Source organism: Danio rerio, chromosome 16, assembly GCF_049306965.1.
Source record: "Danio rerio strain Tuebingen ecotype United States chromosome 16, GRCz12tu, whole genome shotgun sequence".
Classification (NCBI taxonomy): domain Eukaryota; kingdom Metazoa; phylum Chordata; class Actinopteri; order Cypriniformes; family Danionidae; genus Danio; species Danio rerio.
In genome coordinates this window covers 21,481,548-21,625,726 of record NC_133191.1, presented here as the reverse complement: position 1 = coordinate 21,625,726, position 144,179 = coordinate 21,481,548, and the positions used below count along the sequence as shown (strand labels likewise).

The 144,179-nt window shown below is 36.0% G+C and overlaps 5 protein-coding genes across 8 annotated transcripts in view; 1 reads left to right on the top strand and 4 right to left on the bottom strand.

Annotated features, from left to right (window-relative positions):
- plekha8 (pleckstrin homology domain containing, family A (phosphoinositide binding specific) member 8) overlaps positions 1 to 9,404 on the top strand; it is a 26,475-nt gene extending 17,071 nt beyond the window's left edge. The window contains 5 exon segments of the mRNA NM_001007374.1: positions 955 to 1,040; positions 4,177 to 4,235; positions 5,426 to 5,627; positions 6,037 to 6,098; positions 8,671 to 9,404. Of these exon segments, the coding sequence (NP_001007375.1) occupies positions 955 to 1,040; positions 4,177 to 4,235; positions 5,426 to 5,627; positions 6,037 to 6,098; positions 8,671 to 8,868 (607 nt within the window). The 3' untranslated portion in view covers positions 8,869 to 9,404.
- Positions 9,405 to 40,438: 31,034 nt separating this feature from the next.
- colq (collagen-like tail subunit (single strand of homotrimer) of asymmetric acetylcholinesterase) lies at positions 40,439 to 78,321 on the bottom strand. 2 transcript variants are annotated; one of them, XM_009292268.5, is made up of 18 exons: positions 78,186 to 78,321; positions 72,564 to 72,673; positions 68,612 to 68,647; positions 68,415 to 68,540; positions 63,816 to 63,860; positions 61,411 to 61,437; positions 56,922 to 56,993; positions 54,301 to 54,363; positions 54,183 to 54,209; positions 54,019 to 54,063; positions 53,900 to 53,935; positions 51,208 to 51,288; positions 51,022 to 51,118; positions 47,906 to 48,033; positions 47,476 to 47,595; positions 45,444 to 45,570; positions 43,492 to 43,594; positions 40,478 to 42,733 (listed from the first exon to the last, which is right to left on the bottom strand). In XM_009292268.5, the coding sequence occupies exons 1-18, from the start codon at positions 78,274 to 78,276 to the stop codon at positions 42,664 to 42,666; spliced, it is 1,404 nt and encodes a 467-aa protein (XP_009290543.1). In that variant the 5' UTR covers positions 78,277 to 78,321; the 3' UTR covers positions 40,478 to 42,663. The 2 variants fall into 2 exon arrangements, with proteins under 2 accessions (XP_005158029.1, XP_009290543.1); XM_005157972.6 differs by lacking the exon at positions 68,612 to 68,647 and having other exon boundaries at positions 40,439 to 42,733.
- Positions 78,322 to 81,631: 3,310 nt separating this feature from the next.
- hacl1 (2-hydroxyacyl-CoA lyase 1) lies at positions 81,632 to 109,584 on the bottom strand. Of its 2 annotated transcripts, NM_213085.1 has the most exon segments (17): positions 82,938 to 83,671; positions 89,083 to 89,269; positions 89,766 to 89,873; positions 89,980 to 90,138; positions 93,648 to 93,802; positions 93,902 to 94,003; positions 98,638 to 98,721; positions 98,821 to 98,926; positions 99,004 to 99,139; positions 103,867 to 103,979; positions 104,107 to 104,201; positions 106,562 to 106,639; positions 106,873 to 106,945; positions 107,087 to 107,167; positions 107,251 to 107,291; positions 107,435 to 107,539; positions 109,488 to 109,584. In NM_213085.1, coding segments are annotated over 17 exon segments (1,707 nt in total). In that variant the 5' UTR covers positions 109,539 to 109,584; the 3' UTR covers positions 82,938 to 83,638.
- Positions 109,585 to 112,974: 3,390 nt separating this feature from the next.
- Positions 112,975 to 115,624, bottom strand: c16h2orf66 (chromosome 16 C2orf66 homolog). Its single transcript, NM_001326479.1, has 3 exons — positions 115,572 to 115,624; positions 115,392 to 115,494; positions 112,975 to 113,261 (listed from the first exon to the last, which is right to left on the bottom strand). Coding segments are annotated over exons 1-3 (264 nt in total). The 5' UTR covers positions 115,574 to 115,624; the 3' UTR covers positions 112,975 to 113,102.
- Positions 115,625 to 124,693: 9,069 nt separating this feature from the next.
- Positions 124,694 to 144,179, bottom strand: part of ankrd28b (ankyrin repeat domain 28b) — a 97,045-nt gene continuing 77,559 nt past the window's right edge. Inside the window, exons 12-29 of one of the 2 annotated variants that reach the window (XM_009292265.4) lie at positions 144,177 to 144,179; positions 143,353 to 143,421; positions 143,120 to 143,260; positions 142,387 to 142,498; positions 142,269 to 142,295; positions 140,350 to 140,424; positions 140,040 to 140,241; positions 138,895 to 138,982; positions 138,700 to 138,817; positions 136,487 to 136,706; positions 131,375 to 131,462; positions 131,200 to 131,283; positions 128,927 to 129,072; positions 128,753 to 128,835; positions 127,980 to 128,062; positions 127,804 to 127,895; positions 125,975 to 126,259; positions 124,694 to 125,801 (exon numbers count right to left, since the gene is read on the bottom strand). The exon at positions 144,177 to 144,179 is cut by the window's right edge and continues 61 nt beyond it. In XM_009292265.4, the coding sequence (XP_009290540.1) occupies positions 125,976 to 126,259; positions 127,804 to 127,895; positions 127,980 to 128,062; positions 128,753 to 128,835; positions 128,927 to 129,072; positions 131,200 to 131,283; positions 131,375 to 131,462; positions 136,487 to 136,706; positions 138,700 to 138,817; positions 138,895 to 138,982; positions 140,040 to 140,241; positions 140,350 to 140,424; positions 142,269 to 142,295; positions 142,387 to 142,498; positions 143,120 to 143,260; positions 143,353 to 143,421; positions 144,177 to 144,179 (1,915 nt within the window). In that variant the 3' untranslated portion in view covers positions 124,694 to 125,801; position 125,975. Of the gene's footprint in view, positions 127,216 to 127,321; positions 127,896 to 127,979; positions 128,063 to 128,752; positions 128,836 to 128,926; positions 129,073 to 131,199; positions 131,284 to 131,374; positions 131,463 to 136,486; positions 136,707 to 138,699; positions 138,818 to 138,894; positions 138,983 to 140,039; positions 140,242 to 140,349; positions 140,425 to 142,268; positions 142,296 to 142,386; positions 142,499 to 143,119; positions 143,261 to 143,352; positions 143,422 to 144,176 lie in introns of both variants that reach the window. The other variant, XR_012391712.1, reaches the window with a different exon arrangement.

The window sequence follows — 144,179 nt, the reverse complement described above, 5'->3', positions numbered from 1 at the left end:
TTTTAATAGTATATTGATTGTAGCAAAATATTTACCTTTAAATAAGGGTTTTATTATTTCCACAATACAGGTTGTGTGGTCAAAATTGAATTTGATCGATTATATCAGAATTTCGATTAATAAATTAAAAGTTAATGCAAAATTCACAAAAATACTATTTACTATGTTCACATAAGCTAGTCCTTAATTTGTTTTCCACCCTATTGAAATCCCTTTCATTAAATTTAGATTTAGATTTACAACATTTGGTGACATAGTTTGCATAAATCTAAAATAATGTAACAAAAATAAAATCTAAATTAAAATGCTATTTAAAAAAGCTAATTTTACATGCATTGTGTACAATATGTATAATACTTTGATAGACTTTCTGAAGGTAACCATGTTTGTGGAAAGTTCCAATACAATTAACTAAATGTCTCACAAAGTCGATGTAAAAGCATGTAAAGCTTTGAAAGGCAAATAGTTCATGGTTAAACATTTATTATGGTATGTTTTCTTTTAATCGCTCGAAATGAAGCCTGGCCTGTGATGATGGTTTGTAGATGTTTCTATTTTCTTTTTGCTTTTTAATTCTTTCATCTTTTTTGTGCAACGATGAGGTCATCAGATAACAACTGCACTACTCTGTTCCTTCATTTGGCTTAATTGAATTGAACCAGTAATGTGATCAAAATATGATCAAATCAGTGTGTCAGTGTTCAAATATTAAAACCTTTTTCAGTATTATTATATCATTGTGAAGGTGTTAAAAATGTCTCATTTACAAAACCTGTAATTAATTTGAATGTGTGCTGTTAATTAAGGACTGCATGCTCTGTTTGTTTTTCTTCTGCTTTGGCTATGTTTGCTTTTGTATTCAGTGTTTTATTTCCTCAAATAAATGTGTGCTTTGTTGGCGTGTGCACTAACGTATTGTCCTTGTCTGAATGTCTGTGGTTTGTTTTCTTGTAGATTTAGTGATATAATACTGGAGGAGGACAGTGGTATTCCCACACAGGCCTTTTTGGATTCTTGCTATGCTATAGTACCAGTTTTAGGTAGGACACTCTCTATCGGTCTCTCTTTTTCTCTATTTTCTGCCCATTTTGTTCCTTTATCTGTTTCTTCCCTCAAACCCAGCACACTCATTATCTGCTCTCATTGGTGTCATGCTTATTAAAGGTGTATTAATGCTACGGGGAACACTTATTTCTGTCATTCTGTGCATGTGCTGGCTCACCACGTGCCCTTAATTTAATTTTTTTTTTGTTTTTTTTGCATTGTGCCTATTATTAGTCACATTAGCACCTAATTTTACAACAGGCATGGTCATGCATGATCTGCTATATGATTGTACTGGGAAAGTTTGGTGAGTATGTGGCCAAGAACGAAAAAAGTCAAATCAGCAATCACAAAGGATATATGCTTTTAATTTCAACTTCAGTTTAGTTTATTTCTAAAGCACATTTAAAAACAACACAAGCTGGCCATAGTAGTTCACAATTAGATACTGTGACGTGCTGCACGATTAAAACAAATATAATGCAAAACACAGATGAACATACTACACCATAGGTGTCAAACTCAATTCCTGGAGCACTGCAGCTATACCCAGTTTTGCTCCAATCCTAATCAAACACAGCTGATCCAACTAATCAAGGTTTCAAGACTACTAGATGCTCGCAGTTTTGAACACCTTGATTAGTTGGATCAGCTGTGTTTGATTAGGGTTGGAGCAAAACTGTGCAGAGCTGCAGCCTTCCAGATATTGAGTTTGACACCTATGTACCATAATGGCCACTAAGTGTAGATATGTGTAATGATTTATTTATATGAGCATTGATTTAAAACAGTCAAAGAGTCACAGAATCTGATGTTAAGAGGAAGTCCAAGAAGGCACGATAACAGTCACCTCTTTTTGCAACAAAGAGGGTCAAAGTCTGGGAAGATCTTAGTGGTTTGAACAAACTGTGTCTTTGTAGTGGTTTGGAGATATATTCTGGTCCCAGACCATGAAGTCCTTTAAAAACCATTAGCAGTACCTTATATTAGGGATGCTCCGATCAGGATTTTTGCACTGATACCGAGAACCAATTTCTTGTCATGGTGATCGGCCTAAGTACCTATTCTGATGCTTTAAGCTTTATAATGCATAAACCACATTTTCCCTTTAAGTATGATAATTAAGTGGAAATCTATCTTTACCTTTGAGAATAAATTAAAGATGTTGCATAGAATTCCTTAAACATGTCTTTTGTAACCATTTAGTGTGGACATACAGTTAAAATACAGAAGTATTTTAAAAGAAAATAATGGATACAACAAAAAAATTAAGAAAAATCTTTAACAAAGCAATTTGCAAACATTGCAAATGATGAAAGAAAAATTCAACATGTCTCAATGAAGTTCAGAGTGCATATTTGATGCATAAGAAGTTAAAATGCACACCTATAAATCCCATTACTTTTTTACAAAAAGGACATGGGTCCATAAACTACAGTTTATAGCAATAAGTATATTATGATAGTTTTATTAAATATTAAAATATTAAATATTAAAAATTACTAGTTTTTTTACCCTAATATATCCTGCCAGGTTTTAATGAACGTTCAATATTGTTGAAAACATAGAACTTTCAGTTCTGATATGATTAAAGGTTTCAGTTTTTATATGTCCTCTGCTTGCAAACGCATAAACAAACAATTGGGATTGGTTCATGAGATTGGCCAGATTAGCGAGTACCGATCGAGTCATGAAATGTGATTATCGGCCGATACCGATCTCTGGCCGATCGATTGAAGCATTTCTACCTTTTATTGCACTCTATACTCAATAGGCAACCAGTGTAGAGAAACCAGGGCAGTGTGATATACTAGTGCACTTCCTTGTTGCATCATGTACAGTGAGCTTTTTCGCCAAACCTAGGTACACAGAGTTACAATAGTCAAGTCTGGAAGAACCAAACACATGAAGTTTCCAAATCGTTGAAGCTTAAAAAGTTCTTCATCTAAGCAATGCCAATCAGATGAAATTGCGTATTCATATTGGTTGCAAGGGGCTTGAGCGAATGGCCAGTTTCTCCACTACTTTAGATGCATTAAAAATCCTTACATCTGATTTTGAGGCATTTAACTGCAAAAGAACTAGATGTCATCCAGACCTTTATCTCATCCAGTCACTCCATCAGGGACCAAAAATGGCCTAATCATTACAACTTAAAGGAAGATACAAATAGATGTCATCAGTGTAACAATTATTCTCCTAAAGAGGCTATGTGCAGAGTTTCAAAAAAGTGACACTGGTTGCCATTAAAGAGTTAGTACACACATAAAATGAAAACTGTGTTATTAATTACTCAGCTTAAAAACTCATGTCATTCTAATTCTTGGAGACATTTCTTCATCTTCAGGACCCAAATTAAGATATTTTAGATAAAACCCCAGAGCTCACTCATTCCCTCATTGGTTAATGTATTGATGTAGTTTTTGCAGATGTCTACATTTAAATGGGAATTTTGCTTTATTGCTGTTTTTTTATGGGTGGTGGTTGATCATCGGGAAGAAAGCAGTGTGTAGGTAATGTAGATCATTTGACAGCACGTAAACTCGATAGTAATTTTACACAAACTTTTTTTTGTTTTTTTTCTCATTTACGTAGTTTCAGACATTTTGCTATTGCTATGTTTAGGTTTTTTTAGTACCATTTTATTCTTTTTCCACTCATCAACTGGCTGTCACTTACGAGGAAAATGTCATTCCAAACTTAACAGGAAAATATAAATTTCCAGAGCTTCGGCTACAAAATGTCCTTTTCAAAGACTGGGTTATTCTTGTTTTTCTTAGTTTAAATTTAAAATCTGAGCTAAAATATTTATGTGTACATGACTGCTATTAAATTAATAAAAAATATATTCAAGATTAAACTATTTTAATATTATGCAAAGCACAACAGTGTCATGTAAATTCAGCTTTTTAGTCTGTGAAAGTCAGTATCAAAGTCAGGGAATTTAATATATGGCTTGGAGTGGAAACAATTTGTTTGAGTTAAATGTAATGTAATGTCTTTTACTGTCACTTTGAATCACTGAGGCCATTACTGTATTAACTTCTTGTCAGGGAAAAGTATTCTACTGACCCCAAGCCTGTTTAGTCAGAAATAACCATCAAGGTACTTACAAATGCTTTCTCCCCTCAGACAAGCTTGGACCAACTGTCTTTGCTCCAGTTAAAATAGATTTTGTTGGAAACATTAAGGTAAGTGTCATACATACTTCATTGGTTTAAAATTTTTAATTACATGAACAGTGAATTCAAACTGGGTTATTGTGTATGCCATTAACATTAGAGGTGAAAATGCAATGATACATTAGATCTGATGATTTATTTCAGTGCGTCCTGTACATTCATAATGGCACGTAATGATTTTTTTAAAGTCTAATAATTTCCTCCTTTTGTAATAAAAATTCTACATTTTGCAAACAGATGTGCAAAAGTCTTTGACCACCATTAGATTTGTGGTTTCAGCTGTGGTTTATGACCATTTGTAATCTCTCTGTCTCTACATGAACAGTAAAATCAGATGAAAATATTATAGAGATGTCTAATATTATATAATAAACGATTAAATGACTTGGTAAAGTACTGACCCAAGCCTAAAATACATAAAAAGCACAGTATAAGCGTATTATTTGTGCCAATGAGATTCACACTACATACTGACTTTAACAGAAGAATCAATTTTGTCCAGATTTTATTTTTGAGTATATTTCCTTTCAGTCTGCGTCTTAATAAAGATACCAAAACAAATCTTAAACCTTTACTTACCGTACTATGCAATGTAACCAAATCAGTCTAAATCAGAATAATTTTGGCAAGAGCAAATTTTTAGTATGTGTGTTAGAGCAGCATTAGTGAAGCACTTTTATTTATATTTTTTTACTTGGTGACCCTTTAAACTAATGGTCCATTAGTTAATGCTTTTACTAACAAGAACAAGCTATTAGTTATACATTTATAATGGTATTTATTAATCTTTTTTATCATTAGGTAATGTTATTTAAATTAAAGATATTTAATTAAAGATATTTAATGTGCTTATATTAACTCTCAGTGCATTAACTAATGTTAACAAGCACAACTTGGTATTTTAATAATGTGTTAATGTTGAACAAAAGATTAATAAATCAATTAATGTTGAACAATGATTAATAAATTCTTTACAAGACTATTGATAGTTAGGTAATGTTAGAAAATACATTAACTAATGGACTATTAATTTTAAGTGTTACCTTTTTAGTTTTATTTTATTATTAATTTTTTGTATTTTTTACAAACAGGTTAAAATGCTAGAACACTTTACCAATAGACTGTACTTGTTTTTCGGAACCACAAGAGGGCATAATTACCTGACCTGAGAGATAATCTTTTTTGATTTGCTCCATCAGAAAATTCAGCAGAAGGTGGTGTCAGATCCGGAGAGTTTTCCCACCTTACAGAGCATTGTGCTGCATGAGGTGAAAACGGAAGTGGCGCAGGTGCGAAACTCGGCCACAGAGGCGCTCCTGTGGCTCAAACGTGGACTCAAGTTTCTCAAAGAATTCCTCTATGAAATCAACACAGGGGTCAAGGACGTCCAAGGAGCTCTTTGTAAGTCACATGATCAAATGTAAAAATGATTTGTGATGTGAAAAGAATGTGTTTCAGAATTCACAAGCCACTTCATTCACCTACAGGAGCTTACTTTTATAAGCCTTAAAGTGGTTGATGTGGGAAATTTATAAATGATTTGATGCAAGTAAAAAATATATATAAGATGAAAAATTTTAAGTTTAGTCTATCTTTACAGTTATACTAAACATTTATGTTAATTCAATGAAGAGACCACATTTGGTCAAGTCAATTAATCGAGTTGTTGATTTTCCACTACTCACTGATGGAACTAAGGGAATCACTTTCCTCAAATCATTTGAGTAGTCTCAACTTATCAGGGTGTACAGTGTATGCTGTAATCAGTGATTGTTGATTTCTCCTTTTGATTATTATTTTTTTCTTTCAGATAATGCATATGGAAAAACACTACGGCAGTATCATGGATGGGTTGTTCGAGGTGTTTTTGCAGTAAGAATTGCTCTTTCAATTTCAAAGTAAATGTTTTGTCTGAAAACAGACCTAACCTTTTTTTTCTGTGATGCTGTTTTTTTATTTATTTTATTTAAATTTTTCCATATACAACAATGGGCTGTTAATATTTAAAATGACAATATAGAATAAATCTCCAAGAAAATAATGTCTTCTTTAGTGAATCCATATTTTTTATAGGAAAAATTATCTTTAAAACTAAACATCTGGTTAGCATTGTCCATCATCAATATTTTTATTTGAGGTGCATTATGTAGTGCATTAGGGCCAACAGCTGAATCAGGCTACAGTACGTTTTGTCTGTCTCTCTAATGCACCTATTGGTGCTAATGCACCAAAAAAGCATTATAAAAGAAAGAGAAAATAATGATGGAGTGCAATCAGCAGAATGGTTTATAAAGGTTTAAAAAAAATGTGGTGACCATTTAAGGAATCGCTCGAATCCTTTGGTATTGCACCAACTGCAGCAGTTCTGGGATGATATCTACAAGGTCTCAGAGATATATTTTTTGTTGATGTTCCCTTTGATCCAACTGTGGCAGTCCTAGGTATGGTGCCTGAGAGCAGGGGGCATTATTTCAAACATTGCTTTCTGCAGCATTAAAATGGATTATTTCTAACTGGCTCAGATCAGACCCACCTAAGTATGAGCTATAGATAAAAAATAAATACAAATTAGAGAAATTTACTAAATTTAAAGAATAACCTATTGCCTTAGCCTCCAGATAAATATATTTAAATCAAGATGAAACCCAATTCTAAGAATTATACTTTTAAACATACAACGTAGATTTAGTAAACAGCTACATTATGTACATGACAGTCATCTCCGACACCCCCACAATCACGTTTTATCTTTTAACTTCAATACAATATATATATATATATATATATATATATATATATATATATATATATATATATATATATATATATATATATATATATATATGTTTTAAAATAACACTGTGCAAATGTCTTTCTGTTCTTTTTTTCTCTCTTTTTTTTTCTTTCCCCACTTTCTACTTGCTACTTTGTAATAAAATATTTTTTAAAGAGTTACACACACACACACACACACACACACACACACACACACACACACACACACACACACACACACACACACACAGATTCATCAAAGAATACATTTATTCACTTACCATAGCTATGTGAGACACTTTTCATTATGGATTGAAATAAAAATCTGCCAACCGTTGCTAGTGCTAGAAAAGCTCAAGATCATTTAAAAATAAATAACTAGTTTAGGTAAAGTAACTTTTTACATATCCGCACAATTGTGATAAATGTGATACAGATTTTTACAGACTTTATATCAAATAAGAAGGTAACATTGAGTAATTGCATATAAAAAATCCTACCTTTTTTTTTTTTTTTTGGCACAGAAAATAGTTTTAAATAAAGCAGCGTCAGAGTAACACTGCAGTGTTTTGCTCCCTAATTAAAGGCATATTTCACCCAAATATTAAATCTCTGAAGAGAGTCATCAAGAATGCTGGATAATGGGACCCACTGACATCCATGGTAACTTGTTTCCCTACTATCAAAGTCGATGGGTACCATCAACCAGCATTTTTCATGATATCTGCTTTTGTGTTCAACAGAATAAAGAAAGTCATAAAGGTTTAAAACCACATGAGATGGAGTAAATGATTGGGTCATTTCAGTGAACTGTCCCTTTTGTCTGTTTTTGAAAAAAAATATGTTTAGTGAGCCAGTGATTCAGTGATGCATTCATAAAGATGCTTTGTTTCTAAATAAGTCAACCATTTTAAATGAACAATTCAGTGACTTGCTCAATAAGACTGGTACTTGTTGTCACCTTCTGACAATTGTAGTGCCATATTTTATTTATTCATCATAGTTGTAAAACAGCCAGGGTATTAACACAAAAGTTGCTATTATATGGTATGGTTTATCTTAGCTTGATTCAGTTTTCATTTCCCCCTCAAGTTAGTATAGCTTAAAGTGGGTGGGGTTATTGCTATGGTAGCTCTGCCTCCACTGCTGTGAAATCATTTTGCTGAATCTGCTCCTTGGCTACCAATGAAAAGATGGTCAGGACCTCTTCTACTGACCACAATGCTTTCATTTCAAATGTCTTTTGCTAGTGGTGGATAAAAATAATTTAATCATGCGGACCAACAAATCTGATTATTTAAATAGAGCAGATTTAGCGTATCGTAGATAAAATCTAATAGTGCCAGTAGTGATGATCCTCTCAAACTAATCAGTGATCAGCAGTGTTTATACATCATGTTTTGGTCTCTGTATGGTCACTTAGAACCTCTAAAAATACTAGCTAGAAGAACACAGTGGAAAAGCTCCAAAAAGTGAGGCGTACAAACTGAACTTCACCATACCTTGCCGTAGAAAAGAAACTAGTATTATTTTACACTCGGTAAAATAATATTTAATTATCGTTATCTAAACAAAACTATCAGGGTGTTATAATTATTATTATTTTCAAATTGTGCACCTCTTGACAGCATCGTGACTCAGTTTGTGTGTTTGTTTTGGTGTATGTTAGTTGGCTCTAAGAGCTGCGCCTTCCTACGAGGGCTTCATGGCCGCCCTGGTTTCTTATGAAGGCGATGAGCTGAAGGAGGGCTTTAGGACCGGCATGCATCGAGACCTGGACATCTACCTGCCAGCTATGGAGAACCAGCTCTCCATCCTGGACACTCTCTATGAAGAATACGGCTTGGAATCAGATGAGATTGTGTGACCAATACCAAACCCACAGTGGTAAAAATCCTGCTTCTGATGGAGCTCAGCGGTTTCAGGAGTTTAATCTCTCTGGTGTAACCGAAAAAATGAAGTTAGTGTTAAAGGCCATGAGGTTTCTGTAAGGGATGTCCAGTTGGATTGTGTCCGAAAACATGGCATCAGTAACAGTCATTCCTGCAGAATTTGAGTAGCCACATCAAACAAATAATAATAGATGGAGCGCTTTGATTCCAAGTGTTTTCAGGGAGCAGCAGTTTTTTTTTTCTTCTTTTCTAGAAACCTTCAAATGTTTTGTTGACACTGGTTGTAGGTCTTTTCTTAAGCGTGTATGCGTCAGAAGTCCAAATGGCAGATATGGTAAAGATTTTGTTTAGCTGGCAGTGAAGGTGTTAGTCGCAGTTTCTTTATTCACAGTAAAAGTGCAAGAGTGCTTCATATTACGTTTCTTTAGATGTTCACGTTTCATTCATTTTAGGCCAGCACAAAATGGAGGCATGCAGAGGCTTTTGGGAATCACAAAACAAGTGATTCATAAAAAAAAAAAACAAGTGCTAATGTTACAGGAACACTCTGCTTTTATTTGGAAATAGGCTTGTTTTACAACTCCCTACAATTTAAAAGTTAAGTTTTAGCATTTTTGAAGCCATTCAGCTTAATTCTGGGTCTAGATGAAGCACTTTTAGTACTCTTAGTTTACTGTAAATGGTTAGAAGAACATTAGCATCTCATTTATTTAAAAAAAGATTTGATATTTTTGTATTTAAAACTTGACAGTTTTGTACTTGCAATTTGTACTAAGATTCATGGAAAAATCAAAGTTGCTGCCATGTTCTAGAGCAGTGTTTCCCAACCACATTCACGAAGGACCACCAACACTTCATGTCTCCTTTTTCTGTCACACCCATTACAGGTCATTCAGTCTTTGCTAATGAGCCGTTGATCTGAGTCAGGTGTGTTTGGTTAAGGAGACATGAAAATGTGCTGGTGGTCCTCCAGGAACATGGTTGAGAAACACTGCTCTAGACCTATATGGCTAGCAACCATACCCTCATTCCGGTGTAATGATCAAGGTCGTACAATAGCTGAAACAAGCGCAATTAATTTATTGATATTATTATTAATTATATAATTCCCCCATCTGCAGCCATGGTAAAGCAGCAAAGTTCCTTGGTTCCTTATGCCAGAATAAGAGCATCATTTCTAGCCATAGTGACAAAATTAATGCAAAATTAAAAGTTGCTATTTTCTTAGTCTTAGTATCTGATATATTTACTGGAGATTCAAGCATTCATTGTTAGAAGATTTATGCGCAAATTATCAAAACTCTATCTGGATTTATTTTTATATTTTGGGCATATGCTAATGGTCTAATCCAATTCAATTGCTTATGCTTAGCTAAGAAAAAAAAATCTCTCACCAGACCTTGAGATTGACTGAATTGATTAAAAAAATGGTAAAACCCAATAATTTACCTCTAGGTGGGTTGTAAAATGAGCTTTTTCCTAAAATAAAAAGTATAGTGGAAATAGTATGGGCTATTTTTTGCTGTGATTTAAGCTTTCAATGTTCACAATCCAGGATTCATAGCATGATCAGTTTGGTTGGAGGGACCAAAGAGTTTCTGATTTCCTGAAGAAAAAAACATGTAAAAATGTTTCCCCGGCGACTTTATTTATTGACTTATTTATATGAATATCAAACTCTTGGTTTTTCAATAAGAATCACACTGTGCTCATTATTCGATCATATGATTGATGCCAATTTGTGAATGTTGCTTTGCATGGTTTTTGTTTTAATATTTCTTAAGTAATTCAGATTTAGAAGATGACGACTGTTCACATTTGAATCTAATTGCATTCCATAAGTTTTTAACTAAATTCCAACTAGCAGTTTTATATTTATAGGTTCTTATAACCTTGGCACATTTCTGTTTAATTAAAATTTGGACTTACCTTTTACTTTTTAATTCAATGTGTCCTTTGAAATGGACAGTTGACCTACAATAATTATAATATTGTAATTAGTTAAAGCCCTGATATGCCAGAAAAAAACTGGCATAATGCAGTTTTGAATGAAAACTAAATTTGTTTCAGGTGTTTGAAAAAGCTTTCCAAAAAGACTGTCCAGAAAAGCAGTATGTTCATAATCAGAATGAGACAATTTTCAAACATCTTTTAAGGTAGTGAGTAACTCACTCTTGTTTATTTGTTAACTGAGGAATATTAAGATTTCATTTAAAAAACAGACATGGCAGAAGAAGGAGTTTTACTTCCTTTAGGAATAGCACACACAAGATCCATGTTGCCATTCACAAGTATTAAAATGTCTATATGCTATGCAGTTTTATATGTATTTACTAATTGTAATTTTAAAGTTGTATGTCATTTATAACAAACTGCCTGCAGTGTCTTATTAATCTGTTTTTATTCTTTGCATATGCAGCTGGTGAATGATCTGTTTTCAAAGTCATGAAGAGCAAGAGGCATTATCCATTCTTGTGGCAGTATTAGACTCAAGTAATGTAACATGGTCTGTATGACACTCAATCCTTCAATATCAGGATGTGGTTGCTGGGAGACTCACCATAACAAGGATGATCACTAGACTCCATAATAAGGGCCTAGAATAGAAGGATTGTTTTTTTTCGTGTACTTGTGTATGTGTGACAAATGGAGAAAGGTTTCTGTTACTCAGAATAATTGTAAGCAGAGGCTTTCTTTGAGAATGTATTCCACAAAACATATGTGTAGATACCAAACATGTTTCTGTAACTAAAAAAAGCATTTATTAAATGGGCATCGTAACAGTTTTTAAATAAACTGGGTTCCATACACAGTGGAAAAAACTTTACCTATGCAGCGCTGCTCCATCATTTCCAGGGGCTGATGGGAAAGCATTCAGGAGGGTGGACTGCAGAGGGGAATTGGCACTTGGATACCAAATTAACCTCTCGCAACACCCAAAGCAATCTATCAACATCAACTTGGCCCATGAACAGAGTTTTCCAGTGACCTGAATTCAAGCTTCTTGGAAGGAGAGGTTTAAAGTTAATTGGATAGCAGCCATTCAAACAGAACATAAAATGTTCTTGATTAAGCAATATCACACATGCTTTTATAAAGCACTTCAATAAACGAGAAGTTAATGGAGTAGCTTACGTAATCAAATAGAACACATGCTGCTTTTCCATGTAAAAATAAATATTAATTTGCACAACACAAGTCAAAACTTCACTTTATAGAAATGTACAATATTGTGTACATATATAATATATTGTGTAGCATGTATGATGTTAAAAGCAACAGTCCAAGTACTGAGTCCTGCAGTACACTACTGAACTTGATTGATATCATATCTCCTCATTTACTGCAGGGCTGTCAAACTCAGTTCCTGGAGGGCTGTAGCTCTGTTTAGTTCCAACCCTGCTTCTACACATTTGAAGCCATGGTCACACTGGACTTCTCTCCCCATAGAAATCCATGAATACGCAGACCAGAAATGCAAGCTCGTGCAACAAGTTTCACAGTTTGCTGTTTTGGAAAGTTCAAGCTTGGTGAACTCTGATTTGCGACATGGCATCAAATGACTGCATGAGACCAATTGAAGTTTAAAACATGACCTCTCTGTACAGAAATATAAAATATGGACCAATCACTCGCTCGCTAATCATCTTGTTCAATCCCACTCCTTTTTACAGCACTGTACAACAGAATTTCACAAGCATAAACTCTAGTGTTACCATGGCATTACCTGCGTGTTTTAAAGGCTGCATTTACACTGCATGATTCAAGTGACTCTGTTCCGATAAAAAATAAATTAATTAAATAAATTCTTCCATGTGGCAAAGAGCGAATAAGTGTACCTCTGTAAACTGTGCCCATGATAAGTGCCTTGATAAGTGTGCCCATGTATGTGTAAGCAGGAAAAAATCACATGGATTCCGATTTACTCAAATCATATTCAGGCCTTGTTCATATGTGGAAATTTATGTGATATGAATCAGATCTGTGCACCCGTGTCTGCAGTGTAAGCAGGTACAGAGCATGCGGAAAGTATTCATAGAGCTTCACTTTTTTCCACTTTTTTTATGTTACAGCCCTATTCCAAAATAGATTTAATTAATTTATTTTCTCAAAATTCTACACACAATACCCCATAATAACAGCCATTTTCAGATCTCTCAAGAGATGTTTAATAGGATTTAGGCCTGGGCTCTGGCTTGGCCACTCAAGGACATTCACCGAGTTGTTGTGAAGCCACTCCATTGATATTTTGGTGGTGTGCTTTGGGTCATTGTCCTGCTGGAAGATGAACCGTTGCTTCAGTCTAAGGCCAAGAGCTCTCTGAAGCAGGTTTTCATGCAGGATGTCTCTGTACATTGCTGCATTCATCTTTCCCTCTATCCTGACTAGTCTTCTAATTCTTTCTGCTAAAAAACATCCCCACATCATGATGCTGCCACCACCCTGCTTCACTGTAGGGATGGCATTAGCCTGGTGATGAGTGGTGCCTGGTTTTCTCCAAACGTAACATCTGGCCAGTGGTGTATAGTAACTAATTACAAATCCTCAAGTTACTGTAATTGAGTAGTTTTTCTCAGAAATTGTAATTTACTAAGTAGTTTTAAAAATGTGTACTTTTACTTTTCCTTGAGTACATTTTTAGTGCAGTATCTGTACTTTTACTCTCACTACTTTCCTTCAATTTGCCGTTACTATTTTTTCTTGTGTATGGGAATTAGAAAAATCAGTCTTGTCCAATCAAATCACACATAGAAGGTAAATTGCATCATAATAAACTACTTCAAGACATGTGCACTTTACATTGCAGCAAACTGTTTGGAAGCATTTAGTATCCAAGAAGATGTTCAAAATCTTTACACGCATTGACCCAGAGACTGTTTAGATCAGGGATGCACAAGGCGGTTTCTCAATTCCAAGAACGCAGAGAACGGACTTGCGTTCTTGTGTAGAACGGTCTTGCCAGGTGTCCTCGGAAGAACAAACTCAGGAGACCACGAGGACAGAGAACGCATCCTTTGAGAAATGAGATGCTGCGTTCCTCCTGATGGTCACATGACCTTCATGGGTTTTAAATGGTAAATCATTTAAACATTACAGCTTTCATACAACGATTCATTGTTTTTCCCCCATTTCAAAATACATACTTTGCATAAAAATATTATCAATATACTCTGCACAATATAAATAAAACTGATTTTAATACGAATTTCAGCAAACAAACACCCTTGTTGTGTTTATTCCTTTATTAAGATGTCCATGGTATTGTTTACTTTCACTCTTTCATTTAGGGAAACTCCTGAGGTAAATAAGTTAAATCTCTAAACTTTAATAATAAATCTAGATAAAATGCTGCACTTCCGTCCTCACGCATCCTATGTTCTTGCTAACTTGAGTATTGGAACTGATGCTGCCGATGACGTTACACTAGGATGCAAGACCGCTGAAGAATGCATATTGAGAAACAGCCACATTAGCTAGGCCAGGTGCTTCTAATTGGGATTGACACTAAACTTTGCAGGACACCGGCCCTCCAGGACCGAGTATGGGCACCCCTGGTTTAGATGCATGTCGTGATGAGAAGATGATGGAAATTTACTGTATGTAAACCGAAATGGCCTTAAACACCCAGCAGGCACAAGACATCAACATGCCGTCAGATTGAAATTGTACCCTAACGTCGTGGAGATGCTGCATTTTGTTTGGAAATGAAAATTGTGTTTACATCAGAACTCAACGTCAGCCCTATGTCAATGTCCAACGTTCAACCTAAAACCACCCAAATATCAATGTCTAATGATGTTACAGCTTGATGTTGTTTCGACGTCACCAACATAATATCTATCAGATGTTGAATTTTGGTTGCCATAACTGATGGATAAAGGATGTTGATTTAAGATGTTGGCTCGACATTGGATTTTGGTCAATTTCTAACAACCTAAAAATCAACCAAATATCAATGTCATTTAATGTCATTATAGGACATTAACATAATGTTGTCCTTAGACGCTGCCAAGACATTAAATTTTGGTCACCTGACATCACAACCTAAATCTAACCTAACATTAACATCTTATGACATTGTGTGCCTGCTGGGCAATCACTAAATGCACTACAAAATGTTACGCTTACACACATCCACAAATTACATGTAAATACATCAACTTTTAACGGCATAATACTCACTTCTCCCTACTCATGAGAACTTTTAAAAAGGCTACTTTTTACTCCTACTTTGATTATTTTTTTACAACAGGTACTTTTACTTTACTCACACTACATTTTTAGGTAAGTAATGATATGTATGCTTTTTCAATACTCTTTCCACCACTGCATCTGGCATTCACTCCAAAAAGTTCAATTTTAGTCTCATCAGATCAGAGAATTTTGAGAGTCCTTCAGATGACTTTTGGCAAATTCCAGGCAGGTAGTGGCTTCCGTCTGGCTACTCAGGCCATATTGGTGGATTGCTGCATAGATCGTTGTCCTTCTGTAAGGTTCTCCTCTCTCCACAGAAGAAGCTGGAGCTCAGACAGAGTGACTATCGGGTTGATCACCTCCCTGGCTAAGGCCTTTCCCCCCCAATCACACAACTTAGATGGCCGGCCAGCTCTAGGAAGAGTACTGGTGGTTCCAAACATTTTATACTTACGGATGATGGAGGCCACTAAGCTTATTGGAACTTTTAAGAGCCTTCTGCCTCGCAACAGTCCTGTCTCAGAGATCTACACGGAATTATTTTGCCTTCATGCTTGGTTTGTGCTTTGACACTCACTGTCAACCCTGAAATCTTATATAGGCAGGTGTATGCCTTTCCAAATCATGTCCAATCAACCAAATTTACCACAGGTGAACTCCAATTAAGCTGCTTAAACATCTCAAGAATGATCAGTGGAAACAGAATGTACCTGAGCTCAATTTAGAGATTTTTCAGGCTTTTTATTTTTAATAAACTTGCAACAATTTCAAAAAATCAATTAGTCATTTTGGGGTATTGTGTGTAGAATTTTGAGGAAATAAAGGAATTTTATCCACTTTAGAATAAGGCTGTAACATTTTCAAAATGCGGAAAAAATGAAGCGGTATGAATATGAATATGAATATGAAAAACCATAGCAAATAACATCAAGACTTTTTCATTTCGGAACATACTTTATCAGTCTCAAGCCCTAAATCTCATACACGAGGACTAAAGAAGCTTATATACTGTCATATAGCACAAGTATTTAAGCATGCTAACGATTATTGGTTTAAAAAGGCCTAGATTAAAAAAGATGGGCAAATGATAACTTTTCTGTCATATATAGTTAAACAACTTGTCTAAAATAATAATAATATTAAACCCTGTGAACAGATTAAATACAGGAATGAAGAAAGTGCTCTTTTAGTATCAGCTGTCAGTCAACGCATGCTCATTTTATTTTTATCCTGGTCATTGCGCATTTGCCTTGTGTAAATACAGACAATCGGATATGATTCACTTTTAAAGGATGATGTAAGCAGGTCAGCAAAAAAATTGAATAGTCAAAATATCAAAATTGACCATCAAGATCTGCAGTGTAAATGCAGCTAAAGAAGCCTGAAAGACTCATTTAGTTTGATGAGGTGTGTTTAATTAGAAATAAGACTAAACCTGCGGTCACACTAGAGTTTAAGGTTGCAAAATTCGGTCATACAGCGCTGTGAAAAGGGGCGGGATTAACCAAGATGATTATACACAAAAAAAAAAAAAAAACGAGAGATTGCACCATATTTTTTCAATTTTTGTACAGAGGAGTCATGCTTTGATCCCCAATTAGTCTCACATAGTCAATCGATGTGATTTCACTAAGCTTGAACTTTGCATCGCAGCGACCACGAAACTTGACGTATGACCTTGTGTTTCCAGTCTGACGCATTCGTGTGCATATGAATGGAAATCTATGGGAAGAAAAGTCCAGTGTGACCACAGCTTTAACTGTGCAGAGCTGCAGCTCTAAGTTTTACACCTGTTAGACCACAAATTGGTAACAGTAATATGGGTATGATATGAACCATGCTAATGCCAAAAAAGATTTTCAAAATGCCATGATCCATTGTATTAGTTAAATATCCCCTATAACTTCCCCTCATGTCACAACCCTGCATCTTGAATTTTTCACTTTTAATGAGCCCTATAACATTTTGGTCATAAATCATGAGTGAGTGTTGTTCCATTAAATGTAATAAGGAAACTAATTCAAACCAAATGCCCTTTCTTTACCTTTTTTTTTTAAAGATTTTGCACATACACACAACTTGTTGTCTACTATTGGTGAAATAAAACAAGTGTTGAAGGCGAGTTAAGTATTAAAAATGGCAGAGACAGACGACTGTTCTGTTGTCACTTCATTTTACCTGAGAATTGCAATATGCTAATATTTTCAACAACAATTTTCTCCTAGGGCCTGTTTAAGAGAAAAGGTCAAGTAAAACTCTTTTTTTTTACAATTAGAGTTTACCCTGCAATGAGAAGAACGTTCGAGGTTACTAAAGTAACCCTTCGTTCCCCGAGGAGGGGAACGGAAGCACTATAAGTGGATTTGATTTGTAAAATCCACGCATTGGGAGGATTCGGATCAGAAGCCGCTTGTCTGGAGAGTATTGAACGGGCCAATGAATGAAATTAATTGGCAGCGTAAGCCTGCGCAGGTGTGCGACATCTGCAATTATCTCAGCATATAAGCACACCTGAAGCCAGCAGACGCCATCCTTTTAAGCTGAAGAGACTTTCAAACAGCTAAGGGACAGTCATTATGGCGACGGAGTATAGTGCTTCCGTTCCCCTCCTCGGGGAACGAAGGGTTACTTTAGTAACCTCGAACGTTCCCCTTCGGGGGGAACTTCAGCACTATAAGTGGATTTGATTTGTAAAATCCACGCATTGGGAGCCCATTGAAAGCGCCATAATGACTGCACCTTACCAACACCCCCGATGAGGAGATAGTCAAGCAAGCGTGACGCACCCACATCATGGGGGGCGCGGTCCTCCAACGTGTCCCTGGCCCTAATTTATCCTACTTCAACAGAAGTTTTACGGATTTAGATATATTTTTTGGGAAGTCGTGAGCATCTAGATAATTCTAGGAAATACGACAGTACGTTGGGAAGCGTGCAATCCCGATAGGGAGGACGCTGCGGAGGCCATCCGTTACCCAAGGGGGGGATAGATGGCAGAATTTACATATGGACTAGCCCTAAAAAGGGGGAGTACGCATAGCAAAAGAGTGGTTAGCGGAGAGGGAAGACACGGGTCCGCCCAGGGGGGGGACTTAACCGTGGCAGAATAAGCATATGGGATCGCCTAGTGGGGTCACGCATAGCAGGCACCTATACCCAAAACGCGGGCTGACCAGCGGGCAGACCTACAACGTAGTGGGCCAGCAAGTGACTCCTCCGCTGAGTCAGTGCTGGGGGCCACGGAGGAATCTGCAGGGCTCACCTGACGGGGAACTTTACTGACAGATAAAAAAGGCGCACGTACCTCCGTGTTAGGGAGAATGGCGCAGCAAGCGTGTTTCAACACCCTACCGAGTTGTCTCCTCAATCACCAAAGGGTTACCTAATACCCTTGAGGAAACCGGCTCCACTCGCAGATTGTAAAACCTTGCAAATGTGTTGGGTGTCGCCCAGCCCGCAGCTCTACAGATGTCTGTTAGAGAGGCGCCGCGTGCACGCGCCCAAGAGGATGCAACGCTCCGAGTGGAGTGTGCACGAACTCCCGGGGGACACGGCTGACCTCGACTCGAATAAGCGAGTGAAATGGCATCCACAATCCAGTGGGATAATCTTTGTTTCGATACGGCACTTCCCTGCTGCCGACCGCCATAACAGACAAAGAGCTGCTCAGATGATCTAAAATTCTGAGTACAGTCCACATAAATGCGCAGAGCGCGAACTGGACAAAGTAAAGAAAGGGCTGGGTCTGCCTCCTCCGGGGGCAGCGCTTGCAGGTTCACTACCTGATCTCTAAAGGGGGTGGTAGGAACCTTGGGCACATAACCGGGGCGGGGTCTCAGGATGACGTGAGAGTAATCCGGCCCGAATTCCAGGCACGAGTCACTGACCGAAAATGCCTCCAGGTCCCCGACCCTCTTGATTGAGGCCAACGCAACCAGCAGAGCTGTCTTCAGGGACAGAAATCTTAGAGATACTGATTCGAGTGGCTCAAAGGGATCGGATCGCAGACTCGTGAGAACGAGGGCGAGATCCCAAGAGGGCATGAGAGGGGGGCGAGATGGATTAATTCGCCTAGCACCCCTAAGGAACTGGATGACCAGGTTATGCTTTCCCACGGTGCCGCCAGCTACCGCGCTATGATAAGCGGAGATGGCGGCCACGTAAACCTTGAGAGTGGAGGGCGACAGCCTGCTGTCCAACTTCTCTTGAAGGAAAGAGAGCACAACACTAATCTGGCAATTTCGGGGGTCTTCTCTGCGAGAGACGCACCATTCAGTGAATAGACTCCACTTCAGGGCGTAGGCGCGCCTCGTGGAGGGGGCTCTAGCCTGAGTGATGGTATTAACCACCGCAGTCGGTAGGTTACCTAAGTCTTCCTCGCGTCTAGGGACCACACGTGGAGGTTCCAAAGATCGGGGCGAGGGTGCCAGATGGTGCCCTGTCCCTGAGAGAGTAGGTCCTCCCTCAAAGGGATCCGCCAGGGGAGGGCCGTCGCGAGGAGTGAGAGCTCTGATATCCAGGTCCGGTTGGGCCAAAGGGGCGCAACTAGCAGAACCTGTTCCTCGTCCTCCCTGACCTTGCACAGAAACTGCGCGAGCAGGCTCACTGGGGGAAACGCATACTTGCGCATGCCCCGAGGCCAGCTGTGGGCCAGTGCATCCGTGCCGAGAGAGCCCTCGGTCAGGGAAAAAAACAACTGGCAGTGAGCGTTCTCGGGGGAAGCAAACAGATCGATCTGGGCCTCCCCGAATCGCGCCCATATCAGCTGAACAGACTCGGGGTGGAGTCTCCATTCTCCAGGGCGTAACAGCTGTCGTGAGAGCGCATCGGCTGCACAATTGAGCGTGCCTGGGACGTGAATGGCGCGCAGCGATTTCAGCCGCGGGTGACTCCAGAGGAGCAGACGGCGGGCGAGCTGAGACATGCGGCGAGAGCGCATACCCCCCATGCGGTTGATATACGCCGCCGCCGCCGTACTGTCCGTCCTGACCAGCACGTGTTGCCGCTCCAGCACCGGTAAAAAGCGGTGGAGAGCGAGGAACACTGCCAACAGCTCTAGGCGATTGATATGCCAATGCAGCTGGGCACCCTTCCAGAGGCTCGCAGCCGCATGCCCGCGACACACGGCCCCCCAACCCGTGTTGGAAGCATCTGTTGAAACAACAACATGGCTGGACGCCTGTCCTAGAGGCACACCGGCCTGTAGGAACGAGGGGTCGTTCCAAGGGCTGAGGGCGCGGCGACACAGCGCAGTAACCGAGACCCGGTGTGTGCCCGCGTGCCATGCGCGTCTGGGGACCCGATCGTGAAGCCAGTGCTGAAGTGGTCTCATATGGAGCAACCCGAGCGGCGTGACGGCGGCTGCGGATGCCATATGCCCCAGGAGCCTCTGAAAGAACTTCAGTGGGACCACTAGTTTGCTGTCGAGCTCCCTCAGACAGTTCAGCAACAGGCGAGCGCGTTCCTCGGAGAGGTGCGCTACCATGGTGATCGAGTCCAGCTCCATCCCGAGAAAAGAAATCCTCTGCACGGGGGCGAGTTTGCTCTTTTCTCGGTTGACCTGAAGCCCCAGTAGGCGGAGATGCCGAAGCACCTTGTCCCTGTGCATAATCAATTGCTCCCGCGAGTGGGCTAAAATCAGCCAATCGTCGAGATAATTGAGTATGCGTATGCCCGCGAGCCGAAGGGGCGCTAGGGCACCCTCCGCGAGTTTGGTGAAGACCCGCGGAGACAGAGAGAGCCCGAAGGGGAGGACCTTGTACTGCCACGCTCGACCCTCGAACGCAAACCGCAGAAATTGGCGGTGGCGTGGAAGAATGGAGACATGGAAATACGCGTCCTTCAGGTCTATGGCTGCAAACCAATCCCGAGGACGAACGCATTGGAGAATGCGCCTCTGCGTGAGCATTCTGAACGGCAGCCTGTGCAGACAGCGGTTCAAAACGCGCAGATCTAGGATTGGCCGTGACCCACGGCTCTTTTTGGGTACGATGAAGTATGGGCTGTAAAACCCACTCTCCATCTCGGCTGGAGGAACCGGCTCGATTGCACCCTTCGCCAGGAGGGCAGCAATCTCCTCTCGCAAGACAGGGGCGGACAGGGGGCTGACCCTGGAGAAATACACGCCCGTAAACTTGGGGGGCCGTTTCGCGAACTGAATCGCGTAACCGAGTCTGATTGTGCGTATGAGCCACCGCGAGGGGCTGGCCCGCGCTAACCAGGCAGGCAGAGCCCTCGCTAATGGAGTCATCGCTACAATCGCTGACGTACCAGCGGTGGGGCAGCGCGGAGTGGGTGTGCTGATCCGGGAAGCACGAGGAAGAGCTGGAGGAGAGCGATTCGCTCTGGCTCCGCACCCTGACTCCGGAGAGGGGGCTGGAGGGCTGAGGGAAGGGAGACCGTCCCCCCAGCGCTCGTGAGCCACTGGCGAAGCACGTAGAGTCTGCGAGCCGGAAGGCAGCGCGTCCCGGACTGGCAGAACTCGTGCAGTCACATCCGGGGAAGGGAAAAAGTGCTCTTTTACTGATGTTTTGGTGGCACTGAAAAGTACCGTTGTTATCGGGGCCCCGCCCTCCAGCGGGGAAAGAGCAAGTTTCCTCTTCTCCGGATGGCCTGTCTCAGGGACGCTTCGCGGTCCGTTTACCGGACTTAACGGCGCCCTGGGCAGGAGGGGCTGCCTGCTTTCGAGGTGAACGCCGCGCCCGCTTGGCCGGAGGCGCAGGCGGGGGCGGGGCAGCACTCGTTGGCGGGCGCCCTCGGCGAGGAACAGCGGAGGTGGATGGCTCGGCGGGCGGAGCGGGCTTACGGCCACGCCGATAGATGACATTGCCCATCGCATCCGACTGCTCTTTCACCGCCTTGAATTCCTGGGTGAATTCACCGACGGTGTCGCCGAACAGGCCAGCCTGGGATATGGGCGAGTCAAGAAAGCGAACTTTGTCAACGTCGCGCATATCGGCCAGGTTTAGCCAGAGGTGGCATTCCTGAACCACAAGTGTGGACATCGTCCTCCCCAGCGCACACGCGGCGGACTTAGTAGTCCGAAGAGCATAGTCGGTCGCGGTGCGCAGCTCATGTAATAAGCTTGGGTTGGACCCGCCCTCGTGCAGCTCGGCCAGCGCCTGCGCTTGGTAGCGCTGGTAGGTGGCCATCGCGTGCAAAGCAGAAGCAGCCTGGCCCGCAGCCTTATAAGCTCTGGCTCCGAGGGAGGCAGACAACCTACAGGCTTTGGACGGGAGGCGGGGCAAACCCCGCCACGTAGAGGCGCCGCGCGGACAAAGATTGACCGCGATAGCGCGCTCCACTGACGGGATCGCCTCATACCCCCTGGCAGCTCCGCCGTCAAGGGCGGTGAGGGCGGAGGCACACGCAGCACGGGCAGAGAAAAGTGCCCTCCAAGACTGCGTGAGCCTACTGTGCACTTCCGGGAAGAAGGGGACGAGAGGCTTCGAAGGCTTCGCCTTCTGGTCCTCTACGTAGCACCCATCTAGTCGGTCCGGCCGCGGAGCTGGGGGATAAACCATCTCCAACCCCACGGCCGAAGCAGCCCGGGAAAGCACGGCTAACATGTCCGCTTCAGGATCCGATTTGACAGCGCTCACCTGCCCGGAGGGGGCGAGCGGGTCCGGATCTTCGTCGGACAGTGAAAGCCCACCCTCCGATGCCGCGGAGGACATCTGATCTCCGGTGTCAGCGAGTGTGAGAGCTACCATCTGGTTAGACGGATCACTCTCACCACCCGAAGCTTGGATGGAGCGCCGTGAGGAGCGAGAGGTCCGCGAGCCCGTGGGCGGCGGATTATCTCCCGCTGAAACCCTCAGATCTGCCCGAGCGCCCGCTGCTTTTTTAGAACAGGAGGCAACTGGGGTGGCTCGCTCTCTTGCGAAAGTTAGCCGCGATCTTAGCTGTGCAACGGTCATGGCATCGCAATGACGACATGAACCGCCCGCGAGCACCGCATTAACATGCTGGACCCCCAAACATGCAATGCAGTGATCGTGTCCATCATCCGGAGCCAGGAAACCCCCGCATCCAGAAACGCACAGTCGGAGCGCCATCCTGAAAAGGACGTGCTGCACGACTGTGTTGCTCTTTTAGGAAAGTTGCAACTATACGCACCGCTCTGGAGGACCGGACCCAAAGAACCGCAGGCAAGGGAGTAACCCAGCTCGACCGTCTGCCACCGCGAAGACCCACTCTGGACCGGGAGACACACTCGTTCGCTCTGAAGTGCTGATCAGCAAGAGGAACCCTCATCGACTCACTCAGAAAGGATCTGAAGCGAAAAGGATGGCGTCTGCTGGCTTCAGGTGTGCTTATATGCTGAGATAATTGCAGATGTCGCACACCTGCGCAGGCTTACGCTGCCAATTAATTTCATTCATTGGCCCGTTCAATACTCTCCAGACAAGCGGCTTCTGATCCGAATCCTCCCAATGCGTGGATTTTACAAATCAAATCCACTTATAGTGCTGAAGTTCCCCCCGAAGGGGAACCCTAAGAATGTGGCGACCTCTGTTAAAAAAAATAAGCCAAAGGAAAGTAAGAAGATGTTTTTTATGTTGCTGTGGAGTTGTTCCATGTCCTTTTCATCACAATGGATCCTTTTCACAAGACCATTATGACACGTTTAACTGTCATCATAACCTTAAATCCTTAAAGGGTTTTAATATATAGATTTTTTTAATAGCGTATGGACATTTATTTGCATTTTTGTATGTATTATGTTGTCTTTGCATCAAATTACCGCTTATGTGAGGTGTTTGTAATACAGAAAAATATTTGAGATGGGCTATTTAGAAAGTCCAATTTGCATACTTTCTTACTGATAGATCCTATTTGGAGTAAATACAAACAAATGCACTAGATCTATTAGCCCTTTAGCTCAGCTATATTTCATACTATTTAGAAGAAGTGCAAATAATAATTAGATTATGTTTCTGTTGCACCTCAGTATTGTAACAGGATGCAATAGCAGGCGGTGTAAAGGATATAGTTATTCAAATAATAAATACTTTATGAAACACTCGTTAGACAATTCCACTTTCAGAGCAGTTTTAAAAAAATAAAAAATACATGTAATTAGAAAATTGAGGAGATTAAGACCCATTCTACCAAATCATGCGCTACTCCCATATACCTAGCTTGTTACTGGGTTAAATAAATCATGCAAATTCAACTTTTAGAAGCCGTTTGGACAGATCTGTGTGTATGCATGGTGTATCTACAGTCATACTGGAGTGATAGAAACACAAGAAGTCAAAAATAGGATTCAAATGCCAATTATTGTGAGGCCCACCAAAACATGCAGTTTTCCTCAACCAATATAGATTGACATGCGATGCGCGTTTTATGGTGTTTCATTAATGTGTATAATCATGTCCACAAAACAGAATTTTCAAGAAACTTGGATTTAAAGATTTGTTTCAACTCTTTGATACAACTCATAAAGAAGTGCTACACTTTTTATTTTATAGCATTTTTAACTATACTTTTTGGTTACAATTCCTTCAAAAACGTTTCATTTCAACAGGGTACACTGTAAAAAAAATCTCGTAATTTTAAGTTTTTTTCCAGCGTAAAAAAAACAACATAAAATATTTTATGTAAACGTTAAATGTTTACAGTAAATATTTGTAATTAAACGTCTATTAATTTACAGTAAATTTCTGTAATTTAGCATTCTTTATTCTACAGTAAATGTTAGTAATTTAACGTCCTTTATTTTGCAGTAAATGTCTATTTAACAGCTATTATTTTACAGTAAATGTTTGCAATTTAACAGCCATTATTTTACAGTAAATGTCTGTAGTTTAACGTCCTTTATTCTACAGTAAATGTCAGTTATTTAACTTCCATTATTTTACAGTAAATGTCTGTAACCTAACAGCCATTATTTTACAGTAAATTTCTGTAATTTAGTGTCCTTTATTTTACAGTAAACGTCTGTAATTTAACGTCCATTATTTTACAGTAAATGTCTGTAATTTAACATTCATTATTTTACAGTAAATGTCTGTAATTTAGCGTCTATTAATTTACAGAAAAAGTCTCATTTAACAGCCATTATTTTACAGTAAATGTCTGTAATTTAACGTCCATTATTTTACAGTAAATGTCTGTAATAAAGTGTCCAATATTTTACAGTAAATTTCTGTAATTTAACGTCCTTTATTTTACAGTACATTTCTTTAAATTAATGTCCATTATTTTACAGTAATTGTCCATAATTTAATAGTTGCTATTTACAGTAAATGTCTGTAAATTAAAAGCCATTATTTTACAATAAATTTCTGTAATTTAGTGTCCTTTATTTTACAGTAAACGTCTGTAATTTAACGTCCATTATTTTACAGTAAATTTCTGTAATTTAACGTCCTTTATTTTACAGTACATTTCTTTAAATTAATGTCCATTATTTTACAGTAAATGTCCATAATTTAATAGTTGCTATTTACAGTAAATGTCTGTAAATTAAAAGCCATTATTTTACAATAAATTTCTGTAATTTAGTGTCCTTTATTTTACAGTAAACGTCTGTAATTTAACGTCCATTTTTTACAGTAAATGTCTGTATTTTAACAGCTGTTATTTTACAGTAAATGTCTGTAATTTAACGTCCATTATTTTACAGTAAATGTCTGTAATTTAACATTCATTATTTTACAGTAAATGTCTGTAATTTAGCGTCTATTAATTTACAGAAAAAGTCTCATTTAACAGCCATTATTTTACAGTAAATGTCTGTAATTTAACGTCCATTGTTTTAAAGTAAATGTCTGTAATAAAGTGTCCAATATTTTACAGTAAATTTCTGTAATTTAACGTCCTTTATTTTACAGTACATTTCTTTAAATTAATGTCCATTATTTTACAGTAAATGTCCGTAATTTAATAGTTGCTATTTTACAGTAAATGTCTCTAATTTAACATCCATTATTTTACAGTAAATGTCTAATATAACGCCTGTTATTTTACATTAAATGAACGTAATTTAACATCCACTATTTTGCAGTAAATGTCTGTAATTTAACAGCCGTTGTGTTACAGTAAATGTCTGTAATTTAAAGTGCATTATTTTACAGTAAATGTCTGTAATTTAACATCTAGTAATTTACAGATAAAGTCTCATTTAACAGCCATGATTTTACAGTAAATGTCTGTAATTTAAGGTCCATTATTTTGCAGTAAATGTCTAATATAACATTTGTTATTTTACAGTAAATGAACGAAATTTACCATCTGTTATTTTACAGTAAATGTCTGTAATTTAACGTTCGTCATTTTACAGTAAATGTCTGTAATTTAGCGTCTGTTATTTTACAGTAAATGTCAGTAATTTAACAGTCATTGTTTTACATTAAATGTCTGTAATTTAACCGCCCTTATTTTATAGTAAATGTCTGTAATTAAACATCTGTTATTTTACAGTAAATGTCTGTAATTTAACAGCCATTATTTTACAGTAAATGTCTGTAATTTAACCACCATTATTTTATAGTAAATGTCTGTAAATAAACGTCTGTGTTTTTTTACAGTAAATGTCTGTAATTTAACCGCCATTATTTTACAGTAAATGTCTGTAATTAAACGTCTGTTTTTTTACAGTAAATGTCTGTAATTAAACGTCTGTTATTTTACAGTGTATGTCTGTAATTTAACGACTGTTATTTTACAGTAAATGTTTGTAATTTAATATCCTTTATTTTACAGTAAATGTCTGTAACATTACGTCCTTTATTTTACAGTAAATATCAGTAATATAACATCCGTTATTTTACAATAAATTTCTATAATTTATCCAGCCTGATCTCACGAGAAAAACGTAAGTATTTATGTGTTGGCAGTTTAGTGGCTAATTTGTTCAAATTGAGTTCAGTCGTACAAAGTTGTACGTTTTTAAAAAGTAGGCGTGGCACCTAAACCCAACCGTCACTGGGAAATGAGCAAATCATATTAAAATGTACAAATTATATTATACAAATTCAAACTAATTAGCCATTAAATGAAAAAGTTACGAATTGCCGTGAGATTGTGTTGAATTTATCAGCCGTTATTTTACAGTAAATGTCTGTAATTTAACAGTCATTGTTTTACATTAAATGTCTTGTGCTTTCACACCTGTGAATCGATTCAGTTGTGCCGAAACAAAGATTACAATTGTTACATTGTTGCTCTTTGCTCTTGGTGAAGTTCGCTTTCACACTGCAAAGTTTCTAATCGGACCAAAAGAGCTAAAACAAGTGCGGATCCTAGCGCGATTGCTGAGGAGGTTAGCTTCACAGAGTAAATTACCATGGTAACTGACTGTGAATATGTTTAATGGTGCAGTATGTTAGTTTGACACCCCGTGGTTGAACTAGATATTGCACTCCTGGATCAGAACAAAAGCAAGTGCAGGTTGCCAGATTGAGGACAGAAGAGAATGATTTAAGCCGTGTTCTATATAAAGTTTTATAGAGTTTTTGTCCTGACCTCCAAGCAGTGGCATAACGGACGGGCCCGCAGGGCACGCATCGCGGGGGGGCCCCGCGTGATTAGGGGGCCCCACGTCGTCGCGATTTTAAATAATTGAAAATCCAGGAACCGCAAAAATCAAACTCTTGGGAACAACTGTGGTCGGAACCAAAGTTCACAGGTCTGTATTCTCTGAATTCATCTCAAGCGGTGCACTACTTCGTTCTGATTGCTTGCCGCCGAACCGCGTCATAGCCAATGAAGACGCGCCGCTGTTTCTCGCCGCCAGTTCTCGTTAAAAAATTAATGACTTCTGGCTACTTTGACGCTCTCGCCGCTTTCGGTTTTTGATCGCTCCTCAGTTTGTGAAGGATTCCCCGCGTTGTCGCTCCACACCGCCTCCTTTCCCCGCTCCTCAATTTGTGACACAGATATATACACTAGATATCGCATAGGGACCCCGAGCATGCGTCTATAGCGCCGCCACATTGGTACAGTGCTCCCAGGACAAATGTCATTCAACAGCACTAGTCAGGACAGTGTTATTACGTGAAGATGCGGGACTTTAGCGCTGTCTACAGGTGTAGTAACGAGCAAACAAAGAAAACAAAGCACAAAGGCAGAACATTTCATAGGTAAGATTAAGTTTTTTATGTTTTTGTATGTTCAGAAATTTGTGCTAATCAGGTAAGTTAACGTTATTGATGATAATACAGTCACTTACTGCATTCACCATACGGCAAAGCAGCTCCAACTCGCACTAAACACTCGGCTTATGCTAGTTTTGTTGAATAAAATCAACAAACAATGCAAAAGAAATATGACAACGAGATGCTGCGCTGCCAGAAACTTGTTTTATTGTCGGCTAGTGAAGGAGTCGTTCATAACGGAGGATTCATACACAAACAAATCACTCCTTCCGTCAGTATGAGAAGTGAAAGCAGGATAGGAGGTGTGTTTCAGGACATGATAAGATCAAATTTAACAGGGAGAGTGAATAGTACATTTCTGTACACACAAACACAAACGTGATGTAAAATTATAATTTTCATAATTACAAAAAAATTGCATACTAACATCAAGGAAAACTCCCGATCATAGATATATGTGTATATGTGTATATCTCTGCCCCCCACCCCCGCCTTCAACTAGCGGCCCCGTCGGTGATCCCTGCAGGGGGGCCTCCGCATTTTGCGCTACGCCACTGCCTCCAAGCAGCGCCTGACCCTGACAGCTTCTATTTCTCACAGGTGAAGAACAGAACAGAAAACTTTGACCTCAGGTAAACCTAATGTCCATGTGTTTTATTTGGTGTTTTTTAGTTATTTAGATATTTTCAAAGCGGAATATCTGACTTCAGATAAACAAGAATGTTTACTTAGCATGTTTAGCATGTTAAATATTTGCAAACATATGGTGTTTTTATGCTTTAGAAGAGTCAAAAATGTACATAAAGCACCTTTAAGAATACTGTAAATGGCTGTACTTTTATATTAGTACCCTATAGAAGGTTGATTTTAGACACCACTTACGATTAAGACATTCTGAGCTACAGACAAGAAGATTAACAGAAAGTTTCCATCCAGCTGAAATGGAAAGTCCTGGCCAGCTGCAGCGAAAATAAGACCCCATTTGAGCCCCAGGAAATGCAACATCACACCCTGTTCCACACGCACCCCCCTCTTCAAAGTCTCACGTTGGCATCTTCCCAACAAAAGTTCAAAATCAGATTGTGTTATGCAATGCATATGCAAGATATCGCCTAGCTCATCTGCAGGCAAATTACCGTAATCAGATTAGTGGATAAAGATATGGCTGTCTAATACGGTTACTGAACGGCAACCATCTAAAAAAAATCTCCATGTCCAGCTCAGGGTTCCTGCCAGCACACACACTTGTATATGTGGCTTACGGGGACTCTCCATAAAGATAACGTATGTCATACTGCCAAAAAGTTTTTACAGTAGTAATCATTATATGACCTTTGCTTACCCCTAAACCCAAACATTTTAGGAAACGTGGCAAAATTTGAAAGTCAAAAGAGCCCATTAAGTATGTATTTATTTTTTTTACGTTTAGAATTTCGAGCACATAAGGCATCTACTGTTAACCAACTTGCCAATATGACTTCCATATTATTTGTTTTTTCTACTATGAAAATCGGTGGTTACAAGTTTTTAACTTTCTTCAAAATGTATTTTGTGTTTACCATAATCAGATTGATTGTATTGAATTCAAAAGAGGATATTTTGAAGAAAGTTGAAAACCTTGACTTGCCAATTATTTGTTTTTCCTGCTATGGAAATCAATGGTTACAGGTTTTTATCTTTCTTCAAAATATCTATTTTTGTGTTAACTGTAATCAGATTAATTCTGTTGAACACAAAAGAAGATATTTTGAAGAAAGTTGAAAACCTGTAATCACTTACTTCCATATTATTTGTTTTTCCTACTATGGAAGTCAGTGGTTACAGGTTTTTAACTTTCTTCAAAATATTTTATTTCTTGTTCACCGTAATCAGATTGATTCTGTTTAAACACAAAATAATTTATTTTGAAGAAAGTTGAAATCCTATAACCATTGACTTCCATATTATTTGTTTTTCCTATGGAAGTCAATGATTACAGGTTTACAAATTTCCTCATAATATCTAATTTTGTGTTTACCATAATCAGATTGATTCGGTAAACCATTGACTTCCATATTATTTGTTTTTCCATATTATGGGTACATTTTCACATTTTGGGGTGAACTATATCTTTAAGTAACCATGTCATTACACAATTTTGTATTCCTGTAAACCACATAAACCATACATTCACATCGACATACAATTATATATAAAGGCAGTCTAAATCCACTGCACAAAATGTTTACCAGCTGAATGGTCAGTTCTCCAGACACTACGAAGAGTTTCTTTCCCGGACAGCATCCCTTCTGTCTTTGTCTGTCACCTTCTGTCTTCTCTGTAATCAATACGCTGTCAGTCACTGTTAGGCCAAACGCCCACATCTACAGTCTGAGAGCAGCAGAAGCAGAAGTGCTGATGTAACTGCGGCTGGCTGTGATCAACCCAGCTTACTCAGCTACAACACCTCGATGAGCAAACAAAAACTCACATGCAAACCAACGTAAACATCAACTAAAATGTTAGACACTAACCTTCGTATTTCACAAGCCAAAAACAACTTGTGGGAAAGGAACTAAATACTTAAAATACCCCTATTATACTGTTTTAAGGGTTGCAGATTTCGATTTGAAGTGTGTGCATCCAGACCATAAAAACGACGTAATTTTCTTGTTTATTACAATTTGAAGTTGTGAGGAGTAAACAGATGTTTTGTAAGCATATTTCATGAGTAACATATATTCTGTAGCACACACATGAAATAGCACAGTGATTTAACCTTCTACTGCACGCATGATAAGTCTATAAAAAAAAAGACTTTATTTTCTTAAAATGGCTTTGGAAAAAAATGTCTTTGTTTAAGGTACTTGATGAAATTTTGCCATATGGCAACAACATCCAACAGTGGATCTAACTTGATATTTGAAATCGATTTACAAAAATTGAATTAATATGTCATCATAACTAACTAGAGGTAATTTTTTCCAACTTTTTTTTTTTTTTTTTGTGGATCTGACATAATTTGATCCTTTGTTTTTATTGACGTTTCCATTTGCATTTAGCAACTACCCACAATAAATGCGTCTGTCAAATCACACCACAGAAAACATTGCATGTCATGTGACTTAACCAAAGCACACCATTTGCTACACTAATCTTCTCTTTCCAACAAAAATAAAAATCAACGTTGGTCTTAAAGATATGGCATCATCATGCAGAAGAGGGTTAATTTGTGTATACATTCAGAATAATTCTAGTTTTTAATGTTAATCAGGTGTGTGCTTGGAGGAAAACTCTATAAAGTCCTTAAGAATCAAAATGCTACAGTTTACTACCCTTTGCTAATGGAAAACATAAGTTTGTTGCCAAACCCAAAAATTCTAACCTATGTTGACTGAAAGAGCTCAAACATGCTTTAAGAAAACACAATAATAGAAAAAACACTAACTTATTGAGAAAGCATCTTTATCAATTCGACAACACACACATGTAGTTTCTCACACATGATAATACAGAAACACAGCTAATAGTGCAGACCAAAACAGAAATATGTTGACAAAGAACTGCCCTTATAACCCAGCTGGTTCCTGTTTAGGGTTTATAGATTGAAAATCTATAAATTGAGGGTTTAAAAAAATAAATAAAAAAATCCTCACATCTCAGTTTGTCAACAACACTGCCAACACTTTTTAGGGGTCTCCGGACACATTTCCAATGTTGCCAATGAAAAAACTATTTACAGCCCCAAATCAGAAAAAGTTGGGACATTATGGAAAACGCAAATAAGAAAAGAAAGTAGTGATATATAAATTAACTTTGACATGTATTTCATTGCAGAAAATAAAACAAGCATTATTTAATGTGTTCCTCATGATTAAAATAAACAAGTATTGCAATTTTAACTACATAATGTGGTATTTTACAAAAGGTTTACCACACCAGTTCTGAGCCCATGTGGTGATACGGCTTATAGATGAATGACGATTCTTGATGCAATGCAGCCTGAGGGATGAGAGATCAGTTGTTCAGCTTAAGCTTGCACATGTCTTCATGCACTGAAATTCCTCCAGATTCCTTGAATCTTTAATAATGTTATGCACTGTTTAAGGTGAAATATCCAGATGTCTTCCTATCGTTCTTTTAGGAACATTGTTTTAAAACCTTTAAATAATTTTCTCGCATATTTGTTGGCAAAATGATGATCCTCTGCCTAGCTTTGCTCCTTTTGTACCAAGTCAAAATTACAATCACACAATAAATGCATTAACATTATTATTTAACTGCCCACATAGAAAGACTCCAGAGTTAATTATATCCATGGACGCTGAAAAGGCTTTCGACAGAGTTGAGTGGAATTTTTTATTTTACACTCTTAAAAAATTTGGAATGGGTGATTATTTTATTTCTTGGATAAAGCTTTTGTATACTTCCCCTTTAGCCTGCGTACGCACAAATAATTACTATTCAAAATACTTCCCTCTTGGGAGAGAAACAAGGCAAGGATGCCCACTCTCCCCTCTCCTGTTCGCTCTGGCTATCGAACCTCTAGCCATTGCCCTCAGAGGCAGTTCAATGTTGGGCATCACTGGGGGGGGGAGTTGACCATAAATTATCCTTGTATGCAGATGACCTTTTGCTGTTCATTGCTGACCCGGCCAACTCTATCCCAGTGGTGCTTGCATTGCTAACAGAATTCGGCAAAATTTCAGGCTACAAAATTAAATCTGACTAAAAGTGAAGCAATGCCTATTAATAATGCTGCCTCTGAATACTCTTTATCTTCCTTGCCTTTTAAGGCCACTTTACACAGCTTCAAATACTTGGGTGTACAGGTGACAAAAAAATTTGAAGAGCTGTTCGACCAAAATTTTTCTCCATTGCTTAGTCGTCTAGCACATGATTTTCGCCGCTGGTCTCTTCTCCCATTATCAATAGTAGGCATAATCAGCTGCGTAAAGATGAATGTACTCCCTAAATTCTTATACCTTTTTTAGTGTATTCCAATTTTTATCTCAAAATCTTTTTTTGCTACATTAGATAGTTCTATCTCTCAATGTTTGTGGAATGGTAAGACCCCGAAGATTCGGAAGGACATTCTACAGAAACCTAAGGGCTTGGGTGGGATGGCCCTCCCTAATTTTTTGTCTTATTATTGGGCTGCGAACATACGATCCTTATTATATTGGAAAAATAAAAAAAATCTAGACGGTCCCCCACCATGGTTAAATATTGAGAACGCCTCATGTAGATCTTCGGACTTAAAAGCTCTCCTCTGCTTTCCCATCACGCTATCTCCACTTAAATACACTGATAATAAAATTGTGAAGACCAGTCTTAAAATTTGGATTCAGTTTTTACGTAACTTTGGCTTTCAAGCTACCCCTTTAACCGCCCCAATACATTTAAACCCATTGTTTTCTCCATCTACATTGGATGGAGCATATGCCTCTTGGAAGAATCAAGGGATACTCTCAGTAGCTGATCTTTACATCGAAGGTGTTTTTGCCTCATTTGACCAACTGAATGCATTGTATAACATTCCGAGAAATCATTTTTTTAGATATTTACAAGTACGCGATTATGTTCGTAAACATTTCCCAGGTTTTCCCAATGTCCCTCAACTATCGGAGATCGACAATATTTTATGTCTTAAAGCAAGCAGTAAAGGCCTAACCTCTAAACTAATATTTGTAATATAGTATTTTTGCAAATTTACAGTCTTTTCTAGGTGACAGTCTCCGCACCAGCTGGTCTGCGGACCTTAATATTGAAATAGACCAAGATACATGGGAGGCAGTTCTGGACAGGGTTCATTCTTCATCTATATGCGCACGTCACTGCCTCATTCAGTGTAAAGAGGTTCACAAAGTACACTGGTCGAAATGTAGGCTCGCACGGATCGACCCAACTATTGATCCAGAATGTGATAGGTGTCATTCGGGTTTAGGTACTTTAACCCATATGTTTTGGACATGCCCAGCTCTTTACTCATTTTGGGGCTCAGTATTTCAGTCTCTTTCAGCCATTACTTCTAAAGATATAGCACCATCTCCGATTATTGGCCTGTTTGGCGTGATGCCAGTTAATTATGCATTACCCACTTACCTTTTAAACTTCGTGGCCTTTCTTACTTTGCTTGCTAGGCGTGTCATTTTATTATACTGGAAGAACCCTCAGCCACCCTCACATGTACGGTGGCTGAAAAATGTTTTGTATTTTGTAAAACTAGAGAAGATTAGATATTCCCTGCAAAGACCTAACAGAACAGTTGCCAAAATTTGGAATGCCCTTTATTTCTATGTTAAAACTCTTCAGCTGGATCTAGACTGATCACCTGAGCTTTTGATCACAATAGTACATCAGTTTGTAATCTTTCATCACTCGAAATGTAACATTTGAGATTACTGTATAAATGTAGACATTTGCCTCGCATTAATTGTTAATTTGTTAATTTGGTTTTATTTTATTATTATCTTCTTTTTTTCATTTATTTATTCACTTTTTTATCAATATGTTATTTGTATTTATATTTATATATTTTTTTCTATTATTATTTCTGTAAGGGTTGTTTGATATGTTTGTAAAATGGAAAAATGTTAAATAAATCATAAATAAAAAAACATTATTATTTAACTAATTTACCTGATTACTAGCCCTAAATTGTTCTTGTCCCAACTTTTTTTGGAATGTGTTGCATGTCTGAATGACAGAAAATAATGTATATGTACAAATGAAATGAAGCTGACCAGACAAAATATAAAATATGTTGTTTTCATGTTGTCTGCAATGTAGTACAAGTCAAAGTAAGTTTAATTATATATTTAAAACCATACTGGAAAATCTCCCCAGTAAAGATAAAGTGCCTCAACACAACTTATAAGATTATTAATTTGTTTTGCTCTAAAAACTGTTGTGCTTAAATAATGTCCCCCTGCAATCTGATGTGTCCAATAAATGGGACTCCCCACAATACAGGCTATAGTATGTTGATTAGCATTGAATTATTAAAGGGACAGTTCAAGCTAAACAGATAAAACAACAACAACAACAAAAAATAATCTGCCATTATTTACTTACCCTTCTCTTGTTTCAAACCTGTTTGACTTTCTTCTGTTAAACGCAAAAGAGGATATTTCAAAGAAAGCATGGTTACAAGTTTCCAGCCTTTTTCAATATATCAGCTTTTGCGTTTAGCATAAAAGTCTGAAACCACTTGAGGGAGAGTAAATCATTAAAAAATTTTCCTTTTTGGTTAAACTATCCCTGAAAACACCTGAAAATTTCTAGTATACCTAGCTTAATTAGCTGGTTCATGTGTGTTGAACCAAATAATGCAGGTTGGAACTAAATGATGCAGGACACCGGCCCTTCAGCACCGAGTTTGGGCACCACAGTTCTACGTAAATCTAAGATATGTGTAATAAAATAAAATGACACAGAAAAAACTATTGAACACATGAAGAAAGGGAGGTGTAGAAAGGCAGTGAAAGCCGAGACTGCTGCTAAAATCTCTAAAGTAGTTCTTCAGCAACCCTCTGCCCTTTGTCAGTGTAAATGAATATCAGCTGCTTAAGTCCAACATCTACATTAGCAGGATGATGAAGATAAAACCAGACTGGACATTTCAGCAAGACAATGATCCAAAACACAGCCAAGGAAACTCTCAAATGCTTCCCGAGAAAGAAAACCAAGCTGTAGAATTGCCAGGCCAATCACCTGTCTCGAATGGCAGATGACTCTCATATGGAGAATGAAGTCACATGCATTGCTCACATGTGATTTTTCTCACAGACTTCAACGGAGTGTAAAACTCTTGATGGTTCTGTGGGTCTTCTAATATCTAAACTGATATTTACTTTATATTTTCTATTGGATTCAAATCAGGTGATTGACTGGGCCATTCTACAGCTTGATTTTCTTTCTCTGAAACCATTTGAGAGTTTCCTTGGCTGCATTTTGGATCATTGTCTTGCAGAAATCTGCAATTTTACGGTTTATTTCTGGCAGCTGGGGTGCTGAAAAAAAAACGCAAAATAATTTACTGTAAAATAACAGGCTGAGTTACAGACATTGACCAGAAATTTAAATTTTAGGAAATTTCTTTAATTTAATGTTCCTTATTTTATGCAAAATTTCTGTAATTCAACAGCCTTTATTCTACGTTTTTTCCAGCACCCCAGCTGCTGGAAATAACCACAAAATTACAGATTTTTTTAATTTATTTTTTTACAGTGTGGTTTGATCTTTATCATCCTGCTATTGTAGATGTCGCAATGAAGCAGATATTTTGCATTTACACTGACGAAGGGCAGAGGGTTGCTAAAAATTACAGAGATTTCTGAGCTGCTGTCTGAACTTTTACTGCCTTTCTACACATCCCTTTCTTCATTTGTTCAATACTTAGTTTCTGTGTCATTTCATTTTATTACACATAACTTCATTTGCAAACTAATTAGATTTGCTTTATGCTTTTCATATATGTATTTACGTAGTTGTTATCATCATCTGGTCAACAGCACGTTTAGAAATATGTTTTCAAGGAAAATGGGGACGTGTGATCAACACATATTTCCCCCACTAATCATATGTTTGTGTTTACTCATCATGTCAAAATCTTCAAGGGTTTTTGTCCCCCTTTGTTAAAAATAAATAGACATGACTGTGTATAGCGCTCCATACTGCTCACATTTCCCGAATTCTAAACAATTTAGGAAAAGAAAATATAAAGAGATTCATGAAAAGTCAGCTTTTCAAGCTTTTATTTGAACATCATTACAGGACAGTATCAAACATATCTGAACACTAACAGGAGATAACAACAGGACATAACATTCAGTCTCTTTTTGTATTTGTTGTGCAATATTCGATGTTAACATCTTTCCTCTAATCGTACAAATATGAGGATAACAGTCATTTACAAGCTAAATGCACTTTTAACTCCAAAATCGGCCATAAATATAGCGAAAGGTGGCAAACTTGCTCTTTTTAACAAGAGTATATAATAAGAACATGCAGATGCACCAGGATAATAACTTCAAGACACTTATTTCCATATCTTTTCGATACAATATTTACAGGTAAGTCAGGAATATCACCCCAGTAATGTAAGCAAAGAGGTTTCTGTAGCAAATGCGTCATATAGCTTATGGAAAACTGGCTTATAGTTAGTTGATTTAAAAAAGGTAAAGGAACTCAAAGATACTTAAGCAAGATTTCACTGTGTATAACAGTAAGTAAGTGCTGTATGCTACACCTCAGGTCCTGTAAGGCTTAAAAAGCACGCCATAATAAATGCTGAGGTATGTTCAGACTGTACTTTGGCACTGGCTATAAATTGATATTTAAACTTTTTTGGGCATGAGAGTAACAGTCCAGCCTTTATCCAACAGTCTTTGAGCCTGAATAGCAGCAAAATGCTGCCCCTGCAATAGCAGACAGTACTAAATGTTCAATAACAGCGATAGAGTCTTCACATAAAGTATTGTTTTTCCAACACAATCTCATTATGCAAGTTGTATAATCTCGCTGGTACATTTCCGTACTGCTTACATACACAAAACGATAGCAATCTAGCATCAAGTCTATTAAAATGAACATGCGGTTACACACAAAATCATCAGCTTGTTAAACCTTTTCACATGAGGATGGTTTCTCCTCCCTGCTTTAAGATCTGTAGACCCATAACCTGAATAAACAAACCGTTTTGCGCTTTATTTCAAGACTACAAGAGGAATATGTTCACCCGACTCCACACGTGGAGATGGAGGGGTTCTGGATAAGTGATTTCCTGAGATATGATGGAAATGTTAGACTAAGTGTGACCCCTGCAAGACAAAACATTTTTACATCCTTAACTAATACTGTTAGACAGTAGTATTTGTAATATTATTATGGTTACTTTTTAAGTACATCTATGCAGCCATTAAGTAGCTTTGTTCAAAAAATAACACCCGCCATGCATCAAACTGGAGTAAAAAGTGATTACGATGAACAATTACATGGATTTACTGGCCATTTGGGTCACTGCTGCGTTGCGTAAAGCCAGTAAATTTAGTGTATGATTGGATTATGAGAGGTAGTGGTTTATTTAGGAAATCTAGTTGACATGATTTCATAATGCTTGTTATTTTGTCGCATTGCAACTTTGGCAAACACTGTACAACAACAGTATGTGAATAATGATGTGTTAATATGTAAACTAAACATTACTTTATTATAAAATAATGATGAACTAAGGTGCGCGCTAATTATGAACTAACTTTAACTACAACATTAATCACATGAGTTCATGTGTGAATATAGGCCATATTAATTACTTGTTAGTTCACACTAACAATTAAGTGCTTAAATTAAGATTTAAGTTTAAGCTAAATGCAACCAACATGATCTCAAAAGCTGTTAATGTATAATTATGTCATGACTTTACTTGGAGGGCACATCACCATTAACTCAACTCATGAACTCCTGTGTTTAAACTGTTCATGATGTTTACAGAACCCTTTTTTTTTCTCATTCAGTATAAACACACTAGACAGATGTGCATAAGGAGTTCATGAGTAGTTAAGAATGGGTTAATGATGATGTGCCTCTTCATGTAAAGTCATGATATAATTATACTTTAACATATCATGAGTTCCTGATGGTTAAATTATGCATAAACTAATGTGATTATTAATACAATAATCAACAAACAATCAGGTACTAACAAGTTATTACAGTGGCTGTTATTCACACTTGAATTCATGTTGTAGTTAAAGATTTGCGCATAGTTTTTGATTGGTGCATACATTAACTCATCAATAGGTCATAATAAAGTCATGTTTAGTTTACATATTAACACATCATTATTCATGTACTGTCATTTTAAAGTGTTAACCGATTTTGTAATGATGTTTATTGAACGCAAGTTGAAGTCTGATTCGCCAACGTATTACTCTAAAACATCATTATCGAGCAAATTCATTCTTCTTCTGCTTTTACTGAGACTACATTTAATTGATCAAATCACATTAAAACAGATGTAAAATATTTGTTGAATTTAAAACAACTGTTTTGGTACTTTTTCTATGCATATTTGTTTTCAAACATAACTAATTCGTGTGATTCTTCAAAAATCATTCTAATGTGTTTTCTAATCGAGAATCATTTCTGATTAGATAAAAAATTGAATAAATTATCAGGTTTAAAAATAGTTGCACTGCTCCATTTTTATGGAAAACAGATTTTACGTTATCATTCGGAAGTATATAAAATTAATATATACATTTTTAAATAATCAAGGATATATTTAATTCACTATAAATAAATAAATAAATAAACTGATAGTGAATATATTTAAAATATTATATATGATTTTATACAGTTAGGCCCATAAATATTTGGACATCGACACAATTCTAACAATTTTGGCTCTATACACAATCGAATTGAAATTTAGCTTTAATTTGAGGGTATTTACATCCAAATCAGGTGAAAGCTGTAGGAATTACAACAGTTTGCATATGTGCCTCTCACTTGTTGAGGGTCCAAAACTAATTGGACAATTGGCTTCTAAGCTGTTCCATGTAGAGATGTGTGTTATTCCCTCATTATCCCAATTACAATGAGTGGATAACAGGTCCAGAGTTCATTTCAAGTGTGCTATTTGCATTTGGAATCTGTTACTGTCAACTCTCAAGATGAGATCCAAAGAGTTTTCACTATCAGTCAAGCAAGCCATCATTAGGCTGAAAAAAAACTAAACAAACCCATTAGAGACATAGCAAAAAAATTAGCCATGACCAAAACAACTGTTTGGACCCTTCTTAAAAAGAAAGAGCACACCAGTGAGCTCAAAAACACCAAAAGACTCGAAGACCATGGAAAACAACTGTGGTGGACAACCATAGAATTCTTTCCCTGGTGAAGAAAACACCATTCACAACAATTGACCAGATCAAGAACACTCTCCAAGAGGTTGGTGTATGTGTGTCAAAGTCAACATGTAGTCAAGAGAAGACTACGCCAGACTGAATACAGATGGTTCACCACAAGATGTAAACCAATGTTGGGCCTCAAAAACAGCAAGGCCAGATTAGAGTTTTAAAGAAGTCTTAACAGTTCGGGACAGATTAGTTCGAGATCAACTTGTACCAGAGTTATGGGATGAGAAAAGTATGGAGAAGGAAGGAACTGCTCATGATCCTAAGCAGTGAAGCATGGTGGTAGTAGTGACATGGCGTGGGCATGTATGGCTGTCAATAGAACTGGTTCTCTTACATTTATTGATGATGTGACTGCTGATAAAAGCAGCAGGATGAATTTTGAAGTGTTTCAGGCAATATTTTTTGCTCATATTAAGCCAAATGCTTCAGAACTCATTGCATGGCGCTTCACAGTGCAAATGGAAAATGACTCAAAGCATACTGCAAAAGCAACCAAATAGTGCAATGTTATGCCATGATAAAGGCAATCCCCTAATGTGAATCCTACTGAGCAAGCAATTCACTTGCTGAAGACAAAACTGAAGGGAAAATTGCCCAAGAACAAACAGGAACTGAAGACAATTTTAGTAGAATCCTGGTAGAGCACCAGCAGGAATAAACCCAGCATCTGATGATGTCAAAGTGTTCCAGACTTCAGGCTGTAATTGACAGCAAAGGATTTGCAACCAAGTAATAAAAAGTTTGATTTATGATTATTATTCTGTCCAATTACTTTTGCACCCTTAACAAGTTTTGATTTGGATGTAAATATCCCAAATTAAAGCTGACAGTCTGCAGTTAAAGGACATCTTGTTTGTTTCATTTCAAACCTCTTGTGTTAGTGTACAGAGCCAAAAATGCTAGAATTGTGTTGATGTCCAAATATTTATGGACCTAACTGTATCTATAAAACTGTTTTTATTTTGAACTTTCTATTGTACAAATCTCCTAAAAAAAGTATATTGTGTCAAACTTATGACATAAAATGTGAAAAAAAAAAATCTCTTTTGACAATAATAAGAACCGCTACCAATGCTTGATCATGATGGAGCAACAAATGATCACTTTAGAATGACTTCAGAAAGATCACGTGGCACTGAGGCGGTTGGGGTTTTGAAGATTCAGCTTCACCATAACAGAAATAAAATAACATTTTAAAATATATTCATAGAGAAAGTACTACTAGTATTTCCTGACGTTTTGTTTCATAATTACTAGAAATGTTTGTTTCAATGCTCACAATTAGAGCTGCACAATATATCATTTCAGCATCGCAATGCAATCATTCGCAATAGTCACATCGCGAGCATGCGTAATCTTGAGTCTAGATTATAATTGATCATTTCGTGAGTGTTTCTTGAGGCCTGTGACTTTGTGGGGGTTTTAAAAGCATTCAGACCTAAGAAATTGTACTGTACTGTTGTAACAAATTATTAACAATTAAATTATTTATAAAACAAAGACTATGCGGTATCCTTTTACATTTGATTATCCAGTTACTGTACACCAAAATACAGTTCGACTCATTGGATAACAATCAAACGCCATTTATTTTATAGGTATGTTTTTCTTTATCAAATTTACCTACGCTTGTAGACTATTTCTTATATTTAATCCACATTTACAGAATTATCCCAATCTAAAATGGTTAACTATTCCAAATAGTTATTTAACTCATGTAGTGGAATTCCATTCATATCGCAATATAAATCGCAGAATAAAAAAAATATTGCAATGTTTAATTTTGCCAAAGTTGTGCAGCCCTACTCGCAATAAACGTTTCAATAACAACTGAAATCATTTTGCTTGATTTTAAGAGCCAACAGCTTTTCCCCCTCTAGTTTATTCCTCAGTTTATGAATGATGGAGCTGTATGACAATAAGCTAATTTTGGACCCAGTTTTCCAAAACTGTACTACCCCTAACATACATCTTTGATATTTAAGAGAAGATACACTTTTAGGTTTCATCCGAGCCAATCACCAGTTTGGTCTAAGTCTAAAATCTTATACTATGCTTCAAGATGTAAAGCTGCTATTGTTTTATTTTCTCAGTAATGATCTCTGCTGCCGTCTTCAGTAATCTCAGCCCCATGCTTAATATTATAGTAACACATCACATTCCACAAACAGAGCACCAAGGTGGACCAGGAGAAAATGTCTTCCCTCTGAAACAGTACACAGTACTTTGAGGTAATGAGGAGTCCTTCAACCATCTCCACGAGACACCCGCCTCTCCCGTTTACAACCACATTGGCCCAAATTGTCTCGCCGGTGCAGAGCGGCAGACAACAGAGGCTGAATGAATGGAGAAATGCATCCTGGTAGAGTTTCTAGGAGCCCACGCCGACCCGTGGCTCCTTTCCCAAATGAGCTACAGTACATGGCTTCTTAGCTAATGTGTGTGTGTGTGTAATGATCCCCCTCAATGTTTTCGCCTCTGATTTTTTCTGCTGAATCCAAAGTTTTCAGTGTTGTTGTTTATATGGATCTCGCCAGCTGAAACGATACATCGCCTTTTTGTGTCCTCATGTGAAATACTTGCAGTTTGTTGAGTCTATGAAACAGTCAGCAGTGCACTTGAGGTGCCCATAGGATCTGTGGACAGGAAGAATTAGACAATTTTTATTTGGAGATTTTGCACAAAATTAGTTTTTTTTTATAGAATTTAGGTTTTTATAAAGTATTGACTAATAATTGGTATTGAAAGTAGTTAATGATCAGGGCCAATTTTATCCTGTCAATCAAAGAGTGAAAGAAAAGACCTTGAATTCATGCTTATTAAACAGGAGATAATCTTGTATTGATATTTTTGATATTATTATTATTATTATTATTATTATTATTATTATTATTATTAATCAAAGTGTTTGCTGGTTAAAGGAACACATTTTTGGAAAAAGGCTTATTTTACAAGTCAAAAACCATTCAGCCAATCACTTGGCCTGGCATTTTTGGTTTTGACCTAAAAAAAAAAACAGCAACTTTCATTTTTCATCAGTCTTAGTACACAATGTTAATATGCTAATAGTCTAATCCAATTAAATGATTTATGCTAAGCTAACGTAAGCATGCTATTGCCAGACCCAGAGATCGGCTGTATAGATTTAAAAATAGTAAAACTCAACTGTTTAACTCTCGGGGACTTGTAAAATAAGCCTATTTCCAGAAAAAAAAAAGTGGAGTGTTCCTTGCTAACTGTTGCTAGTTTTGTTGGCTTGTGTGGAGTGTTTGAATAATTTTAGTGCAACTACTGTAGCGTCAACTTATTTGTTAGAATACATAACTTTGTGAGTTTTCAATTATTGAGGGTTTAAGTCTGTACTTTTATATTCATCATAAAAATTTTTTCTTACCCAGGCAAAAAGGATCTGCATGTGTGAAAGCCAAAGTCCTTTCCATCACACTCTTCAGCCTCTTCGTAGCGATATCCATCCCCACAATATGCAAGTTTGCATTCTGAGAAGGAGAGGGAAATGTATGTGAAATGTACAGTTAAAACAAAAACACAGCTCTGGCTACTAGAATATATTCTAAATATGCATTCTTAATTTACCAACAACCACCTTAAAAACTAAAGCAGTAAAAAGATGATAATCAGTAAGTTGCTCTTCCACAAACTGAGGTAAACGCTTGTATTGTGCCGTACACACAAATACAAAACACCAGGCTTTTATATAAGAGATAAAACCATACATTAGTAGAATACATTTCAGCCATAATCTAATAGTGTGAAATACTTTTACTTGGTATGTTTTTAAGGCCGGCTTCTGTAAAATTTAAACTATTTGGGCACAAGAAATGATCAAGTTTGCTGCTTTTACAAAGATGAATTGTGTTTAATTATTTATAAAACGAAGACTATCCAGTATCCAGCTTTATTTTAGATATGATAAATTAATGTAATGTTAGATTCCACCGAAAACCTTAAAGTGCTGTTAGTTTCATTTTATCTTTATGCTGTTGTTCATAATCTTCGTAATTCATTCGCTATTTAATTTTTAATTAGGCCTACATTTTTAGGATATTTTACACAGTTGCACTTACCGACAAAAATAACCACTATTAATGTACAATTAATACTTATTTCCAAAAAGCTACTTAAGTCATATTGTGAAACTATATTCATATGGTAGAAATACAAAATATTGCAATGTCAGTTTCTTCCAATATTGTGCAGCCCTACCATACATACTAGAACAGTACTAGTAGCTCTTAACCTGTACTTTGTACAGCAATTAACATCACCCTTTTGGTCACACTTTTTTTTTTTTAAAGACTGTTTGCTGAATTTAGGTTACATTGCATCTACATGCCAACTAATTCTCATCAGATTAGACTGTTAGGTTGGGGTTAGGGTTAGTGTAAGTTGACATTTACTTGCAAAGTTTCTTATAGTCAGTTTCTTATAGTCAGTTAAATGTCTGTTGAAGGAGCAGTAGCAACATATTATTTGACTACAGTCTACTAATACTCAAATGGACCATCAAAATAAAGTGTTAGCTCATTTTTTTAAACAACAAACTGTCAATAATAGTAATTTTGTTGAATATCAGAGTTATATTTTACATCATGGTTTTTGGAGCAGAGATCAAGGTCATATAGTGCAATTCTAAAGCTTGAATAGTAGGCAAAACATCCACGAATAATGAACTCCTGACTGTTTGTAAAAAAATCAAACAGTTACATGAATCTAATAAAATGTGAATACTATAACTAAGAAACAAGAATCTTTCAACCATCAACTGTGCACTTTAATACTCATAATTCCAGGAACTGCTGTGATTTCTTTCTTGTTTTGGTATTAACACATTTTACCATTGAATTTATGAACAAATAGACACAGTGTGTTGATCAGCATAAAATAAATGACCTACTGTCCATTATTTCGTTTTTAACATGGCTGACAATAAAAATAAAATAAAGTTAAATGCAAAAAATAGAGATTAAACTGATTTAAATTGGATCATTGAATTAAATGAGAAGAAAGAGCCCACAAAGCGATATGAGAGATGTAAACCTAGCGCAGCTATGCATGAAATTGAATGCCTGGGATAACAGCCAGTCATACAGTTCAGAAAAATATTTGACCGCAGAATGCAGTGATCGACCAATAAGAGATGGGCAGCGTGTAATGAATTAGGAGAGCATATGTTTGGGTGTTATTCTCAGGTTCACTTGCTATACGGGAATACGATTATTCTTCCATTCCCATTTTAGAAAACACTCTTGCATTAAACTGCATTACAGCATGTTGTTGGGAATAAGCTGTCATCTGGAACACCGTCGTTTTCAACTTGATACTTACTGACACAGCCATCTGTGACCACCTTATTTCCGTCATCACACTCCTCTCCGTTTTCAACTTGCACAATGCTGTCTCCGCAGAATCCCTCCGGATCAGGATCGCTCTCCATCGACTGGAACGGTGTTAACTGCAATCACACAGACTTTTACAGTGCTTGCAGACTAAAATCACCACACACGTAAAACTATTAAGACAATCTGTGCTCGAATTGGGTGGTTGGCACATGTTTTAAAATGCATTGTAAATTGAGTACTTAAAATGTTTACGGTTTTACAACCGCATTAGAAATATTATATGGAAAATTTGAAATTTATTTTATTTATCAAAATTTATGCACAATCAATCTTACTTTTAGAAAAAAAAGTATTTATGTTACACACTGGCATGAATTAAATTAAATTAAATAACATTTAAGTTAAAGGAGTAGTCCACTACAATATCATATTTTAAACTTTAGTTGATGTGTAATGTGGCTGTTTGAACATAAACAACATCTCTAAATGTAATATGCTCAAAGTTCAATGCAAAGGGAGACATTGGCTTTTACAGGGTTTGCTTTGTGAAGCCTACAGTGAACGAAGTTTGAGGATTACAAAAAAAATAAATCCAAGTTATTGAGATCACAAATGCTTCAGGTTACGCACATTTACCACACGCACACAACCGGCACAGCAATTAGGCGTAGCCAGGTGCACAGTAATGTTATAGCAGTACTTGAAAGTGTTTTTATTTGCTAAAATTGATCTATTACAATGCATAGTTTCTAGCGTTACCTGTATGTTGTTGCGAGGACATAAACAAGGATGTAAACAACGGGAAATGCTGTTTGGCATCGTTAACAATTTAGCTACAAATTCTTACTTATCCGTCAAACCACTCTAAACACCCACAATCTTCAGCAGTGCTGCGATGTGTCTCTATGCAGACGCTTTCCCTGCATTCTACATCTCAAATAATAAACGCGCAAAAGATATGTGAGCCTTTCATATGTCTTACTGATGCTTATCCTGAATACATGTGAAAGACACTTGTCAGATGTTATTATAGAGAGCAGGCGTGAGGTTCAACTGTGTCCTCTTCATTTTCTGTCTGATTCAGACACAAACTGATAAGGCTAACAGTAACACCTACTCTGACTGACAGTATTTACAGAGCAGAGGCAAAGCATGTGCTTGTAATGGCGTGGCGCTTTCCCTGGTGATGTGGAGCCGATCCACAAGTCACAACACATTATTTTAGCTGATCAATCAGAGCCTCTTGAGGGTGGGCATTTTAAAAGAACTAAAAAGTATGGCCATCGTTTTTATTTTAGCTGAGTAGCTGTAAATAAAGAGTTCAGATGCAAAAACCTTTAAATGCCACGTGGAATTTTCTCCTAAAATTAGCTTTTCTGAGCCTCCTATGTTTATGTTCAAGTATTTTACTTTAGGCAATAAAAATTTGTCACTAAAAGTAACATTTCTGAGCCTACATACAAGAGTCTGAGAAAAAAAAGCTAATTTTAGAAGAAAGTATCAAAAAACATTTAGAGGTTTTGCATCTAGACTCTTTATATAATCAAACATATATGAAAAAATACTGTGGAAGCCCCAGTATAATAAATGGACTAAGCCGAAAAAGAAAATGAATGAATGAATCAATAAATTAACTTACTGCAAACAGATTTTTGTGATTAAATCTTTAAATTAATTTAAAATAATTAAAAATGTACAAATTGGATCTGATTTTACCTAAATATGCATTTATTTAAACGTTTGTTTGATTTTAACATACAACTGAAAAATGTTTGAATAAACTAGTAAATTTTTAGAACAAAATTAGTAAAGAAAAATTTATAAAAACAAAAATAATGACTTTATATAGCACCTCAATATATAAATACATTTGAGTACTATTGAACCCTTGAACTTGCCAGTGATAACCCTATTCACCATTGGTTGAGCTGCAAAAAACACTGATGAAAGCAAAACTTGTGGCTGTGTCATATGCCAACTACCCATATATAAAGTGTCTTTTGTTTACAGACGTGCACCTGAATTGGCATCCAGCCGCCAGTGTCTTTAAAGTAAAGTGACCTCTGATCTTTACGAAAGGCCAACGCATTTTCAGTCTGGACACGGTTCAGCTCCTGTTCATTATTCACCACAAATATCTGCAACACAGACGCAAAATCTTATCAAATGCCTCAACGTGGACTGTCAAAATTAATTACGGTTTCAAAAACAAATTCAAAAAGAATCAACACAGAAAAGCCCACATGCACCTATCTGGAAAAATCAGAAAATGTTAAAAAAAAGCTAGTTTACTGCTATAATTTTATAGCAATTACTGTATCAAAGAGGCATCGTAAACTGTGGGGTAGCACAGGGCTCAGTTCCTTGTGCCCTGCTTTTTACACTGCATTTACTGAAATTCTGTTATCTGACCTTAATGATTAGGCTCAGTTTGTAATATTGACTTACTGCAGGCACTCTGGGATAGATACTCCAGTGCAGGTGGTCCAAAGAGGGGTTGGCTGGGACATTACAGCTACAGCGACCCGGACTACCTTGTTGTCCTTTGTCTCCTTTTTGTCCGACCATATACAGTCCTGAAGGACAGATAAACAAAATAAATGTCACCACATGTGATTTCAAGTAATGGAATGAGTTTAAGAGCTACTAAACCTGGCCCTCATCTATCACGAAGAGAGAGCAATTGAGTTAATATGCACAGAAACCAAAACAAGACAGCAGCTGTCCTTTGAATAAAGTGATGACATAATGTTTGTAATTCTGCAAGAAGCTTGGCAGATCTGTCCGTCAGTTAAGGGCATGATGTCATGACTTCAGTCTCCTTCAGGGCTCCTGTTTCAATCTACATCTAAGATCAGGTTGCTTCTGAAGCTAAATAGACCAGTGGTGGGATTTCCTACAGTGATTTAAGATCCATGTGCTTCACCTTCTGTGAACGTCAATGGCTAATGCTGCAATAATACCATGTGATCCTAAACAAATGCAACAGATTTAAAGAAATATATAAAAAATGTGTATTAATCTTTGTTTTTTTTTTTGTAAATAATAATGGACATTAATCAAATCTAACTACAATTAAATAATTCTTATGGAATTATTTTTATTAATCTATGATGTATTTAATGTATAAAAAATAGAGCAAAGCCTTTTAATTACAAACAAATAAAAAAGGGCCAGGTCACAGAGGCAGCAGTCTCAGCAGGGAACCCTGAATTTCCATCTGTGACACTGCTGCCAGCTCCTTCAGGAGATTCCAAAGCAATGCCAGGCAAGCCGAGAGACATAGTCTCTCCAGCGTGTCTTGGGTCCTTTATAGGGTCTCCTCCTGGTGGGACAAGCCCAGAACACCTCTGCAGTTAGGCATCCAGGAGTCATCTGAACAGATGCCTTAAGCACCTCAACTGGTTTCTTTCGATGTGGAGGAGCAGTGTCTCTACTCTGAGTTCCTCCCGGGTGACAGAGCTACTTACCCTATCTTGGAGGGTGCGCCCTGGCACAGAGATTGTGTCTTTTCAGGCATTACATAAAGTTTATGACCATACACTCTCAGAAAAAAAGGTATACGTTGGTACAAATAATGTTCCTTGAGGAACAGTTTTGTACCTTTCTAAAAGTTATCTTATATGGTACAAAAAAGACCTCTTATGAAACTGTTTTGCACTTTTTATGGTACAACGGAAATGAAAGTACATAATTGTTCTCACAAAAAAGGTACATAAGTGTTAGACACCTTCTTTATTACAATATCTGTGAAAATAAATATTACTGGAAAGGCAAACTGATATATGAATGATTTCCATATTAAAACATGAATTATCATTTAAAAGCATGTTTAAAGAAACTCATAACCATTAATTATTAGGTTCTATAATACAATAATACAAAACAACTTGTAAAACAAATTTTCATGTGAAGCAACACACCCCTAAAACAGCGACCTGTTTACATGCCTCCAAAATTATACTTTTGAACATATTATAATAAAAAATCTGAACTGTGTTTTGACCTGAACTTAAACTGGCACACTCAGAACAACCATAATATTAATATTAAATCTTTAAAAAAATGGGTAATTAAATAAATGTTTGGTAAACATTTTTGACACTGTTAAGATACAAATTGTATTGTCACTGTAGCGGTAACTTCATGGATCAGATGTGTACCTTTGATGAAGATACATTTATTGTATCTGCAGGTTTTAAAAACCAAAGGTACATTCTGCTTTCCCATGATACAAATCATGTCCTTAAAGGTACAAACTGCAATGGTACAAATTTGTCTCTTTTATCTTGAGGTACACTTATGTTCCATAAAAAGGTACTGGCCCAGTGACAAGGGTTTGTACCTTCTTTGGTACAACTTTGTACCATTTTTTCTGAGAGTGTAGGAACATATATTGATTGTGATTGACTGAAACCTTTGCCTTTTGCTTTGCCGAACAGACCATTACATGGACCAAATTACTGCTGCTGCTGTACCAATCTATCCATCTCATATTCTATCAAAATACGGAGCACTCACACTTGTCAATTAAACCGGGAAACGCTCCTGGGCATGGTTTGGACAGCACAGTGTGAGTAAGCCCTAACTCTTACACATATGCATCTGAAAGTTTGACGTGTAGCAAACAGCCAATAACACAAAACATGAGATGGTCATCTTGAGTCATTTTTCACAAAGAAGTGTAATTCACTTCTCTTTTGAAGATTTAAAGATATCAATGTAAGGAATTGGATGATTTTAAATACCTTTACAAGGCAGAAATAAACACTTGATTGTTTGAGAAGACATCCTGGAGAAAATATTATCAAATCAATGCAAATGTAGGTTCATAAACAGCTAAACAACTGTCATGTTAAAAGCATTACATAAGCTGCAACCCAACACTGGTAAACACCCATACATTCTTGCATTCACACACATGCACTATGGTCAATTTAGTTGATTTAATTCACTTGTACCACATGTCTTTGGACTGCAAAAGGAAACCGGAGCACCCGGAGGAAACCCATGCAAACACGGGTCTCGAACCAGCAACCTTCTTGCTGTGAGGCGATCGTAATATATTTTTTATTTATATTATTAATATTAACTGACAATTCAAAACTATTTGAATCTGTAAAAAAATATAAATAATTATAACTCATATAAAATAAATCAATTATTTGCAATAATGTACAAATTTGACTAACAAATATTTTTAGTGTAAAAGGTATTAATTGGAGCAAAAAAGTTCCAGTACAGGGACTGGAAGTGGCTTTGTTTCATAATGTAACATTTCTCACAGCTGATTGGTAGAGTTTAGGTTTGTGATCGGTAACTCAGAATGATTCAGTTACTGTAGTATTGTGTAGTTATTTTACCATGCACAGCATGTTTGTTCAAATTAATGCATCTTTTATGAGACTTTTAAATACTGTTCTTAAAACTAACATTTTAAATACGAGTTATATGCAGAATGTCACAAATGTATTAGGACAGTCATTAAGAAATTCCTTCCACATAGGTCATACAAGACTTGAGTTTTGTTAGTACTTGTAGTTTATATATTGTATTTATTTTACCTGAGGCGGACACTCCAGGAGGGCCAGGATGACCAGGGGCCCCAGGAGGGCCTCCAGGTCCCATGGGTCCAATTGCACCAGTGTCACCTTTTGACCCCTAAACCAGAAATCAATAATAACAGTTGTTTATTTCCAAAGCATTTGCACTGTGTTCATGGTGCTGTTAAGTGTGTGAGGACGGACCACCTGCTTTCCTCTTTTTCCTGGGCGGCCAGTGGGTCCCCTGTTTCCCGAGCTTCCAGGTTCTCCTTTAGGGCCCATTTCACCCTGAGAAATTATTTTACATTGAAAACCAAAATTAGAGATTAATCTACAATTTAAACTTGGGTAAAGAATTAGCAGTGTGAAACATGCGTGTTGAATGTTTCTAATTTGAGAGTTTATTATCAATGTGAATGTGCAAATTTGTTAATGTTGTAAATTAACAAATAACAAATACTTAAACTACTGTAAGTAGTTTTTCTGAGAAATTGTAATTAGTTAATAGTTTTAAAAATGTGTGCTTTTTACTTTCCTTTGAGTACATTTTTAGTAGTATTTTTATTCCAATACTTTCCTTCAACCTGCAGTCACTATTTTAATATTTCCTGTCTATGGGGATTAGAAAAATCAGTCCTGTGATTCCTGTCCAATCAAATCACACATAGAAGGAAAATCGCATCATAATGAACTACCTCAAGACATGGGCGCTTTATAATTGCAGCAAACTGTTTGGAAGCATTAAAAGGGTCCAAGAAGATGTCCAAAATCTTTAAACGCAATGACCCAGAGACTGTTTAGATGCATGTCACTAATGAGAAGATTACAGATGTTTTCTGTATGATGACCAAAATGGCCTTAAACCTAGAAGGCACAAAACGTCAACATGACGTCACATTTGTTGCATTTTGTTTAGATATGAAAATCGGGTTGACGTCAGAACTCAAAATCAGGCCAACATCAATGTCCAACATCCAAACAAAAGCCAATCAAATATCAGAGTTGTGTTGTGTGGATGTTACCACTATGATGTCTGTTAGATGTTAGATTTAGGTTGCCATACCTGATCAATAAATGTCAGTATTAATACCAAGTAATAATACTTTTACCTAGGTATAATTTTTCAGTACTCTTTCCACCACTGCTCCTCTCACAGATCAATCATAACCTTTAGCCAATCAATTGTGAGCTCAGTGTTCAAGGAATCAGAACTCGGTGAAAGCGGTGTAATCATTGCATGCTCGCATTTGATTGGCTAAAGCAGGGGTGAGCAAACTCTGTCCTGGAGGGCCAGTGTCCTGCATAGTTTAGCTGAAACACTAATCAAACACACCTGAACATGCTAATCAGTGTCTTCAAGATCACTAGAAATCTATAAGCAGGTGTCTGTGATTAGAGTTGGTGCTAAACTGTGCAGGACTCCGGCCCTCCAGGACCGAGCTTGCCCATCCCTGGGCTAAAGGGCTACCTTTTACCATTTAACTGGTAAATTCTCTTAAACGTTTTGTATGCACACTTTTAAATCTGTAAATGGTGCGAATAGTCATTTTATGAATAAGTATTTTTAGGTAACACTTTATTTTAATGGTCAGTTTGAGTATTGGTAGACTGTCTGCTTAATATCTGTTGATAGTGCTCCTTCAAAAGACATTTAACTGACTATAAGAAACTTACATGTCACCTTACACTAACCCTAACCCCAACTTTAACCGTATCATGATAATCTAATGAGAATTATTTGGCATGTAGATGCAATGTAAATTAAATTCAACAGAGGGATCATCAAAATAAAATGTGAGCTATTTTTATATTGTGCAAATGAATTATTTTTGTAAATATTTATAAATATTTTGCGCACATGAATTTGGATTCATGAATGTGACTATGGCTATGCATGTGTAAATTGTGTTGTTTGCTTGAATTATTATTGAAACTAATCTAGCTTTATAGAAACATGGTGGAAGTTAACCCTGGGTCTGCTTTAGCCAGGCTTTAAAATGTGAATGTAAACGTTTAAAATGTGACATGTTATTCCATTAATATTTGAAAACAGAACACTGCATTAATACAAACAGTACTTACTGTCAGGGTGTGATTTATACATTGAAGATCACTTTTCGGTAATATTATTTAATGTAATACATGCTTCAGCAAATCAAATTAAAAGACATCTATTTTATTAATGCAATATATTTAATTTAATTTTTTTTGTGTGATACTTTGTGTATTCTGACCAACAATATCCTGTGATTAGCCATGTCAGAGGTTACTGTGGGTTAAACTGTACACTCTCAGAAATAAAGGTATGTGAGCGGTCACTGGGGTGATACCTTTTCAAAAGGTACAGATTTGTACCTAAAAGGTCCATATTAATACCTCAAGAGTACATATTAGTACCTAAAAAGTACAAAGTGTTCTAGTATATACTTTTAAGGTACCAATATATGTACCCTTTAAGTACAAACGTATACCTTTTGAGAGTGTACAAACAACACATCTAATTTTACTTTACTTTACTTTGGTTATATGTAGAAACAAACACATAGTTTACAAGTAAAGCGTTTTTGTGAATACTTACGCAACAATTATGCATTCATAGTGCTATAATCCATTATAGGGGTGGTCAAATGTATATTTAAATTATCTATAATTTATTTAGTAATAAGTATTTAAGATCAGAGCAAACTATATCTATTTAGAGGATTGACCCCCCACTCTTGTTGTTTTCATGTCCTTCAGGGGGAATCAAACATTAATTAGGGTGGGCAATCCCCCCTAAAGCCCCCTGTATTTTACATCCTGCTTGCTGTGCTGTAATTTGTTCAGTATAAAGTTAACCTCTTTAAAGCACATTTTGTTAATCTTGTCAATGACTAAAATGCAATAATATTTCCAGTACCTTTTGTCCCAGCATTCCAGGTAGACCCATTGATCCCTGAAAAGGTAGAACAAGCCATTTGTGTACTAAAACTAATTATATGTTAGACAACTTACAATTTGCATTAAAACACAACTTACTCGGTCACCTTTTAAGCCAATTTCACCTCTGAAACCTTGTGAACCCTAAAACAACAACATCAAGTAATATTGAATGTACACGATATAATAAACAATTCAATGATGAGCAACAGGTAAACAATCTAAAGAACGACAATATAATGGCTTCAGAATGGTAAACTTACTTTTTCCCCTTTAAATCCATGTAAGCCCTGCATCAATCATAAATCAACAGCATTCAGCACACATTTATGACAGCATTACAACTTTAATTCCAATTCACAAAGTAGAGACTGTTTAGACCTTGGGTCCCATTGGTCCTCTAGCCCCTGGCAATCCCATCAATCCCGGGTCACCTTTCTCCCCCTGTTAAAAATATACAGAGGTCAAACATCACTATGAGCTAAAGAACATTCTGTGATCGTGTCACAATATGGTGTCCTAATGTATAGAAAAAACTAAATACACAAGACATGACACTCGCATCTTTTTGAATGGGGAAAAGTGTAACGGTCAATATGGTGAATAAAGCCCCACCTACAAGTTCAGGAGCCAATCATCGATCACTTTATTGCAAATAAAGCCTGCTTTCTGGTAGAGGAGCCAATCATCGATTGGTATTTGCTTATTTCATGTGGCCGCCATTTTGAAGAACTAAAGCAAGGCTGCGGTGGGAAGAAACCCGGAAGTATAGGACCAGCACTGTAAACATTGCAGTAACATGCTTTGAACTACAAACCTCCAGCTGTTGCCGAGATTTCAAAATGCAGAAATGGTGTAAACATTACTTTAATATCATTCAGTAAGTGTAATTAAAACAATTAAAAACAATTTAGCATCAAACAACATCACAATCTCTTTAAGAGTAATAGGCTTAAGTGTCCTCCTAGGCTTCAGTTCATGGCACCAGTTAAACACCATGGGGGCGCTTTCTTGCTTCAGCCTATGTAACCCGGTGAGCGATACAGCACTGCAGTCCTCTGTAGCACACCCACGTGATGTCTGTAATAGTGTGCTCCCACTACTGAAGTTTTCAAACCTTCTATTTCCCGCTAACATTGAAGCGCCGCTGAGCCGGATGATTTGACTGATCTTTACGGCTGCTTCACGCTCCAGTCTTTGTGTATCTTTGTTTGCACTCAGTTTACCGCTCTTCACTGTGTGCAAACACAGATACACAGAGACTAGAACGTGAAGTAGCCGTAAAGATCAGTCGAGTCATCAAACAGATCGCTCGTTTGTGTTTGTACTCCGTAAACAGCGGAGGGTGAACTGATGACCTTCTCGGCCAATCACAAGCATTTCTGTAGAGCACGTGAACAATGGCAAATCAACGCTGTTTTAAGAAAGCCATCAATAGTGCCTTAAATGTTAGCAGGAAATTGACAGTTTTTCTTTTAATTCAGTATCATGGAAAGTCTAATATAGTGAAATAATCAGTTTATTAACTCGAGTTTCATAAAAGGCATCTAAAATGTGTGTTTGGGAAAGAAAATGCTAGCTAACTAGTGCAATTTCCCTTAACTTAGCTAAAAATGAGGTCAGATATCCCTTTTTATTTTGAACATTCATTCAGAACAGACCTTCGGGTCACTTTGAAGGCAGTGAAATTATAAATTTGTGTCACTTTATCTTTGCTGATAAGATATACAGCCGAGTACAAAACGTTCCTATGTAACTCCCAATGATACTTCTGGGTTTCTTCCCACCACAGCCTCGAGGTTGCTTTTTAAAAATGGTGGCCACGTGAAATCATTCTACAGACCGAGGATTCTCTGGGGGAGGGGTTTGGACCAGACATGAGTTTCTGCAGATTATGTGTGAATTGGATGTTTAGAAATTAAACTAAAGACACAGTTGTTGTTTAATTTTATTGGGGATGCCTAATATGAAATTCAATGGTACGCTTGGAACCAGTTTTGGAGAATTTGATGTTTCCCCATTCAGACAAAAGTGTTTCAAAGATGGCCGCCGAGTGAAATGGCTTGCCCTAAGTCAGGCATGTCCAAACTCCTAACTCCTGCAAAGTTTAGTTCCAACTCCAATCAGACACAGCTGGGCTAGCTAATCAAGCTCTTATAGGCTTTCTAGAAACATCCTTGCAGGTGTGTTGAGGCAAGTTGGAGCTAAAATCTGCAGGACACCGCAGAGAGGTCTGGATACAGACCAGGTGCAGTGCAATCTGAGTTGCATCCAATGCTTTTTAATACGCTCACCTAACCCCACCCCTAACCTGCCACAGTGACATCACTCACTCCATTGAGTGCATTGTGTCTGACATTGTATCGCTGGGTGATGCAATTTCAGCTTGCAATATAAAGGCTGCTTCCAGATACTATTGGGACACCAACCCTCCAGGATTGAGTTAGGACACCCCTGCCTTAAAGGGACTTTGTGTAGAGGGCTATAACAATTAAATGTTTGATTTACATTCAAAGTCCATACCTGATTATAATAAAGATATAAAGACAAATGCTCCCACTATTATTCAAATGTCTAGGGCCAGCAATATTTTTTTTTTTTTTTTAAAGAAACAATTTTTCTATTTAGTTAAAAAACTCAAGTACATTCATGTGTTCTTGTTTTAAATGCAAGCACAATACTTTAATAAATATGAATATTAAATGCTAAATATTAAATATGAAAATATATAATGGTTCAGGGTTATTACAGTAGACTCAAATAAAATTAAAATATTCCTTTAAAATGAACATTAACTATATGAAAACAATATTTTAACAATTATATAGCTTGTAGCAAAATCAAAATGTAAAGTTAGTAAATAAAAGAAACTATAAATGAAAAATGTTATTTGAGTACCATATTAGTATTTAAAAATGATTTCTCTCTGCATTATGAAGTAACTGCTGATTAAAAAATAAATTTTTACCATCACATGAATAATTAACACAAATTCTGCTTACTTTAGGCCCAGTTGGTCCTTGCCATCCGCTTGGTCCCTGACGTCCTGGAAGACCAGGAGGACCAGTGCGCCCCTGTAACACGTCAATTATTAAAATATTGTAACAGCAGTGAATGTCAAAGTTTGCCTAATATTCTTGATTAGGCTTATTTGCAAAGACACAACATTATGATGTATAATAATAAGTCACCAACAATATACTAAAATTTGGTAAATAAATGTGCTATTCTCAAATCTGGTAAACATTCAGATTAGCTGATGCTGACTGGACTAAATCAAAAATCCAGCCAAATTCTGAATCATTTTAAAGCTGGATGTTTGGAATGACAAAAACGGAACAATTCAATTGATATTTTAAATTAAGAAATTGAGTAAACATAAATAATAAAAAAATGGAGGTATATTTTAAATTATGATAATTTATTGGTATAGCTTGAACTTTTTCATAGTGTATCTAAATATCAGCTCTGCAGGCTTCCTCAAGCGTCAGAAGTTGTATACTGTAGGATAATAACAATTGCAGTGAGTGGCAAACAAATGGCAAACAAATTGAACCACCCAACCATCATGAGCAGAACTCAAGCATGACTTCGATGGTAAATATAGATTACATTAACAAATAACTGCTGCAAATCAGATGAATTCAGATTGGTCACCACTGAAAAGTTATGTTGAGTGTGTTAAAGTTCAGTTCTGCTCTTTTTCAGCAAATTCTTATCATAAGCATCTAAGTGCAGATGCAACATAAATGATTCATCTAGAGAACATATGTCAAACTCAAGGCTCATGGTATCATTTAATGTATGTGAGCATGTGATTCACAGAAAATACAAAAGAATAAAAAAATATATATGAATTCAATGCAAACTGGTTGACACAAATGATGTAGAACATGCAATGTGTTTGCAGCGAACACACAGATACAGCCTCAGTCGCATCTTTCTTGCAAGTTTGAGTTATTCAACTTTAGTGGAAAAGTTTTGTGAAAAACATTCCGCGGGTAAACTAGATCAAGTGATGTGGTGCTTTACATTTTGTGTACACACAGCATTATAATAAGTCCATGCTGCTTTATATCGTATGTTTTGCCTTGACGATACTTGCTTTTTGAGGTTCAGAGGATAATATTGTTTGATGACAGCCACTGAGACCGCTGGCACACATGATGAAAATTTAAAACCAATCTAAATAAATCAGAAACTGAAATTAGAATTGTTGACGACCAGTTTCTGCATTGGGAATCAATTAATTTAGGTGACAATAACTTTATGTATGAAGTACATTACTCATGGCATGAATGGTATTATTTAAATAGGCACAACCAATATCAGTTACATGTAACTGAGTTATGATATGGTCTTTTTTTTATTAGGTTTAATTCTTTTACAAATACTTCACTCTCATGTTGTTTTTAACGTTTTTAATTTATAGTTATTAATTTCTATTTTTTTGTAGTTTTTCGACAAATGTTTTTATTTAATCTTTATTACATATACCATGAATAATTAATAGCTTTGATTTAAGTTAACAACAAACACACTGATACAGTTGATCAGAAATTGTTATGCTCCACGTTAGTTTAATGTATACTGATTTTTCTCACCCTCCTCTTTCTGTTCTCACTTCACTCTTAGGTTACTTATTGGTTCAGTTTATTGCCCATTGACGGTACCAGTTCCACCAATCCCTGGACAAGCCATACGGATTTAAAGATCTGGTGGATCAGTGTGTGGTGTACACTAAGTCTCGGTGTACATTTGTGCTCCATGCATCTGTGTTTTGTCATGCTAAGTCTGTGATTTATTGCTTCAGTTTTTCTGATGTAATTCGAGTTTACTTGTTGAACTTTATTAGCTTTAAATAACTGCTTTGATGGTTGCTGTCTGATGCTAAACTGAGCAATATGATATCTTTGTTAGGTTTGCTTTAGTTTAGCTTGTTTTTGTTAGATTAGCTAGAGTGTTTTGCCATCTAGAGTTTTGTAGTTCAATTAGTCTAGTTTGAGTGTCGTGTGGACTGAAGATGTCAGGTTTTATTTTCATAATATATTTTTGACGCCTAGTTTAAACGTTAGATTCAGAGGATTGTTTTGTTTTGTCAATTTATTTGATTTGGCTTACATTCATTGTCTTTATTTATAAAGAATATTGTAAATGTTTATGACCTATAATTATAGGGACACAAAGTTAACATTAGGTCTACTGTAAAAGATCTGGGTGTTATAGTAGACAGCAACTTAACTTTTGAAAAGCATCTCCCATGTCACAAAAACCGCCTTCTTTCATCTTAGAAATATCGCTAAGTTACGAAGTTTGCTATCCATCTCAGATGCAGAAAAGATAGTTCATACTTTTATGACTTCTAGGCTGGATTACTGTAATGCTCTGTTTGCTGGCTGCCCAGCATCCTCTGTTAATAAACATTTCAACTAGTACAAATTGCAGCTGCCAGGGTTCTTACCAGGTCTAGAAAATATGATATCACCCCAATTTTATCCTCCTTACACTGGCTGCCAGTTAAGTTTTGTATTAATTATGAAATATTCCTTCTTACCTATAAATAATCTAGCTCCTGTTTATCTAACCAACCTTCTGTCTCACCACAACCCAACCTGCTCCTAAAGATCTTAAAACTCAGAGCTTCTGGTAGTACCAAGAATAGCAAAGTCTATTAAAGAAGGTTCAGCCTTCTCATTTATGACTCCTAAACTCTGGAATAGCCTTCCTGATAATTTCTAAGGCTCAGACACACTCTCTCAGTTCAAACCTAGATTAATGACCTATCATTTTAGTAATGAGAAATTCTGGGAGTTTTCCAGAAGACAGAACAATATGGGAGATGGGAGGGAAATGTGTCTGAAATAAGAGAGACTCCTGGCAAACACAGGAGTGTTGGCAGGTATGTTTTATTAGATTCACAGGTATGTAGATACTCATCCCGAGGCCCCTAGAGATTATGCAGCGCCATTGATGCAATCCAAGAGCTGTGGAGAAATGATGCCAAGGTATCTAAAATCTTGGACCAGGCCGTATCCAGAGCTGATGCTGTGGTGTCATGGAGGAATGGAGTGCATGAGATTGATTCCTGAAAGACCACAATGACAAATGAGTCCTCGCATTGATCCTGTGGGCCAGCTTGTACACCAGACAATGACCTACACACCTGCAGTTCTCCACCATGGACATGAATGCTTATCTCTTTATTATTAGCCCCTTTCAAACAGTGATACCAGATGCCGGTAAATTCTGACATCATTAACCAGAAATGACCTCTAAACGGCTGCGCTTGTGTTTGTAAACATTTGACTACATTACAAACTCTTCGGATGGATCAGTATTGAGTACAACTCCAATGAAAACAAAGAGAAACACTTTCGCATGTCGAGATCTTCATGATATGTGTGTGTGCTGGCGCTATGTACGCTCACGGGCACACGCAAAGCTTGAAGGTAAACAAACAACGGATTATCATAAACATTTTATCGATAATTATTTACACAGTTAGCATTAAGAAGGAACATAGAAACGTTATCTGACTAACATCTAGCAGCTAAAGGTGCCTGGAAAAATATTCAAAGGCTTTTATTCTCATAAACCGCGCGCACGTGAATGCGTCTGACTGTTCTAATTGGCTAAAGCAGGTGTCTCACGTCAGCACGTTCTAGACGTAAATTTCTGCTTCATCTTTGATCTGTCGTGCACATTACACATCTCACCTAAATGTTACAGTATCTCTTTTAAACATCGTAAATTTTAAACTGAATGCATGTGGCCAAAGTTAAAGAACAAAAATGTTCTTTGGAAATTGAATTATTACACTAATTTCAAGGCTGCGTGGCCTTTGTTCCTTTCCCAACACTTCCAGAATGTAATCTGCGCAACACTTAAAGATGATTGGCTGCTCAAGCACAGGACAAAAGGACAAGGTGAGGACAGCATGTCTTCTGAGTGCTCCGAGGGACAAAACGGCCATCAGTAGAGTGAGAGAGAAAAAACAAACCAAACTCCATCAGTCTCCTGGCTTTAATTAAATTATGTGCTAAGGGGCAGGAGCCGGGGATTGTGGGAGAGCGGATGATTTATTGGGCTGCCCCAGCACTAAGCTAAATTACTATGCAATGCTGCAAAGCTTCCTACGCCAGCATTCTCTGAGCCTGTCTGGAGTCAAACAATACACCAGCCCACACAGAATCCTGTGAAGGTTTAGTGGCTTCTCAGTTTACCAGACCCAGATGCCTTCCAGTAAACCACACAAAACCCACAACATGATTGAAGGACAGGAGCTATGGAGATGTTCCATTGTGGATTGACCTTAATGATGGTGATCACAAGAGTCCCCTGATGTTTAGCTCTGATAGAACATCATGCAGAATCATGTTACATCTGTATCAGTGTAAAGTTGCACGTACTGTGTGTCCCATTTGTGCATCTCTTTGTTTTTTTGTTTTTTTTTAATCCACTTATTGCAAAGCAGAGGACATTGAGTCTCACCTTTTGTCCAGGTCTTCCAATTTCACCCTGCAATCACAAAACAAAAAGAGAATGTCCTTTCATTAAATTACTCAATAAATAAAACTCTTCTTTTCTGATTTTCTGATTCTGATCTGTATTTGTGTTAAAGGCATAGGGCTCTATTTTAATGATATAGGCACAAAGTCTAAAGCACAGGGCGCAAAATCATTAGGGGCTTGTCCGAATCCCACTGTGGCATTTTAAGAACGGAAAAAATACAATCTGTGCTGTGATGAATGATCTAACAGGGTTGTAATTATTCTCTTAATGAGTTATTGGTATGTTTTGACCATAAACCAATCAGAGTCTCAACTCCCACTCCCTTTAACAGTCAGTTGTTTCGCACAATGGCGCATTTGATATTTACATTTACATTTTTTTGGACTTTGTAAGTGGAAAAATGAATGCTTCACTAGCGAGAGAAAAGTGAAACAGAGCATGTGCAACACAAGGATAAAGAATGAGCCTCCTTCAATTGGCCTTTACTTTCACTTTATCTTTTTCTCTTTCGTGGATGGCATGTTGTACACTCCACTAAAGACATCAATTAGCCTGCATATTTAATTTTGTTTGTTAAGCTAAAAATTTTGTTTCAAAACTATTTCTAAAATGAGTTCTAATTTTCAGCAAAAGATAATAATGAAGTGTGATCAAACAACTGAGTTATAAAACCTGACAGGTCTTCTTTTATACTCCACAGCAGAAATATGGTCATACAGGTTTGGAATGACATGAGTGTAAGTAAATAGTTTTCATTTTTAGGTGGACTTTAAATATATCACAAGGACTGCCAATTGACCTAAAGGAATCTTCAAGGTACAGCATTTGGAATGTTAATAAAAAAAAGAAGAAATCTAACAATCTCCACAAATGTATACCAACCAAAAGGTGCAGTCACAGTTATAATAAACGAAGGAAAAATGTATTTAGGGCAAAGAATAAACAATGGTTTAGATAAAAACTATAGCAACAAAACTTGCAATACTCAAGGGTAAATGTCACTTTTGGCATTTGTGACAATGTTATTTAAGACAAATAAATAAAACAATCTAACACACCTTAGTTTATAAAATAAGCAACAATAGCTTTCAAAGTAATGCAATTACAAAACAAGTCTCAAGGGATATCCTGTCATGACCTTAAAGTACATTTACAGTAATAGCTTTAAATATCAGATTACAGGAGACATCAAGGTTACAGTATGTGCATTAGATTGTACCAAGTAATAAAAGTAGTTAATGGGTTAAGGCTTGGTTTAGTGAAAGGTTCAGTGTTAGTTCCAGTAATTATAAAATATAGTTCTACCATGATATATAAGGGGTAATGTACACTCTCAAAAATAAAGGTACGCGAGCTGGCACTGGGGTGGAACCTTTTCAAAAGGTACAAAATTGTACTTTAAAGGTCCATATTGGTACCTCAAAACTATATATTAGTACCTACAAATTTTAAGAGAAACACTTTTGTTCTTTTTAAGTACTAATACCCTTTAGGTATTAATATGGACCTTTAAGGCACAAATTTGTACCTTTTAAAAAGGTACCACCCGAGTAACACCTCGTGTACCTTTATTTCTGAGAGTGTGGGCAGTTGTTCTAGCAGAATAAAGCCCAACAAGATTATTAGCTGCCCGTCATGACATCTAACCCATACCTGCCAGCACGACCATTTTTTTCTGAAGTCTCCCGTATTTCAGACCCATCACCCACCACTTTTCTGTTATTTCTGGCTAAACTCCCAAATTTTACCCCCCACAGTTTTCTTGGTACAGTCTGTAACACCCTTGGGTGGCCAACTTTGGTATAGTATTCAATCATAGTGGTTGCCCGAAACCTAATCCATAGTACATTTAGTAACACCACAGTATAGTTATTAACCTGCCCCGGTAATCAACAGTGTTATTCAGATGCACCTCACTCCCGAACAACCCCACTCCACCCCAAATGTTGGCAGGTATGATTTAGACTGTGAAAACAACTGCCTAGATGTACATTATTACGGTTATTACACAAAACAATAAACTATTTTAAACTCTTTTATTAAAAATAAATTCACAGAAACAAAATGGCTGTATGCAGCCTTCACTAATTACCGAAAGATAGAGCTGTGATGCGATGTGAAAGATAAGCATATACATATTGATATGAATGTATATAGTCAAAATGATTTGGAGTACCTGGGGGAGACATTAGTTTTTGCAATTAGTTTCAGAAGTTGTTATCTGATAATAGCTTATCTTAGAATGTACTGTAGCGATTGACCAAACAGAATCAAGTATTCCAGAGAGCCGTGTAATAATAATCATCATGTTATATCAGCCTAATTTCTATCACCGTTGTCTTGTGTTTTCATGCATATAAACATGAGGATGTGTCATTCAATACCTTATCTCCCTTTGGTCCCTTTGGTCCTGGCAGTCCAGCAGGACCCTGTAATAACATGAAAACAACTGTATAATGTTTCACCAAGACCTCTTCAAATGTCAGATAATATTACTATATAAAGCCAAAGCAACTATAAAAAATGTATTCCAACACTATAAAAATGTCTGTCACCAAACTGGCTTCCCCATTACCACCCTTTGGTTAAAACAATACGGCTAATTACTTTCTAAACTTGTGTTTGCAGCTAAGTGAACATAAGAGCGTTCAAAAGAACAACTATACAAAGTCAAAGCTGTTAGCAGCTGCACTATGACAACAGGATGGGTTTTTTTTATTCTCTTGGCTGACATCTCTGTAATATTCACTACATAATTAATAACATAAGACAGAGATCAAACTGGATTCACAGTTGACTGAACTTGAGGGGATGGGGTGAACCCTCTCTTGGGGTTTCGAGTGTCTGTCTGTGTGTCTCTCTCTCTCTCTCTGTCTCTCTCTCGGGGTTGTTTCTAAGAATGGTACGATGGAGCAGAGCCTGGCAATGGAAAAAAGTCTATTTCCATCTGGTCTAAATGTGGAGTGTTAATGGTCGCTGTGTCGTGAAAGACCAAACTGGTCACATCCGTGTCACTACAGAAAGACGTCTGGGGAACTCACACGCATCTCACATGCTGAGAAGGTTATGAAGGCTAATTACAGCGCTGTAACTGACCGTTGTGACAACACAGAGCCCTGCTTCCTTCAGCAACTATGCAAACTTCAATAAATTTTCATGTGACATGTTTTTACTTTAGATTTTAGTCTGGCAGGGATTGTTTACTAAAATATGAAAATATTGTTATCATCTACTCACCCTCTACTTATCACAAATCTATTTAAGTTTGTTTGTTTAGTTGAAGACAAAAGACGGTATTTTGAAAGATTTTGAAAACCAGTAGCCGTTGAATTCCATAGTATTCTGGATTCTTTAAAATATGGTCTTCGACAGAGGAAAGATATAAGAAAATAATTCTTTTGTGTGTAAACTATCCCATGAAGTTCCACTAAAAATGAACAAGTATTTTTCTGTTAACCACAAAGGTTCATATTTGGAACAATGTTAGTTACCAGAAAGTTGACAGTATCCAATGATGTTAATAGTGCTTTTTTAAACTATTATGGAAAACAAATGCTAACAAACTGCCTTTTTACCAACATTCATCATATACAGTTGAAGTCAGAATTATTTGCCCCGTTTGTTTACCCCCCACCCCCAATTTCTGTTTAACGGAGAGCACTTTTTTTTAACAAAATAGTTTTAATAACTCATTTCTAAATACTGATTTATTTTATCCTTGTCAGGATGACAGTAAATATTATTTTTATAGATATTTTTCAAGACACTTCTATACAGCCTAAAGTGACATTTAAAGGCCTAACTAGGGTAATTGCAGTAGGGTAACTAGGCAAGTTAGGGTAATTAGGCAAGTCATTGTATAACGATGGTTTGTTCTGTAGACTATCAAAAAAATATGGCTTAACTGGGTTAATAATTTTGACCTTAAAATGATGTTTAAAAATTTTTAAACTGCTTTTATTCTTACAGAAACAAAAAAAATAAAGCTTTCTCCAGAAAAAAATATTACCAGACATACTGTAAAAATTTCCTTGCTCTGTTCAACATTAAGAGAAACAAATTCAGAAGGGGGGCTAATAATTCTGACTTCAACTCTACCTTTGTTTACATTCAGAAGCAGATTAAAAACTCATAGAGGTCTGGTACTGGTGAAGGCTGAAATAATGTCAAAATCTTGAATTTTTAAAGAGAATCATCTCTATACACCTACAAAATAGTTATTAGATCTCTTGTGAAATTTTCCTAAGTGATGTTTAACAAAGCAAAGAAATTATTTCCAATATTTTCTATCATATTTTTATTCTGGAGGAGGTTTTATTTCTTTTAGTTTGACTGGAATAAAAATATGTATTATAAACATGAAAACTACTAAGGTTAATATTATTAGCCCCCTTAAAAATTATCGGCTACAGAACAAATGACTGCTGTTCAATGACTTACCTAATTAACCTGGTTAAGCTTTTAAATGACACTTTAAGCTCAATATTAGTATCTTGTGAATTACATAGTATAATAGTATGTACTGGCATCATGAAAAAGATAAAAATAAATAAGTTACTAAAACTATTAGGTTTAAAAATTTGGTGAAAAAAAACTAATCTGAGGTCTTTAAGTATAAATTATCAAATCATTTGTCCACCAGTTTAAGTAACTTGTTACAAAAATAATCAAAAATGTGTGTGATGTGCAGCATTGGGTGCACTTTAAAGAAACTTTAAAAACAAAAAAGTAATTAATTACTCATTACATTATTAAAATTGTATTTAAATTATATTTTAATTACTGTGTCTGAAAAGTAACTCAATAAGTTATTAAATTACTTGACTCAACAATACTTCAACTTCAAAAATTCAATAAATAAATGCACTATATATAAATCTCAATGCCACATACGCAATAGAAATTAAACACAACGACTTAAATCAAAGCCAGACAGGACAATTTAGCTTTATTAAATCAATATAACACTTTAAAAATGATAAACATTGTATGTATCAAAACAAAAATAATTTCACACATGCCAAATATTGACAAATTTCCTACTAATTTCATTGTTTCTCAAGCATGTCCATTCTACTTGATCAATTCATTACTCTGCTTCTCTTAATTGATTTGTCCAGCACTGTTGATTTGATCTAGAGTTAAACAAGTACATTATAAGTAGGGCTGGGCAATTTGGTCTAGAATTAACTGAACATTTTAACTCAATTACAGTTAGTGAACAATTATTTTTTTTAATATTATTTTATTGTCCTGATAGATCACTGATAAATTTAGTAAACATGCTCACAGATTACAAGTAAGAGATTTTTGAATGAAGGGTGCATTACTTGATTTTAAAACAATTAAAGGAAACACACACTATCTACTATCTATTATTATTTATTGAACGTTGAACAACCAAGTCACCTTTTTCTTTAAAAAAGTGAAAATAAATACCATGCACTTTTGAAAACAAAATAAATCAATTTCAATGTTTTTCATAGTAGAAAAAAAGTACATAGTACTTTTACATAGTAACAAGCAGTATCTCTTCCAAATAAAATAACTCTAGTATATCCTATAAATAATGTTTTAAACAGTGCATTTCTTGCATCTTCTGTCAATAATAATTTTGATGTAATTAATCATTTTATTGTAATGGAAAAAAATGGCGTCTCAAGGCATCTCTGATGCAGCTTCCAATACCCATCAATGTAGTGCAAAGTAAGGCTTATTTCCAGATTTTTGAGAGGTGGATATTCGACCATGCGAAGGCTGCGCCAGACCATACATGTGTGCTCAACATAGATGTCTTAACAGAGCGGGGTCAAGTGACTCCACTCATGGTAGGGACAGTAATTGAAAAAAATCAACATGGAAAAATTTGATCAATAATAGATTCTGAATGACGATTTCCATTACAATTTTGAGTCCTAACTATAATTTACTATAATTAAATTACCTGTAAATAAAAAGTAATCCCTTACTTTATTTTCTGACAGAAGGTAATCTATTTACAGTAACTAGTGACTTTGAAACAAACAGTGGTGATATGCTATTTCTATTATTTCATTGATAAACCTTTTGACATTGTAGATTAGGGGTGCTCAAACTCGGCCCTAGAGGGCCGGCTGCCTGCAAAGTTTAGTTCCAACCCAAATCAGATACATCTGGGCTTCCCTTTTTTAACCAAGCTCTTACTAGACTTTCTAGAAACATCTGTGCAAGTGTGTTGATGCAAGCTGAAGCTAAAATCAGTAGAACACCAGCCCTCCAAGACAAAGTTTGGGCAGACCGGCTGTAGACCATTACATTAAAACTCTTCTTGAAAATAGAGTATAAAAAGATCAGTGAACAGGGTGTCCACAGTGTCTTAAAAATCAATTGATAAATCAATTATGAGAAAATTAATGTCCTTAAAAGGTAGAATTGTAAAGTTTTTAAAAGGTCTTAAATTTAGTTCAAGCATTGTCCAAAGTTTTTGACTCCAACAAAGCATAAATAGATTTATTTTCCTGCTAATATTATTAACAGTTTGCTCAATCCACGTGTTTGGGCGAGGATGCGTCCGGCCAAGCTCCTCCGTCAGAGTGATGTCACGTAATTTGCGACAAACGCAGGAAGTTGATGTGACACTCACCACATAACGAGGTCTTAAAATATTCCGAAAAGGTCTTTAAAAAGTCTTAAAAAGGTATTGAAATTACCTTTAGGATTCCTGCATATACCCTGGTAAATATAAAGAGTTTTTAAAGAGAATCTTCTCTCTTATACACACTTTTTAAAACCATCTCTCCACATTAGCTTGTTTTAAATAAACAAATTAGCATCCAAACAGAAGCACAAATCACTATATCACTATCATCATCTAAAATAAAAAACGTTTATAAATATATTGTGCTTAAAATGCATACTAATAGATCTTACATCTGGTTTAATAGTTTAGGCCCGTAGTTTCTATAATCCTTCTATAACAGTTACATCACATCTGAAGCACATACCTGTGGGCCAGGAGGTCCTGCTGGTCCTGGGGGCCCAGGAGGCCCTGAAGAACATGTGTGGGTTGTAGGATTGTGCTTCTCTTCTGTGAATCCTTCATTTGCTGTAACACTAGTCTCAGTCTTTGTCTAAGACAAGACATAAAAAATTACATCTGATTGATTGATTGATAATGAAAGGAAAAGGGTGACGTAAATACCATAGATGGAGCAGGTTGAGGTGCTTTCAATGCAATCTGCAAGGAATCACATCATTACTGCACAGTAAGCTGACCTGACTATCCAGAAAATAAAACTGCTTGGTCATCATTTGAATGGTAAACTATTAAAGATTAAAGAGATAGTTCAAACCAAGATTTAAAATCTCTCAGCATTCTTGTTCCAAACATGTTTGAGTTTCTTTCTTCTGTTCTTCTTCAACACAAGAGAAGATGTATTGAAGAATGCTGGGAAAAAGCAGCTATTGACTTGTGCTCCGTCTATGGACGTCAATGGTTGCTTTTTATCCCCACAACACTTGTTTTGTGTTCAAAAGAAGAAAGAAATAATTTGAGGGTGAGTAAATTATAAATATCCTTCAAAAAGTTACAAAAATCCTTCAATATCCTTCAAACTTTAAAGATTTGAAATTGAAATTGAAAGGAACTGAAATACTACACTTTCAAACAAAATCAATCAGACAGATAAAAACAAAACAGCTTTGGCTACCATTCCATAGGTCCATAGATTATGAAATTGGTCTGAAATTGCACGTTTTTTAACAAGCGATTGATTTGTATCCCAAATCCTAGTGGTTCACAATCTGTGATCCGTGTACAAATAGTGGTACACATGCTTCCTTCTAGTGGTACGTGGAGGAATAGCTGAATAATTAAAGTAAAAAATGCACACACTTTTAACTCTTTAACGTGTAAGATACCACAGATGTGATCAGTACAGTGATTTGAATAGGCTAAACCTTTTATTTTTAATTTTCTAATGTTTGTTATGTATTCTATTGTTTTAAGCTAATTTCCTCCTCATATTTGTAACGGTTGTTGGGGCGTATCTCATATTTTTTTCTCCCAATGTTGACAGGTATAGTTTAATCACTTGCTTTTCTGACACAATTAGCCTACTCTAACGTGCAGTAAGCAGACCAATTTCTAATTTAATTATGTAAAATACAAGTTATGTTCATATTTCAAAGATATACAAATAAGTCATATATACATGCCCTATATATTTAAAAAATTATCAAAAGGAGGTTATAAATCAATATGATGACATATAGGTTATATTTATGAGGTTTAAGGAACTTTCCAGTTGTTGAGGAATCGGCTACTACATGAAAATACTTTACATTCAAGTACAGCAGTTTTCTTTTTACTTTTTAGAACAATGGGTTCTTTAATTAACTTTTAAAAGCACATTTTTACTTGGTAAAAAAATTGGTAAAAAAAAGTTTGGGAACCACTGCTCTAAGCCAATGATTTCAAAAATAGTTTCTATTAGTCTTGAACACCTTGATTAGTTGGATCAGGTGTGTTTATTAAGGTTGGAGCAAAACTGTGCAGAGCTGTGGCCCTCCATTAATCGAGTTTGAGACCTATGCTCTAAGGTCAGACAGTGGAACAACATCCAAACCAATAACACACATTTAGCAACATGAATAGACTGGAGTATCAAGTTGCAGAGCTGGTACAGATGTATCTGCATCCTGTAAGATCACTCGCGGGGATATTTTAAATACTCTTAGTGGGTTGTGGAAGTGTCCCCATGTTGCACCGCATATTTTAAAGTTCTAAACATTATTTTCAATGAGTGCCCCCTACACCGCCAGCACCATTTAGTGCCTGTCTGCAGCAAATAGAAAACAATGTAAAGATGTGGCATGCCATAGTGGTTACTGCAAATTTCTACCTGTCTCATAGCTGCCATAGTTGTAGTGCTTAGGGGTACAGGTGGGCAGCATGACACCTTTACAACCCAGCTCACTGCAGCAGGGGGTGTCAGAACCTTTTTGCCCTCAAACAAAGAACAAAAAAGCCCTCCGTTGGAAGTGAAACCTTGTCCAGTGTGTGAGATCTTCAAAATCTCTCTCTGCTACTTGACCCTTGAGCTTGATTTATACCTCTGCGTCGATTAATCTGTGCAACCCACAGTGCATGCCTTGCGCGCTGCTGTGCTTCCGTGCACTGCTTGTGTTGCTCTGCAATAGCACTTCCAAAACATTAGCTGGCAATGAGGTTTTGTTCCTCTCTGTCGAGTTTCTTAGCTGGTATTTAGTTTTTTTTCTAAAGGCTACCTAAATGCTAAGTTTCTCAAACTTGCCCATTTTGCGGTGGGAACCAGCAAACGTGCAACAACTTAGGTGAACACAAAACAAAACTTTCCATCTGGAGCTCCTTCACGGGACTCGACACTTGTAAACACACGCTCCAATGGGCTCGTGTGGCTCTCAGTCCCACCTACACTCGTCAGCGATACCAAGCCGACCAATCACAGAGCTTGCGCTACACGTCGTTGCGACATGTAGTTACATTTTTTGAGAGGTGTGCATCAGTGTGCACGAGAGCTACGTGACAACGTGAAGGTGTGCCATGCGCTTGAAGCAGAAGCATAAAACAGCCTTTAGGTCTATTAATGTTGCAAACTTGGAGCTGTTAAGTAGTATGCTGATCCACTGTCTGTCCTCTGTGGATGTGAGATATGAATCAATCACTCACGAAGAAGGTGAAATACCAGAGCACGCACATCTATTGTATAAACTCCGAGGACCAATGGTTGCTCAAAGGTATATGCCAAAACAAACTCTACCAAAGGTTTTGGTGAGGTGTTTCGAATTGCTTAAACAAACTCAAAACACACCATTCTGGCCCAAATTTGTCAAAAATTAAAAAAAACTTTATGCTGTTATTCGATTTTGTTGGAAGTACCAACCCTCCAGCTCTACCACAAACACCTGTCTAGACTTGCTAAATGATTTATGAGAACCTTTTATTTTAGCAAAAGCTGTTAAAAGCAATTAGTTACTTGTCTTAAAATTTGAAATTGTTGACCTTTATTTTTTTGATTTTTATTATGCACTCACCGGCAACTTTATTAGGTACACCTTACTAGTACCAGGTTGGACCACATTTTGCCTTCAGAAGTGCCTTAATCCTTCAAGGCATAGATTCAACAAGGTACTTGAAATATTCCTCAGTTGCTGCAGATTTCTCTGCTGCACATCAATGACGGGAGTCTCTCGTTTCACCACATCCCGAAAGTGTACTACTGAACTGATATCTGGTGACTGTGGAGGCCATTTGAGTACAGTGAATTCATTGTCATGTTCAAGAAACCAGTCTGAGATTATTCAAATCTTATGACACTCCCGCTGGTCATCAGAAGATGGATACACTGTGGTCATAAAGGGATGGACATGGCCAGCAACAATACCCAGGTAGGCTGTGGCATTGACACGATGCTCAATTGGTACTAATTGGGCCAAAGTGAGCCAAGAAATTATCCCCACACCATTACACCCCCACCTGCCACTCACTGGATATTTTCTCTTTTTTGGATCATTCTCTGTAAACCCTAGAGATGGTGGAGCGTGAAAATCCTATTAGATCAGCAGGTTCTGAAATAAGATCAGTCCATTTGGCACCAACAACCATGTCACGTTCAAAGTCACTTAAATCACCTTTCCTCTCCATTCTGATGCTCCATGACTGTTTGAACTGCAGCAGACCATGTCAACATGCCTAAATGCATTAAGTTGCATGCCATGTGATTGGCTAATAAGAAATTTGCATTAATGCAGTTGGACAGGTGTACCTAATAAAGTGCCTGGTGAGTGTGGCTCATTTACATCATTTTAAGCCAGGGTTTACTAATAATTTTTTTAAGTCAACTAGAGACCAAAAGTAACATTTACTGACATTTAAGTAAAGTCAACTAATCACTTACTGCAATGAGCAATGCTAGTCCAAAAACACTGTATTTGCAGTTTCAGGTGTACACACATAATTCGTTTGACTTTTATTTACATTTATTGATGACAATGATTAATGACAATGTAAACAGCAATTTCCGTTGCTTTACTCTGAAATGAGTGAAGTAAACAACCTGTAACCTACACATCAGATGCAGGATCTTGATCAGTGGTGGTGTATCAAGACTCACCAGAGACCCCTGCCTCCACAGTGAAGGGGGTGGGGGAAAGAGAGGGGGTGGAGGTGGACTCAGTAAACAGCAGGGGTTGAATTTCTTCCTGGTTTCCAACAACTGATGATCTAGATGAGGGGAAATGAGGTTCATGAAAAGCATGTCAACAAACATATGGTTGCACTCCACTGTTTTAGGAAATAAATAACAGACTGAAACACGTGAGAACTGAAAAATACTTTAGTGAATAAGAGCGTTATGAAAAGTCCTCCATCCGATCGTCTAAAATATACAGTTCATAAATATTTGGACATCGACACAATTCTAACATTTTTGGCTCTGAACACCAACATAATCCATTTAAAATTAAATGACCAAGATGTGCTTTAACTGCAGACTGTCAGCTTTAATTTGAGGGTGTTTACATCTAAATCAGATGAAGACTGTAGGAATTACAACAGTTTGCAAATGTGCCTCCCACTTGTTAAGGGACCAAAAGTAATTGGACACAATAATAATCATAAATCAAACTTTCAATTTTTAATATTCGGTGGCAAGTCCTTTGCTGTCAATTACAGCCTGAAGTCTGGAATGCTTAAACATCAGATGCTGGGCTTCATTGCTGTTGGTGCTCTGCCAGACCTCTACTAAAACTGGCTCCAGTTCCTGCTTGTTCTTGGGGCATTTTCCCTTTAGTTTTGTCTTCAGCAAGTGAATTGCAACCTCAATCGGATTCAGCTCAGGTGATTGACTTGGCCATTGCATAAAACTCCACTTCTTTCCCTTCAAAAACTCTGTGGTTGCTTTTACAGTATGCTTTGGGTCAGTCTCCATCAGCACCGTGAAAGAATTTGGATTAATATGAGGTCACTGGTGCATTCTTTCTTTTTAAGAATGTGCCAGTTGTTTTGGCCATAGCTAATGTTTTTGCTATGTCTCTGATGGGCTTGTTTTGTTTTTCAGCCTAATGATGGCTTGCTTGACTGAGTGAAAGCTCTTTGGATCTCATATTGAGAGTAAACAGCAACAGATTCCAAATGCAAATTGCACACTTGAAATGAACTCTGGACCTGATATCTGCTCATTGCAATTGGGATAATGAGGGAATAACACACATCTGGCCATAAAACAGCTTAGGAGTCAATTGTCCAATTCGTTTTGAACACCTTTACAAGTGAGAGGCACATGTCACAAAAACTGCCTTCTTTCATCTGAGAAATATCGCTACATTACGTAATATGCTATCCATCTCAGATGCAGAAAAGCTAGTCCATGCTTTTATGACTTCGAGACTGGATTACTGTAATGCTCTATTTGCTGGCTGCCCAGCATCCTCTATTAACAGACTTCAATTAGTACAAAATGCAGCAGCCAGAGTTCTGACCAGGTCTAGAAAATATGATCATATAACCCCAATTTTATCCTCCTTACACTGGCTGCCTGTTAAGTTTCGTATTGAATTTAAAATATTACTTCTCACCTATAAAGCTCTAAATAATCTAGCTCCTGTTTATCTAACCAACCTTCTGTCTCGCTACGAACCAACTCGCTCTTTAAGATCTCAAAATTCAGGGCTTCTGGTAGTACCTAGAATTGCAAAATCAAGTAAAGGAGGTCGAGCCTTCTCTTTTATGGCTCCTACACTCTGGAATAGCCTTCCTGATAACGTCCGAGGCTCAGACACACTCTCCCAGTTCAAAACTAGATTAAACACTCAATGCATCACCTAGCGGGTTCCACACTGGCTTCTGCATCTTGCTTATATACACTATGAACAGCAGCTACGCTAATTATTCTCTTTATTCTCTATTTTCACCTGGGGATACTCATCCCGAGGTCCTCAGATTAGGCGGAGTCACTGATTGGATCCAAGACCAGCGACGTGATGATCCCAAGGATTCCATATCCGGGACCAGGCCATATCCTGAGCTTCTGCTGCGCTGATGGTCGTGGGGAGTGGAGAACATGAGTCTGATTCCAGCGACGCTCCAGGGACAGACGAGTCTTCATTGAGGCCATCTTCCAGCATAAACCACGGCGAATGAAGTTCTGCACAATACTTTTGGCCAGCGGAGAAATTAAAATGGTCGTGCCCAACTGAGTCTGGTTCTCTCAAGGTTTTTTTTCTTCACTCCCATCAGGTGAAGTTTTTTTCCCTCTCCGCTGCTGCCACTGCCTCGCATGGTTCAGGATTGGTAGAGCTACGCATCGATGAATTTGCTCTTCAGTGTTTGAACTCTCAGTAATGATTAAATCACACTGAACTGAGCTAAACTGAACTGAACTTAAACACTAAAACCTGAACCACACTGTTCCAGTTACTGAACCACACTGTTCCAGTTACTATGACCATTTATGTGAAGCTGCTTTGACACAATCTACATTGTAAAAGCGCTATACAAATAAAGCTGAATTGAATTGAATTGAACATATGCAAACTGTTGTAATTTCTGCAGTGTTCACCTGACTTGGATGTAAATACCCTCAAAATAAAGCTGACAGTTAAAGCTCATCTTGTTCGTAACATTTCTAAACCATTATGGTGGTGTAAAGTCCAAAATGTTAGAATTGTGTCCATGTCCAATTATCTATGGACCTAACTGTAATGTGATGAAGATTCTCTCTTTAAAATCTGACAACCACGATTTGTTGACATGTTGATAAGCATACTGTTTGTATTTACATTTGCTTCTTTTTAAATATTCAGCTGTAAAAATGTACACCTAAAAATTAAGTTTGTTGTTTGTTTAAACTACTTACTTAAAACGAGCTGAAATAACATAAGAGGTTTTAGGGCACAACTTAGGGTGCTTTCTCATCTAGACTTTTGTTTCGGAACCGGTCTAAACAAACTCTGGAGTGGATCGATTGTAGTAAGAAAGCGATATGATCCGAGCTCGACTATATCACAATGTTTTATGGATATGTAATAGTCATACAGCTGTATGAAGAGAGGATTGTGAGTAGGGTGGGAAGTAATTCCTGACATCCCAAGTCTCCTGGAAGTTCCGGGAGTCTCCCGCAAATGCAGAGACTTCTGGGCGCCTGCAAATGAGTGATAATTTCCGGTAATCGCGCGTCTGCCTCTCGGCCCTCTAATACGTTGCGCACCCTTCTCACCCCCCATCCCACTGCATCCCTCCTCACTTTTCGGACACGTGACGCATACCCTGTCAAACACCACTAAACCACTCCCCTGACAGCTGAGCGGGACTCTGCAAAATAAACCATGATACTCTGACCAATGTGAGGAGAGTTTTTTTTACACGTGACTTGTTTTAGCTGTTTTGGTCCGTTTAGAAACTTTGCCGTGTGAAAGCGAACAGCACCAAGAACAAAGAGCAACAATGTAGTTCCTGTTTAGGAACAAATGAATTGATTCACAGGTGTGAAAGCACCCTTAATTGTTTTATGTTCGATTACATAAAAGCTAATAAGTTAACTTAATTCATACTTTAAAAGTGAAGCTCTGGAAGAAAATTAGGAGACCCCTTCAAAGTTATTATTGGCTCTTTGGATTTACCATTTTATCCATATACTTTAAATTTACTTTGGATTTATTGAAGGAATGTGTTTTGTGTAAAGTGAACAATCAGAATTTCAAAATAAGAATGCTAATTAGAGCATTTCTTTGCAGAACATTATCAATATTTAAATACATGTGTAAAATATGCATAAGAATATCCCCTAATATTTAAGTTTTTAAAAAAAAAATATTCTGACACATTTTCTGCAAATAAATTCTCTAAATAACATTCTTATTTAATGTTTTTAAGCATTTTATCAGAAGTTTATAAAATAAAAACTTATTTTTGTGTTGATGTAATAGAGTAAAACCCCACGTCTGGTGATGTTTAAGCATTCCAGACTTTAGGCTGTAATTGACTGCAAAGGATTAGCAAACAAGTATTAAAAAGTGAAAGTTTGATTTATGATAATTATTCTGCCCAATTACTTTTGGTCCCTTAACAAGTGGGAGGCACATTTGCTAGTTGTAATTGCACTGTTCACCTGATTTGGATGTAAATACCCCTTAAATTAAAGCTGACAGTGTGCAGTCAAAACACATCTTGTTCGTTTCACTGCAAATCCATTGTGGTGGTGTATAGAGACAAAAATGTTAGAATTGTGTCAACATCCAAATATTTATGGACCTAACTGTATTTTGGAAAATGTGATGAGGAAGATTCTCTCTTAAAAATCTGACAACTACGATTTGCTGATATATTGATAAGGATACCGTCTGTATTTTCATTCACTTCTTTTTAAATATTTAGCTGTAAAAATGGACACTCAAAAGTTATGTTTGCTGTTTGTTTAAACTAGTTATTTGAAATAAGATGAAATAACACAAGTCGTGAGTTTTTTTTAGGGCACAACTTAATTGTTTTATGTTTGATTAACGTAAAAACTAACGAATTAACTTAATTCCTTCATGTTGCCCCAATACAAATTGCTTATGTGGCATTTTGACTGTGTTTTTTTAACTTAGATTTTTTTGACGTATTCAATAAAGTTCATACTTTAAAAGTGAAGCTCTGGAAGAAAATTAGGAGACCCCTTCAAAGTTATTTTTGGCTTTTGGATTTATCAATTTATCCATATACTTTAGATTTAGAGTACATTTGTGTACAATCAATCTTCACAATTTCAAAATAAAAATGTTAATTGGAGCATTTATTTGCAGAACGTTTTGAATACATAAATGTATGTGTAAAAAATGTCCCCTTAATATTTAAGTTTTGAAAAAAAGTATTTTACCCTGACACATTTTCTGCAAATAAATGCTCTAAATGACATTCGTATTTGATTTTTTTAAGCATCTTAGTTATAAAATAAAAACTTTTTTTTTTTTGGTGTTGAAGTAATAAAGTGACCATATGCACACAATAAAACTAATCAGTTCATCAACACACATCAATAATAATAGTTCAGAAATATGCTAACTTTGCAAAAAACAAGCAGCCACTTCCCTAATTAAACCTTGCACTGCAGTACTGGCCGACGAAACTGAAACACAGCCATTTTGCCATTAGAGATAACAACCAGAGATAATTCATTGATGCTTGTGGGGAAATTTATTGCAAAATTTGTGTCATGTTTTTAATTCACTCCCATCCAGACTCCAAATTTAATTTAAACTCAAGCAAATTCTGCAATAAAAAAAGAAAGTTTGCACAAAATACTTTATTTAAAAGACAACAGCAGTCCTCAAGTTAAAAGTACAAATATTCTGCCCCTGCATAAAACACAAAGACATCCTCAAATATTATTTAAAGCTTAAAAACTTCCTTAAACATATATTATTGTGTTTATTATATTTATATAAATATAATTATTAGTGTACATGTAATCTCTTATGGCTACACTCTCAAAAATGTGTTAGCTGTTTGTTCAAACTACTTATTAAAATGAGTTGAGCGTCACATTTCTTAAAGCTTTGTGGGGACAACTTAATTGTTTCATGTTCAATCCACTTACATTTAACTTAATTCCTTCAAGTTGTCCCTACACAAATCAACTGTATGGCAGCCAACATTATAACAGATGCAAACAAACTCTGCACAGTCTCAGAAATAAAACACATAAACAATTTAAAAATAAATAAATAAGCATGTGCAAAATATAGTGATGTCTAACCTGTTGGAAAAGGGAATAAGTCATCCACGTATGAGAAAGACAACACATAGCAGAGAAGTTGAAAACATAGTCCAAATGTGAAGAGAATCATGCTGCCGGCGTGCGCTCTACCTCCAATAGCACCCAATACTGATATGAAGCAGTCCAGCCCTCCTCTCTCTCTCTCTCTCTCTCTCTCTCTCACACACACACACACACACACACAAACAAACACACACACACACACACACACACACACACACACACACACACACACACACTAGACCCACGCCTTTAGAAGCGAATGCCAGCCAATGTCTGTTACACCTCTCCTCGCGTATTGGCCCTGAGCTAAATATACAGGAGGCAGTCGGTCAGCTGCCCTCTGTAGCCAATATTAGCCTGTTACTACTGCCAGCACTGCCTTTGTTTCCCCTTCCCAAAATGGACAGAGAAAACAAAACAGTGCGAATAGAAATGACATTGAAGTGACTGTGTTTTTTTTGTGACTACTGCTATCCATTTAAGGCATCCAATTAGCTTCAGAGAAGCTACACATTAATGTTTATTCATCAGTGCAATAAATATTGGTGCGCATGCATTCAGTGACAGAATTAGCCTAGTGCGCTGTAGTGGAATATCACAGATGCTTTCCAGAACACCCCTCGTTTATCTCGCCCTCCCTCTTAGTGTTTTCTGCAGGACGTATCGACCACCACTGAACACAATTTATTGGTGCCTTTACTTTCCTGGAGAATTAATGATAGGGCAATTATGAAGAGGGTCGTTTAAAGGCCTGATGGGAGATGCAGTCTGTGAATGCCTCCAATCAGACAGAGTGCAGAACGAAGAGAGAGACAGAGAGGAGTTTTACTGAGGAATCACATTTTCATTTTAAAACACTTTTACAAGATATAACTTTGAGAAAAAAAAAGCATCTCATGAGGCAGCAACAATTTATAATAGCTATTTATGAAGCATTAGCAAATAGTTAATTCATTATTCGTTGAGCATTACCTCTACATTAATAGACGTCAGTAAGCAGATTATAAATGCAGATGCAAATGCTGAGTCCTAGACTTAATGATTATGTTTTAATAAGTAATTTTTTATAACTAAATTAAGTATTGCATTATTTACAAACCAGTTATTTAAGAATAGTTGATGCTATTGTAAGATCATTTAGAATGAGTTAATAAATGGTTATTAAACTGTCCAAATTAATATATATGCAGTTTTGTGCAGCACTTTATAATAACTACACACTAAGAATCATTTATGAAGCATTAGCAAATAGTTAATTCATTATTCGTTGAGCATTACCTCTACAATAATAGACGTCAGTAAACAGATTATAAATGCAGATGCAAATGCTGTGTTCTAGACTTAATGATTATGTTTTAATAATTATTGTTTTCATAACTAAATTAAGTATTGCATTATTTACAAACCAGTTATTTAAGAATAGTTGATGCTATTGTAAGATCATTCAGAATGAGTTAATAAATGGTTATTAAACTATTCAAATTAATATATATATATATATATATATATATATATATATATATATATATATATATATATATATATATATATATTAATTTGAATAGTATATATATAATATATATATATATATATATAATATATATATATATATATATATATATATATATATATATATATATATATATATATATATATATATTATTTATTATTATTTTTATTATTATTATTATTATTATTTTTATTATTACTATTCAGGCATATAAAAGGTATATTTGTATTTTAATAAATGCTTTATTAACTCAATTTCATGCTGTTTTGTGTAGCACTTTATAATAACTACACACTAAGAATCATTTTTGAAGCATTAGCAAATAGTTTATTCATTATTTGTTAAGCATTACCTCTTTATTGATAGATGTTAGTAAGCATATTATAAATACAGATGCAAATGCTGTGTTATTGACTTAAAAGTACATTTATAATGTGCTTAATAGTTGTATTTTTACACTTTACTTTTTAATTGCTCATTGTTAAATTCAGTATTGCATTATGTGCAAACCATTTGTATTCAAGAGAAGTTGGTGGCTTTTAAAATCATCCAGAATGAGTTAGTAAACATTTAATATTTTATTATTCAGGCATATAGTAATACTTACTATGTGTGTTAATAAATGCTTTACTAACTCAACTTCATGCAGTTTTGTGACCTAATCTAAAGTGAGGACTGTTTCTGCTTCATAAATCCCAACATAAAAACAAAATAAAAACATTCTCATTTGAAGATACACAAATTAAACAGTATCAAATGAAAAAAATAAATCTTTGCAATCTTAACTAAAATAAAATTACAGGACAGTTTGAACATCGCTTAATAACTTTAAAATGTTGTATCTAATATGTTTTAAATATTATATTATTATTTTATCCAATTTTATATAAATGTACTTATTTTTTTATTGTATTTTTAGAAATTCAATATTTATAGAATAGTAAGCCCTTAATTGTCATTTATAAGGGATTTTTAAAGCATTAGGTCACCAAACTGCATGGAGTTAATAAAGCATTTATAAACATATAGTCACCATTATTATATGCCTGAATAATAAAATATATAATTGTTTTACTTACACGTTCTGAATGATCTTAAAATCCACCAACTACTCTTAAATATAATTGGTTTGCAAATGATGCAATACTGAATTTATCAGTGAGCAATTAATGAGTAATAAAGTATGAACAACATACAACTATTAAGCACATTATAAAAAACATTTGTAGCTGGATTTATAAACTGCTTATTAACTTCTATTATTATTAAGTTCATGCTTAACAGATAATGAATAAACTATTTGCTATGCTTAATAGATGATTCATAGTGTGTAGCTATTATCAAGTGCTACACATAAGGCTGCTGTGAGAAAATATATTTTAAAAATAAAATCATTTCCATTACAATAACAATTTACAGAAAGAAATTTTTCCTATGCAGATTTCTTAGACTCCCTCACACAGCGTTCTTATTTTCCAAAGTCAAACTTATAGGGATAATTCACCCAAAAATGAAAATTTACTCAACATTTACTCTCCCTCAAGTGATTCCAAACATTTAATTGTTTCTTTCTTCTGTTAAACACTAAAGGAGATATTTTGAAGAAAGCTGAAAACCTGTAACCATCGACAAAAAACATAATATTGAAGACAATGGTTTCCTGCTTATTTAAAAATATCTTCTTTTGTGTTTAACAGAATAAAGAAACTACAAACAAGCTTGGAACAAGTAAAGAATGTGTAAAATATAGTTCTGAGTAAACTGTATCTTTTAGCACCTTTCAAAAACTTTCAAGGAACATTTTCAAACTTTTCCAGCACTTTACAAGATGCTTTTCAGATGCTAGTTGTAATAGTATTCAACATTCTTTTTTTTTTTCTTTTTTTGATGACGTTTGGCTCCAAGCTCAACATTGATGAAATGTCATGTTTATTGTGATTAAATGTCATTACACACATTTTAAACATGTCCACTTTCATGTTAAACTAATATTCATTTTTATTTGAATGCATGTTTCTTTCAATGTACCTATTTCAATGGTTAATCAATGCCTATTTAAAGCAATTATAATAAATGCATGAACCCTACTCACACATTTGTCAGTGAAATGGTTGTTTTATTAAGTCTTTTAAAATAGTTCACACCTGGAAATGGGTGAAGATGGTGTGATCTGCCAAGACTAAAGAAGCTCTTTTGCTCTGCAGTAAGGCAGCACAGTAATGATAGGTATAAGGCCAGGAAGAGTTCAATTAACCAGAGATTCAGATGAGCTTAAACAGAAGGCCACTGGAAAAAAAATACACTGACCTCAGATTAGAAGGTTTTATGTACTCATAAAATAATCAAATGTACGTAGTTGTAGCTGTAAAGTTCCTTAATTGGGTGTTTCTTTTAAAGAAAATACAAATTCATAACAAATTTTTAACCATAACCTCATGTCATTCCAAAATTGTGTTACTTTCTTCCATAGATTAAAAAGAAGTATTTTGAAGAATCTTGATGCTACCATGGGAAACCATGACTCTGATACACAGCCCATCTGTAAATTTATTTTATCAATTATTTCTCAAGTAGAGAGAATTTTTGTTGTTGTTGTTACAGAAATATGATTTTCAAATTTTATTTGATTTTTAAATATAATAGTTTTGATATTTCCAATTACAATTTTAATTTGACTTTGCCACGATGATAGTATACATACTATTTTATTAGTTACTTTGCAAAACAATAGTATTCAGCTTAATTTTAAATGCTTAACTAGTTTAATTAGAGTAACCAAGCAAATCATTGACCAGGATAGCTCTGTAGATATTTGGGTGGATCAATGAAAACACTTTCATAATAATCACACGTAATTTTGATGGTCCATTTGAGTATTAGTAGACTGTCTGCTTAATATTTGTTGATATTGCTCCTTCAACAAACATTTAACTGACTATAAGAAACTTTGCAATATCATGTCATTGCATGTCAACTTACACTAACCCTAGCCCCAACCTTAAACCTAACAGTCTACTTACTATCTAATGAGAATTAGTTGGGGCATGCAGATGCAATGTAACTTAAATTCAACACACAGACCATCAAGATAAAGTGTGACGTGAAAAAATAGTAAACTGTGTGAACAGTGTCTTGGTTTTTACAGTGACATCTTGTGAAATTTCACTGCCTTTGGATTATTGCAGGAAATAAACTTTGTGAATTAAAAATTGTTTACATGTTTTGTTACAGGTTACTTTATTTGTTACATTTACAGTTTTGATTGTCATCATTTTAGAGGCTAAACAAAACAGCAGTAACAACCATTAGGCTTCCATCAACTCATTCAATTCTATTTAGAATCTTTTTTTAAAAAGTTTGAAAGTGGAAATAGTTTGCAGAAATACAACAACAACAAGACTGTAAAAGTGGAATAGTGTGTACAAGGGTTTAAAAACATCGATTCAAATATATTAACTAATTAAAAATGGTCAAATAGTCAAGAGTGAAAAAATATCTTAAAAATATGTAAATATTTTGAGCTTTATCAGGCATTTAACTATTTAACCCTTTCAAAAAGCCCACTGACTTCTGGGTGACTGAACTTGACTCCAGGTTTCATTAATAATTTTTATAAAACTGCATAAATTGATGTTGTAAGAAAGCAATTCTTCAAAAACAAGTTACTTTTATGACACCGGGAATGCAAAGTCATGCGGGTTTGGAATGGCATGAAGGGTGAGAATTACTCTTGTTAACTTTTTACATAAAGATGTTGAATGGAAGTTCACTTCAGGTCCTTAAATGATTCTGTTTTTTAATGACGGTTTTTTTTTTATAGGAAATGGTGCCACCTGCAGTAAATCGACCAAATGTAGTGTAAGTAGCATAAAGTCCTCCGTTGAGACATGATGTGATTTCTTCCTCTTCCTTTCAGCTTTTAAAGATTTGAACGCGTCAGCCAAGGAAACTCCTAGAAGATAAAAAAACAAAGCAGAATAGATTTAAACTCAGAATACATCTTGCAGTTCTGATCTTTTTTCCATCAGTTCTGGTTTAAATAATGCCATCCTATCCTAACAACCTTTTACAACTGACTTACTGACTACACATTTGGGTAGTTTGAAAAACAAAAATTTTTATATTTATTGTAGTATTGCGAAAATTTAAGGCTCACTAAATGTATTGTCTTATTATTATAAAAAAAAAAAATATATATATATATATATATATATATATATATATATATATATATATATATATATATATATATATATATATATATATATTTTTTTTTTTTTTTTATTATTATTATTTTTTTTTCCCATTTCAATGAACATCAGGTCAGGACAAGTGTGCTTCCTGAACATTAAACTAACATTAAATACCAAAAACATACATGAGTGCTGGCATAATCTTGATATTGTAGCACTCATATTTACTTTCAAAATCATAAACAATAACATAGTAACATTTTTACTTAAATGTTGAGGTTCTTTTAATATAGATTGCACCTTGTCAATAACAAACTTTATCTTTATCTCCCTCATCACTTCACATATTGTGCAAATATGAAAAATTTCCATCTGCTATATGCTCCAGAACTTCAAGATCTGTATATTCTGCATATAAAATTGTTTCAGCAATAAATTAGTACATAGATCTAGTTTTTTATATAAAAAGTTAATTACTAGAGATTTAATTAGAGTAACATTCAGAGTTTGAACCCATTGAACATCAAAATAGACAGACATATTTGAAAAAAATCCTGATCTAAAGCTGATCCTGATCAAATACTGATCTAAATCCTGATCAAAGTTACAAAAGATTTTTAGGCTTGGCCAGGTTCCAAAGTGTTTTAAACATGCTATTATTCAGCCACTCTTGAAAAATAGTCTTGATCCTGCTTCACTTAACAACTACAGGTCTATCTATATCTAAATTGCGTTTCATTTTAAAAGTTTTAGAAAGAATTGTCGCCATGCAGCTGAATACTGTTTTAGAGGCTCATAATATCTTTGATAAATTTTAGTCTGGTTTCCGTAAGCATCACTCCACAGAAACTGCCCTTCTCAGGGTCTCAAATGGTATTTTAATGGCTGCCGATGCAGTAAAATGTTTTCTGCTGGTTTTGCTGGATCTTAGTACAACTTTTGATACTGTCGATTACAGCACTTTAATTAAGAGGCTGCATTCGCTTGTGGGCATTACTGGGTCAGCACTGAGTTGGTTAACCTCCAATCTTGCTGACAGGAGTTTTTCTGTGTCCATAGAACCTCATATGTCAGACTCCGTTCCTTTGTCCTGTGGTGTGCCTCAAGGTTCTGTCTTAGGCCCTCTTCTTTTTAATTTATATATGCTCCCTCTCAGTAAGATTATTAGTAGTTTTAAAGGTATATCTTACCACTACTGTGCAAATGATGTACAATTATATTGTTCTTTTAGCCCTGACAGGCTAGACAAACTGTCTCTCTTGCAGGATTATTTACTCTCCATTAACAAATGGATGGCAGACAATTTTCTGCAACTGCACCCTGATAAAACAGAAATGTTAATTTTTGCTCCAGATAGAATCAACCTAATGATGAGGCAAGTTTTTGGAGGTTTGTAATTTTCAATTTGCAGTGATATTAGAAATCTTGGTGTCATTTTTGATTGAGCTCTGTGTTTTAATAGCCATGTTAAATCTGTTGTTTGTACATGCTTTTTAAACCCAAGGAACTTCGCAAAAATCAGAGATATTGTGTCAAAGGAATAAATGGAGATACTTGTCCATGCCTTCATTTCTTCACGATTGGATTATTGTAATGTTCTGTTCACTTGCCTGAACAAATCCTCTATGGAGCGTTTGCAAGTTGTGCAGAATGCAGCAGCAAGGCTTTACACTACAGGAGGTCACACATTACACTCCTGTGCTTAAGGCACTTTACTGGCTTCCTTTAAGTTTAGAGTACATTTTAAGATTCTGGTCATTACATATAGAGCTCTGATTGGTCAAGCACCCCCATATATTCAAGATCTTTTACGCAGTCACTCATGTAGCCGGACTCAGAGGTATCTGGCAAAGACCTGTTAGCCATTCCTAGAACTCGTCTTAAGACTAAAGCTGACCGTGCCTTCTGTGTGGTGGCCTCAAGGCTCTGGAACTCTCTCCCGGTAGCACTGAGAACTCTGGGATCAGTTAAACTTTTTAAAAAGCATTTAAAGACACGCCTTTTGGTCAAGCTTTTAATTCACAGTATTAGTGTTTCTGTATTTGGATTTTGAATTAGTTTTAATATGTTTTAACATGTTTTCTTTTATTTTCAAGTGTTCTTTTAGTTGTTTTCTCTAATTGTAAAGCACTTTGTGACTTAATGTCTGGGAAAGGTGCTATATAAATAAACCTTTACTTGGTAAAACTTTACTAAGTAAAATCCATACAATCTATGAAATAACTGCAAACATATCAATAAATCTGAATAAAAAAAAATGTGAATGTGGCATAAACCTGTGTCTGGAGTTAAGTGATGCCATGCTGCTTTTCAGTGTATTGGATTTTTTTTTTTTCAAATTACAACATGCCGAGCCTTACTGAACTCACACGATTTCAATTTACTATAATATTCTAAGTGAAGCTGCTTTGACACTGTCTACATTGTAAAAGCGCAACAGAAATGAAGGCGAATTGAATTAAATTGAATTACAGATATTTGATTGGATGAAAATCGTCCACTCGCATGGACTGCAGGCTTTAAATTAGATGAAAGCCTCAGGAACCACAAAAAACATGAGTTGACAGGTCATGTCTATTGTAATCACACAGGGTCCAAGAGGATTAAAAATATCTTCTTTTTTGTTCAACAGATAAAAGAAGTTCAAAAAAATTTGGAAATCTTCAAGGGTAAGTAAATAGTGAGTTAATTTAGATTTTTGGGCGAACTCTCCCTTTAAAGAGATTATCCGTTTCTTTTTCAAACTTGAATAAACTCAACTGAAGTGGACCCCGTTTACTTGTGAATGCTTGTGTAACACTAGAAAGTTTCCATTCATTGCTGGGGAAGCCCTTTGACTGACAGAGAGATTCTGTGCTCCAGCTTGCCGTGACAACCAATCCTTCAATACATCTGCGTGAGGTTGCCAAGAAACACCCAGCACAACAAAAAGAGGGCACAACCTTCATTAATGGGGTCTCATAACTGTCAGGAATAGAAAGGTCAGTTATGTTTAAGGTGTGTGTATGTGAGGGGGGTGGGGGGTTTAAACTAGCGTGAGGATGTTAGCAATGAAACCTATAGTTAGACGCAGATTCCAATCAAGCATGTCAGAAACTCCATAGCACTCTATTTTTAATAATTATGTCTATCATTAGAATTACTTTATCAAATAACACACATTCCATGGAGAGCAATCATTCATTTTCTGTTCGGCATTTTCTGTTCGGCATAGTCCCTTTATTAATCAGTGGTCACCACAGTGGAATGAATCGCCAACTTATTTAGCATATGCTTAACACAGCCCTTCCGGCTACAACCGATCACTGGGAAACACCCATACACTCTCAATCACACACATACACCACGAACAATTTGGCTTACCTAATTCATGTTAAGTACATGTCTGGACTTTTGAGGGAAACCGGGGCCCCCAGAGGAAACCCACGCAACATGAGGAGAACATGCCAACTTCACACAAAAATGCCAACTGACCCAGCCGAGGCTCAAACCCCCGACCTTCTTGCTTTTTTACTTATTTATTTTTTTTACATTTTAGCCAATCGTGTAGCTTTTTGTGGAGTTTTTTTGAGTTGAGTTAACTGTTACCCAATTACTGCACTTGACATAAAAGTTGAGTCAACTCAAAAAGCTCTGCAGAAAGAAAGTTTTGGTCTTGTTTGTTCTATGTGCTTGCTGCAGATAAAGTTCAGAGAAGATGCTACTAGTTACAAGTGAGGGTTTTAATGAGGACTACAACAACATTGAATAAGATTAAAAGGACTTGTTTTCAAAGCTGTAATGGCCCATTCACAAGGTGCGTTGGCTTCAAGGCTTCACTTTGAATGGGTGATGTCAAGTGTTGCCGAACTGAATTGTGGGTCTATTGGTGCCACTTCAGGGGTGCTGTTCGAGCAGAAATTGGGACTTTCTCAACTTTTAAAGCTCCAACGATAGCGTCAGCCAATAAGATCACTGTTTGTAAATACACCAGCTAAGACAGTAGCCGATTGCTGACTAATTTCATTGGCTGACACTGCTACGACAATCGCATCAGCCCCAACCTCAGACACACCCTGTCAAGTGTTGACACTGAAGCCCCGTGTAAATCAGGTGTAAACCCCACAGCTCCACTGACAGCACAAAATAACACCAATAACAGGCTGGCTGGAATGTGTATTAAAAAAAAAATAATAAAAAAAAAAGTCAATATCATATTGACAAGTCAAAATGGCTTGTTCCAAAGAGCCAACCCCGCAACCATACGGGACTAAGGCCAAAGAAGAAGAATCACATTAAAAGAATTGCTGCCATGCAATGGAATTTGTTTTATTATTATTATTGTTATTATTATTAATAAAATAACATGACATTTGCCATTGAATACTAGTAAACAAGTCTTTCAATTTGATGTTATAAAATCAACATTATAATGGTACAGGAATTATCTTTGTAAAATGTATCTTATTATACAGTCAAACCTGATCTTGGGCTTATGTGTGTTTGTTTGATTGGATTTGTTCTCCATCTTAGTTATTAGTTTAATTATAGACTAACTTAGTAGTTTTCAACTGGTTTGGCCATGGACCCACATAATTCCAGTCATCAGGGTATGTTTTCCCATTTATATATATATATATATATATATATATATATATATATATATATATATATATAGCTCAGTGAAATGTTTTTTGATCAGTTATATATAACCTGTTCATCAATTGGTTTTAGTTGTTTAACTGATTTATACAACAGTTCGAAGACATAATTATGTATATAAAAATGAAAATCTAACACAGAAAATCTCAAAAAACCTTCTGTATGAGGAACTACTTTCTTCTGCCATTCACTCACATCTACAGCTGGTCAGATTAGCGGAAACTCTTGCTAATTCACCAACGTCACTTTAGATTTGGTATTTGAATGATTCTCTAGTATCTCTAGCATCCAAAGTGATGACAAAACATTAGATTTTGCTCATATTTTAGGATTATAAGTCTGAACGGCATGAAATGCCATCAGTCTACAGAAATTTCCCAGCATTTCTCTATTCAAATCAGGAGATCACAATAATTAACCCTAAAAAAACCAAAGCAAAGCAAACACTACTAGATTACTATGGCATAAATACATTTACATTATACTATAACAGACATAACTTTAATATACGTCCATGTATTTGCATTACCTGTTGTTTGCGGTCTGAAGTTGGGTCAATAAGTACATTGAGAAGGCTGGGCATCTGTGTGTTCTTCAGACTGTCTTGTAGTGCGGTGCGCAGTTCCTCCACTGTACGAACCAGATACCCATGACCACCAAATGCGCTCATTACCTGCTCGTACCGAGCCTCAGGCAATAGGGTCACCGGAGGAGCTCTAAAACATACATACACATCAGTCTTTGTTAGTACATTTCACAAGGCAAAAAAAGTGACTTCAAAAATGTTTTTGTAAAACAGTTCCGTTGTGTTAAACATGCATTATATACTTACAGTATATTTTCTTGTCTGCTTGTGTAATGTACTATATTTGATATATGTAAACATATAGCCACACTTTACTACAAGGTGTCAATGGTTAACGTTAATGTATTTACTAACATGAACAATAATTCAATTTTAAATATAATTACTATATACAATACTTGCATATAAATTTTATCTATTTTTTTTCCATATATTGCATTACATTTTTATTCTTACAATGATAATATGAATTAATCATGTTAAATTTATTTTATCATAGTGAGGTAAAAGTTTATTTTGCCACACGGTCCCTATGAAGTTTGCTTTATAGCTTTTTATAGAAAGGTGTTTTTGGGATCTCTATTTTAGAATGACCCTAGAACTTTCCTTTTAGGCCCTGGACTCACATGGTGGTCATGTCTCCCATCTTTTCCATTGCTTTCCATGTCTCTGGATCCACTCCACTGTAAATGCCATTGTTATTAATTACAATGATGATGATGGGCAGTTTATACCTATTCAGAATTAGAAAATAAGGAATTACTACTCAAAACAATTGACCAGTAGATGGAGCTCTATGTCTTACGTTAAGATAAGAGCACTTAAAGATCTCCCATTCACCTGCACATGGTCTCTGCCTCCATGCCGGAGAAGCCGAAAGCACTGTCTCCTTCCACACACACCACTTTTTGGCCGACTCTCTGCGCTTGCTCCAGAACTGCTGCTGCGATGGCAAAGCCTGGACCTACCCCCATAGTGCCAAAAGTACCAGCATCTAACCTGTAAAAGACATTAAAGGAATAGTTTACCTAAAATAAAAAGGTACTCGTTATTTACTGTCCCTTAGTAGTTTCAAACCTATGGGCCCTATCATACACCCGGCGCAGTGTGGCGCAAGGCGTGACGCAGTAGTCTTTTGGTAGTTTAAGCTTGGCGCAACAGTCGTTTAGAGGCGTTACGCTACGCTGTTTAAATAGCAAATGCATTAGCGCTCATATGTACGCCCATAAGCATTCTGGTCTAAAAAGGAAGGCGTTCTGAGGCGGACCACTGGCACGTCGCTATTTTGAGAAACTAAACTAGATTTTTCATTAGACCAAAACTAACCCGGTCTAAACTCCGGCGCGGAGTTGCGCCTCGCTCACGCACTGCTTAATACGCACAAGAGAGCAATAGGCAAATATCTTTACATATGAAAAAAATTAAATATTAAAGATATATATAGGATATAATAAGAATAGATATAGAATATAAATATAAAGGATTAAAATATTACAAAACATATTATTTTCTAGACTACATAAATATGAAAAACCACTGCTTTTATGTCTTCTTCATCTCGGGAGGCTTTTTCAGTTCATTCATAAAAATTTGCTTTTGTATAATGTTATTATTATTAGCAGTATTATTTATTATATCCATATGTATATTTGTTTTATTAAAAACAAGCTTAGATTTGCCCACCTGTCAGGTTTTAGACCATATGGGGCACAGCATGTGTTTTAGGATATAACTCAGGTTTTTGAGCACATTTTGCTATTATTATTCATTTATTCGTTTGCTGGAAATTAGAACTGAATTTAGAAATAGTTTTGAAACGAATATTTGCTCTTAACAAACAAAAGTATTTATTTATAGACTAATTGATGTCTGTGCATAAAGGTTTCCCTATCCAAGAGCGAAAGTGAAAGTAGATCCATTATCTCTCATTCTCACGCAGTTAAAAGTTATTCTTTCTGTTAAAAAACTGTTAACTGTTTGCTTGTGAAATGTTCATTTTTTCCACTTAGACTTACTTTGCGTCCTGTAAATAGCGAATGCGCTCTTGGCACGGCGCAGCTGACTCTTAAAGGGAATGGGAGATGAGACTCTAATTGGTTTATTCTTAAAACACACCTATAACTCATTAAGAAAATAAACTCAACCCTTTTAGACCATGCGCCGAAGCGCAAGGCAGATTTCCCATCCTTAAATTAGCAAAAACACGTCCTGACACGCCCTGAAAGCATTTGCGCCCTACATTTTGCGTTTTGCGCATGGACCGTCAAAATAGATTCCTATGTGTTTCTTTCTTCAGTTGAAAAGAACAACTATGAATATTGTATAAGGCTGAAAGCCTGTAACCAAGGACTTCTATAGGGAAAGTCCTTGATAGAAGAGAATAGTTTCCAGTTTTGAATTGACACTGTTTCTATTCACTATGATCTTTTATGTGAAGCTGCTTTGACACAATCTACATTGTAAAAACGCTATACAAATAAGGATGCATTGAATAGAAATTTTATCCAAAATATTGCAAAAAAATAAAAAATAAAAATAAAAAAATAACGTAATTAGAAATACTCGCATCCAATATCTTGTTTGTCATGGGGGACATGTATGAAATGTTTCTGAATGAAATTGAAAGTGCCAAAGTCGACTGCTAAAGTGGATTATATGAAACTCTGGAGGAAATGTGAAGAGCGCGGTGGCATAATGAAGTTAACCGTACTTTGCGCTGTAACATGTAAAACGGATCATAAAAGGAACATTCAAAAAGCAACTTGTGTAAGGAGCTTAATTAAATTATTGTCTTATTCAGATTAAGGTAAATCATTTGATTACTGATGTCTATTCAAATATAGCTAGTTCTGCTACAACCCTGATCAAACACAGCTGATCCAAAAATCATGACTCTTGAACATCTTGCTTAGTTGGATCAGCTGTGTTTGATAGGGCAGGAGCAAAACTGTGCAGAGCTGTGGCTCTCCTAGAACTAAGTTTGAGATCATTGTCATGAAGGTTTGAAATTAGTAAAAGGTGAGTAAATGACGACAGAATTTTCGTTATTTTTGGGTGAATTATTCTTTTTAAGACTAATAAACACTCAATTAAGGGCATACTCACACTATGCTATCCGAACCATGCCCAGGCTCGTTTCCCGGATCGTTTGAGAAGTGTGAGTGCTCTGAATCAGGCTCAGGCGCGGTTCACTCGGCTGGCCCTGGCCTGGTTGGAAGAGGTGTGCCAGAGCGTGGTTCACTTGGGCTTTGGAGCGGTACACTTGTGTGTAAATGCAAAACATACCTGAGCCCGAAACTGAAAGCAAGACGTGACTTTTAAGCAAAAGCTCCATTTGGAATATCTAATCATTCTTACTGTTCAATGAATGCAAACTGTCGTAGTTTATTAAAGAAGCAAACCCCTCACTGCACGAAAGCTGCGCACCTTTAGCAAACCTTCTAATTCCTGCAGCACGAGTACTTTATGATTGTTTATGAGCGTCAAAAGTGGCTGATCTGTTCGGTGAAATATTTGACTGCAGGTCACTGCATCTCAAACGATATAACTAAAGAAATCTGCATTCTTAAAATACTATCCAATATATTCATTTTTAAATTAATCTACAAAAGCACAATCCAAATTTTTTTTGTATTCAGCACAAAGTGTGCTACAATAATATGTGAGAAATATGGATGTACATATTTGCTTTTTTTTTTTTTAAATAAATATTATGCTTGGTTAGTAGAGTTTGGAGAAAACAATTTAGCTGAATAAAGGTCCAAAAAACACACTGAATGGGCCTAAACGAGACTTTAAAGTAAGAAGGCTAGAATATTTACTTCACAATTATGTGAAAATTATTCTGTTCTCTCATTCAAAGAAAACGTTACAATGATTTACATTTTGTAAAGTCTGTTTTGGGTCAGCATATTGTATGCGTGGGTGTGACAATGATCATGAATAATTCACATCTGAAGAGCAAAAGACACTCCACCAATTGCCAATGTTCACGCATCAAAGGCATTGTGAAGTAAACAAAATGTTTGCTGTATTATGACCATGTAAACACTACGGGTTAACAATATATGTGCATTTATACAGCATTTACAAAAAATATATATTTGAAATAGTATAAAACGTGTTTGCAAAACTGTTTTATATATATATATATATATATATATATATATATATATATATATATATATATATATATATATATATATATATATATATATATATATATATATATATATATAGGCACAATTTTATATATAAATATAGGCACAATTGCTTTCTTGTACCCACAACATTAAAAACATAGCCCCATCTCTTTCACTAGCCACAAACCATAGCTAAATATAAATATCAGTTTTCATCACAATCAGGATCTTTTCTACTCCTTTGATTGTGCATGTTTCAAAATATTTAACTTATGAAGAAGGATTCATAGTACCAAATAACTAGTTTTCAGTTCTTCGTATGAAAAGAGTATAATGTATTTGTAAGCTGCCAATAGTGTCTCTCACCTGTGCCGAGGGAGGTGATTGAGCAACATGGTGCGGCCGATGTCCATAGTGTTTGCTCCCTCACTCACTATGATGCAGTCTTTAGGAAGGAGCTCCGAAATGTGGTGAAATGCAGTGTAGTAGTTCATAGGCAGAGTCGTCTGCAAAGAAAGAGCCTGGGAAACAAACAGTTTACTTAACAACATAAATGTGAGTGTACCTGTATATTCAAAAAGAATGTATTTGTTTATTAAATAAAAATACATAAAGCTCACCTTTGTTATCTGAGCATTGGCAGTAATTTTCTCCCTTAGTGTCGCCCACCACTGTGAATCAGATGGAAATCTCCAAGACTCTGATCTTACAGTCTCCAACAGCTTTAAATAATGTAGAAAAGAAGATTTAATAGGTTATTTCATGAAAAAAAAATTGACTTTCAGCTATTCATATATTTTAACATACAATTGCCGTTATATACATAACCAAATGATTTGGAGTTCTGCAAAATTGTAAAGGAAATATTTATTTTTATACAAAAAGAAGATAATTCTAATACAAACAATACACAAAGTATTCAGACCCCCTTAAAGTTTTCAATCGCTAAAATGATTTATTTATTATAAGTTATTTTTTTCCTCAATGTACACACAACACTCCACATTGACAGAAAACACAGAATTGTTGACATTTTTGCAGATCTATTAAAAAAGAAAAAATGAAATATGGCATGGTTCCAAGTATTCAGACCATTTGCTGTGACACTCGTATATTTAACTCAGGTACTTTCCATTTCTTCTGATCATCCTTGAGATGGTTCTACACCTTCATATTAGTCCAGCTATGTTTATATGTCTGATTTCATGGCAATTAATGGTAAAATCTTAGAAAAGATCATTATTATGAAATAATTATGAAAACATCAACCTGCAGTCTTGACACGATCCCCACATCATTCTTTAAAACAGTTTTTACCTGTGTAGAATTGGATCTTCTAAAAGTGGTAAATGCTTGACTTCTCTCAGGGATTTTTCCAAACTCACTTAAAACTGCAGTTGATAAACCCCTCTTGAAGAAGAGCAACCAGGATAACACCCTATTGAGCAATTACAGGCCAATCTCAAATCTCCCTTTCATTGGCAAAATCATTGAAAAAGTTGTTTTCAACCCGGTTAACAAGTTGTTAAACTTCAAGGGGTGTTTAGACAATTTGCAATCTGGTTTCAGAGCACATCACAGTACAGAGAGCGCTCTTATACAGACAATCAATGATATCCGCCTAAATACAGATTCAGGTAAAATAACAGTGTTGGTATTGTTGGATCTCAGTGCTGCATTTGACACTGTTGATCACAGCATACTTCTGGATAGGCTGAAAAACTGGGTTGGGCTGTCCGGGGCGGTCCTCAAATGGTTTAGATCTTACCTTGAAGGGAGAGGTTACTATGTCAGGTTACAAATGTCATTCAACTGCACTAGTCAAGACAGTGTTATTACATGAATATGTTGGACTTTAGCGCTGTGTACGGGACAGTAATGAACAAACAAAGAAAACAAAGCACAAAGGCAGAACATTTCATAGGTAAGATTTAGTTTTTTACGTTTTTGTATGTTATGTTTTGTCTCTTATTGCATTCACCATAAGGCAAAGTAGCACCAACTCACACTAAACACTCGGCTTATGCTAGTTTTATTGAATAAAATCAGCAAACAATGCAACAAAAATATGACAACGAGATGCTGCGGTGCCAGAAACTTGTATTATTGTCGTCTAGTGAAGGAGATTCATTCACAAACAAATCGCTCCCTCCGTCAGTATGAGAAGTGAAAGCAGGAGAGGGGGTGTTTTTCAGGACATGGATTAGTACATTGGGTGGATAGTACATTTCCATACACACAAACACAAGCTTTTTGCCAGGAATGCATGTGCGATTACTTATCCATCAATGTAGAAAAGTGCTGAAAAATTTTAAGTTTCGTAATTTAAAAAAAAAAACCTCCTGGAAAACTCCCAATCATAGATATGTGTACAGTATATGTAATTCTCTGGCTCTGGATGGCCACAGTCCTCCACTGCAGCTTGCTCCCGCGTTTATTTCAAAGGAGTGCTACCCTGTACCAAAAAGGTGGTTCTAGTGACGCATTCCTTCTAATAGACAATAACAGGGTAGGCAACATCTGTATACATCTATGGTCGGTGTCACTGACGCCCACCTCTCAAAAAAAATAACTGCACGTCGCAACGACACGTAGTGCAAGCTCTGTGATTGGTCGGCTTGGTAGCACTGACGAGTGTGGGCATGGCCTAGAGCCACTCGAGCCCAATGAAGCGATTGTTTGAAGGAGCTCTAGATGGAAAGTTTTATGTTTACCTTAAGGTTAAAGCTGTTGCACGTTCGCCATTTCCTGCCTCAAAATGAGCCCGTTTGAACCACTTGTACATTAAGGAAGCGTTCAGAAAAAACTAAACACCAGTGAAGAAATTTGACAAAGAGGAACATAAACACCTCACTGTCAACTAGCTATTCGGAAGTGTTATTGCAGAGCAACAGAAACAGTGCCCAGAAGTATGAAAGCACAGCTACGCTCGTTGCATGCACTGTGGGTCACGCTGGTCACTTGACGCAGAAGTATAAACCAGGCTTAAGGGGGTCTGATCAGGAGACCTTGCGGGCCATTCAACTGGCCCACAACGACCAATCCATTTTTCAGGAAACTGTTCATCTAGGAATGCTCGGACCTGACACCCATAATGTGGTGGTGCACCATCTTGCTGGAAAAACTCAGGGAATGTGACAGCTTCAGTGCATAAAGAGGGAAACACATCATCATGTAGCAATTTCAAATATCCGGTAGCCTTGAGGTTTCCACCGATGAAGAATGGCCCCACTATGTTTGTTGTCTATGGTGTGAAGATACAATATGTGCAACCCCTGAAACTACGGATATTGGAAGCCTGTGCTGTCATTTCTCTTGCGGTGTTGCTATCAGGGTTTGAAAAGTGGGAGAAGAGGGTTGCATTGACAATCCAACACAATGGGCAGCACATTGAACACATTTCAAAAGTGGTCAGAAAGCCAAGATGGCCGACTTCAAAATGGCCAACATGGTCACTACCCATCTTGAAAAGTTTGCCCCCTCACATATACTAATGTGCCAAAAACAGGACATTAATATCACCAACCATTCCCATTTTGTTAAGGTGTATCCATATAAATGGCCCACCCTGTAGTTTTTTTTATTTTTACATAAAAGCTATGTTACATTACAGCACCGATAACTGTAAAATCTAAGGTATTCAAAAGTATTAACGTTTATCAGATTTCAAATTGTTCAACACCCACCGACTCGTTCCAAGCAGGGATCAAACCGAAGATTCCTGTATAGGAGGCAAACTGTCAAGAGGAAGTTTCTATAGGAGTGAGGCTTTTTGTGCTGCATTCGCCTGCTGGCCTTCGTTACACACTATGCCAACAATATGCAGTGGCCTTTTTAAATAAATAGTTGTAAATAATACAGTTTAGTATGGTTCAGAAACTTTTAACTCTAAATTACTATTGTATTTTAGTTGAATTACTGGTGCGTGAGACCGGTGCAATGCTTTGAAACAGCAGAAATGTATGTAACCTACGCCTAATCTCTCACTATATACTTTACTAACTCACAAGAATGTTTAAACCTTTGAATAAAAATTTGAAGTAGTCACGTTGGTATAGGCAAAAATGAAGCTTCAGAAAATCACTAATCACATGATTATGGCATAAACAATCAAGCTCCGGTAAACTGCTTCACTGCGAGATGTATAATTTTTTTTTACATCACTAACCAGAACCATTCCTAAGACTGGCCATCCAGCCAAACTGTGCTATCGGGGGAGAAGAGCCTTGGTGAGAGAGGTAAGAAGAACCCAAAGATCACTGTGGCTGAGCTCCAGAGATGCAGTCAGAAGATGGGAGAAAGTCATAGAAAGTCAACCCTTACTACAGCCCTCCACCTGCTTAAGTGCAGAGTGGCTCAACACATAAAAGCCAGCATAGAGTTTGCCAAATAAAGGACTCCAAGATGGTGAGAAATAAGATTCTCTGGTCTGATGAGACCAACATATATCTTTTTGGCCTTAATTCTAAGTGGTATGTGTGGAGAAAACCAGGCACAGCATCATGCTGTGGGTGTGTTTTTCAGCTGTAGCTACAATCCAGGGGAACATAAATCTAACCAAATAAAGGGGTACTGCGACTATTCTTGAATGGCCCAGCTAGAGCCCTGAATTAAAACCAATTGAGCATCTCTGGAAAGACCAAAAAACGGCTGTCCACTTACTTTTAACATCCAACCTGACAGAACTGGAGAGGATTTGTGAGGAGGAATGGTAGAGGATCCCCAAATCCAGGTGTGAAAAACTTGTTACATCTTTCCCAAAAAGACTCCTGGGTGTATTAGACCAAAAGGGTCTTCTACTACTTCTACTAACTACTGAGCAAAGGGTCTGAATACTAAGGACTATATTAAATATATCAGTTTTTCTTTTTAAAAAAATCTGCAAAAAATGTCAACAAGTCTGTTTTTCTGTCAATTTCGAGTGCTGTATGTACATTAAAGTGTAAAAATGAACTTAAATTATATATACTGTAACAGAGTGAGAAATACAAGGGGATCTGAATACTTTTTGTACTCACTGTATATAAGCCATAATGGAACACGAAACTCTTTTTTTTAATGCTAAAGTTTACAGAAATTTGGTTAAAAGTAACATTGGAACTAAAATTGAAAAAAAAAAAAAAAAACTCAACTGAAACCGGAGTCTTTCTCGGGTCATGTTTTCTCCTGTTCTTACAGTGAGTGTGATATCATAGTATAAATTAAAATACTAGTTCTGAAGTAACATTTTTGAATTAGCAATGGCTTTTGCTGTTTACGTTTAGCTGTAAATGCGATGCCATGGTGGACGAAAGTATAAGTATGCATATGGACTCCATATTTTATGTAAAATGATCAAGGTGACACTGTAGTTTACCTGGCTGGTCACCATCTTTATGTCTCCAAGTAGAGCAGATGCAGCTCTCACGTTATTACTCAACTCTTCAGCACACAGATCCACCTAAAGAACATCGCAATGCACCATGAGTGTGATGGACGAGGTAAACGAACATTACAGAGATGCTGCAGCAACTTCCTCAGTGTTAAGGTTCTAACTAACCTGAATGATCTTTACATTGGCACTGAATCTGGGTGGAAAGCCAAAGTGTAGGATCCAATTAAGTCTGGCACCCAGCAGCACTATAACGTCAGCCTGCAACAGAGCTCTGAGAGAGAGATGTGCATTATGCTGTCACATCAATCAATAAGAGATTTGGCACTAATTACACAAGCGCAAACACACCTGGATCTGGCTGCAGCAACACAGTTGGGATGGTCATCTGGCAGGACTCCTTTCCCCATTGGTGTGGGAAGAAAGGGTATCCCAGTGACCTCCACCAGTTCCCTGACCACCTCCTCTGCCCTGGCATACGCAGCACCTGGAACAGATGTTTGACATTTTTCATTTAGCCGTCAGCTTTAATTGATGCTCACAAAAGCTTCAAAAATGCTCACACATGTTGTTTAAATATTGCTTATAATTATTATTTTGAGGCTAACATTTCTACATCTGCTACAGCTTTAAAGTTAAAACTACTTAACTTCCAAACACTACTCCAGGCACACACTACTCTAGCTCGCAAAATGGCTAGTAACGTTAATGTAGTCCCAGACATCCCAAGTCTCCCGGAAGCTTCGGGAAAGTTCTGGATGACCGCAAATGAATGATAATCTTCTGGAAATCGCTCATCCCCCCCACGGTCCTTAAATACGTTGCACACCTATAATAAGCAGATAATTCCTTCTTTCAGATCCACTGAAATGGCAGGTGACAATCAAATCAAGCAGATCTGTGCTGTCTAAGGAAAAGGTGGACACTCATCTTTCTGAAAACAAAAAAAAAAACTTAAAAATTTATTGAAACTGAGATCCATTTACAAACTAAATTGTTCTTTTCTTTTTAATTGTTTAACTGATACAATATTATATTTATTTTTTTATGAGCGGCTTTTTGGTTTTGAGTATAAACAAGGATTTGCTTTACTTGCTGCTAAGCAGAAACCCCAGAAGAGCTCTAGCACGGTTTAAAGTAAAAAAAAAAAAAAAAAAAAAAGGCTCATACTTTTATGATGTTAGTTTTATTACATAAAAAAAAATTAAATCAGGAAATCCTTTGGCTTTTTGCTATATATATATATATATATATATATATATATATATATATATATATATATATATTAGGGATATAACGGTATCAGAATTTCACGGTATGATAATACCTCGGTATGAATGGCACGGCACGGTATTTATTGAATAATTTACAGGTAAAACAAAACTAATGAAAAGACTCGAAAAAAGTGCCAAAAGTGTTTATTTATCTTAGCACTGAACATATCAATGACATACAAATTAGCCATCTATCTGCAAGTTTAGAAACAGGAACTTCAATTTTTCAATTTTAATAACAAAAAACTATTAAACTTTATTAAAAAAATAAAGTTTCAATTTAGTATTGTTGAAAACTCATCACATTCAACATTTAATCACCCACTTACTTAGATAGAGATGTTTATTTTAAGGAAAATTATCATATAACTATAATCTGGTAAAAGCTGGGATCCCTGGGCATGTCCTCTGCAACAGAAAAAAAAAAACCCTCTCATTTGGGACTGAGGGTTGCTGGGACAGAGAGATATGATTTAGCCAAGGTTGACAGCAGTGGGTAACATTGTGCATTGTCTTTCCACCACTTGAGAGGACAAGCCATGAGTGAGATAGAGGTCTCTTTGTGGTACAAGTCAATGTCTGCATCAATCTAACAAGTGTGTTGTGTTCTGCAGTCCCCATGACTGTTTTTAGTCGTATTCCCCAACTTATATTTCACCACAGTCTGGCTGTGCCTGCATACTGTTTTTTTCTTTGTCTGTCACCTTTTCTCCTTTTTCGTATCTTTTTAGAAAGAAACCGAAATGCTTCCACACATCCGATTTAAAACCCGCTTTAGGTTAGATCATTTCCAGCTCTTTTTCTTCCCCGCTACTAGCAGCACCCTCCATTTCCGCATTACTGGATCTGTAGTGACAACAGACCGCAAAGGATGATGGCCACGCCTAGGCTTATGGGAATTGTAGTTCCCGCTACCTTCCGTTCACTTCATTTGCCTAAGCAAACTTTTCTCAGAAATATAGTTTTATTGAATCATGCGCCTACGGTAATATTGAAAAAAATTACTATTGCGGTATGACGGTATTTACAATATTGTTACATCCCTAATATATATATATATATATATATATATAAATAGATTCCACAATATTGCCTCGTGTACTGTACACTGTCTTATCATGTTTGGGAAAAAGCTTGTCATTTCCTATCAAAAAAGAACAGTCAGAATTTGCCAGGGGTATGACATATATTTTCACTAATGGTCAACATGATTCGACATACCCAGATGAGCCTTTGATTTTAGCTTTACCGGTTATATCTGCAGCTATTTTCTTTCCGCAAGATTACAAATTATTAACATTCATTCATTTTCTTGTTAGCTTAGTCCCTTCATTAATCCAGGGTGGCCACAGCGGAACGAACCGCCAACTTATCCAGCAGGTTTTTACGCAGCGGATGCCCTTCCAGCCGCAACCAATCTCTGGGAAACATCCACACACTCATCCACACACACACACTCATACACTACAGACAATTTAGCCTACCTAATTCACCTGTACCGCATGTCTTTGGACTGTGGGGGAAACTGGAGCACCCGGAGGAAACCCACGCGAATGCAGGGAGAACATGCAAACTCCACACAGAAACACCAACTGAGCAGAGCCGAGGTTCGAACCAGTGACCTTCTTGCTGTGAGGCGACAGCACTACCTACTGCGCCACTGCATCACCTACAGACTATTAGTGTTAGTATATTATTACATTTTGTAAAATGTTTACGTTTGTCACAAGTAATAAAACGATTGTAATAAGCTGGATAATGCACATCAAGTTGTTTTCTCCACTTCCCATTGGGTTGCCGATAAGCCTGTTGGGCTTTATTTTGCAAGAACAAACAGCTAGATGTGTATTATACCTTACATAACACCTAGCAACTACCAAAGAAGACACCAACAATGAGCACCCAGAACACCCTAGTAAATGCACAGCAAAAGCATAATAAGCCTAAATGCACACAGCCTAATGTGCATTTAAGATACCCTTACAACCAAAGCAATCTGTCTGGTTTGAAAAACCTTCAAATTACTTGAAACTGCTTCTAATTCAAAACTTGTATGTTAACTTTTATAATATAAAACTAAAAATCAAAGCCACTCTTTACTTAACACTTAATACTTAAAACTTTAAACTATGAAAACTAATACAAAATAAAAAAAAAACTATCCAAACAGTTTATAAAAAAAGTTTATCCAAAAATCCAAAAAGTTTATAAAACTACTTGCAGCTTAAACTGGCTTCAAATATCAAGCTTTTAAATTGACTTTATCCCTTTAACTTTTAAGCAGCTAAAACAATACAGAACAATTCACTGAAAAATTAATATTATGCTTATTTACTCTACACATGCACGCAAGCACACACACACACAAAGATATTTGAAAGACTCTTGCAAACCAATAGCAAGCCACTGACTTTCATAGTATGTTTTTGTGGATGAACAGTTTCCAATGTTCTTCAAAAAATCTTCTATTTTGTTCAACAGAAACAAGAAAAAAAAAAAAAACAATAAATAAAAATAAATGTAAATTTTAATTAGATTGACACTGGCTATAACTTAGTGTTTGAAACTACTTCAAAATGTAAACGGCTTCTAATTAATCTTTAAAAAATTCTTAAAATGTAATACCATTTCAAACTTCAAGATTTAAAACCTTAAATTGCTTGAAATGGCTTATAAGTCCAATCTTAATCTACACTACCTGACAAAAGTCTTGTCGTCGATGCCAGTTGTAAGAGCAACAAATAATAACTTGACTTCTAGTTGATCATTTGGAAAAGTGGCAGAAGGTAGATTTTTTATTTATTTTTTTGCCATGAATCGTCTGTTGGACTGCATCCCAATCATCACAAATACTGCAGAAGACCTGTTGGAACCCGCATAGACCCAAGATTTTCACAGAAAGCAGTCAAGTTAAGTAAAGGAAAAATCATGGTTTGGGGTTAGATTCAGTATGGGGTGTGCAAAAGATCTGCATAGTAGATGGCAACATCCACAGCCTGAGGTATCAAGACATTTGTGCTGCCCATTACATTACAAACCACAGGAGAGGGCAAATTCTTCAACAAGATAGCACTTCTCATACTGCAACTTCCACATCATAGTTTCTAAGAGCAAAGAAGGTAAAGGTGCTCCAGGATTGGCCAGCCCTGTCACCAGACATGAACATTATTTAGCATGTCTGGGGTAAGATGAAATAGGAGGCATTAAAGATGAATGCAAAGAATTTTGATGAACTCTGGAAGTCCTGCAAGAATGCTTACTTTGCCATTCCAGATGACTTTATTAGTTAGTTATTTGAGTCATTGCAGAGATGTATGGAAGCAGTCCTCATGCTGATGGGAGTCATGCAAAACATTAATTATTTTTCCACTGCACCATGACTTTATATTTTATACTGTACATTATTTCGGCTTAGTGACAAGACTTTTGTCTAAGCAAAGTCAGACCTTACTGAATTAACTAAAATAAAAATCAAGACATGATCATGTTTCATTTTGTTAAAATAAGCCTAATCTAGAGGCTTTTGCCTTTCATATAAACAACTAGAAGTCAAGTTTTTATTTGTTGTTCCTGAAACTTGGAAAGGTGACAGTACTTTTGTTATTTAAGCTTTTAAAAACACTTTAAACTTTGACATTTAGGTTTAGTTTGGACTTCTTCAAATGTAATGTTTTAAACCTAAATTAAAAATGACTTCAACTTTAAACTTTGACATTTATGAAGAAGCCTTTTTTTCCATTTATTATTGTTCAAGAGAGTTTTATAAATAAATTTGAGTTGTGTTGAGTTTAAGCTTTTAACACTGCTTCAAACTTAAAATCTACAAGCGTCATGCATCTTAAAACTAGTTTCTAAAGTTCTGAAGTCGAGTTTCTCAAATCAAAACTGATCTCGTCAAACTTTTCTCTTATTTCATCTAGTTCAGCGGTATCCTGCATACCTTTGCCAATGATGATCAGAGGACTTTGAGATGTTTTGAGTAGCCTGACAGCCTGTGTGATCTCCCTGCAGTCAGCCTGACTCAAAGGAGGAGCGGGACAACAGGAAACAAACCTGGAGAAACAAAAATAAACATCCATAAATGCAATGCAATACTGCACATTTCAGGACGACGGAACACATCATAAGACATGGGTGATTAGAATTGCTATTATTGTGCTTAAGTCTACATATAGCCCACCTGACAGTGGCCCGGTCTATTTTGGCATTAACCATGTCTCCAGCTATGTCAATGTAGCACGCTCCTGGACGGCCATAAATACTGCTCCTTACAGCCTAAAACAGACAAATATCCCAATCATTGCCGAACATAGTAGACTGTATATTTTGCATACACTCAATCCTATTTAAAGATTCAACAAAATGTCTGGAAAAATGAAAAAAACTTTATTACAAGTATGAATTTAATAAATGTTTCAGTCTCATTTAATGTAATTTTTATAACACTTCTATTTTCATTAGTTCAACTCTCATTTTAGTTTCAGGTTGTTTAAAAAATGTACTATTTTTTTATTCATTTAAATAAAATATTTTTATACAATTTATTTATAACTATTAGATTAAATTCAGTAACACTTTATTTGATGGTCCATTCTGTTGATATGGTCCTTCAACAGACATTTAACTGACTATAAGAAACTTTGAAAGTACAGTGCATCCGGAAAGTATTTACAGCGCTTCACCTTTTCCACATTTTTTATGTTACGGCCTTATATTATTAATGGATTAAATTCATTTATTTCCTCAAAATTCTACACACAATACGCCATAATGACAATGTGAAAAAACATTTTCTGAAATTGAAACCTGAAAAATCAGGAAAATGAACAAAAGTATTCACAGCCTTTGAGAGAAGCTCTAAATTGAGCTCAGGTACATTCTGTTTCCACTGACCATACTTGAGATGTTTCAGCAGCTTCATTGGAGTTCATCTGTGGTAAATTCAGTTAATTGTACATGATTTGAAAAGGCATACACCTGTCTATAAGGTCCCAGGGTTGACAGTGCATGTCAAAGCACAAATAGAGCATGAAGACAAAGGAATTGTCTGTAGACCTTTGAGACAGGATAGTCTCGAGGCACAAGGCTGAGAAAGGTTACAGAAAATCTTCTGCTGCTCTGAAAGTTCCAATAAGCACAGTGGCCTCCATCATCCTTAAGTGAAAGATGTTTGGAACCACCAGGACTCTTCCTAGAGCTGGCCGGCCGTCTAAGCTGAGTGATTAGGGGAGAAGAACTTTAGTCAGGGAGGTGTCTAAGCTCCAGCGTTCTTCTGTGGAGAGAGGAGAATCTTACAAAAGGACAACCATCTGTGCAGCAATCCACCAATCCGACTTGTATTTGTCATTGCATTTGGACTATCTGTATTTTGTACTGTCTGGAGCCAGTACCTAAGCTTTTTACTCATCATAGCACATGTAGCACATAGCAAAATTATTAGCCCTTTTAAGCTAATTTTTCTTTCGATAATCTACACAACAAACGACTATTATACAATAACTTGCCTAATTACCCTAACCACCCTAACCTGCCTAGTTAACCTAATTAACCTAGTTAAGTCTTTAAATGTCACTTTAAGCTGTATAGAAGTGTCTTGAAAAATATCAAATAAAATATAGTTTATAATTTAATTTCTAAAGAAAAAATAAATCTGTTATTAGAAATACTTTTTTAAAACTATTATGATTAGAAATGTGCTGAAACAATCTTCCCTCCATTAAACAGAAATTGGAGAAAAAAATAAACGGGCGCTTATAATTCAGGGGGGCTAATAATTCTGACTTCAAGTATATATATATATATATATATATATATATATATATATATATATATATATATATATATATATATATATATATATATATATATATATATATATATAGGAAAATGTAAAGTGCTATGAATACTTTCCGGATGCACTGTACATGTCAACTTAACCCTAACCCCAACCTAACAGTCTACTTATAATCTAATGAACATTAGTTGGCACGTTGATGCAATGTAACTTAAATTCAACAAACGGACCATCAAAATAAAGTGTGACCTAAAAATCTGGATTAAGAATTATAAGAATGTTCAACTAATAATTACATTTCTTTTATTTCAGCTTTGTTTTAGTAAATAAATGTTATTTATTTATTTATAAGTTCAAACACTAATTACTTCAAACATATTAGTTTGCTTTTGGGGTAAACATGCTCTAAGGCAGGCATGTCCAAACTCAATCCTGGAGGCCCAGTGTCCTGCAAAGTTTAGTTCCAACCCCAGACAGACACACCAGGGCTAGCTAATCAAGCTATTACTAGGCTTTCTAGAAACTAACTTGCCGCAACACACCTGCAAGGATGAGCAAAATTCTGCAAGACATCGGCCCTCCAGGACGGAGTTTGGACACCCCTGCTCTTAGGGGTTTTAACTAGAGCATGGGTAAACAGCTAAATTTGTATGTCTTCAAAAAAGATGAGTCTGTATTGTATCTAAAAAATTTAATACCTATAATTCCCAACAGCATATCAAACTTTTTACTGTTTGCATCCTAAAAATGTCATTTCATCAAATGACAGACAGATATGACCTGCAAGATGCAAAACAAATTTTTTTGATGTGCCCCAAAATAAAACAGAAATTCAATGTACTTTTTCAACTACAGCCGGGATCATCTCAAGGCTGCTGGGTCGAGCAGAAAACTTGCTATACAAACGACAAGCTTCAACCTGATGAAAAAGAAAACAAGAAAATAGCTTCAGTCGATAAGTGACACTTAACAAAATAAATATAACATGCTGTTTCTTTACTTAAACTTAAACTGAATACAAAGATTTATGAGACAACTCTGAAATTACTCAGAATTATTTTTAAATTGTTGGATAATTGCCAAAGCTATCAATACCATAGGTTATGTTTGTTTTGAGGCAAAGCTAAACATTTGCTAGCAACTGGATAATACCTGAGGGAACTCCTGAAACGCTCCTGTGGTTTCTTGGTTTCTATCGGATGAGCCACCTAGCACAATGACAGGCCTGTACATAAAAAAAAAAAGAGTGAGAGGAGAAAGAAAGAAAGAAAGAAAGAAAGAGAGAGAGAGAGAGAAGAAAATTTCTACAACAAAACAAATAGCCCATTTGAAAGCAGTTCACTTTAGTTTAGGTGAATTCAGCTACCAGCAGTTCACGTTAGCATTAGCCATTCCTCCTAGCGCATGAATCAGGCCAGGCCCAGACACCACTAGACAGACAGCTGGCCTGAAAAACAAATAAATATATTAATAAATACATTTTTGAAGACAAAAACTAAACAAATAAGCAACAAGTTGAAATATTCATACCGTCCAGTCAAATATCCAATGGCAGATGCAGCGTAGCAGGCCTGGTAGAAGAAAAAAGATCCAAACACTAGTAAACACAGATTTAGAGTTTTCTTGTTAAAAAAAAATTATAATTAATTAATTTAAAAAAATAACTTTTTAAATTTTTTTTATAAATAAATAAATGTTAAACTAAGAGTCTTACTGCTTGTTCATTGCGCATGCCAACATACTTGATGCCAGCCGCTTGCGCAGCCATGGCCACCTCAATGATAGGCACACCAACAATGCCAAACATGTACTCCACATTCTGCAGATAGAGTCGAGTCAGTGTTAGTAGACATAAAGAACAGGCAAGCTATAGTATGTTGAATATTAATGTTAATCTTCACAATAATATACAATATATTTTACACCAGGTAAATGAAAGAGTATTAAAAGGTTACAAAAATTGTAAGAAAATATAAGTATATAAAATAAAATAAAAAATAATATGATTGAAAGAAAAATGTTATAAACAACAAATATAACAGAAACTTAATCTTAAGAAACTTAATCTTAAAATATATTGTCATTTTTATAATATATTTCTTTTACAGTATTATGTATTTTATAAACATTTAGACATGAAAATATGCTATAAACTTTTGAAATATATGCAATATGTGGTCTAAAAGACCAAAATTCTCTTATATGGGCTCCATTAATGCATTGCCTTCTTGTAGCAACACAGCAATATACTGTACACTCACCAGACACTTTATTAGGTACACCTGTCCAGCTGTTCATCAACACAAATTTCTAATCAGTTAATCACATGGCTGCAACCCAGTGCATTTAGGCATGTAGAAATGGTCAAGACGACCTGCTGCAGTTCAAACAGAGCATCAGAATGGGGAAGAAATGTGATTTAAGTGCCTTTGAACATGGTTGTTGGTGCCAGATTAGCTGGTCAAAGTATTTCAGAAATTGCTGATCAACTGTGATTTTCACTCACAACCATTTCTAGGGTTTACAGAGGATGGTCAGAAAAAGAGAAAATATCCAGTGAGCTGCAGTTTTGTGGGCGCAAATGCCTTGTTGATGCCAGAGGAGAATGGCCAGACTGGTTGGAAAGGTAACAGTAACTCAAATAACCACTCGTTACAACCGAGGTATGCAGAAGAGCATCTTTAAACACACAACCTTGAGGCGGATAGGCTACAGCAGCAGAAGTGCACATAGGATGCCACTTCTGTCAGATAAGAACAGGAAACTAAGGGTACAATGTGCAGAGGCTCACCAAAATTGGACAATAGAAGATTGAAAAAAACTGGTCTTATGAGTCTTGATTTCTGCTGCAACATTCAGATGGTAGGGTAAGAATTTGGGGTCAACACCATAAAAGCATCCATCCTGCCTTGTATCAATGGTTCAGGCCGTTGGTGGTGTGATATTTTCTTGGCACACTTTGGGCCCATTAGTACCAAGTGAACATTGTCACAACTTTACCTGAGTATTGTTGCAGACTATGTCCATCCCTTTATGACCACGGTGTACCCATCTTCTTATGGCTACTTCCAGCAGGATAACGCACCATGTCATAAAACACAAATCATCTCAGACTGGTTTCTTGAACATGACAATGAGTTCACTGTACTCAAATGGCCTCCACAGTTACAAGAACTCAGTCCAATACAACACCTTTGGAATGTGGTGGAATGGGAGATTCACATCATGAATGTGCAACCAACAAATCTGCGGCAACTGCATGATGCTATCACGACAATATGTACCAAAAAACTAAATACTACCTACATAAACAATCTTGACGCATTATCCATTTTCAGATCAATATATTCAACCGTTCATGAATGAAACATTTACATTTATAGTACATTTAGCAGACGATTTTGTCCAAAGCGACTTACAAGCATTTAGTGATTAAACAAAAATAAATTACATAATATATACTTTTTCTTTCTTTCTGTGCTATCATATGGAATATTTAACAAAGAATTTGTTATATATTTATCCCCATTCCTGTTTTGACACTTGTTTGACAGCTATGGTGCGCATGCGCAACACCTTTAACACACTGTCCGAAGTTCAACAGTACAAGCGAGAGACCTATTTTGTTGCAGACAGTAACAAAAAGTTTTTAATACCTCGCTAGAATACAAAGGTTTTTTGTAAAGATACTCACTTTGCAAAGGCTAGACCAAAGCACAGAAAAGAAACATTGTGAAAGCACTTTTACGAAGAGTAAGCAGACTGACCTGATCTTTCAGCGCCGCAGCGATGAGTTGAGCTCCAGTAACTTCATCCATAACTACTTTTACAACTGATTCATTTCACTCACTAACACAAACATCCAGTGCTCACCGTCCTGCAGCTCTTCTTCTGTGCTTGGTGAGGATTTAAAACTAAAAAACATGCGCATGTCTCCACCTACTGGATGTACTGCTGAAGCATGGCAAGCCGGTTTAACATTTATTCAATAAAACAAAAACTATTTTTCACAAAAGGCAGTGTCTATTAATCCATCAATAAACGAGACGTCATACCAGAAATGTACATTCTCTGTCCCTGAAATAAAAACATAAAAGTGAACAAAAAGTATTTCATCCCAAAAATGTCTAAAATGGACTGCTGGTTGATTTCTGTTAACTGTTCTGTAAATGTCATTCATTTGGTTCACAGATTTTTGTTCTTTATTAAAACACTTTAGAAATACACCCTGTCATTGTCTTTTCCTCAGCACAATCGAACCTACAGCTTTAATAATTTTGTCATGCTGAAAACTGTTATTTAGAAACAAAAAAAAAAACTTCAGAAATGGCAAGTTTAAGTTGATATCATTCACATCAATTAATTTAAAAACATGAAATTATATCTACAAATAAACACTATTTTACAATTGTCCCCATGTTTCTGTCAGTCACATTTGTATTAAATCTGACATCATTTGATGGAGAAGCTGACAGTGATCAAATATGCATTCTATCATTGAATTGTATGATTTTATGATTGTTTTTGTATAATTTTTTTGAGGACAAGCGTAAGTCAGGCCCTGACCGATGACATTTTTTATAAGTGTAAATGTACGTTTCTGGTAAAATGTCTCAAACAATACCCAAATGAATGACAAAAAACAAAACAAAAACAAAAACACCACAACAACACGTTCACAACGTTGATTATTAGGAAGCCATTTCTTTAAATGATACTTAATGAATATTAAAGCTACACATTCTCTAACAGACTGTGATATCAAATTCCACTGATGCGATGCTCTAAAAGAAAAACAAGCTTGACCAAAAGAAGTTTTTTCTAAGTGGAATAATTAGTTGCTTTCTAAAAGTTTCAACTGAATAAAGTGAGATAGACGAAAAGAACCTAACCATGCATAATCTTGTAAACCACACAACCATTTTAAAACTTGATATTTTCCCAACTAAGCAAGCTATGAGTTTTTAAAAAAGTACAATGATGAAAACTAAACCGTTTTTGCATCTAAAATTGTAAGTGCTCATTCATATAATAATTCCAAAGGTTTTAAAATTGTAGATTTTGTCTTAGACAAACTTATCAGACAATAGTTGATATGAGAGAGTAATAGAAACATTTTATTTTAGGAACTTTTGTTGACGTCAAAAATGTATTTATTTCTTGATATAATCATTCCGTAGCTGAATGATTGGAATTTGACAGTTGTGCTGACAACGAGCTGAGTAAATATTAACCAATAGGACTGCAACCAGACTAGACAAATGATTAAAGACAATGCCTGATCATGTAGTTCTACGTACCTCAAAGAACTGAACAAGGAATCCTTTTATTCTGTATTGTTCCCTTGCTGGAATAAATCTGAAAAGATGAAAGAGTTGGAATCTTTTTTGATCCTGACAGAGAGGATCGTAGACTTTAAATACAATTTTTGCAGCCTTATTTGATAAAGAATTTCTAATAAATCCTAGAAATGACTAAATTAAAATTGACTATAGATACCTTTTCTAATGTGTTTTAAAGCTAAGTCCAGATAAACTTAGGTATTTATATTCTGAAACAGCTTGAAATTTCTCTGTGAAGACAACAACATCCTGTTTTGTACCTAGTCCTTTAGAAAAGTACATGCAAGCTTTTTATTCTATTTGATTTCAGGGAACACTGAATCAGAAATGCTATTAAATTTGTTAAACCATTAAGTTATTTATAACCTCTTCAACATATAACGGTCTATTTTCCATACCAGTATGCTGGCATTTTAGTTTGTTTGTTGTTTGTTCAATTACTTAACCCATTAAATAGTAGTATTTATTCATTCGACAATAGTTATTACTACCATTAGATAGTAGCTATTAAATATGTGTAACTATTATGTTGTTATTAATAACGGATTTCAAAACTTTTCCATAAACTTCTTTCAGTTTTTTTTTTTTTTGAGGCATGTTTCCACTTTAAAAATATATATATATATTTTTTTCTACTATTTTTACATATGTGAAGTAGGCCATAACTGTCCATTTTTGAAAATTGAGATTTAGATATCCAAAAAAGCCAAATCTTTCCAGTGATTTGTTAGGAGCTGAAAATCTGGAACTCGTGGGTTCAATATATAAATATTAATAAATAAATCTTGAGAAATTTTGAGAAAGTTGCCTTCAAAGATGAGTTTTTAGCAATGAATATTAATTACTAAGCATAATTTGAGTTTTTATATATTTACTAAACAACTAAACAAAACGCTATTCCCACAAAAATCCCTGTCAAAATTTAAGCTCACATATGGTCTACAGTTAGTAGTTATTCTTTCACAACTAGTGATTATTAGGTAAAAATACTAGTTCTTAATCACAAGATACCAGCGAATATCATGTTACACAGATATTAGTCATTATTCTGTATGTAGCCTATTTAATAGTACTGATACAAACTTATTAGACACTATTACTTGATTCAGAAGTTTTTAGTAACTATTTATTTGGTAGAAGTGAAAAAATGTAATGGTAATCTGTTACTATTCGGATATCAGCAATTCAGTCTAATTGGTGTGGATTTCAGTTGTGACAACATGTTTTTTTAATGTTAATAATTATAATGTTTATTTGTTTTACACTACATTGTAATGCTACATCATTAGACAATCATACTTACTTGTCTTCAGCATATTTCTTTACAAAGCAATAAAGAGATTATGGGCCAATTTAAAGACATTTTCTTACAGTATTACAAACAAGATTTGGCTTTTTTTTTTTTTTGCTTAAAAGTTTCTAAAAAACTTTTTTTTTAAATTTATAAATAATAAGAAGAATAAGATTAAAATAACTAAATAATAAACTAAATATGATTGTAAATTCTTCTAAATAAATAAAATATATCTAAAAAAAAGTAAATAAAATAATGCAACAAAACCGAAATACATTTTTATAACAAAATATTAAAATAATAAACTAAATATGATTGAAAATTGTTTAAAATAACAAAATGTTCAATTTTTTTATTGAGTAATGAAACAGAAACTGCATATTTAAAAAATAACTGTATACATTAATAAATATAATCACTATTAATAATAATTGATTAAAACATTTTCAGAAAATTGAGAAATAAATTTGCCACAGTTTTATAAACAAAATTCCAAACATGATTTGCTTACTAGTTTTTCTAAAACATTTTTAAAATACTGTTTTACTCATGTTGCATTTCTTTATCATGTAAAAGAAAAAAAAAAAAAAAAAAACGTACAGAAAAAATAAACAGGCAGACATTTCAGATTTTAATTTTAATACGCAAAACACCATTACAGATTTCAGCACTTCCTAAACTATCAAGATCTGCAACAAAACCGGATTTACACGTTCGACGTAATGAAATTCAGATAAAATCTTTCCTTAAACATCATTAATGTCATTATGAAGAAAGAGGTTGTACTTGTCATAACCATTGTTTTCCATGTTGCTGTTTTTGTTCTCCTTTAAGTTTGTTTTTCTGGCCATGGCTTGAGCTTCACTCTCTCTACCTTCAAGATATGACTGCAGGATCCGGAAAAACTGCAAAGACATTGGAGAGATGGATGACAATGTTCATTTATAAAGCAGATGATGTTGTTTCAATATTAGTAAATGAATAAATGAAGCTCAACAATACCATGAGAATAAGTACACAGTATGATGTAGAATATGCATGTGTAAAATTGTTGATAATAACTGACCTGTATTTGTGCCTTTTATTTTATTTTTTTTGACCAAATGGAACACTCCAAAAATGACATTTGCACTTTTTTGCACTAATTTGAAATGAGCTGAAACAACTTAAATGCTTTACGTTTAATCCACTTGAAATAGTAAAAACTAATAAGTTAACTTAATTCTTTTATGTTGCTCTAACACAAATATACTTGTGTGGCAACCAGCTTTTTTTCTACAGTGTCTGGGGTTTGCCAACTTTTTACACAGATTTCAGATGAACAAAACTTTTTGTTGTTGGTTTATTTTTTATTGTTACATTTTGATCTCATGTACATTTTACTGCAGTACCATTTATGTTTGAGTCATTTGCATAAGTTGTTTTACTCTGATTATATTTTTGAATAATTTTAGTTGCAGATGTTATAGCACATCACATTACATCAAATGAAAATGAGAAATATTTGCTTACTAACTAACTGGAACAAAATTGAAATACTTTTTAAATACATTTTTTATATACATTTGAGTATTGTGTTTTAAGTTGTATTTAAATACAACAACGCTCTTTACAACAACCCCTCAATGCTTCAATTAAGTAACTAACAAACTAACAATTAAACTAACTAACTAACTAGCATTTAATTTGTAATGGTATTAAATAACTTTTGTTTACAGTACCGTAAAAAAAAAAAAAAAAAAAAAAACAGCGAGTAGGATTAAACCTTTTTGCACCAGTAAATGTTTAAGTACAATAGTTGTGATGATTAATGTTTCAGAACGTAAACTGTTTCTTTTTAATTTTATTCCTTTTCAGTTTTAAATGATGATAATGTGATGACAAGTTTGACTGCATTAAAAAAAAAAAAACAATAGTCCAAGTTTAAATAATATAAGATAATCAAAAAACGTTAGAAGTTTTATGCTGATAATAAACAAGAGAAGAAAAAGCACAAACACTGATTAAATGTACATGTAATTATGTGAGGTGTATGACAGGTATGTGACTGTTATGGGTAAGAAAAGTATGGATTAAAAAACTATATAAGAAATAACAACAATAATATGGAAGTATTGAACATGACCATTCATACTATATATTATGAAACATATAGTATGAATATATAGGTTAGGTTAATTAAGCAAGTCCTTGTATAAAGATGATTTGTTCTGTAGACAATTAAAAAAAATTTTACTCTTAGAGGGGATAAAAAATTTGACCTTAAAATGGTGTTTTAAAAAAAATGTAAAACTGATTTTATTTTAGATGAAATGAAACAAATAAGACTTTTTCCAGAATAAAAAATATTATCAAATATACTGTGAGAATGTCCCTGCTCTATTAAACATCATTAAGGAATTATTTAAAAAAAAATTAAAAAAATAAAATTAAAAATAAAATTAAAATTCTAATAAAAATCAGGGGGGTGTAATAATTCTGACTTCAGCTGCATATTATAGATCTTTACCTACCCATAATATAAACACACACAGTTGATATCAAAATTATTAGCCCCCCTTTGAAATTTGAGTGTTGCTTAATGGACAATTGATAAACACTTTACTTTTAACTAATATCTGATTTCTTTAGTCCATGGTTACAATGCATAATATTCTTCTTTAAATCTTCTTTAAGATATTAGTATTGAGTTTAAAGTGCAATTTAAAGACTTAACTAGGTTATTATTATGTAAATAGGCAAGTAAGGATAACTAGGCAAATCATTAGACAACAGTGATTTGTTCTGTAGGCAATCAAAAAAAAAAAAAAAAAACATTCTCAAGGAAGCTAATAAAATTACACTTAAAATAGTTTTTAAAACAGCTTTTATTCCAGCCAGACTTTCTCAAGAATAAATATTATAGAAAAATATACAAATATTATAAGAAATACTGTAGAAGATCTAATATACATCACTTAAAAAATATATCACAGAAAGATTAATCATTTTGATGTCAACTATATATACACATTAAATATGGCAATTAGGCTCACCAGGGTCCGGCTCTGTGGGTTACTTAGAGACTTCCACTCTTCATTGGAGAGATCCGACTCAACAGAAACCATCAGTAGTGTCATGAGGGCCAGTACTGTCAACCTGAACAATCACACAAAAAAATGACAATCCAGACAGCCAGCATTTAAAACAACAACATTCGAACGAAAGAAACTCACATGTCTGCAGCGCCTGTGATCGCGGGTCAGTCTGCCTTCGATTTGCCTCTGTTATCCGAAAAAGCTTCCTTTCCCAGCTTTTATACACAGCATAAGAGGAATGCCATACATGAACAATTTGCACCTTCTGGCAAATTGGCATTTTCTTTTTACTGAAAAGAAAATCTGGAGGGCCATAATTGATATAATTAACTTACCTTACAGCGTCATCATGGCTCCCTTAGAGACGTGCAACTCAGAATAGCCTCTTATAATGGTGCGGATATTTCTGGCTTTAACCTTTAAAGGGCCACAACAAATGTAGAAACTACCGGACATGTTAGTCAAACGCAGCTATAGGAAATATTTTAATGAATATGAGTGAGGACAAGTGTTGATGGCCAATTATGGTTTCATCTTTAACAACCGGTGGTGTGAAGGTGGAGAGAGATTTCTGAGAATTTTTTTAAATGCACATCCTACTGATAATGATAAGAAAATTACATTAATTAAAAAGTTCAGCTCTTATAAGTCAAAGCCATTTTAGACAATTTGTTTAAATTCTGCTGCGGTTAAAAGCTGAACAAAATAACTGAATAAAAGCTATGTGTTCTTCATGTAGATCTTTATTTTTTATTTTTTCAACCGGATTAAATTATTTTGATTTGAAAGTACTGAAATTTGAAACTGAAAGTTCAGTTCCATTGGTTTGATTTAAAAGTCTTTTTTTTTATATTTGTTTGTGATTATTCTGTGATCATAATTGTTTAAAGCATATCAATCAAACTGGATTCCTGGAGAGCCACAGCTCTAGTTTGCGCCAACACTAATCAAACACAGCTGATGCCACTTTTCAAAGTGTTCATGACTCTTTTGAACACCCCGATTTGTTGGATCAGCTGTGTTTGATTAGTGTTGGAGCAAAGCTGTGCAGAGCTGCGGCTCTCCAGGAATCCAGTTTGATAGATAAGCTTTAAAGGGAGAGATCAAGTTCACCCCAAAGATGATTTACCTGTTTGAATTTATTCATTTTGTAGGCAGTTTTTGTAGCCAGAAACCAGTAACCAGTGTTGAGGCAAGTTACTTTTGAAAGTAATGCATTACAATATTGAATTACCCCCCCACAAAAAAGTAACTAAAAAGTTACTTAGTTACTTTTTTAAGTAATCATTACATTACTTTTGAGTTACTATTGCAGTACTTTTTCTGACCTGGCTAAGGCTTGATCTGTTTTATAACTTGCAGCATATTGTTGCTGTTCTTTTTTTTTTTTTTTTTTTTTTTTTTTTAATAAAGGAGCTTTGCAATTAACAGTGCACTGTATAGTTTGTGTTTTCCTTAAAAAAAAAAAAAAAAAAAAACATCAAAAAAGAATGCAGGATAATCTTATCTTCTGAGAACTTCCTGACCCTGTCTGCTTGTCATATACAGATTAATGAAAGTGTAAGGCAACCTGTTTGCTAATTTTGTGCTTTTTGCCTTATTAGTGAAGTAAAACCACTGTCCATGGAGACAATCCCCTTTTCCCTTTCTTTGATCTGTTTAGAATAATCAGAAAAGTAAATTTATTCATTCATTTTCTTTTCAAGTGAGGGTCGCCAGAGCGGAATGAACCGCCAACTTATCCAGCACGTTTTACACACAAATGCCCTTCCAGCTGCAACCCATATCTGGGAAACACCCACACACTCATACACTACGGACAATTTAGCGTACCCAATTCACCTGTACCACATGTCTTTCGACTGAAACCCACAGAAATGCAGGAAGAACATGCTAACTTCACACAGAAAAACCAAATGACCCAACCGAGGCTCGAACCAGCGACCCTCTTGCAGTGAGGCAACAGCACTACCTACTGCGCCACTGCATTGCCATGAGAAAAGTTCCATCGCAAAAATATAAGGCTCTGCCACCTTGGTTTCTGCCTGTTCCTGCATTCTCTCATTGTGTGCAGGACAACATGACTATACATTTTAATTTAGCTATATATTTTTAAAAGCTAATTAATTAATCCAAAAAGTAACTTGCATTAAAATTTTTTGAAAAGTAACTCAAATCTTATTGCTTAATCTTTAAAAGTAATGCGTTACTTCAGGGGTCCTCAATTGGTACTGGGCCGCACAAGAAATCATTAATTATTTCCGTTTTATTTATTATTTTAGTCTGAAAGATCTTTTATTTTGGAAAGTCTTTTATTTTAAAAATTGGTTGTATTCTCTCGCTTACATCTTGCTCACCTGAACAGCAACCCAGAAGCAGCAAAATGTGTAAGATACAGACGTCTTTGGAAAGTTTCTTTGCTAAAAGGAAAAGGCCCAGTGAAGGACCCACGAACTGCCAAGGAATAGATCTGCAACCCTCAACAAAATCAAGTGAATCCAGCCTGGCTGTGCAAAAAGATCAACAGCTGGAGATCACAAATGATGGTGGCCTTTTAGTTCGCATACCGCGTCTTTTCTTGAGTTTGCAGCAAGTTCATTACTTCTAATGGAGGTGTGCCTGCAAGCAATGTGAAACGCTCACGCCTTTCAGGCGCCCCAAGTTGAATGACTGCTGCGAGGAGTTCACTGCGAGTCACATGACAAGAACTGACCTTTAAGGAATATACACAATTTAGAAGACTAATTATCTTAGACAAACACAGAACAGCCAAACACTGCATTGCTTTGTAATTTTGTCCATAAATAAAGAGTGACAGCTTGTTATCCTTCAAAAAAACGATTGATGGTCACCTAGCAACCTTCTGGCCGCACTTAACAACCCCCTGTCTGTTAACTGATCACTTTTAAAACTGTTAAGCGTTTACTGGTCTGCAGTGAGGACAACTGCGTTACTTTACTTGGAAAAGTAATATTACGTAAATTGCATTAACTTATATAATGCGTTACCCTAACACAGCCATTGATTTCCATTGTATTTTCTTCCTGCTTTGGATTTTTTTGTATATTTATTGCCACATCAGCAAACATTTTATGCAATTAGGTCATATTGTTTTAATATATGATGAATGATTTTATACAATCAGAGAAATGTTTGATATTTTCCCAGATTAAAAGTTTATGTTTTTGTAAAATGCTACATAGTTGACGTCTTAATGGCTTTTTATCCAGTATTTAATTGTCTGTAAAGAGAATGAGTTTTAGCTTCTTTTGTTTGCCTGTGACCAGGTTGGTAGACAATAGGTTATTTGTGAAAAAATCAAGTGCGTAAATATGTCTGCAGTGATAAGTGTGACCTTAACCAGAAATTAGACATATTAGATTTGGCATGGCTACAGAACTTTTCGATTTACAATTTGAAGTTTAATTTTGTGTCAGTTAGACCACAAGAAATTTATGTAGATATAGGAAATATTTTTTAATGAATATGCGGAAGGACAAGTCTTGGCGACCAATTATGGTTTTATTTTTAACAATCAGTGGTGTTAATTTTCTGGTATCTATTGTTAATGCACATCACGCTGATAATGATAATAATAAGAAGAAAATGACAAGGTTTAAAAAGTTCAAAGGTTTGATGGTCCATTTGAGTATTAGTAGACTGACTGCTTAATATCTGTTGATACTGCTGCTTAAAAGACATTTAACTAACTATAAGAAACTTTGCAAGTACATGTCAACTTACACTAACCCCAACCTAACAGTCAACTTATAATCTAATGAGAATTAGTTGGCATGTAGATGCAATGTAACTTAAATTCAACACAGACCATCAAAAAATAGTTTGACTAGTTTGAATCTTATAATCCAGGGCCATTTTAGACAATTTGTTCAAATTCTGTAGTGGTTTCCTAATAGCTGAATAAAAGGTACATGTTCTTCCATGTGGATCTTCATAATTCAATAAGAGAGAATGCGAAAAAAAAAAAAAACATTAAAAAAACATAATTTTTGAAGTCAACAAGTAAGATCAACTGTTTGGGTTCCAATCTTCTTCAAAATACCTTGTTGTGTTCAACAAAAAGGGTTGTATTAATATTTCCTTTTAAAAACTGAGCAGTAAAATGTGAATTAATGTTATGAAAAATATCGAACAAAAACTTTAGGCTCAGAGTTCATCTCAGTTTGAAACACTCAGACCCCAAAAAGTCATTACATTATATAGACTGAAACGATAATATATAATGATTGGCCAATACATTTATTAGCATTTAAGTGTCAGCTGTTACAGTAAGAAATTATCTTGTAATTTAAAGTGTGGTTATTAAAAGAGCTTTGTTCTTTGCGGAAAAGTATAGTATATTCACATATATATATAAATTGCCAAAATTAAACAACACAATCCAGATGAAAAAAAAACATATATCAGACATACTGTGAAAATGTCCATGCTCTGTTAAACATCATTTGGGAAACATTAAAAGAAAAGTATAATTCTGACTTCAACTGTATATATAGTGTGCGTCAAAAATAAGTATAGACTCGCAAGAGTGGTTTTTAAATCCTCAGTCCCTGATTTTTCTGCTGCTTTTGACACTGCTTAGCATCAAAACCTCCTGTCAGCCCTCAATGGACATCTTATCAAATAGACAGTGCAGTGGTTTGAGTCTTACCTGTCATTCAGGCTGGAGGAATGAAGTGTCCAAGTCATAATATTCAGCTTTAGGGTTGCCTTAAGGCTCAGTTGGTGGATCACTTCTTCTTTCCTTCTGTTTTGTAACACTTGGATCTGTCATTTAGCTTGGATTTTCCTATCAAAGGTCACTCCTCAGTCCTCGATTTGTCTGCTGCTTTTGACACATGCCTCATGAAAGTTTGCACATTAGGAAATAGTGCATTGCTTTGTCTTACCTCTCAGACATGTCAATCAGGTTGTCCTGGAAGGATAAAGTGTCCGAGTCATATTATTCAGCTATAAGAATGCCTCAAGGCTTAGTTGTTAGACCACTTCACTTTTTCTATTTGCATCATATCTATATCACTGGATATGTCACTTAGTATGGGTTTTCCCATCACCGCTAGTGTCATTCTCCTTTAGCATTTGATCTCTTGGATCTGTCATTTAGTACAGGTTTTCCTACCACCACTATATGCTGATATAACTCCTCCAATACCAACTTGATGGCAGCTTCTTGAAATTACTTCAGCATGTCATTTCTTGGAATATGAAGCAAGGATTACATTCAACGTAACCTTGTCAAGACAGAGGTGCTCATAGTTTTGGTCTACCCAACATTTAAAATCACAACAGGGCATTTTGTCAACTTCTCTAGAACAACCAGGAAGCTTGGAATCACGAATGATAACGATGACAAGCTACACTTTACAAGGCACAGAACTGTCTGGTTTTGCAGATTTGACTTGTACTATATATGAAAGATTAGATGTCCACCTACAGTATGAGAACATGCTACACACTTTTTCTATCCAGTCCACAGCTCTTGTTCTGTCCAGGCTGGACTATCGCAATGATTTCTTGGCAGGGCTCCAAGCCAACATTCTCAAACCTCTGTAATTGATCCAAAAGGCTGCAGTAAGAGTGTTTTTTAAAAGGGGTGGTCCACTACGATATTATATTTTTAAACCTTAGTTCACGTGTTAAGTAGCTGTGTGAACATAAACAACATCTTTGGATGTAATATGCTTAAAGGGCCATGAAACCCCCTCGTTTCAGCAGGGCGTTTTCACACCTCTACTTGGGAAAAAGCCAGAAAATGAGCGTGTCCAGCAGTGTTTAGGGGGGAGTGTCGGAGGAGCAAAAGAGGGATGGTGTGGGAGTGTCTATTTGGGCACGCGCTGAGTTTCAGAATCAAAACAAACAAACACACACACACACACACGGGAGAAAGTGACTGTGTTTACATGGACATCTGTAGTCGAATTATTTGCCAAATTATCAAATGGTGGACTTTAACTGCAGTTTGGCTCTTTCATTCAGGGAATTCATTTATGCCCCTCGTGACAAACGAGATATTTGATTCGAGGAACTGCTCTAAGCATGTATTTTTCATGCAGTGTTTGATACCGCACGGCGAATGAGAGAAAAAAAAAACAACTGCATTTCTCTGTAACTTAGATGCATTTGGCAGGTAGTGTCAGAAAGCCGCGAGTGTTATTCCGGTCACAAAATGTGGTGAAAATCCTACACAACGGTAATAGTTTGGTTGTGGTGATAACATGTTTACACGGTGTAATAGTTAGTTCGATACGAACAAACTGAATAAACAAAGAGCACTGGTCGCTCACTTACCAAATCTGTAGAGACAGGACAATCACCAGCAACTAGAGCCGCGTCTTTATTAAGAAGAGACTACAAGCAAATCCAGATCTCCATTTGCAGAAGAGAAAAGCTTTCGGGTAAACAATGTTCCTAGACACGCAAGTTATTGTCACACGTCATGTCGTGTATACTGTAATCCATGGTGAGTCCAGCTGTGCTGGATATTAATGAAGTTGCACAATTGAGCGTGCTGATTGGTTTGAACCAAGCCTTACTTATGCATTAATGCAGCACACCCTTAGATGTAATATGGTATACATAGGTACAGACGTCCAGTCTACACCATGACGCAGCTTCAAAAATGTTTCAAACCAGAAGTACAAATTTGCTCGAAATAACTCAAAAACTACCAATTTTCACTTTTTAGTGAAATCTGTGTCCTAATAGTGTTTTTAGCAGTGTGGGACACATATACGACTGTCAACAGCTCAGAAAATGTGTTTTGGTGTTTCGTGACCCTTTAAAGTTCAATGCAAAGGGAGACATTGGCTTTTACAGAGACAGCTTAGCAAAGCCAACAGAAAACAAAGTTTGGAGAATTACCAAAAAAATACACAGGGCTAGTGACATCAAAAGCACTTCAGGTTATGCAGGTTTCCGGGCTTCCAAAGCACATGACACAAAGAGCAAAGTGCTTACAAATAAATTCAAATTATGTTCCTAAGAATTATAAAAAAATATTTAGCAAGCATTTGACAAAGGAGAGCTTCAACAATCTCTCCCAGTTCAGTGCTGGATTTGGCTGAAAACTCCTCAAACCATAATAGAAGAAGCTGTGGATTGTGAGCCACAACCAGTAACTATTTTTATTTGTTAAAATTGATCTGACATGTATCGTTTCTAGCGTTAATGGTATGTTGTAGCAAGGACGTAGCTTGGCACCGCTAGCAATGTAGCTACAGATTCATATTTATCAACCACTATAAACAGCCACAATCTTCAGCAGCACATCCTCTCTATCTTCTTCTTCTCATTTCCTGCATTCTGCATCTCAAATAATCTCGCAAAAGATATGTGAACATTTCATTTTACTTACACATGCTCATTCCAAATATATGTAAAAGACGCAAGTCAGATTTGACTTCAGCTGTGTCCTCTTTGTCATTTTCTTTCTGATTCACGCATAAACTGATATGGCAAAGAGCTACTCTGACTGTTTATATGAAAAAAACAATATGATTTTCAACAAATGAAGCATGACCACACATTGCTTTGTATCTTATAAACACAACCAAGGATTAAAAATACACTCTGGACCACCCCTTTAAAAAGTCTGCCATTTACACCATGCCTAAGTAAATGAGACTTTTTACAGGGTCTACCCCTGTAGCTCTTCTGTTGTTTTGATTGGCTATTTATGCCTTCATTTAGTCTCTTAAATAAATGTAAACAAATTTTTTTTTAATTTAAGATTATTATCCAGCTAGTGAAAAACATTCAACACAGAGAATAAAAGTCCAATCGTAATATGCGACCCTTATGTCCATACACAAAGTGTCATACGCAAGTTGGTTGGATGTGAAAACAGCAAAGAACCAAATTCCAGCTGACTGTTATGAATAGGAGGGAATTTTTGACAAATGGAGTAACGTTTCATCTATTGACTCGGTGTCAGATACATTTGCATTTTAAACATATCTATTTCACTAAGGGGTTTTAACTCCACTCCACTATCACTTCACTCAGTCTTCAAGAGGTACTTCCAGGACCACCAGACAAGCCACACCCCATATCCTCAGCTCTCCATCCATCTGCCATCCCGTAGGGGGACAAATGCCCACCCCTACCATTATTTTACAGTGCGACAACGAAGCTATTGTACCATGTATTAACAAGAGGCGCTTCCATTCACAATTTTTTCTTGTCTTTGGGAATTAGAAAAATCAGTCCTGTGATTCCTATCCAATCAAATAGCACACAGAGGGTAAATGGCATCATAATGAATGACCTCAAGACGTCCAGCAAACTGTTTGGAAGCATTAAAAGTGTTCAAAATGATGTCCAAAATCTTTAAATGCATTCACCCAGAGACTGTTTAAATGCATGCCACTGATGAGAAGATGACAGATGCTTACTGTATGATGACCGAAATGGCCTTAAACAACCAGCAGGCACAAGATGTCAACATATCAGATTGACGTTGTACCCTAATGTCATGGACATTGCATTTTGTTTAGAAATAAAAATAAGGTTGACGTCAGAACTGAACGTCAGGCCAACATCAATGCCCAACCCAAAACAAACCAAATATCAATGTCTAATGATGTTACAGCTTAATGTTGTGTGGACGTTATTACTATGACGTCTATCAGATGTTGGATTTTAGTTGCCATACCTGACGAATAAATGTCAGTATTTGTCGTCAATATGACGTTGGTTTAAGATGTTGACTTGACGGTAGATTATGGCCACTTTCTAACAATCTAAAAATCGACCAAATATCAACGTCATTTGACGTCATTATTAGACATCAAAATTACGTCTTTAGACGCTGACTAGACATTGAATTTTGGCCACCTGACATCACAACTGGAATCTTACCTAATATTAATGACTTATGATGTTGTGTGCCTGCTGGGCAAGAACTCGATGCACTAAAGAATGTTACATTTACACACACACACACACACACACACACACACACACACAGACACAGACACAGACACACACACGTACAACTTGCATGTAAACACATCAGCTTTTTACAGCATAATACTCACTACTCTTGAGTGCTTTTGAAAAGTCTACTTTTTACTCATAATCTGAGTAATTATACAACAGATGATTTTACTCTACTTGCACGACATTTTAGGCAAATAATGGTACTTTTACTTGAGTATGATTTTTCAGTACTCTTTCCACCACGGGTTATTTCATTTTTGTTCTGTACCGTTTTCTTAAGGACTTGACAACAACAACAATTTCAAATTACTGAACTCATTTATTTATTTAATCAACCATAAAATATACAGGAATCTCTTGTTCCGAATAGAAGGACAGCAGTGGCCATCAACTGCACCAATCACTCTCCTTTATTTCCACAAAAAAAGACTGGTAATAAAAGAAGAGCGATGCAAACAGATTTCTGCTGCCCCCCTCTCAGACGGGAAGCTGTACTGAACAGGTTTCCAGTTTCAATCATTCCAAAACTCAAAAGCATGAAAAGAGACAAACACAGGGGTTTTTTTCTGACAGGCCATCACAGAAGTATCGAGTGGTTTCATTTGCTAATTCAAAGCGAGCAAACCTGCTCAAAAAACGTCATGTTAATAAGAGCCAGAAAAAATATAATATATATTTATATTCATATATCAACATACAAAGAGATCAAATGCTGTTCTACCATTGGTTTTTACACAGTGTTCCTCATCCTGGAGCAAAGCATGCTGGGAGCCGTTTGCCTTTCATTTTCAGTGCTTTTTTCACAGATGTAGTGTTGAACTTCTTGTGCATTGTAGAATTTGTTCTCTCGAGCTGCCCCTTCCCTCCATACAGTAATTTATGAAGGCACAAAATGATGATGAAATGCGGAAAGTAAAAATAAATACCATAGATAAAAAGAATAATTTATCCTAAAACTGAAGATGGAGAGAGGTGTTAGCTGTTTTTTTTGTTTTGTTTTAAACTCATGCTTGTGGCCGAAAGCATTACACAACGCTGATGTTCATATCCTCAAATTTCACCTTTGCGCTTTAGAAACTACTCGATTTGTTTTCCCCCTTCGAGAGGGTCAGAGACAGGTATTAAAATCACGTTTGTTTAAAAAATAAATCATTTCTTTCCCCCAATAGTTGATCAGAAGTGCACACCGACTGAAAACTGTTTGAAAGCACACAAATGTCCCAGTTATGTTTTGTTTTGTTTTTTTAAAGCGACTGATTTAAATTATCCCTCAAGATCTGAAAAATTATATATGAATCCGTGTTTGCAATACGACAGTGTCAAACCATCCTGTGCAAAAATATTGGTCCCCAGGCTGCTGATTCCTTGTCTTGTTATTGCCACATCTGGAGGTCCGTCCACCTATTCCTAAAATTTACATAGGGCAAGATGCATTGGCAGAGGTTGAGCTGATGGATGAGGAAGGCCAGCCTGCTGCGCCACGTGTATGTGTGTGTGTATGTGTAGAGACTCTTAAGGCTCTGCGGAGTGGCCGGCCGCTGGGTAATTAAGACAAGATGTGCGCCTCTGCTTTTGTTTACCTCAGTAAGTCTCTGAGTCGGAGTCGTTGAGCTCCTCGTCCTTGTAGAAGCCGTCGTGGCGGCCAATGCTGTTAAAGCTGCAGTAGGAGCTGTGTTCGGAGCGGAGCATTGGTAGGCTGTCGAAGGTGACGCTTTTAGTGGGGCTGGTGTAGTGGTTGATGGCACTGAATGTGAGCGTGGGCACCGAGCCTCCGCCAGGAGAAACTGGCATCATGGTGGCCAGGATGAGCGCCAGGCAATCGGCCACATCTTTGTTAGGAGCGCAAGCCAGGGCCGGAGTGTAGCCTTAGGGAGTAATAAAGATTAATAGGAACAGATGAAATAGTCAAATCAAATAGAAATAATGTTTCTTCTCAATCAAATTTTTACTATTTTAATTTGAAATTGTGAACACAAAAAATATGACAATAAACATACCACAGTGAGCATAAATAATACATGTAATAAACATAATACAGTAATACGAGAGTTTGTTAAATAATAATGCCTCATATTTTTGTAAAAAAAATAAAAAAAAACTTCTGTACTTAAAGAGCCCCTGTTATGGATTTTTTATAACTATATTCCATGCAGTGTGTAACACAGTTCTAAGTTCATGCTGGCCTTAATTTGTAGACAGACCAATGAATTAACAGACACATTCCCAGAAATGTTAAATTGACTCCTTGTTGTTTATACGAATCATCTTGTTTTCAAATGTGTTTTGCCGTTTCATGTTATTGTAGATACAAAACATCGTCATATAGGAGTCGCCGACCCAGGAAAACTTGAACCTGCCCTTCCCTCTAAACACTGCGGTTTGGGAGGGTTGAACATGAGTGACCACTGTGAGATTAAGACCCAATTCTATTTTTGCACCCCTCCTAAAATTTAAAATGTACTCCTAAGAATTGGGCAAGCACTACAGCACCTGCACCTGCACACGTCATCATATGTCATCGCAATATCTTGCTTCATATGAGATCAGACGATGGCAACTGCTGTAGTTATTCCAGTTGAGTTATTTATTGGTATTTATCTTCGGGAAATCACTGAAGGCAAGTTATTATGTTATCATAACAATCCAATGTGACAATAAGACCGTAATAATGTGCATTTAACAATAACATAATAGCAGACACCGTAAAAAGCCAATTCCCAGCCACTAGACTTTTCTGACAGAGTATTTGAGTGTTATCGAGTATCAGAATGTTGTGGAACTGCTAAACAGGAGTTATGATTATGGATTATAGATTGCAAAACTTAGCGGTTTTAATTTTAGCGTCTGTTTTATACTAATTTGTAGATCTTACGTCAGGGTGTAACTATATGCCGTTGTGGCTGGGGTATTCGAGGAAATTTTTTAACCACTTGGTTTAGAGTGTGTTCCTGAAAAATCTTCATTCGAAGGTGTAATCACCTCTTCCCCTGGGCCTTCAAGCTAAAGAGAATTGGGACACACCTACCCCTTGACGTGAATGCGCAAAATGAGAGGTTGGGTAAGGGGAAGGGCTAAGGGGTAGAATTGGAAGTGGGCCTAAGTTTTCATTTATGAATCATTTAAAGTTTTAACTTGTGCAGCTATTTTCAAAGCTATTTTTAACTGAATAATTTATAAATATAATATCCTAAACATAAATATTTTGTAACTATTAATGCCTTTATAGTCACTTCTGGCAGTATTTAATGCATCCTTGCATTAACAAAATAAATATAAAATACATTTTTCATAGGTAATGTCCATGCAGTCAACATCTAGGTATATACAAGAAACACTAAAACATTGCATCTCTAATATTAAACAAAAAAAACAAACTATTTCTTTAAAGTTAAAAATCGTACTCATTTACCATTTTCATCCACGGCAAGCACACTAGCACCCTTAGCAAGCAGTTCTTGGACAACCACAGTCAAGCCATTCCTGGCAGCCACATGCAAGGGCCTGGAAAACAAGAACTTAATATTAGATTTCCTGCACTACATTTAAAACACATTCTCATTTACATAATCTATATGTTGACTGTACGTTTGTAAAGCTGCGTTAGTGGAATTGATGAGGTTTCTGTCGGTGATCTTCTCCAAGATCAACAAGGCACTGGTTTCATGACCCTAGAGAAATAAATGAAATACACAGTGTTTAATAAACAGATGATCACATTTTCACATCACTTTTTTGGAAATAAAGTCTAGTAAATGTTAGGGTTGTACCGATTTGGTACAGGACTTTGGTTTGATGCATGCATGTACCAAATACAATCCAAAATACAAATACAACCAAATACAATCCTTATTATTACATGCAAAAGATCCATGGTTTAAAATCAAGTTCCCACACAGACACTAATTGTGGAACCACAAATTTACTTTTGCGCAGCACACTTTTCCGTTGCTCTTCTACAGCTTACTCTTGTCTGCATTTTAATCAGACCCTAGATACTTTTTGAAATCAAGCAAATGTTGCCATTTTCTTTTTAAATGGATTCGGATATGCCCTTAATGCTTTGTGCCATGCGCTTCAGACTTTGCACCTAGATCATTAACATAGAGCCCAAGTAGTGTCTTTTTTCTTGACCTCATGCATATTGCGAGTTGGCTACATGCACTTATTTACATTCACAGTACACATGGAATAAAATAAAATCTTTTAAGATACAAATTTCATTCTGCAGCAATGATATATACCATCATACCACCCAGTGCTAATTTAAACATGCTAAATCTACACAAAATGTCATTTCCCATCTTGCCCCATGGTTTCATTCGAGGAATTAAGACACAAGAGAGCAGAGTGTTTGTTACCTTACTGCAGGCCAGATGGAGAGCAGTGTTTTTGTTGGCGTCCTGTAGCGTGAGATCTGCTTTAGCACTGCTCACCAACACCTCTGCCAAACAAACAGACATCGTGACACATCAAACCCAAACACACACCCAGTTAACCAGAAACATTTGAGGCATCCAGTGTCAAACTCCTACCAACTGCATTAGTCTGGCCGTTCTCAGCGGCCATCATGAGCGGGGTTTTTCCTCCAGCATCCACACAGTTCACCTGTGCATTGTGGCCCAGCAGGAGCTGCAGGCACTCCACATGATCGGTGAATGCAGCAGCGTGAAGAGGAGTCCTGTTGCAGACAGAAAACAGTTACAGTATAGACCTCAGTCCCACTGAATGTTATTTAATATGATATTTATTCGTTAACCTATGCAGGATTCAACACTATGGATTTGATTGGGCCAGTGGTTCAGATTTTTACTTGCTTTTTCAAAAATGTTTACTTGCCTCACCAAAAAAAGTGAATAGCTTTTTCTTAGTCACACATTTTAAATAATGTCAAAAATAATGTCTGTAAATCTAGAATTTAAATATTTGTAAAATTTTAATGAATTTGTAAGGAGCACAATTTTAAAGTATCATGCAAACAAAAATAGCTGTATGCAAAATGTGCAGGTATTTATTGCAAAACAAAAGGTGGCTGACCTGCCAAACTGTCAGCAAACTGTGCAAAACATCCCTTCATTTGTTTTTATTAAGTTGTACCCACATAAATGTCTGCTTAAAGACATTAGAAACAGACGTTTTTTCTTTAAGTCTCATAATTTGATGTTGCTGTCTCTTTGCTTTTAAGTTAAGGTAAAAAATATCATGCTCACAACATCCAATCAGATAAGAGGAACTAAAAAGCAATATGAGGTTTACAGCTTCACAGAGAAGATGGCATTTAAGGGCTTAAAAGCACAAACTTATCGATTTCAAGACTGTATTTGCATGCATTGGACAAATAGTCGCAGGCAAATTTAACTTTAGAGACAAGGCAACACTGGCTCGATTGCATCAGTAACAATCCTGTTTACTGTCCCGAGTGTCTCGCATACTGGCCCCGGCCATCGGGCAGTCCTTATTGAGGAGCCCTGATATGAAAAGTGTAATATCTATAAAGTTCATAAAACAAAAAACAAAAACAATAAACTGATCAGATTTTAGAAAAAAAAATGCTACTAAGGTAAAACAGAATACTTTTTTTCCCCAAAAGCAAAACTTAAGATTAAGGAATAACAGCTACATAATATTTCACAGAAATATTATTTTAGCATTATTTGAAAACTAGACTTTAAAGAGAGTTTGTTTTATTTTGTTGTAGCAAAGTTGTTTCTAAAACATTCCATTACATTTGACAAGAAATTACATAGTACTTACTATGTACTGTTCTTTGCAAAATTTGCTAACATTGACTACCATTTTGTTATGTTGGTGGCTGTTTTTGACCCATTGATTTCCATTATTATGACTTTTTTTAATGCAACAACATGTCACCATATAATTATGTGTTTTTTTATTGTTGGTGGTTTTCTCTGTAGGGAAGAAGTACAATTTGTCATTTTTACTGTGGACATCAATTGCAGTGGAAAAAAAAAAAAAAGCTTAGTTTCTGGATTTTATATGGAGTTATATGGATTAAAGTATGTATGCGTGTGTGTGTGTGTGTGTGTGTGTGTGTGTGACCTCTGCACACTTGTTTTATTTGATTGAAAAAATCAAAAGCAAACACCTTAGCTCTCAGAACATAGAAGACATAGTAAGTGTATTTATGCATGCACATTATAATTTGCAATTATACTTCATAAAACTCGACATAAAAGCCAGAAACTTCTTTGCACAGGCCTATCTAATGGGTTAATAGTGCCAACTGATGATCACCAGTAAAAATTACAAGATTTACCTCCTGCCAACAGGGAAAACCACCAACAATCAAGAATAAAATTATAATAGATGTCAATGGGGAAAAAACAGCCACCAACATAACGAAAAGGTAGTCCATTTGTATGTTTAATTGAGAAAATATCATACAAATACAAAAAAAAAGTCACAGCGACTGTTTTTAAGTAAATGAACCAAAACATCAAATAAATTTAACAAGCAATAGCCCTAACTATTTTATTTCTAATTAATATTAATTTATATTTCTATTGTAATCATTGACGTTTATAGATTTGATAGATATACAACAATTAATATAAATATCATATATAAAAATTAGAATATAATTTAAAAGTACTTACATTTTCCTTTTAAATTTTATATTAAACTTCAGTTTTGCCATGTTCATATTTGGAAACTATTTAAACATCTTTAGTAACGACATATCTTGCATTTTAAAGAAGCTGTTAAAAACGAAGGAGAAAGGAAGCAAAAGCACTACATTTTAATAACTGTTTAGATGATGAACAAAGGAAAGGTATATAAATGGTACCTGTTTTTGGAATCATTTGCATTGACGATGACAGGACTAAGTGTTTCTATCAACAGCTCGACTGCTCCTTCATTGTCATTTATTCTGTAAAAAAACAACAACACAATAATCAGTTTTAAAACACTTGCCCTTTTTTAAAAACATAGACACATCAAGCCAACCCAAATCCACTTACACAGCACAGTGAAGGGGGCTAAACGGGTTCCCTTCAGTCTTATGAAACAACTCCTGCTCCAGCAACACCTCAACACAAGTGTCATGACCTGCAGAGAGACCATCTGATGTAAAACACACTTCACCCCACAGCCTTCTCTAATCCTGCTCAATGACTAAACATGCCAAAAACACCATGTCTGATGATATTGCAGGTCAGAATTTGACATTTTTGGGGTTATTAAAACAAATATTGGCTAATATCATTGACTTACTACAACAAATCAGACCTTGATAGTTTAAAGCAAAACAACACTCCAAAATACCCTTCCATCATGTCTTGCATTTTGAAAATAACAAACGTTTCTGTTGTGTCCTAATTAGCACTGCACAATAAATATGCAATATATGACATGGAAATGGGAAAATATGCGATATATGACATGGTTGTTGACTGCTCTGATAACAATAAATCAATTAAATCATTTATTTATTTAATTATAGTAAATTCAACAGGTAAAATACATTTTTCAGATCAAACTAATTAATTCAGACATTTAGAAACATTAAGTCTATAAGTGAAAACCTCAGCAGGTAATCTAACTCTGATTGTCTGTAGTCATCTTCCTATTGTCTTGACTTGACCGCAGTAAATATTTATTTTCAGCTCTGGGTTGACCTTTGAGCTGCTCCAGCCAATAGCAGAAGAGTTAATACTGAGCAGGCGGGGATAAAGATAGTAAGGCCCAATATGAATGGTAAAATTTAGATAACCAAGGCATAAAACCAAGGCATGTGTGTGGTACGTAGATTATATATAGCATTATCGCGATACTGATAATTTTACGAGACCATTATTGTCCATAATATTCACCCTAACGTTTTGCAATATTTATATTTAGTTTCATGTTTATTCAAGTGAATGAAAACTATTAGAGCAGCTTTAGCAACAATGACCTAGATTGCATAAAGACCATTTTGAGGGATGTAAACAATAATGGCTCTAACGAATTTCCTGTTTTACATCTTTAATTTCTACAGCTTCCAAGAATCCAAAAAAGTCTAAGTATTGATAAATAATCCTATGGCAGGTGTTTTAATGTGAAGCTATCATTAAATTGCCTCGTTACAGTTATAAAATAGTTTGACAAAAAGCAGGAAATTTTCATGAGCCAATGACATCACTACATTGAAATGGTCTATACAATTATATTGATAACAATAATTAAGTGATATATTGTGAATGCTAAGTGTTAATGTTGAGCTATTTTGACACAATCTACATTGTAAAAGCGCTATATAAATAAACATGAATTGAACAAAAAAAAAAACATACTTTTTCTTCACAAAAAAATATGTGCATGCTTTTAGGATGTACTATAAGGCGAATTGAGACTCAGCATTAGATAAATCAGATATCTAAACAGTTTTTTGCAGATTAATACGTACATATTAACACAACACAAACCAATATTGATTAAGACTTTATTTGAAGGGGTGTTCATAAAACTGTCATTAAACCTTAATAATCATGACATGACTGTGAATAAGATTTTATGCATGCTTATAAAAACTGTCATCCACTCAGTTATGACATTTTAAATGCAAAGATGACATCATTTGTGATGACAAATACATCATAACCTGTTTTTGTCTTTGTCATGACAATTTGACATTACCAAGACAACCAAACTTGTCATATATCTGTCATAAACATGATTGTCAAAGCCATTATAAATGTCATGAATTTTATAACGGCAACATTTTTTTTTTCCTTTTTTTTTTTAGCTCAGCTACAGTGGCACAAGCTAAATATGTCATTAAAATATCATTAAATATTAAACAATGCTGTTAAAAAATTTTTTGTTAATGACACTTTTACTGAGACATTTTGTTCCACTGAAAACAAGATCAGAAAAATATTCATGCCACAATTATAATGCCTTATGCCTAGGGCTGCAAGATTAATCGAAAAAAGATTGCCATTTCAATTCAACCCTACACACAATCTTAATTCATCTTTTGTACGATTAAGCCAATTATTTTTTTCAAGGTCAGTGGAGAAGCCTAAGGTCGGTCTTCACATTGTTGTATATAAGTTGCTCAGCAACATGGACACAAAAAACCAAACGTGAACTGACGCACTGTTTGTCTACTACCGAGAAGACGTGCACATTCCTGCCAATGTTGTCTACTTTAGTGAACAGAACCTGCATAGGCCGTGAATAACAGGTAATAAAGTGTAAATAACGTTCAGTTTGTTGCACAGAGTGATCGTTTGGGAGCCATGCGGGAAGAGCATTAGCATTCTAATAGTGAATAGCAATGGTCCTAACGTAAATCCTGTTTTATATTTTTAATTTCTATAGCTTCTGAGAATCCAAAAAGCCACATACTGAAAAATAATGCTATGATAGCTGTTTTAACATTAACATTGTCACAGTTATGAAATAGTTTGATAACAAGCAGGAAATGTACATGGGCCAATGACATGACCACATTAAAATGGTATATAACTACTCTAGCTTATATAATGTAAAAAAATGCAAGAGTGAATCTGATAACGACAAATCTTTCATTTTACCAGTGGAAAAAATAGGTTGAATAATGTTGTCAACGACAAATGACAATCATATGTCTCAAACATAATAATTCGACTTTAGAATTATGAATATTCTGATGTAATTACTGTGAATTAACGACCAGGAGATATTTAAAGTCTGTTCAAATCCACCATTCAAAGTCTATACTAAATTAAGCATTTTAACTAACAGTAGGTTATGTACCATTTGCTTGAGAAATAACAATAATGGCCCATTTCCACTGAGTGGTACGGTACGGTATGCTTCGGTTTGGTACGCTTTTATGGCCGTTTCCACTGTCAAAAGGCGTACCGAACCAAACCGTATCGTACTACTTTTTCGGCACCCTTTCGAAAGGGTCCCAAACACAAAAAAGGGTACCAAAAGGCGGAGCTAGACGCGCAGCTGAACGCTATTGGTTTACAAAGATACGTCATGTGCTTACGCAGCAAGCCAGAATGTAAACAAAGAACCCACCATGTTTGAAATACACAGTGAGAGATTACAGCGAATTACATAGACATATAATAACGAGCCATGGCCGATCCGAGCTCAAACAAACCTTGTCGTCGTCTTGATGAACAGCCACAAAGCCATGGAGTAGAGCAGAATCTACCCTGTGCCTCGTAGTTTATTACGAGCCAGTCTGAAGAGCGAGTGGTTTCGCTTTCTTTCTTGCGCTCGCCGCGCGTCTCTATCTGAAATAACAAAATTCTTGAGCTGATAATAATAATGTGCGCTGTATTTTTGACAAGCTTTGGAAACCTGATCCTGTGAGTAGCTGACAAACGCGAGAATGACATATTCGGAAAGAAAAGGACAAACGCGAGAGTGGAGCGCGGAAAAAAAGGGGAAGCCAAGAAGCACGTTATTTCTTCAGCAAACATGAATTAACTGCCTTGTTTTAATTTTTATCATCACCTTTTGGACTAATATGAACTGGAATGATGGAATGACTTTCTAACAGAGGCTACATTTCCTGCTGATGATTACAGACACAGATGAGAGGTTTTCACTGACTGTAGGCTATACTTTGTTGTTTTAAACCTAATTAAGGACGAAATGTCTGCTGTGTGTACTTTTTCTGTAGTTGGTAACATATCAGGGACTGTAATGTGTTCATATATTTTTCATTTATTAATTTATTTATTTATGTTATATAATTACAGACATTAAAGTAGGCTATTTCGCACTGTCATTGATCTGCAGTTATAATCAACTCATGTTCATAGAAAAGTTAGTAATAAACATTTATACAGAAGTATTTATGTCTGTAAAGCATCTGTTTTGTAAGAAGTGCTTCGCATATGATATGTGAACGACCTGTGCAGCTTTATTGTAGACATTTTCTCAAGCGAAAATGACATCATCTGAAACTTTGTCATACACCACCCCACCAAAAGGGTACCCTTGGTAGTGGAAACGCAAGCCTGATAAAGGTGACCCGTACCGACCCGAACCGTACCAGTCAGTAGAAACGAGCAATTATAATAGCCTGCTCATATTAACCTTTATCTTACATCTACAGAATTATGAGGAAAATCGTGATCTTGCTTTTAAGCAAAATAAATCGTGATTCTCATTTTAGCCAGAATCATGCAGCCCTACTTAGGACAATCATATTTATGAAAGATTTATGTTGTCATGGAAATGTCAAGTTGTCTTAACCAATAATTTTAAAAAGACAAAATTGATAAAATGACACTTGAAAACAGTTGTCATAAGCATGCATAACATCTCATTCACACTCATGACGTGGGATGTAGGGCTGGGCGATAAGGCAAAAAAATTATCACCAAAATGTTTTCCATATCAGCCGATATCAATAATCATCACAATAGATGCTAAATCTTTATATCTATCAATTTTAAAGGATTTCCAGCATTTGTCCCTTTGTGCAGCTGATTCAACACATTTTTGCTCTGTTTTGTGTCAGATTGCAAAAATGTATGTAGCTCCAGACTACTAAAGTTTAGTGACGTTTCTTGTCATTAACGTCTGTGATTTTTTTTTTCTTTAACTTACTCCTCAAAACCCAACTAACACTGTATGCCTGTAAACTTGTACTATGTGCGGCATCTGGAAGTGCAGGCTGCAAAATGCCTGCACAGCTTTACGCATAGTGTATAAAAATTATTCAGCACTTATTGATGTGTCATTATCTTTTTATTAAAAAATATGTAACATAATTATTATCAAATTTTCACCTAGCCCAAATGTGATGTCAGAATTAGAAAGCTTTCATGACAGTCTTTTGAACACCTCTTTAAATAAAGTGTGACCATATCTTAATCCCATTCAGTGTACTTCGATTTTCTTTTCAAAAACTGCCAAAATCTCTGACCTTTCGAGACACTCATGCATTTTCACTATAAATTTTACTATTACGACACAAGACACTACTTCAGAAGATCTCCAAAAGCTTCACTTTTAAAACTGGCATAAGAGTGTGAACAGTGCATTAATATTTGATCATGAGGTCTGATGTGATCAGGTCTTTATACAAGCAGGGTGTATGGGGGTCTGTGATGGTCAAGTGTGGGTTTATTCACCGTTGTAACAGGCCCAGTGCAGCGGCGTGTAGCCCTGGTGGTCAGTGATGACAGGAATGCTCTCTACTGACTGGGCAGCATGCAGAAGGCCCCCCAGAACCCCAACGTGCCCACAGGCCGACGCAAGGTGAACGGGAGAGCGGCCTCTACAGTCCCGTACCATGAAACTGGCACTGTGCTGCAGCAGAGCCTCCACACACTCCTCGTGGCCCGTCACCGCCTGAATCAAACAATACACACACATCTGTGAGTCATGCTAGGAGCAACAACCATGAGTGAGAGATATTTCTTTGAACATTACAAAATTTGAATTTATAACCCTTTAAGTGCCACCACTCTTTTTTGGGCTAGAGATGAAGAGAGTCAAGTTTAATTGATTTTAATCATGATTCAATTCAATGTAATTGTGAAGAGGCTTGGAATAAAACTAATTGTGTATTTATTTTTATATAAAGAAACATGTTTTTTTCTGTTAATGCTATTTAATGTTTGCACAGTTTACATTCCCCCTTGTGCAAACCTTAGTTATAAACACAGTGCCTATAGAAAATCATCATATCCCTTAGAAGTAATTACTTAATTTATCAATTTATCATATAGCCTGAAATTAAATGACATTTCAAATAACTTTTCCAGCCTTTGAAATGTTGTGGAGAGAAGCGCTGAACTGAATATAAATTTAAGCACAATATTCATCTGTGCTTTACATTACATTGGCTTCACAACATTTGGGATATAGTAGGCCTACTTGACAACTTTCAAGTGCCTTATAATAGGCTACCTTTGTGGCTTTTTTGGCTTATAAATTACACAGAATATAAAGCACGTGCAAGATTGGATTTTAAATCTGTACCAAGATTGTATCTGTGCAAGATTGAATCTGTACCAGCTGGTTGATACCTGATCCATTTAAAATTTACGGTATCGAACCAATTACCGATCCAAGTATCGGGATTAGGGTTGGGTACCGAAACCCAGTGTCATTATGACACCGGTACCTTTGGAACCGGTATGCACCAGACCGAATCAGCATATAAATTTTAGTGCCTAATTCCGGTGCTGCGACAAGAACGTAAAACAGGTCGCACATCAGAAGCGCCGCTCAGCGATGCGCAGCACTATGCATTTTAGAATTCGCAAGTCAGAGGCTGTAAATCATTAGATTACTTATGTCCATGTAAAAGTAGTCACAAGCCCCAAACCAAGAAAAAAGGTTTTCCCTGATTCTGATGACAGCCTTTCCACAAGTTAGTAGTAAGCCAATGTAATGTTAATAGCATAATGCAAATCTTGCATCCATGCTAACAAACAAATGATCAAAAGAAATATATTAATGCAATCCAAATACATAAAATATGAATTGATGTTTACTTTAAACCTATTATAAATATGTATTTATATTATTCAATTATAATGATAAAAAATTATATATATATATATATATATATATATATATATATATATATATATATATATATATATATATAAATATATATATATATATATTTGGCTAAAAAGAATCAGTTCAGGCACAGTTTTGGCACTGGTATCGTTTTAAAAGTATCGATTTAGCACCGGTATCAAATAAATAAATAAATAAATAAATAACGATATGCAACCCTAATCAGCATGGGTTGATCCCTGGTTTTTGTAGTCTTCTCCTAACCTGTCCCTTACTTATATGTGTAATATGTAATACGATTTCAGTAGCTATCTTATTCTACAATGCCGGTGTGCTCTTTTTTTGTAATCGTTTAAGAATTTCCTATTATTTTTTACTTTAGGCAACTAAATCAGAATAATAAGAAAACAGTCAAACTACTTGCTCTACAAAAACGTGTGTTTATGATTATATATAAAATTTGAATAATAACTTAATTTGAGTAAGTCAGTTTACAACATCAAACAGCATTATGAGCTGCTTTTTAACGTCTACAAATCCATGGAAGTGAATAAGTCAAAGTCTTGAGCCAAAATTTTCCAACTGCTGTCCCTGCTCGTACATCAAGAAATTGCTCAATAAATAACCTACTAAATGATGTGTTTGTCTGCAAGTCATATTTTCCACCAAATCAATTCTAATAAATTTTGTTATTTAGTTTTACCAAATATTATGTTCAGTAATCGTTTTTCATATGTTGAGAAAAATGTTTTTTTGACCAATAGTTTTAGTTTAAGAAAGTGCCCTTGGTAGTGTGAAAGTCATGGTTTACCCCTCTGTGTAGAGCAGTGCGGCCCCACTTGTCTTTGGCATCAACATTGGCTCCTTTATTAATAAGAGAATAAACGCAGTCTGTGTGTCCGCCGAGCACTGACAGCATCAGAGGAGTCCTGACAATCACATATAACAATAAGACTCCCAAAAACTTAAAAAATTATAATTGTTTTTTTTTTGGTTATGTACTTACTGGCCAATCCCATCCTGGATGTCCACTGCACTCTGCAGATCAGCATTTCCAATGAGCAAACGGAGACATTCAGAATGACCATTTGTGGCTAATAGGGAGAGGAAAAAAAAATGTCTTTACAATGTTTATATGAGGGTCATTAGTGTCAATGTTCCTAAACGTAATTATTCATACACAATTAACTGCTTGGCTGATTAGGCTCAGCTATTTGTGAAGAATCTTAAAATATTTTCCCCCAGTGCGTTTGCACAATTTATTTCCAAAAACTTAAACTGATACAGACAACACGTAAAGTATAAAATGTGTAAACAGAAAATAAAAAAAATATTAAGAAAGATTTAGTGTATATACAATAAGAGTCAGTGTTTCCTCTAGCATTTCTCCAGCTGTGGCGGCAGAACCTTTACACAAATCTATCAACTACCTATGGCGTTACTTCAATGACAAATGGAGAAATGTCAAGAGCAGTTTTACAAGTCGAGATCGCATTTAAGTAATATGAGCATGGAAATCTTTTTGCTTGCGCACCGATTTCCTCTGCTCGTGCACAAAACCTCTTGCACACCCTTTAAATACGCTGCTCAAGCGCAGATCTTCTCGTGCGCTCTCAAAGGATTAAACAAATGATGCACAGGACTACTATGTTTACAGAAAGGTTCAGGCTGTTATAATTCACTTACCTTTTAAAACGTTTGGGTGCAATTATAACCCGCTATTAAAAACAACAACAACAACAACAACGACTGAATGTTTTGAATGAGAAGCTGGAATGTAGCCATGGTGGGATGTATTTTGGTGTTGCGCCCCACCATCGAAGAATAAATTTAGCGGAAACCATGCGAGTTGAATATTATTCAAATATTAAACTTAATTCTTTGAGGTTCAATACACTTAAATTTGTTAAAACGATTCCGTTAACTTAATTGATTTGTGGCGGGACAACATGAAGAAACTGTGTGGAACCCAGCATTTTTTACAGTGTATATTTCCATTATTATTTTTGTGCTGAGTAATCATAAAAACATACTTCTAAAACACTCATATCAACTTCCTTCCATGACTTCCTATTATTCAGAAACATGCTCTTTCAACATCATAAAAAAAAAAAAAAATTCAGATTTAGATATCCAACAGATATAATGTACCGGCAGCATGGATAGGGGTGCGTTTGAGCGTATAGTCCTTCACTAGGATGGAGGCCCCTTGATTGATGAGCACATCCACACATTCAACGTGACCTTTGAAGGCGGCCAGATCCAGCGGTGTGTGTCCTTGTGCAGTTCTCACATCCAGATCCAGCAGAGACTGAACCAGTACCTCGAGAGCCTGGTGATGTCCATGATATGCCTGCAAACAAAAGCTCAAATCAACCACAGCAATCAAATGCAGGAGATTCACACAAAGTTCTTTTTTTCCCTATAACATGTTGAGCAAACAGATGGAGAGTGTACTCACAGCCAGATGTAGAGGGCTCACAGGAGCAAGTACATCAGAGTCATTTAGGATGTCTGTCCCTGAGGTTTCCATTAACTTGAAGACAAAACACAACAGAACTAAATGGGTCTGATCACTCAATCTAGAGTGACATCATTTTAAGCAAAAACTAAATATTAAATCATAATTGTGTCGCATCTCAGAGGCAGTGTTTTGAAATTTACACAGACCGAACTGAGTTTTGAATTGAGACGATCTAGCTTACAGATCACAGACCTCATCACCTAGCACCTTGCCATTAATAAGCTGTAATAAAATTTAGAATGACTTTCTCAAAGTGATTTTAAAACTCATATTAAGTGATCTGAAGGCAAAACAAGGTTTAAAAAACTGGTAATATATATTTTCTTTGACCCATACATTTACAAAAAAAAAAAAAAAAAAAAAACAGTCTATCACATCACTTTTCAGCAATGTTATAATCTTTGTTTTTAACATCTGTTTAGATTTCCAAGTAAATTAAAAAACAATTCAAGCACATAAAACTATTCAGCAAGACAAGTCATACTCTTTTTGTTTTTAACAAGTGTTTAGATATCCAAGTAAATGAAAAAATTCAAACACTCAAAACTATAATCAAGAGTTTTCTTTTAAAAATGCCCTGCTGTTATCAGCACGCAATAAATCTTGTTCGATGTTTGAGGCTGCGAAGGATCCACCAGTTATATGCCTCATTATCTAGGAATTGAAGGGCGGATTTTGAGGCTACATTTGAAGAAGACTTTTAGAAATTTTTTTAAATGAAACTGTCTTTGTCGCACCACAAAGTCAAATGTATTCTTCGAATGATGCACCCTTTGAAATGAGACACAGCCATAGTTAGTTTTGAAAGTTTTAAACAGTTTGCCAAAATTAAGCTTTTCTAACATTTTTCCAACTGGCAAAAACTTCTGAACCACAACTGGCCTAAGGTGATTTTTGATTTATAGCAAAAACTGAAGTTAGAATTGTAACAAAGTGAAATGGACCCTGTATTTATGCTGCCCTAATGATTTTTGTTTTACTGATATTGTTACTTTTAACCTTTTCAGCAAATATTGACAAAAACGCTAATATTATAGTGAAATATCTGATATTCTGATGGTCAAATCTGTCCAAGACATGTATTCGGTGATGGGCCTCACCATGTTGGTCTACGCTGCAGTGATGAGATTAGAGCTGCTGGAATTACAACATGTTAATTCATCAACTTCTCCCGAAATACATAATTGGCTGTTTAACTAGGAGAAGAATAGAGTAATAAAGTATGTATCTGATGTGAATAAAGCACGTTGTCTGATTAGGTTTAAAAATAATTACTTCCCTAGACATCGGTGTATATATTACAAACCATAGATAGTTGTGGTTTTTCTAGTATTTATGTGTATGTACATGTCTGAAAATTAAAATAAATGTTTTTTTTTGTTTTTTTTTTTACAAAACACTGGTAACACTTGTTATTAATTAGAAGCAATTTGCTCATCTTCTCTTGCATTCCACTTTCTAGTCATACTAGTGTGATCATACACACGCTTGTCTGATCACACCAGTGTGATTATATGCGATAAAGGGATAATATCGCACAGCTGCTTGCCTTACAAAGTGCTTAACTTCTTTTGGTCCCCCTAAAATCACAGGTGTCAAAGCCAGTTCCTGGAGGGCCGCAGCTCTGCACAGTTTAGTTCCAACCCTAATTAAACACACTTGATCAAACTAATTGAGTCCTTCAGGCTTGTTTGAAACTTACAGGTAAGTGTGTTGAAGCAGGGTTAGAACTAAACTGTGCAGGGTTGCGGCCCTCCAGAAATTGGCTTTGACTCCTGTGGCCTAAATGAAGAACTTAAACATCTTAAAGGCCATGATATATCAGGAAGTTTTATGTTAAGCATTACAGTTCTTACCACATCTAACGGAGTTTCACTCGCAATCTAATGAAGAGAAAAGAAACAATCAGCTGAAAATATTTACAAATTATGTGAATTACCGAATTATGTGGTTTTAAGTTCACCAGTAACTTACCAACTCCAGACACAGACGGTGTCCATACGCAGAGGCGTAATGCACTGCATTGTAGCCCTGATTGTCTCGGATCCCTGGGTTAGCATCATTCCTCAGCAAATATTCCAGGCACCTAGTTAGGGAAAGAGAAAGACTGGTAACTACTAGAAAGACATGTCTGTGAAATTAAATCTGAGATTTTCAAAATGAGAGACTCATTATGTTCTCTTGAATGGATTTTGGGCTTGGTTTTTAAGGGTATACTCACACTATGTACAGTTGCTTTTGAACCGTGCCGAAGCACGCTTGTAATGATTAATCAATCCATAGGAAACAGTCCCTTAAAAGTTACATTTCGTGATCAGTTTCAGGCTCAGGGGCGATTTGCAATTACACTAAAATTGTACCGCGCCACAGCCCAAGTGAACAGCTTTCTGGTACAACTCTTCCAGCCAGGGCAGGGCCGGCTAACTGCACCGTGCCTGAGCCAGATTTAGAACACTCACACTTCTCAAATGAATGATCCGGGAAACGTGCCTGGGCAAGGTACAATTAGCATAGTGCGCCCTAAGAGTAGGTGGTGCTTTAGGCTAGTTTAACAGTTTTACAGTGCCATCAGCTGTTGATTCAATCGACTCATAAAGGAAAATAGTGAAGAATTTAAAAAAAATCTAGAATTGACTTCTTAAACACTTTAGTAAATACATTTCTTAGAATGTCACCATTTCCACTTGTTTGCAACATGGTAACTTACTTTCCATCGGCGTCAGAAGCAGCGGCATAATGGAGGGGGGTGCAGCCCCTCTTGTCAAGCTCATTGACGTTGGCTCCTGAGCCCACCAAAGCAAACAGGCACTGGTAGTTGCAGTTTGCAGCTGCGTAGTGCAAAGGTGTCCTGCAGAACAGATTGTTAATGTTTGCCTTGTAAAAAATATCACTAGGTTGTTAGAATAATGTTTGGCTATAGTAATGTACTAGTAAACAAACCTTCCAAAGCTGTCCTTCCTGTTGAAATCTGCCCCCGTGTTGAGGAGAAGATTCAAACATTCAAGGTTCCTGTAAGGAAACAGGTTTTTGGTAAGCTGTTAAAGTTCTCTCACACACACAAAACACACACATGCACGCACGCACGCACACAGTTGAAGTCAGAATTATAAGCCCCCTTTTGACTTTTTTTCTTTTTAAATATTTCCCATATGATGTTTAACAGATTCAGGAAATTTTCAAAGTATGTCTGATAATATTTTGTCTTCTGGAGAAATCCTTATTTGTTTTATTTCAGCAAGAAGCAAGATTTCTGCAAAAAGTCTTTAATTTTTTAAAAACCATTTTAGGGTCAAAGTACTAGCCCTTTTAAGCTATTTATTTTTTCGCTAGTCTACAGAACAAACCATCGTTATACAATAACTTGCCAAATTACTCTAACCTGCCTAGTTAACCTACTTAGGCCTTTAAATGTCAATTTAAGCTGTATAGAAGTGTCTTGAAAAATATCTAGTAAAATATTATTTACTGTCATCATGGCAAAGAAAAAATAAATCAGTTATTAGAAATGAGTTAATAAAACTATTATGTTTAGAAATGTGTTGAAAAAATCTTCCCTCCGTTAAACAGAAATTGGGGAAAAAACATACAAGGAGCCAAAAAATTCTGGGGGGCTAATAATTGGCCTATAGGGGGCTATATAATTTTATTATATATATATATATATATATATATATATATATATATATATATATATATATATATATATATATATATATATATATATATATATATAAATAAAACAATCAAATTAAAAAGAACCTTACCCG

Bases quoted from the DNA above. Each gene is read 5' to 3' on its own strand.
- colq (XM_009292268.5), bottom strand. From the start codon at position 78,276: ATGATTCTCTTCACATTTGGACTATGTTTTCAACTTCTCTGCTATGTG. The intron at 63,861-68,414 runs GTATGTGCTTCA...ATGTTATTACAG, and splicing joins CAGGACCTCCTGGCCCACAG to GGTCCTGCTGGACTGCCAGG. The intron at 51,289-53,899 runs GTACTGGAAATA...ATAATTTCTCAG, and splicing joins CTGGAATGCTGGGACAAAAG to GGTGAAATGGGCCCTAAAGG.
- hacl1 (XM_073924834.1), bottom strand. From the start codon at position 99,062: ATGGGGAAAGGAGTCCTGCCAGATGACCATCCCAACTGTGTTGCTGCA. The intron at 89,270-89,765 runs GTGAGTCCAGGG...TGTATGTTTTAG, and splicing joins ATGGGAGACATGACCACCAT to AGCTCCTCCGGTGACCCTAT. The intron at 83,672-89,082 runs GTAATGCAAATA...TTTATCTTCTAG, and splicing joins CTTCAGACCGCAAACAACAG to GAGTTTCCTTGGCTGACGCG.
- c16h2orf66 (NM_001326479.1), bottom strand. The intron at 113,262-115,391 runs GTGAGCCTAATT...ATGTCTTTGCAG, and splicing joins ACCCACAGAGCCGGACCCTG to TTTTTCCGGATCCTGCAGTC.